We start from the raw sequence: 138,201 nt of genomic DNA, 5'->3' as shown, positions 1-138,201 counted from the left end.
GCCACGTCAGGGCACTGTGGTCTCCCTAAGAACATCCTGTGAATCTTCACTCCCACAGCCCCTTCCTGCTGGGGACTCTCCTCGTTTTCACTTGCTGTCCCGGTACCTGTTGGGAGAGAGAATCCAGATGGGATTCACTGCATGTGCTGGGGACGGAGGAGGCAGTAAAGGGATTTATCATTGATAACAGAACCTGATAGGTAGGAAGTAAATTCCCCCAAATCTTTCCACAGAAGGGAAAAGAGGGGCAGTTCTGCCTCAAAATCCCATCTGAGCCTTAAGGAAAAGGCTTCTGCCAGGGATCAGGCAGAACGAGTGGAAGCCAGGAGTGAGACCTGCCATGAGGACAGAGCACAACAATGAGTCGGATGAGATGGGACAGAACAGGGGGAGGACTCAGTGGGTTTGCTGGGATCCCAGCTTTTCCCCTCAGGCCCAGATGATTTCTCAGTTGGTGTCACTCATTCCTCACCTATCGTAGTGCCTCTTGGGATTTCCCTTTCCTCGGAGCCCTGGAGATCTGGGAACCACGGCTCTTCCCCTCGCTCTATCTGGGACAGCACATCTGGTTTAGTGATCGGAAATCCTGCTCGTTGGAAAGAGGTACATGCATCACAACATGTCAAGTATTTCTCGATCACTTAACTACAAAGAACAGCAAAGAAAATCTTGGAATGAAGGGGAAAGACACAATCCATATAGGCTTCAGTATCCCCTTTTGGCAAGCAGACTGTCTGGTGGGAAATGGGCTGTGTTTCTTATAGGAGATTTAGGCCATGTCTACACTACGGGGACTATAGCAACTGCTCACCCAACGAGAGGAGAGTCTCATAATTCTCCTGCAGGACATCTCTGTAGAGTTCCTTCTGCTTTTCATCCAAAAGAGTCCATTCATCTTCAGAGAAGAACACGGCCACCTCCTCAAATGTCACTGGCATCTGAAATGACATGGGTCCCCCACTCAGCACCTGTCTGGTCTGGCCACAATCCCACCACTCAGACACAAGCTGAGCAGCAAAGGGCAAAGACATCACAGTCAATGCAGCATTAGGGGGCGAGGGGGGGGAAGGAATCCCATTTCCCACTCTCCCAACCTCCTCCACACAGAAAGAGATGCCAGACTCAGCCTGCCCACAAAGCTCCCCATTCCTCCAGAACTCAGCCCCAACTCAGGCCACTGAAACAAGCACCGTTTCACAACTCACCATAAAGCCAAACCTACAGAGTGAGGCCACCATCTCCTGGTCTCCTTCATTCCCCTTATCATAAGGAACAAACAAATAGGGCGCAGGAAGATCTAAAGGATTACAAAGATACCGTTAGAGGGACCCACACAGACACACGCTCCTGGACCTCACAACTCTACTAGGAACATGGATTCACCCAGCCTCCACATGCCATTAGATACACTGTCCCAATGATTTCATGCAGGCTGCCTTGGGGACTCCCCTCCCTGCTGTGCTATCTATGCTCCCCAACATCACATGCATCTCCACACACAACTTATTACCTAGTTGCCATGAATACTGCAGCTTCTCTCTGAGGTCACAGCTCAGTTGTGGTCCTGGGCGGTGGAACCTCCGAGACCTTGAGCTGGACGGGGGCTCCATCATCTCAGAAATCCCTTCTCTTCCGATCACACAAACTGGGACCTGGGAAACATAGACATTGTTAGCTCTGTGTGAGGGACAAAGGTAGCATCTGAGGGGCAGTGACAAGTGGCTCTCAAATTCTTTACTCAATACAGTTATTGAAAGCCGATGGGCCTGCCACACACACGAAAGGGGCTCTGTGTCCCCCCACATTTCCATCTTCCAGTTTTCACCAATATCAGTTGGGTTCTGCCCTTTGATGACTAGAAGAGATCCCTCAATTTTGTATTTCTTCCTTGTAGCCTTCTGCCCAAACCAAACCTTCCTTCCTGGGCTGATTTTTTCTTCCTAGTGAACCCTTTCTGAACTCAGGTGATGTTACCTCAATTCTACCTTTTATTTGACTGATCCTGGCACCTAGGAATATCAGATCACAATTGCACTCCTGCAGGTAGTTGGCTCTTTTTATGCTTTTTAATGAACATTATTATTATTTATTTGTTTTCCCTTAGAGCTCAGGACTCTTAATCGTGGGGCAAGACCCCATTGTATCAGGCACTGAAAAAGGACAGAACAAAAAGACAGTCTTTAACCCAAAGAGCTTCCCTTGTAACATAATCCTTCTACATTTCAGGGGCATTACTCAAAGGTTTTAAAATTTTCTCAGGAGTATGAATTTACAGAATTTTATTTAATGGCAACCTTTTTGTTGGAACTTGTACCAGATCCAGATTTAACTGTTCCTTTTTCAAGACCCTTAAGGAATTTGAAATGTACAGTACTACATAAGGCTTTCAATTCAACTATACGCCTTATTCCATTTTCCTTTAGCTGTAGAGAGTATTCAAGAGAGGGGAGGAGGAAACCCTGAGAAGCAGTCTTTTTGATGTTCTTATGGATGGTAACAATATTCCTTTTCTGGGTGTGAGGGGGGGACTGGGGGGGAGAGAAGAGAAGAAGTTAGATGAAATGGGCTGGAGCTGTTGCTTCTGTTAAAGTCTGATCTCGTTTCTGTGAAGACAAAACAAGACAAATGCGCAGAAAAAGGGAGAGGAAAACAGCAAAGACAGAAAATGCAGTTCTGTCTCGCATGCTGACTCGCAAACCCGCTGTTGTAGAAACGGGGGAGGGGGGGGGGAGAAGTACTTGCTTGTATTGTAAGGTTTGCAAATTCCTCATCTCAAAATTCGGATTTTCAAATCTTCTTTGATTAGATGCTAAAAAAATCACATTTGAACCTTTCCAATGCTAATAAAGATAAGAACTTACAACTCATTGGAGCTGTACCTAAGACAAACTTAAAATTGATGTTGGTCTCGGTCTTCAGATTTTTAGAAACACACTAGCTCTTGTCACATTTTTTTTCTCAAAGTCCAGATTGGGAAATATCAAAAAAATCTCCCCCACCCCCCATTTCCCTACTCCTCTTGCCTTTTTAAAGCTGCACATGAACATAAATGGTGAAAATGTCATGCACAAGTGGTTAAACTTGCTGACTAGCAGAAATTTTAGTCCTCATGTCATTTTTACCCCCGTATATTTCCTCCTTTTAAAAAGAAGCAGCCAGTGAATGTTCTTTGGAACCAATTTTGCATCCATGAGCCATTTGCTACACCCAAAGGTAGTAAAGTACACCCTACGGCAGGCCTTGCCCACCAACATTTCACGGCCACTGAGGCAATTTAGCCGCTCCCAGAGGTCTAATTCGAACCACTAGAACTGCGCTGTTTCACATAACAAAATCCACCACCAACACCTTGTTTTGTTTTTCCAATCACAAAAAATCTTGAGGGCTGCAACAGCCCTTGCGGATGGTTTGAAACTCAATTTACAGTCAATGTACAGCCCTGAATTAAGCTGCCATTCCGCTGAAAAATGTTATCCGAGCAGAAGTTTGCATTAGCAACTTAACAATTTAAAACACTTTATTTTATCACTTTTGCATTTTGCTTAAAAATGCCTTTACGTTGAAGGTTCAAACTTATTACCAGTTAGGGTAACTACAAACCTTAAAATACACAAAAGAGAAACAAAGCATTTGTAAAAAGAGATTTAAAAACCAGTAATAACTATCAAACAAAATGATAAAACCCTCTGATTTTTTAAACAAGAACATTAGCAGACGGCTTTGCATGCTCAGCCCAAACAAGCTCAAACACACTTGGATAACAATTGGTAGTTTGCCAGAGTATGTATGTTAACCTTAACCAATTTTGGTCCATTGATGTCTGATGACAGACTCCTGTTGTTTACCAGACACGATCGTAACACAATCCTAGAGTTATAGGATTTACAAATCTCATTTGATTAGATGCTAGCAAAATCATAGTTAAACCTTTCAAAGGTTAACAAAGCTAAGAATTTACAACTCACTTCATTTGTAGCTAAAACAAACTTAAAACTGGCTGGGTGGAAAAGCTTCCCCCACTGATTTCTGATCCCACATTCCTCTTGTTTACCAGACATGATCTTGACACACTCTTTGACTTAGACCAGCAGGCCTGTTTGTTGGGAGTAACCCAATCTGTTTGTCTCCCTTTTGAACCGTTTCCCATTAGCATTTGTTATAGGTGCCTGGAACATTTTATAACATTTTAGCCATTTTTCCCCACAGTCGGGGTAGGCCCGTCCGGCCCCAGTTATTACAACAGGTGTACATATCATGTAGTATTTATTACCACAGTGCCTCGGAGGTTTACTCATGGACCACAACCCCATTCTGCTAGGCACAGCTGTGTGAAATGCAAGTTTGGATGTAAATATCATGAGGCAGAATGGCAACTAAAAGGAAATAAGCATGTACAGCTTTCTCTCTTTCAGGGTCCAGCCATGGACTCTCGCGGTTCTCTTACCGCTTCCGAGTCTCTGAGTTGATGGACTTTCTTCTTGGTGGTTTCTAGAGACTGGAGAACAGAGATTCTAGTAGGGTAAAAATCTTCTGTAACTCAGAAAACACCTGTTAAACAATGGACCCACTGCTTGTCAACTACAGCTGGTTTTCAACCAATTGCACCAAAGAAATTATTTCTTCACAGGCTTTCATAGGAAGCTTTGAGCTTAAAGCTGTTGCATGTCTGAATTAATGACTCAAGATTGTCAAAATAACAGGCTCAATTGGAATTATTTAATCTCAGATTGTTAATCAGAGATTAGTACAGCACTATACAGAAAGAAATAGCTACATTACCCCCCTTTCTTGTCAGTCTAATTGCTGAATGTGTGTCTGTCCTGCATCTGGAAGGGAAGTGCAGTCTTCATTCTCCCAATTAAGTTTCCATATCAATTTGATTAGATAGGGTTTCAGAAAAAAGGAACCTCGTTGCCAGGAATATTCTGCCAGAGACATATGTTGTGATGTCATTTCTATATATTCTCAGTTTACCTGATTTATGTGTGAAAACACGGTTATTTACAGCTGGGAGGACTAACGATTCTTTAAGATAATCTCTCCCAGTGTATCCTTCTTACCCCACTATCATTCTTCCCTGTTGATTCCCCAACAGGAAATATCTGCTCTAATGATCATCCCTTACTGGCAGCCACTCTGACAATTTTTCCTAAAATACTTAATTGACTTTAGGAAAATCAAAGAATTGTGCACATACACATGTCCAAATCATTGTCATTTATTTATGATGATTTTTTTTTAAATTTGCAAACTCAATTATAAAAATATTGTACAGCTGTCGCTATTCTTTACTGGACCGAAACAGAATAGCAACAAAACGAAGGTGCTTTGCATGTTCTTCTGGTCTTTTGTTGTTGTTGTTTCTTTTGCTTTTTTAGTGGTCTGTTTTTAAGACTTGCTAGCTAGTAAGTCTGCTCCTGTGACAAGTGTTATTTGTATGGTTGTTAATATCACTTTTCACAGACGCAGACTTGCTAGCTAGCTGGGAGGCAGTGAAAAGCGCTAGTAACAAACATTTCAAAGCAGATTTACTCAACCCCAGCAAGCTGTGGGACAAATTAAGACCTGGATGGGGAGGTGTGCAGGGAGGTGGCGGCAGCCAGGGAGGATGGGGAGTGGGTGAGGGGCCAGGGGAAGCAGCAGGGACTAGTGGCAATGGGTGGGGTTGAGCCCGGTGCCAATGTCCAAAGCCCTGTGGCTGGGGACCGGAGCCTGCTGCCAAGCGGCTAGGGACCAGGGCCGGAGGATGCAGCAGGATCCAGGGGTGATGGTGGGGGATGAGCGCAGGGTCAGAGCCCAAAGCCCCATGGCTGGATTCTGGGGTTCCACAGCCAGAGGATGGAGCCCGCTGTCGTGCAGCCAGAGCTTGGGGATAGAGGAGGCTGTAGGGGCCGGGGTGATGGGCAGGGGGTGGTGAGCCTGGGGATGGAGCCCAAAGTCCCATGGCTAGACTCCAAGGCCCCACAGCTGGAGCCCAGGGAACAGAGCCTGCCGCTGCATGGCCAGAGGCCGGGGCTGGAGGACACAGTGACAATCGTTGGGGTGAGCCTGGGGCCAGAGCCCAAAACCCCACAGCCAGATCTTGGAGCTCCGCGGCCAGAGCCTGAGGCCGGCACCAGGAACGGAGCCCGCCGCCACGCAGCCAGAGCCCAGGGTTGGAAGAGGCAGCAGGGGACTAGGGGCGACAGGTGGGGGAAGGGGGGGTGATCTCAGGGCTGGCACCGGCTGCTGCGTGGCTGGGGCTAGATCCTGAAGCCCCACAGCCAGAGCCTGGGGGATGGAGCCCGCTGCCACGTGACCCAAGCCCAGGGCCAGAGGAGACAGTGGGGACCAGAGACGATGGGGGGAGCGGTGAGCCCAGGACCAGTTGACGGAGCCTGCCACCATGCGGCTGGAGCCCAAAGCCCCACGTTTGGAGCCGGCCGCCTGTCACCGCAGGGTTGAAGTTGGCAGCTCGAGCCCCACCACCCCTAGGAAGGTGGGGAACTCACACCAGTTGCCTGCTCCTCTGCCATTTCTGGCTCCAGAAGGGGGCAGGGTCCAACCCCTGCTGGGGGGGCCTTGGGGTGGGGTCACTGCTCCGTTCCCCAACCCCAATCACTGCCCAGGAGGCTGTCACCCCAAGAAAAGACCCTGGTGGCCCCATTTGAGGAACATTGGTGAAGCTAAGGTCATTTGAGGAGGTGGGGCAGCCATGCTGGCAGAAAACCACCTCCTGTTGGCGTACGCGGTGTCTCCACTCACAGGCTCTGGGGGCAAAGCTACACTGGCCAATGTTCTGTGGTGGAGACAATCGCAGTGTTTCAGTTATTAGGGCAGCCTGGTCAGCAGCAGAAATACAAATTAGTGGTGTGAGGTTAATGTTCCTTATGGCCTCAATGGATCAACTTCTTCCTTCCCTTTCTCATGTTACGGCTGGATATCGTTATCCGGGCTTTTTAAGAAAGCGTAACTTGAATTTAGGAGAACTGAATCGGAGCTTTTCATTTTTCGTGCTGTGATGGATTTACAGTTTATAATGATTGTGCGGAACATCAGATATTGTACCTGTCGAAGTATTGGGGTTGGGGGTGAGATTTCTTACCAATCTAGTGATCTCGTCATAGGGGTACAGTCAGAGCGGGACAGAGAGGCCGTATATCAGTGCAGCTTCTCTCCCTTTCCTATATAAACACCTTTGGAACAAAATAATTATAGCCACCTGCAGGGCTGGCATGGGGTGGCCCTGTATGCTTTAAATACCAGGGCCGGCTCCAGGCACCAGCCCACCAAGCATGTGCTTGGGGCGGCACCTGGAGGGGGGCGGCGCGGTGGGGCGCTCTGGCCAGAGAGCGGGGCTGCGACTGGGCTCGCCGCCCTCCCCGCGGCGCTCTGGCCGGGCTCTCCGCCCTGCTCCCAGCGCTTCGGCCCAGTCGGGGATTGCGGGCCCGCGGCCGGGCTCAGCACCCTCCCCTGCCGCGCGGGAGGTGGCTTTTTTGCCTAGGGCGGCAAAAAAGCCAGAGCCGGCCCTGTTAAATACACCGGTATTGTTAAAGCAAGACACCTTGTGTGTGTGCACAAGGCCTTTGGGGATTACCAAGGCTTTTTTAAAAGTGTTGTATCTCAGGACAGTTGCTGGCTGGGTTGCAGGGGCCCCTCCTGGGCACTGGCTGCACAGAGCTCCCCTCTTTGCATCCCAGACACTGGCTGGGTGGAGAGGACCCTGCAAGGCTCAGTTACTTTTACACACACACAGACAAACACACACAGGGCTCCCCGGGAGCTGGCTGTGTAGAGAGGACCCTGTAAGGCTCAGTTACACACACACACACCTCCCCGGGAGCTGGCTAGGTGGGTGGGTGGAGAGGCCCCTGAAAGGCTCGGCTGCATAGACCCCCCACACACACACCCCCCTCTCCCCGGGAGCGGGGCTGGGCTCAGGCTCCGATCCCTTGCCGCGGGCACCACTCGCTCCCGCCGCGGCAGGGGCCGCTTTCCCCTCCCTGCCCGCTCCGCCTCCGGGCCCCGGACTCACCGCCGCTGCCGCCCACGCGGGGGACAAGGCCGCGAGCTCCCGGGGCTATTCCCGGCAGGGATCGGGGGGTCTCGCCCGCAGCGCGGCCCGGGCGCCGGGAGTTTCCCCCACGAGGAAACAGGCGCCGCGGAGACCAGGAAGTTCCGCCCCCGTTGACTTCCCCCCAGCCCATGGCCCGGGCCCCCCGCCCGCGGGGATCGCCCGGGGGTGATTAGGGGTGGGGCTTATTCAGGGGCCGCAGGTTTGGATCGTTTCCGGTGGTGCCCAGAACGGGTCCAAGTCCCGCCCCCTGCATGTTGGTGCATATAACAAAATGCATGGGGTGGGGCTGAGGGGTGTGGGAGGGGCTCAGGGCTGGGAATTAGGGTGTGCGGGGGGGTGAGGGCTCTGGCTGGGGATGAGGGATTTGGGGTGTCGGAGAGGATAGGGCAGAGGGTTGGGGTGTGGGGGGATAAGGGCTGGGGATTAGGGGTTTGGGGTGTGGGAGGGGCTCAGGGCTAAGGCAGAGGATTGGGGTGCAGGGGTGAGGGCTGTAGGGTGGGGCTGGGGATGAGGGTTTCAGGGTGCTGGAGGGGAGCTCAGGGCTGGGGCAGAGGCAGGGCCGGGGGCGGGAAGCCGCAATCAGCACTTCTACCACCGCTGCTTCATTTTTCGGCGGTAATTCGGCGGCAGTTCCTGCCCTCCACGGGGGACTGAGGGACGTGCCGCCCCTTTCCCTTGGCCTCCTTGCTGCGCTGGTGCCTGGAGCCGGCCCTGGGCAGAGGGTTGGGGCGGGGGGTGAGGGCTCTGGGGTAGGGCTGGAGATGAGGAGTTTGGGGTGTACACTCACTCGGCACTGTCACTGCACATGCTCCTAGGGGCTGGGCACCTCGGGTCCAGGAAGCCCCCTCGCCTCACCTCCCCCGTGGTGGGTGCCAGGGGAGGGGGCTGCCATCACGTGTGTGCCGCCGCCTCATCCTGCTGCCAGTGCCGCTCCCTTTTGTAGCCGGCAGCGGCCGGCCGGCAAGGGAGCAGAGCAGCAGGAGCAGAGCAGCCGCCCGCTGCCCAGGACACAGGCAGGGACGCTCCGTGGCAGTGCATGGGGGCAGCAGGCGGGGAGAGACCCAACCCCAAACATTGGTGGAGCCGGTCCCCCAGGCCCTGAATTTGCTGGAGCACGGACACCACAGGCCCATAGAACTCGCCGCTCATGGGTTTATTTGACCACCTCTGTGGTTGTTTCTTCTAATTCACCAGAGATACTGTAATAGGTAAGCCAGAGAAATCACAGCATTTATTAGTTCACTGCAACTACCAACTCCGATACACACACAGGCAAGACAGGTTTCCTCTGACCTTGAACTAAGCTCACGTGTTCCAGAGGACGAGCGTTGCCACCTGTCTGGGTTTTACCTGGGCTGTCCGGTTTTTGGTTTCTGTGTCCAGGTACTGTTTAGGGTTGCCAGGTGGCAGCTTTTTGACTGGAAAGTCTGGTCAAAATGGGGACGTGGCAGTGTCTGGTCAGTACAAAGTCCGATGACCCCGAGGCGGGGTCAAGTGCCGGGTCATTAACCCGGGCCAGCCCGGGTCACCTCCTACCTGCAGGCAGGCTCCTTGTCAGGCTGCAGCAGCTGCCATCCCAGCCCAGAGCAGAGGGAGCCCAGCTGGTGGGGGGAGGGGAGGTGGAGACAATTCAGCTAGCAAGGGCGGGGGGGAAGAAGAGCAACAGGGGTGGGGCCTTGGGGGGCAAGAGGCAGACAAGGGAGCAGGGCCTGAGTGAAGAGGGAGAGAAGAGGTGGAGCCTAGTGGAAGAGGTGAAGAAGGGGTGGGGCTTTGGGGGAAGACGTGAGGCAGGGGCAGGGCTTCAGGGGTCGAGCTAGCAGCAATTAGAAAGGTGGCAACCCTACAGAAAACACTCTGATACTTCCAGAAACTGGGGGGACAACATGAGTGTGAGATCCCACCACATGGGGGACATCATCTTTAAGAGCATGCCCACCCTGCCCCTACTGGTGTGACCTCTACTCATGGTGAGTGCAAAGTCGTGCCGCATGGGGGACACTATTTTTAAGAATGCCCTGTCCCCACTGACGTGCCATTTTTTAAGAGTCAGAGGGGGCAGAACATTGTCCCTCATCCAATACCAGACAAAACCATGTCTGGTTTTGTCCCAGTACTGAAAAGAGGACAAACTTCTCAAAAAGTGGACCATCCAGTTTTTACAGGACGAGTGGCCTGCCCACCCTTAACCCTGCCCTTCCCAACCAGGACAACACACATTATGAAAACAAGACAACTTCACACTAAGATAAAGATGAACCAGCTGTTGGTGGAGGTGCTATCTGCACAGATCATTACAACATTCCCCACTTCCGTTTAATAAGAGTTTGAAAACAGCAACCAAAATATTACTGCTGAAACTCCTAGGAATCCAGGTAGTCTGCCATCCACGCGGGTTTCTGGGTTGGTCTTCCCTCTGAAGCCTTGTATTTAGTCATGGACACATCAATTTTGGTTTTGTTTTAACAACAGTGGTAGGGGCTTGGCATGTTTGGCATTCACTTTGTATTCCCTGGTTTTCAGAGGTTTAGGTTTATCCACTTTTCAGTCTGGAAGGGCATGAGGCAACTTGGCATACATTAATGATTTTGGCAGGCATCTAAATAAGGGATAGACACTATACGTCTCTACTTAAGTGCCCCAGTTCCAGGAGTCATGTGATTACAGCAGAATCTCAGCTTTGATTAAAAGAAAACTCTCATCTCCTATTTTTACAGAGGCCACAGAGTGTGCTTATTCACCTAGAAAGGAGAGAAATTCCTGGTCTCCATAGGACACTCCTCAAATAAGGAGACAAGGTCCTTGCCCCCAAAGAGTTTACAGTCTACATCACGGGTAGGCAATCTATGACACGCGCGCCAAAGGTGGCACGCGAGCTGATTTTCAGTGGCACTCACACTGCCCAGGTCCTGGCCACAGGTGCGGGGGGCTCTGCATTTTAATCTAATTTTACATGAAGCTTCTTAAACATTTTAAAAACCTTATTTACTTTACATACAGCAATAGTTTAGTTATATATTATAGACTTATGGAAAGAGACCTTCTAAAAACATCAAAATGTATTACTGGCACGCGAAACCTGCTGACCCCTGGTCTACATATTGGATTTGGTTTGCACTTTGCAGTGCAGAGCTGGAAGATATCGTGTGTAGGAAGCTAGAATCCCTGAGGAAGTTGCTGTGTCTTGAGGCGAGTGCATTGTTTCCATATCCAGCCATTTTATCGCTTCTTGCAATATTTGGTGCTTTTCTTAAAGCCTTGCACATGGAATCAGGTGATCATGTGAGAATCTCTGCTTTAATTTTTACGAAAGTGTTTACAAACCTTCTGTAAAGGTTGTTCTTTGAGATGTGTTGCACATGTCCATTCCACCTAGGTGTGTGTGCACCCCAGGCACAGTTGCTGAAAATTTTCCCTTCAGCAGTACCTGTCATTAAGGCACCCAGCCATCCCCTCACCTCCTCCGTTCCTTCTTTCCAGAAAACTACAATGTAGAGGGCAGGAGGGTGGATCACGGAATAGACACATGCAACACACCTCGAAGAACAACAGTGTTACCAGATTTACCCATTACTTTGGGGTACGCTCATTTATTAGGGTTACTCTTTGGGGGGGAGGGGTTCTGTAATTCTATCAATGTACTGCTTGTGTCACTTGTGTTCTTATATGGAGCTCTACTTCTCCCTTCTAAAAGTCCCCTCACAATGGAGCTATCCTACAGGACCGAAGTTCCCCAGGGCTGGGTTCCTCCAGCCCCAGAATCAGATGAACACACACATTAACAGAGCGTATCTGAGTGGACCAGATCAATCAGCACTCTCAAGCGTACCCCTTATATGTCCCTGGACTCAGCAGGCTGGGTCGAGCAGCACTTCCAAGCTGCCACCCTCATATGCCACGAGCACGGCACCGGAATAGAGCACGCCTGAGTAGGCAGGGTCGAGCAGCACTTCCAAGTTGCCGCACTCCTATGCCACAGGTTCAGCATGTCCCTATCCCCACTTTCCCGTTACAATTGTTCTGGTAGTAACCCACTTGATGAGAAAACCCCACAGGATTTTTGGGCGCTGCAGGGATCTTTAGCTTAGGTAAGAGGAGCGTTGCTGCAGAGCAAATGGGGAAGCCAAAAACACAAAAGAGAGAGAGAGAGGGAGGGAAGCAACCAGCTTAACCATAAAAGTTATTTATTGCCAGGTAATAACCATTCAAGGAAAACCAAACAAACAATACAGCCAAATACAAGTGTTGGGATATATATATGTACACACACACACACACATTGTGATTCATATACCATGTACTATGTTATAGGTCATTGAGGCCTGGTATGAATGACGCGTGCTTGACATGAATACGTGCGTTGAAAGTTGGCAACTGAAGCAAGAACTTAAGGTCAAGGACTATTAGAACTATTTGTGAAAAAAACAATCTTATGTTCTGAGAAAAATACAGAAAATCATCAGAAAAGGAAACACCACCAGCTGGACTGATATAAAATTGTATAAGAATTGGAGGAAATGACACGCCTTGGATCATGGTGGCCTGCCCAGGATTGTCTCTTTGGAATTGTGTGGGTAGAAGGCCTAGTAAACAAAGGCAAAGAACCGATGCAACAGAATGCACTATAAATGGTTGCCTATGCTTTCTGTAAATCAGAATCGTTTATTGATCCAGAGCCCCGGGTGGATATAGATGTGGTTTTTGCCGGCTCCCAGCATCTTAGGATCTTCTCCTGATGGAAAGAACCTCAACTGACCATTGGGACTATTCTGACCTTTGGACTCTGGTATAGTATGTTTGGGGTATGAATGTAGAGTGAGAAAAGTTTGTTTTGTAATCAATAAAGAGCATTTAGAGTATTATATACCAACACTGCATCCAGTGTCTACTTGCTCCCCATCCCGTAGGGAGACCTCTATTGCAGGTCTAAAACAAGGTCATCCACCTAAGAACTAAGAATGCTGGCCTTGGCTGCAGAATGGGCCACTGTATCCTAGAAAGCAGTGACTCGGAAAAGGATTTAGGGGTCACAGTTGACAGACATCTGAACATGAGCTCCCCCTGTGATCCTGTGGCGAAAAGGGCTAATGTGATGTTTGGATGTGTAATCAGAGGAGTAATAAGTAGGGCGAAAGTGATTTTACTCTTGTGTATCACATTGGTGAGACTAAGTATCAGAGGGGTAGCCGTGTTAAGAAGTGAGGTTCTTACCCACGAAAGCTTATGCTCCTAATACTTCTGTTAGTCTCAAAGGTGCCACAGGACCCTCTGTTGCTTTTTATTGGTGAGACTGATACTATAATACTGTGTACAGTTCTTGTAGTCACATTTTACAAATCATATTGAAACACTGGAGAGAGGGTACAGAGAGGAGCCACAAAATGATCACAGGGCTTGACAAAATACCTCACAGTGAGACACTTAGAGAGCTCAATGGGTTCAGCTTCTCAAAAAGATTCAGAGGTCAGGTGATTTGATTACAATTTAAATGTCTTTAAGGGGAGAAAATGCTGGGTCCTAAAGGGCTGTTTAATGGAATGGAGGAAGAGCCACTGCCAATGACTGCAAAATGAAGCAAAACAAATTTGAATTAGGAATAAATTCCCAAGTTTTAAAGGTGAGGGTGATTAACCACTGGAACAAACTTCCGAGGTAAGTGGTGGATTCTCTTTCTCTTGAGGTCTTCAGATCAAGGCTGGATGCCGTTCTAGGTGTTCTTTAGGCAAACAGAGGTTATTGGGTAGCTGGGTGAAATGTAATAGCCTGTGATATACAGGAGATCAGATTATCTCAAATATAGATATATAAACATATGGAAATCATTTCCACTAGATCGCACTGAGACTTGGAACTCATGGAATTTTGAAAAAGGATCAGATAGAAACAGATATAATGAGAACCTCCAGAGTTACACTAGCTGAACTAATATATAATGTATAGATGAGGAATCTGTTTCAGGGCACAAACCAACAACTGGTTGACAGGATTAGGCAGAAACTTTTGCTAGGGACAGATTTCCCCCTAATTGTCCACTACGGGGTTTCCTGCACATTCCAACCAAGTGTGTAGTGCTGGCCGCTGTCAGACACAGGACTAGCTGAACGACTGGTCTGCTCTGATGTGGCTATTGAGACTGAACAACGCCATGGCAGTTGATGAAAGAAGAAAGAATTGATTTTGCAGACGGGTAAAAGAAGCGGGGGCTCAGATCCCAGCTCTTCCCAGTGAGAGGGAGGGAGCAGGCAGCTGAGCAAAAATGGATCCCCTTAGAAATTCTTCAGGAACAAGGGATTTACCCCCACAACCTTCCAGAGAAAAAGCAATGTGTTCCTTAGTACTAGGAGCCATGGGGGTGTTTTGGTTGTGACCTACCGTGTCACAAACAGTCCCCAGCACAACCAAAGAAATACACAAACTCACTGTTTCATAATAGGCACACCCACCCTCACTGGGGCATTCATGTTTAATTAATAGCACACAGAGTTAACAGTGTAAAGTAGTGCTACTTTTGTTAAATCAGTCTATTGAGAAATGAAAAGATCTTCTTTGATCTGTAGTCACTTCCCCTTAATGCCTCACACTTCTGGGACACTGTCCTCCATCCTTATGAAATCCAGTCACTATTAGGCCCCATTCCCATTACAGCTAGAAATGTGATCTTGTAAGTGGTTTGAGATGGTTGCTGGTTAAGTTTGTCATCAGTTAATGAGACCTCAGATACCTCGGCTCAATCACTTTATTGATTAGCAATAAAACAGCATAATACAGAAAGGTCAGACATTACCAGTGTAGAGAACAGTCTTTCGGTGACTGTAGTTTACATATTTCTTGTGTTGATAATCAACCAATAATTAATAAATGACTAATAATGGATAGGAATTTTAATTGTGATTATATATTTAATGAATAGCCTTCTCTTAAATTTAGATTTGGTTAACAAGTCAGCTTTGAATGAATTTATTAAACAGTCAAGACAGCACATACAATTACTCACAACTGTAGATGGCCTTCTCTGTAGTTTCAGACAGTCTGGATCCTGTCTGCCAATGGTCTTACTTTCTTATGATTTCTTGTTGTAGTTATACCCTGGTAACTCCTCTTAGTTCAACATTCCAACCCTTATTTATTGCCTCCTCCTAGTGCATACTTTCCCATATCTTAGAGCTTGTCTCCACTTACCGGGGGATCAACATGCACGATCGATCCTCCGGGGGTCAATTTAGCGGGTCTAGTGAAGACCCGCTAAATTAACCCCCGATTGCTCTCTCGTCGACTCTGGTACTTCAGTGGAACAAGAAGTATAAGATAAGTCGATGGGAGAGTTTCTTCCGTTAACAGAGTGCGGTGTAGACACAATAAGTTCACCGAAGGTACGTCACCTGCATAACTTAGGTCGACTTAGCCCCGTTGTGTAAACCTGCCCTTAAGGCTCTTTCCTCAGTTCCCTCTTCCTTGTAATTTTCCAAGTGTTTCAACACCAAGTAGTTAATCATGGTTTATGGCCTTTTTTGGACATTTTTATTCATTACATATCTTGCAAATATGTTGTGGTTAGTACATTGCAAAAATATATCTTATATAAAATATGTCATCAGTTACTGCATTGTAAAATTCCATTCCTTGCTAGATAGCTTTGTTAACTGCAAAGCATCATGGGACTCTTGTCCCAAGGCAAGCCGTAAAATCTTTTCTGACCTATCTAAGTGTCAATACCTGTGTCTGTTCCAATTTGTTTATACCGTCACATATACTCCAGTTGTTTTCAACCTAGTTACTTCCTTGTTCATACCACTCATCTCCCTTACACAGCAAAACATTTAGGACTTGCAATTAATGGTTAAAACATCTGCAAACAGACCAGTCTCAGTACCTCTCCATTCCTTATTTCACCAGCAAGCATAGCAATCGGTCACACATATCCTTTATACATTTTGCATACCTGCAAAGCCTTAGGGGACTTTGTCTCATAAGCTAACCAATCACACTCAGGCTTAATTGGTTGTAAGTTTAACAGGGCATTTTCTGTTTTCCAGGTCATACCCAGCACTCTGCCCAACTGTGTGTTTTAGGAGTAAATTGTGAAACCTTTCAGGCAACTATTCCATACAGGATAAGTAGCAGGTCCCTGCACCAAGGATTATGAGTACTTTTTCCAGACACCTTCAATGGACTATGGGATGCACAGCTCAGGGAGGGAGTAGCACTTGCATTACCAGTTACACTGGCCCAGTTGGGGTACTTGCCTTACAGGAGAAAAATCACGGTGTGCCTACCCACTTGGAATAGACTGAACTGCTAGGGATGGAAGATCCAGGTGAAGATGCACTTGTTGGCATCCCATTATTAACCATATGCCTTTGAAAGTGAGCTGTATCTTTAGCCAATAATGCTATAGCCAGTTAGTGCATGGTAGAAAGCTGTTGTGAGGGTGGGGTAAGGCTGACTTACTCCTGTTCACCTGTTACCTTGAAAACTGCTCTCGCTAAGAGCTTGCCTACACGTGGAATTTAACTGGCATAAAATATACCAGTGTAATTATGCCTCTGTAACTCTCCAGGTTGACAAACTTATTCACAGGAAGTTATGCCATTATAACCGTACTTGCAAAATTATACCAGTACAACTTCCAGAGTAGATAAACCCTGAGAAATGTTTAACAAAAATACAGTTGCCTCAGTACCAAATACAGAGATAAAATAACCTTTCTACTCCTACTCGAGATTCCTGTTTATGCATCTCAGGATTGCATGAGCTTTTTTGGAGACAGCATTGCACTGGGAGCTCATATTCAGCTGATTATCCACCACACCCCACGTTTTTTTTTCAGAGTCCCACGTTCCCAGGATAGAAACCCCCATCCTTTAAGTATAGCCTATATTCATACATGTATATATTTACGTTTAGCCACATTAAAATGCGTATTGTTTTCTTTTGCCCAGCTTGCAAAGTGATCCAGTTCACTGTGAATCCGTGACCTGTCCTCCTCATTATTTACCACTCCCCCAATTTATGTGTCATCTGCAAATTTTATCAGTGATCATTTTCTGTTTTTTTTCCGGGTCACTGATAAAAATGTTACATAGCAGCAGATCAAGAATGGATCTCTGCAGGACCCCACTAGAAACACACCTGCTCAATGAGGATTCCCTGTTTACAGTTACAGATTGAGACATCTCAATTCACCAGGTTTTAATCCATTTGTAGAGTGCCATGTTAAATACCCGTGTCTTCGCAATGTGTGGAGGATGCCATTTTGTTCTGTAGTGTGTTCAGGGGCTGGATGGAATCGTCACACTGGCACAGCCAGTCAGGAAGTCATATTCAGGGCTCACATGAGAATGCAATCCATGTATTGCATCCATAGATGGCACACCGCTGCTCAGCTTCCAAAATTCAACTCCACTCCCTTGAAATTCCCACTAACCATCCCCAAAACCCATTGACAGATCAGTTCCTCTCTTCATCAGCTTTGTCCCCCTCCGACATCTCACTCCCATGATCATAAATAAGGCGATACTACCAACCCATCCTCCTTAAACCTTGTATTTTAGAATAAGTATGAGTGGAGACGTGTCTCACCAGAATCAAAAAAGTACCAGCCCATTATTTTCTATCATTACAATTGTAGATCTATTTAATCTGAAGTTACATTTGCTGGATGGGGTTTCTTTTTTAAGTGGACATTTGCCAAGTGTTTAAGAAGATTTGATCGGTCATTGAAGCTTTTCCCACATTCAGTACATTTGTGAGGTCTATCTCCCCGATGCACAGACTGATGCGCGGTAAGGTGGGACTTCTGAAGAAAGATTTTCCCACATTCAGTACATTTGTGAGGCCTCTCTCCCTGGTGTATTAACTGATGCTGGGAAAGGGCGAACTTCTGACGAAAGCTTTTCTCACACTGCGCACATTTATAGGGCCGCTCTCCGGTGTGGATCCTCATGTGTTTAGTCAGGGTTGATTTCCGCCCAAAGCCTTGCCCGCATTCAGTGCATTTGTAAGGTTTAGCCCCTGTGTGGGTTCTACAGTGACTGGTAAAGTGTCCTCGCAGCCTGAAGCTTTTGTCGCAGTCGGGACACTGATAGGGTCTCTCTTCCCTGTGGATTCTCTGATGCATAGTAAGGTATGAGTACTCGCTGAAGTTTTTCCCACAGTCAGTACAGCTATAGTTTTTCTCCTCTTTGTGGGTCCTTTCATGTCTGCTGAGTATTGACCTGTACACAAAGCTCTTTCCACAGTCTGCACATACATAGGGTCTCTCTCCGGTATGGTTTTTCTGATGCCTTCGAAGGTGAGCATGCTGGTGGTAGCTTTTCCCACATTCAGCACAGCTGTAACGTTTCTCTTCCAGGTGGGTTTTCTGATGCACAGAAAGAGCTGAGTTGCTACTGAAGCTTTTCTCATTGTCACCATTTGTGCTTGTTTGTGCTCCGGTGTTGGTGCCCTGGTGGGCGATGGTGCTTTTCAATTTCTTGGAATCTCTCTCGCGTTGATTAGATATACTGCCTCTTTTGCCTGCAGGGCGTCTCTGCTGCCTTCGTGCCATGCCCTGACTTCCACAGCCTCCTACCTGCTCAGGACCCCGGGGTCTCCCCGATGATGTCCTCTGTGGTTCTGCTCCTGCAAGCCCTTCCCGCTGGAGATTCTTAGCTTCATCTTCACTCATGATCCCATCATTAAATCCTCTAGGTTCCTCTTCTTTGTGGATTCTCTGATGTTGAACAAGTCTCTCTCTTAGGACAAATTGCTGGCCACAGTATGGACACTTATAGGGTCTCTCCACCCTGTGGACTATGTAACGATGATATACAAGGATTGTCTTCGCTCTGAATCTTTTCCCACACTCAGTACATTTATAAGGTTGTTCCATTCTGTGACTCATGGTGTGATCTTTGAGCACTGAACTCCGACTGAAGCTTTTCCCGCATTCTTTACATTTATAAGGTCTCTCTCCTTTGTGAGTTCTCAGATGTATCTGAAGGTATTTTTCTTGGGTGAAGCTTTTCCTACACTCACTACACTTGTAAGCACTCTTTTCTGCACCAGTTTGATGATGCTTAATCAGGAGAGAGCAGTCATTGAAAATTTCCCCAAGTTCAGTGTCTGTATTTGGTCTCTTCCCCATGCAGTCTGTATGCTGTGTGCTGGTGTCTTTGGATTTCCTTAAGCCTGTTTTGCTGCAAGTGGATTTACTTTGTCTCGAGTCTGGAGGGTCTCTGTGCTGCTGTCTCACCTTGCCCCTACTCTCACTGGCATCTCCCCACTCAGAGCACTGGGGTTTCCCCGACAACATCATGTCTGGCTTTGCTCTCGCAGACCCTTTCTTCTGGGGATTCTTGTCCCTGTTCTCACTCACAATCCCATCGTTGAATCCTCTAGATGCCTCTTTGTTGTGGATTCTCTGATGCTGAATAAATCTCTCTCTCAGAATAAAGAGCTGGCCGCAGTCTGGACATTTATGGGGTCTCTCTGACTTGTGGACTGTGTAACGGTGAAGAACAAGGCTTGTCTTGTGTCTGAATCTTTTCTTGCATTTGTTACATTTATAGGGTCTCTCCCTTCTGTGAATTTTCAGATGTATCTGAAGGTATTCTTGTTGAGTGAAGCTTTTGTCACACTCACTACACCTGACGGCACTCTTTTCTGCACTAGTTTGCTGATAATGTTGAATAAGAAGAGAGGTGATACTGACTCTTTCCCCCAGTTCATTGATGGTATTTGGTGTCAACCCAATATGGGTTACCGGGTGGACGCTGGTGTCTGTGGATTTCCTCAAGCCTCTTTTGCTGTGAGTAGATTTACTCCTGCCTGGAGAGTCTCCTCTCTGCCGCCCCATTCTGTCCTGACACTTGCTGACATCAGCCCCATCAGGGCCCTGCGGTCTTCCTGAGAACATCCTGTGCATCTTCACTCCCACAGCCCCTTCCTGCTGGGGACTCTCCTCCTTGTTTTCACTTGCTGCCCTGGTACCTGTTGGGAGAGAGAATCCAGATGGGATTCACTGCATGTGCTGGGAACAGAGGGGGCGGTAAAGGGATTAATCATTGATAACAGAACCTGATAGGCAGGAAGTATATTCCACCAAGTGGCAGAGGAGCAAGGCCGGCTTTAGGCCAATTCCACCAATTCCCCCGAATCGGGCCCCGCGCTTAAGAGGGCCCCGCGCCCAGTGGCAGGGTCGCCCAGAGTGGGGGGCAAGTGGCAGAGAATCCCTTCCCTGGCTAGAGGCACCTTTTTAATTTTTACTCACCCAGCGGCGCTCCAGGTCTTTGGCAGCGGGTCCTTCACTAGCTCCGGGTCTTTGGCGGCACTTTGGTGGCGGGTCCTTCAGTGCCGCCAAAGACCCGGAGCGAGTGAAGGACCCGCCGCCAAAGACTAGGAGTGCGGCCCAGTGAGTACAAGCCCCACGTGTTTTTTTTAACGTGGTTTTTTTTTTTTAGTCATCCCTGTCGGGGCCCCGTCGAAACTGTTCAAATTGGGCCCCGCACTTCCTAAAGCCGGCCCTGCAGAGGAGGGGTGAGTTCTGCCTCAAAGTCTCATCTGAGCCCTAAGAAAAAGGCTGAGGGAGGAAAAGGCTTCTGCCAGGGATCAGGCAGGACGATTGGGAGCCAGGAGTGACACCTGCCATGAGGACAGGACATAATAGTGAGTCAGATGAGATGGGACAGAACAGGGAGAGGACTCAGTGGGTTTGCTGGGATCCCAGCTTTTCCAAGCCCCAGATAGTTTCTCAATTGGTGTCACTCATTCCTCACTTGTCTTAGTGCCTCTTGAGATTTCCCTTTCCGCAGAGCCCTGGAGATCTGGGAGCCACATCTCTTCCCCTCGCTCCATCTGGGATAGCACATCTGGTTTAGCAATCAGAAATTCTGCTCATTGGAAAGAGGTACATGCATCACAACATGTTAAGTATTCGTCGATCACTTAACTACAAAGAACATTCCAAGATGTTCTTTGCTGAAGGGGAAAGACATAATTCATATAGTTTATAAAAGATTTAGGCCATGTCTACACTACGGGGACAATAGCAACTGCTCACCCAACAAGAGGAGAGTCTCATAATTCTCCTGCATGACATCTCTGTAGAGTTCCTTCTGCTTTTCATCTAAAAGAGCCCATTCATCTTCAGAGAAGTACACGGCCACCTCCTCAAACATCACTGGCATCTGAAATGACATGGGTCCCCCACTCAGCACCTGTCTGGTCTGGCCACAATCCCACCACTCAGACACAAGCTGAGCAGCAAAGGGCAGAGCCATCACCATCAACGCAGCATTGGAGGAGGGGAAGGAATCCCATTTCCCACTCTCCCAACCTCCTCCACTCAGCAAGAGATGCCAGACTCAGCCTGCCCATCCCTACAGGGCTCTTAGCCCCAACCCAGGCCACTCAAGCAAGCACCTGGAGCCACAAGGGAGCCCCATTCAGCACATGCTTTTCCTGCAATAGTCTCACCACTCATTCGTGGGATGAACTGCCAGGGGCGAATCCTGACCAACGGGAGGGGCATGAAGTGAGCTACCCAGGATGTTGGAGAAGCTCCACATGCACAAGGCACCTCCCAAAGAAAAGGGTGTGATTATTTTATTGATGGGGAAGAAAAAGTTGGAAAGACCATTGAGCAATGGAGGAGCCGGGAGGAGGTGAGAGGAATGAGCGAGGACAGACAAGGAAGCAGCATGGCCCAGGAGGAGGAACAGTGCGGACCGTTTCACAACTCACCATACAGCCGAACCTATGGAGCGAGGCCACCATATCCTGGTCTCCTTCATTCCCCTTATCATAAGGAACAAACAAATAGGACGCAGGAAGATCTAAAGGATTACAAAGATACCGTTAGAGGGATCCACACAGACACATATGCTCCTGGACCTCACGACTCTATTACGAACAGGGATTCACCCAGCCTCCATGTGCCACTAGACAACCAAATGCTGTTCCGATGATTTCATGCAGGCTGCCTTGGGGACTCCCCTCCCTGCTGTGCTATCCATGCTCCCCAACATCACATGCATCTCCACACACAACTTATTACCTAGTTGCTGTGAATACTGCAGCTTCTCTCTGAGGTCACAGCTCAGTTGTGGTCCTGGGCGGTGGAACCTCTGAGACCTTGAGCTGGACAGGGGCTCCATCGTCCCAGAAATCCCTTCTCTTCTGATCACACAAACTGAGACCTGGGAAACATAGATGTTGTTAGCTCTGTGTGAGGGACAAAGGTAGCATCTGAGGGGCAGTGACAAGTGGCTCTCAGATTCTCTATTAAACAGAGTTATTGAAAGCCAATGGGCCTGCCACACACAAGAAAGGGGCTCTGTGTCCCCCCACATTTCCATCTTCCAGTTTTCACCAATATCAGTTGGGTTCTGCCCTTTGATGACTAGAAGAGATCCCTCAATTTTGTATTTCTTCCTTGTAGCCTTCTGCCTAAACCAAACCTTCTTCCTTCCCGTGCTGCTTTTTTCTTCCTAGTGAACCCTTTCTGAACTCAGGTGACGTTACCTCAATTCTACCTTTTATTTGACTGGTCCTGGCACCTAGGAATATCAGATCACAATTGCACTCCTGCAGGTAGGTGGCTCTTTTTATGCTTTTTAATTAACATTATTATTATTTATTGGTATTACCCTAGAGCCCAGGAGTCCTAGTCATGGGCCAGGATTCCATTGTATTGGGTGCTGTACAAAGAGAGAGAAAAGTGACATTCGATTCCACAAAGAGCTTCCCTTGTAACATAATCCCTCCACATTTGAGGGGCATCACTCAAAGGGGTATCCAATTTTCTCATGAGTCTGAGTTAACAGAATTTTATTTAATGAAAATCTTTTTGTTTGAACCTCGACCAGATCCAGATTTAACTGTTCCTCTTTCAAGACCCCTTTTAGACCCAAACAAAGCTTTATACCCGTGCTCTACATTTTCCAGTGCACTTGTCTTTTTGGTAGTGAGAGATTAGCTCTAGTTTGATTTAATTGAGTGCTTTTCCCATAAGGAGCTCCACTCATCATCATATCAGAACTGTTAGGTTACCTTCGGCCTCTGTGTCAGACAAAGCCTTGTCATAGGAAGATGCTGAACTCTGAAGTAACATGAAAATACCCAGAAAACCATCTGTTCTCTGTTTCTTGTTAAATGAGAGAGACAGTATATATGATTTACCTGTGTCCAGCTTCATGGTTCAAGATGTATTTGTCACATTTAGATCAAAAAAAGTTTTGACCCTCAACACTGAGGACACACTTTATTTTACATTTCACATTGATCATTTGGACAAGGGTGCCTGTTTCCTAAGCCATCTCTTACTTAACGGGTAGTAATTTCCAAACCATGCTAGTATAACCAAGGTATGGACTAAATCTTTACAAATTCCCGTGGTGCATTTGTTTAAAGACATTGGCCAGTGGGCAGCAATCTTTAATTTCCCATTTCAGCTAGGGAGAAATTTAGATTACACTGACTAGTTTAAAAGCAATGCGGTCTGTCACTCTCACTTCCACAGCCTCCTAGGGACGGTCAGGAAAGTTACAATATGTCTACACTAGAAAGGTTGTGCTGGAGCCCAGCATAGCCCCCTAGTGCGGAGGCAATGTACACTGACAGAAGTGTTTCTGATGGCAACTGAACACCTCCCCGAACAGCATTAGCTATGCTGCTAGCAGCATTTTTCTTTCAGCATAGCTGTGTTCACACTGGGGGTTTTGTCAGCACAGCCATGTTACTGAGGGTGTGTGGTTTTTCAGCCCTGACTGACAGACCGACGCCGGCATAAGTTTTAAGTAGAGACCAGGCCTTAGTGCCTCTTTTAGAGTACAACCAACTTTTGGCCGCACCCCCAGAAGTGTAGCTGGTGCTCTTGCTTTTTCACTGTTTCTTTTGCCTGGAAGATGTTTACCTTAAACTAAACTTTACAGAAGCAAAACATAAAGGGACAGTTCCAATAAATAACCCCAAAATTCCTTGTTGAATGTAATTAATACTCCAATTGTATGGAGGTTAGTCTGACTTTGCATTCACAATTGGAATTGCAAGGTTATACATGCCAAAAATAAAACTACCTAAGCATAACATAAGATCTTTTAATTTCTCACTTGCATTTCATAGAATTATAGAAATGTAGGGCAGGGAGGGGCCTCAAAGCGTCATCTAGTCCAGTCTCCTGGGCTAAGGCAGGACCAAGTAAACCGTCTAGACCATCCATGACAGGTGTTTGTCCAACCTGTTTTTACATCCTCCACTGATAGGGATTCCACCACTTTCCATGGAAGATTATTCCAGAGCTTAACTACCCATCTTGTTAGAAAGATTTTCCTAATACTCCCGGACCTAGGACTGATCCCTGCGGAACCCCACTGGATACACACACCCACTTTGATAGCGGACCATTGATGATTACTCTTTGAGTAGGGGCTGTCAATAATTTTTGCATCCACCTTATAGTAATTTAATCTAGATCACATTTCCCTAGTTTCCTTATGATAATGTTATGTGGGACTGTGTCAAAAATTTAAGTAAAATTGAGATCATAGAATATCAGGGTTGGAAGGGACCTCAGGAAGTCATCTAGTCCAACCCCCTGCTCAAAGCAAGACCAATCCTCAGACAGATTTTTACCCCAGTTCCCTAAATGACCCCCTCAAGGATTGAACTCACAATCCTGGGTTTAGCAGGCCAATGCTCAAACCACTGAGCTAACCCTCCCCCATGTCTGCAGCTTCCCCGTATACATTAGGCCAGTAACCCTCAGCTTGCTTAGTGCTAAGTCAACAACCAGCATTAAAAACTTTTTTTAACCTTTTACTAAAGGTACCGAGGAAAAAAAGAAAAAACAATTAAGCAATTTGAAATGTAAAGTATGAAGCAAGGCTTTCATTTCAACTATATCCCTTATTCCATTTTCCTTTAGCTGTAGAGAGTTTTTAGAAGAGGGGGAAGGAATCTTTTAGATGGTGCTAAGGATGGTAACAACCTTCCTTTTTGTGGGGGAAGAGAAGAAGTTAGTTGAAATGGGCTGAAGTTGCTGTTTCTTTTTTAAAGTCTGCTCTCGTGTCCGTGAAGACAGAACAAGACAAATGCACAGAAAAGGGAGAGGTAAGAACAAGACAGACAGAAAATGCAGTTCTGTCTCGTGTGCTGACTCTTACTTGCAATCTCGCTGCTGGAGAAACAGAAAAAAGAAAAAGGTAGTTGGTTGTGTTTTAAGGTTTGCAAATTCCTCATCCCAAAATTGGGATTTTCAAATCTTATTTGATTGGATGCTACAAAAAAAAAATCACATTTGAACCTGATGTTAATAAAGATAAGAACTTACAACTCACTTTATTTGTAGCTTTATTTGGCTTTGTCCATATCGTTAGTAATTTGTATGAGGTGAGTTTTTTTTACAGGCCAATAATGACTTTAACTGTAACTCTAGTGGGGGAATGTAGACAAGAAAGGTGGGTGTACTTTGGATAGTTAAATCCTGATAGGCTGGGTTGGACTGGAATTAATGGTGATGTTTTTAAAAGTGGGAATAGGGGAAATAGCTTGATTTCCTATTAAAGTGGGTTGCTTTGGAGTAAAACAAAAATTTGGTTTTGTGACAAGACACTTTAAGGAACCATATTGGTACCTCTTTGGATTGGTAACCATGCAAAAATGGCTATTTTTAGCATAGGTTACCCTTTTTATTGGAGTTTTTTAATTGGTCAGCCTTACCAGGCATGATGATGAATTTTGTAAAAAAAAATTCTGCAGTTTACACAGAACAGTGATTGTCTTAAACACGTTACACCTACAGATATACGGAGGCCCTTTTTTAGAGCAACAGGCCATCTGTGGTAATTTTCAGGTTTGAGTTAGAGTGTGATAGACCACCAAGGGAGGTACATTAACGTGTTTCCTACAGATGTCGCCTTTGAGGTGACCTATAGAATGGACAGCTACCAATTGCCAGTACACATCCTTGTCTGGGTTAAATACTGGTAATGAGACTGTGAATGAGACATACAAGGATCGTGCCATTATACAATTTTTTGAAAAAGAACAACAGTTTTGGTTAGGGTGAGGTGTTACAGATCCCATCTTGTTAATAGCACCCACTGATAAATGCCGGCATGAATTTAAACATGCGGATTGGGGTTTGTTTGGGGTTTTTTTTTCAGCGTTTGAAAACATTTGGGACAGTACCAACTTAACAGTTGCTCATTTTTAATTAAGTTAGGAACCTTTCTTAATTTTAAGGATTGTAATATATTAGTGATTACATTTACAACGTATTTTCCATATGCGGAGCATATAATCTTTTTTAAGTGTTGATTCCTGTGCTGATTATTGTTTTAAGCGATTAGCTGATTAATTTTATGTTGGGTTTTATTAAATAGTTGGGTTATGTTATGCATATTATGAACAGTAAATTGCTTTTTCTGTGACAATTTTTTTCATTTTTTGTAACATTGGATTTAAATATTCGCTTGGTTTTAAATTGACACTTTTGAATTAAATAGTTCTGTTAGGGATTTTAAACTTTTAAGGAGATTTAAGCTACGCTTTCTTCTAGAGGTATGTGGTTTATGGAATTTATTATTAATTCCCAACAGAACAATATTTTGCACTTGTTGATGTGAATAAAATTGCAGCCCAAGTTGTACTGAGAAAAAGGAAGCCACTTTGGTATGCTGACAATAGCTAATTTTTTCTAGATACAAATTTAACACTACAGGAATATGCATAAACTGAACCTGATTACTTTTTCTATTATGGGTGTTGTGGTGAGACCAGAATCAGGGTCTGGGTTTATTATTGGACAAGTTACATTATTTGGTATTGGGTTATTATAATTATAGTTAATACTTGGATTTTGAACCTAAAGTTGAAATGTAACATTTAGTACACTTTTTTGCTTTCTGATTTGGTTTGAAAATTAGCTATAATGAGCATTTTATATTGTTCTTTATTTTTATATTTAAGTTTAGATAAGGTTAAACTCCCCCCCCACACACACACTATTATTAGATTATTAAAAAAAAAGCCATTTGTAAGTTTTATAAGGTATTCTGTGTTTTAGGGAAGTTGAATTTGTTGGTGAGGAGGTATACGTTTTACATTCTTCCCCCTTTGAGTTATTATTTAAAAGGCCAAATGTTTTTCCAGCCATTGGATGGCAACAAGATTACTTTAACCAATTGATATTTAAAGGTGACATTTTTCCCTTTAATTTCCTTAACCTGGTGTAGAGGACTGTGGATAAGTTTTGGGTTGAGTATAATAGTTCGTTCCTTTTGTGTTGGTATGTTTTGTTTTACATGCTTAGGCAATTGAGCACAACAGTGTAGTCTGGTTTTATGGGGTTGTAACAGTTTCGTTCCAAATTTGTGATTTTGGCTTAGTTTTACCCTTAGAGCAATGATAAGGGAGTAGTAAATTAGAAATATTAGTGTTTCTTTTATGGTTGCAATTTGCTGGACTTCAGCTGTGGTGATTATGTTGGATGCTGTTTATTTAAGTTCTGAGGAGGAAGTTGCTTCTGTGACCTGAATGATTGATAGAGCTTTAACTGATTAGCATGGTAGATTTTGTTTTTATTACACTTGCCTTCTCTTCTTTTAATGTTATGCACTGCTGAACTGAGTTTATTGATGACGGAAGGGTCCAATCCATTGGTTACACAGCCCAGGCTCCAGTGCTTTATATGATAACAGCATTACTTGGTTTTCAACCTTTTATGTTTTTTTGTTTTGTTTTTGTTTTTATTAAAGTAAGCCTTTGCCTTTTGTTTGGATTGTCCCAATTTAGCTGCTACCTGCAAATGGACCTGATTTAAATGTTTTTGCAGATTTTGCAGGCAGGTATCCATTTTTATTTTATTTAATTGAGTGCCACTGGTGTGCCAAATTAAATGGGGAGGCAGTGACTTGGATCTCTGCAGGCATGAATTGTTCTGGGCGGCATCTGCAAAGAGAGGAACACGGTCCCGGGCCCCTACAAGGGGTCCAAACACATAACCCTGTCGAGGGGCACGCCCACTTGAAGCTCCAGGATTATTACGTGGGTTAGGGTCATTTTGCCAACACTGGTACCTAGGGAATCTAGGAACACCTCAGCCTAACCATGGGGGTCCCCCAATACTCACGGTGGGATTAGCTTGTGGTTCCTGAAGTATTGCAACTCCACGCTGACCTATTTCAGGGCCTCCCTGAGAATATGCCTTGGCCAGTAAGGCTAATGCCTTCTTTAAAGAAGTGCTATCATTTATATGCATGTTCCCCATTTTCAGGAAAAGGTTAAGAGAGTTATTGACCAACAAACTACCATATGATGGCTTATCTGTTTTCTCTTTTATGTGACTGTGCCATGCTGCACTTAACCGCAGGTGAAATTGATTGGGGGACTCATTAGGTATCTGCTTTAGGTTAGACAGGATGGCCACTTCAGCTTGTCCCGGATGTGGATTATGTTCCAATAAGGCTACTGTCTCTTTAAAAGATCTCTCTCCTACCCTAAACTCAGGTGGCAAAGTACTCCAGAATGCTCAATTCACTGTGAGGAGTTGTAAGATTTTAACCCAATCTTTTCTTGGTAAGCCAAACACTTTTGCTGGTTTTTGTACATGTTGTGCATGCATTGCAACCGAAAAATCCTCCATCATTCCCAATACCAGATCTAGTATCTGTAACAACTGCTACATGGCAATCAGAATTAGAATTTGAGGATCTTTTCTCCGGATCGGGATTTAGGCTTTTATTTGAGCTTGAATCTATAATTTTTATGTTTTGACTTTTTCTCCCCAATTCACATTTTTCCCCTCGGAGCTATTAGAACTTTCCTCTGGAAATAATCCTGGATGAGCAGGGTAACTTTCCATAAAACCTCTACATCCTACACTCAAGGCATCTCCACACGGACACAGGACATCTTTCAGTTCATTAAGATCTGATGCAGTAGGGTGTTCTACCGGTACACCAGGTAATACCAGCATATACCAAGGGTTTGTAGAGGGTTCACAAAATTCTAGGGACCTAGGCAATGTTGATGATTTCCCAAATGCCAATAAGTGTCCACCCAAAGGGGCTGGGTCTCTTGATCTATATGGTGCCAATGTAACATTGGGTGGAGGAGCAGGAATTGCATCCCTTGGTTGTTGTATCTTTCTCTGTTGTAACCTAGAGATTACTACATCACAGGCATTAGCTACTTGTGTCATTTGTGACACCGCATCTTCTAGTCCCTGAACAATTACAGTCTCTAAAGGCACTCCCTCTTCACTATCAGGGGAGGACACTAAGGCCTGGTCCCCACTAAGCCCCCACTTCGGACTAAGGTACGCAAATTCAGCTACGTTAATAACGTAGCTGAATTCGAAGTACCTTAGTCCGAACTTACCGTGGTCCAGATGCGGCAGGAAGGCTCCCCCGTTGATGCCGCGTACTCCTCTCGGCGAGCTGGAGTACCGGCGTCAACGGGGAGCACTTCCGGGATCGATCCGGGATCGATTGCCTGCCGCCGGACCCTCCGGTAAGTGAAGACGTACCCTAACAGAGGAGAGGATATTTCCTCCCCCTTTGCTCTGCTCACCTTATCCTTTACATCACTAGTCGCCTTCTCTGTGATGACATTCAACTCCACCTCTTGTGTTGCCACCCTAGGAATTCCTTTTTTTTAAATCTGCAGACTGCTGGTAGCTGCTGCACTGCTAACTTCCTCTTTTGACTCTCCCGGTGGCTTCTGAGACTCAATCTCCAACTCCGCTCCTAAAGGTACTGTATCAGCCTGAACTAACTCTCTCGCCCTACTTTTAGTAACTGGCCCTGCAGGTTTCTCTATCTTCGTCGGTTTCACCATGCCAATAGAATCATAGAATATCAGGGTTGGAAGAGACCTCAGCAGGTCATCTAGTCCAACCCCCTACTCAAAGCAGGACCAATCCCCAGACAGATTTTTGCCCCAGATCCCTAAATGGCCCCCTCAAGAATTGAACTCACAACCCTGGAGTTAACAGGCCAATGCTCAAAGATGGGAACTGATTCTTTGTCCTCCTCTAACACATTTTCTATCTTTTCCAACTCTTCGATTCTTTTCAACAGCCGACCTCAGTCTGATTTATAGCTGTCCAGTAATTTTAAGCTGACATTCACTCTCTCCTGCCAACAATGTGCTTCCTCTCCTGCTTCCTATATTTGGTACCTACACCGTTTTAACTTTTTCTTTAACTCCTGCTTCTTTTGGAAAAGTACTGACTGCTTCTTTGACACTACATGTAGCTGATTTGTTAAATCCTGAATAACCTTTCCTCCCTCCTCCAAAGTTTGCTGGGCTTTTCTGAGTAACTAATTTTTTATTCAATTTCTTTCCCAGTGAACTACAAGCCACAAGCAGACATTCAACAGCTATTCCCTTCACCAGTTTAGCCTTTTCTTTTTTTGCTTTGTTTCTACATTAAACACCTCACTTACAAAACCCCATGGGTTAAAATGCTTAGAGATCATTTCGCTATTTCTCAGCTGTACTAAACCTCCATCATGTTTCTGAATGTATTTTCTGGCAAAGTTTTGTAAAGCCATACTGCGGGTAACTCCAACAGACTCTACCCTTGCCCTTGCTCCACTCATCTTAACACACAACATAGAACTCATTTCAATTCTAAAACTTCACTATTGACTAGCCTATGTAATAAACTATATAATGAACACTCTGCCGTTCTTTACTCTGAAACTGAAGATGTCCCTTCACAGAAACAACAGGAAACAACACCCCAAATCGTTTTTTACACTTAGTTCAATAAGTCCCAAATAAACGATAGAGAGGTGGGGGCGCGTTCCCCTCTCTTCCCTCGAAGCTGATTGAGAGGTCTCTTTTCCTCTGTCGGGACCTGCCAAACAGCTGGGGAAACTGAGGCAGATGGATCAGAGGTGCAGTCCGGGAGAGTTGAAGGGACTGAAATAAGGTAGCTTGAATAGTACAAGTTCTGAGTTACTGTGGCCTCTTGGCAGCAATTAATACATAGATTTATTAACCCCCACACCACCACCAGTGTGGGTCATCGGGCCCGATGCTACTGCTAATATCTTATCGGTACCATTTGTTATAACTTCAACCTTCAACAAAGCCCCTTAAACGCGCATATCACTTGACATAATAACACTATAACTCTTTATCTCGCAAGATTAAATTCAAAACTTCTAAGCTAAAACTCTAAGTCAAACCACAGTACATAACAGCAAATTCTGGAATCGCTGCCAAGAAGCAGTCACAGGAAATCAGGTTCCTGTGTTCTTAAGAGTGAGTGAGTAAGACACACAATCGTGCTCTCTAACTCTAAGGGTACGTCTACACTACTAGCGATCGATCTATCGGAGATCGATTTATCGCGTGTAGTGTAGATGCAATAAATCGATTTCCGATTGCTCTCCTGTCGACTGCTGAACTCCAGCTCGGCGAGAGGCGGAAGCAAAATCGACGGGGGAGCCGCGGCAATCGATCCCGTGCCATGAGGACGCGAGGTAAGTCGAACAAAGATACGTCGCTATTCTTGTAGCTGAAGTTGCGTATCATAGGTCAATCCCCCCCCCCCCCCCCCACACACACACACACAAGTGTAGACCAGGCCTAACTCTTCACTTCTCAGGGGTCTAAAGATGCCCGGAATCCCTGTCACACACTCCTCGAGTGTCCTGCCTGTTGTATGTTGTACCCCTATAAAAAGATCTTGTGTGCTTTTTATATAAGCATAACATGCCTGGCTCACCAGTCTGTTGCCTGATTTAGGAGGTTAATAATATTAATTTGAATAGTATCGGTTTTAGGCTCGCCAATTTGTTTGATTAGAAGATAATAAGGTTCTTGTCCCGAATTAGGCTCCACAGAATTTACAAAGTACCCTCAGGGGTATGACAGGAAGCTTACACTGAGACCGATATAGCCTTAAAGACTTTTTATTAAGATAAATAAAGTAATAATTAAATAGTAAAATAATCAGTGTTACAAAGTTACAATTGTATTACTGCTATTCAAAAGACACATATGGTATTATATGTTACAAAACTTGGGTTAATATACTCACACCCTTCCTTGATAACTTGGTGGTGAGAGACACAGGACCAGCCTCACCTTTGGCAGTTCAGGTTCGAGTGAGAGGTGCAAAGCTTAGAAGAATCTAGAGCTATTGAAGCTAACTTAAAGTTTACTTAACTAACTTAAAATTAAAACCTAATACACAAAATTAAAAACAAAAGCTTAGGGAAACCAAGCTTAGCCTAGTCCCCTTGGAACTTAGAAAGTTCTAAGAAAAACAAGTACAGCCTCTCTAGCAAGGCCCTTTTTTATAGGGCACAGGTGTCTGAACCCTCCTCCTATGCCCAAACTTTATTTCTCACCCACAGAAATGTTAGGGTACACTTAATCCCCAAGCTAGTATGTTTGTACGTATTGAGGACATGTATATACATATTAATGACATTAGATCATACACACACACACACGTTATTTTTATTCTCCCAGTTATTTTGGGTCTTTCCTTGTGGTGTACCTGTTAAGTTTGAGGGTACAGACCTGGAAACCCCCTATGCCATTCTACCATTATCTATCTATCTAGGTGAAATGTCCCAGACATATGTGTGTGTGTGTGTGTTGACTTCGCTATCTGGGTGAAAGGTCCCAGACATAGATATAAAAAACAACAACGAGGAGTCCTTGTGGCACCTTAGAGACTAACAAATTTATTTGGACATAAGCTTTCGTGGGCTAGAACCCACTTCATCAGATGTATGAAGTAAAAAATACAGGAGCAGGTATAAATACATTAAACGATGGGGGTGCTTTACCAAGTGTTAGATCAGTCTAACAAGATAAATCAATTAACAGCAGGATACCAAGTGAGGAAAAATAACTTTTGAAGTGGTAAGAAAGTGGCCCATTACAGACAGTTGACAAGAAGGTGTGAGTAACAGTAGGGAAAAATTAGTATTGGGGAAATTAAATTATATGTGCAAGCAAGCAGGTTAATCTTATAGGCTACATGCCCCCCTCTGACGGGGTGGTTTGCACCAATGAACCCCATTACATAGGTACGGATGCAGGTGGTTAAGTATTTGTGGGGACAGTTTTAATGCCATTTTGGACCCTGGCACATTTTTGGAGAGGTGAGATCAAAGGGGAATCTTTACAGTTAGAGCACCAAAAATATGGATCAACTGGTTAGTTCTAATCGGACAAGAGAGCCACCACTTCATATGTATTGCTCATAGAGTGGATCACTGTACAGCTAGGCCAAAACCCTCTGTGTGCACAGCAGGATCTACCAGTGTAAGTGGGGGTGATCCTGCTGTTGTAGGGAACTTTCCTGGCTTCTACACTACCCTGGTGGAATCAGAGAGCAAAAGGATCTGAGTCCCCACTCCCATTCCCTTTACATGGTGGCCTGCCTGACCTCAAGGACTCCGCTTCCACTCTTATGTGCAGAGCAGAGTCCTTGTAACCTTGACAAGGCTGGACCCAGGATTCCTGGGGGAGCTTAATCCACAGTCTTGTTGTGCTCACTTAGGACAGGCACTGGGGTGTCCCCAGTCTGGGGCTCTCTCTCCACACCAGCTACTTCCCTGACCCACTGATCACTACATTAAGTTCAAACCAAATACAATTTATTAAACCGCAATTGTGAGAAAAATAAGGGGAAAAAATAGAAAAGGTTGAAGGAACAAAGGATCCCACCATACGGGCATGGGGAACACCATGAACAGCCATAAACATTCACAGTCTGTTTCTCACACATCCCAGGCCTCCTTCTCAGGCCTTGGCTGCACTGTGCTGATACCACAGGTCAGATACTTGCTCTGGTGGTGGCCACACGCCCTCAGGCTATAGGTGGCAAGACCCTTCTCCCCCATATTGGCCCTCCCATAGGGTTCACATTAGGGTTGCCAACTTTCTAGTGCACAAAACTGAACACCCTTGCCCCACCCCCCATCCCTTCTCTGAAGCCTTGGCCCCACTCACTCCAGCCCCACCTCCCTCTGTCGCTTGCTCTCCCCCACCCTCACTTACTTTCACTGGGCTGGGGCAGGGGTTTGGGGTGCTGGAGTGGGTGCGGGCTCCAGCTGGGGGTGCGGGCTCCAGAGTGGGGCCAGAAATGAGGGGTTCAGGGTGCGGGAGGGGTTCCAACACAGGAGGAGGTGCGGGCTCTGGGAGGGAGTCAGGGTGCAGAAGAGGGTTCCGACCTGGGGCAGGAGATTCAGTCTCTGGCCAGACAGCGCTTAGCTCAGGCGGCTCCCAGTCGGTGGAGTAGCGGGGCTAAAGCAGGCTCCCAGGAAGCAGCCGCCATATCTGGACCCTAGACAGACTGGCGGAGGCGCGGCCAAGCAGCTCTGCGTGGTGCGCACTGCCCACGCTTGCAGGCATTGCCCTGCAGCTCCTGACCAATGGGAGCTGCAGAGGCAGCGCTCGGGACAGGGGCAGCACACCCCTGATCATACCTGTGCCTAAGGGCCACAGGGACATACCAGCCTCTACCGGGAGTTGTGCATAGCTAGGGCAGGCAGGGAGCTGCCTTAGCCCTACTGCACTGCCGACTGGACTTTTAACGGCCTGGTCAGCAGTGCCGACCGGAGCCACCAGGGCCCCTTTTCGACCGGGCAGTCCAGTTGAAAACCGGATGCCTGGCAACCCTAGTTCCCGTGCCCTCTCCAGTCTGGCAACATCTCCCTGCACTGGGCCCTCTGCCCAGGATTCCCCCCTCACTCTCCCCAGCTGCTCACCACATTTGGCTGCAGTGTTACTTGTGGTACAGCCAGCACCCGCTATCCTGACTCTGGCCCCACAGCTCCCTGCTGTAGCTCAGCCCTGGCTCACCATGGGCCCAGCTGGTCTGTGCTGTTTCAGATCCCTAGCTCTGGCTCCAGTTCAGCTTGGCTCTTCTGGCTTAGTGCTGCTGCTCTGCCTCCAGCCCAGCTCAGGCTGCTGCTCTCTCCTTCTCTCTGCCCTGATCTGGCTCAGGCAGCTCCAGCTCACACAGAGGACGGGCCCTGAGCTCCTGACTCCCTCACTGGCTTGCCTACCCAGTCAATCGGACTGACCTGGAGCACTGCCCTCTCCCCATTGGTCCTGGGGACTGTCATTCTCAGGTTCCTGAGTTCTAGTCAGCCCTCCCCCCCCCTTTTTTTTTTATATTGGGAGAGGGCCAACCAAAAAATCCCACTAATTTTCAGTAAGACACCAACAGCCCCATTACACATGACACAATGAGGCCTTCATTCTCCGGCTCATGAAAGATGTCCTGACCAGTGCAGGGCAAAGAGAAGGAAAGAGATCGCCTAAAATTTTAACCTTTAACCTTGCATTTCAATGTATTGAAATTTTCTTGGGTCAAAATTGATACCTGTGAAATATTGCAAATGCTTTTCTACACAGGACAACAACCAGAAAAGCTAAGAGGAGTGCTCCACTGCTTCTCCCCTTCTCTTCGTACTTAAAAACATCAAATGTGGATGACACCTGAACTTTAAAAATGTTGAAAACAAGTAAAAGGCCTGATGATCAATAGTTTTTAGGGGAAACACTCCTACAATCTTCTATGGTGGCCCTGACTGTCAGTGCAAAACTAAGGCCACTTCTGAAAGAGAGCATTCACACAGAGGTTTAAGGCATTGTAACTTATGTGCATTAATGTCACACCTTTAGTGTCACACCATGTAGACTAGCCTTTAATAACTAAAGGGAAGGAAATAAGTGAAATTAAGGGAGGAAAAGTCTCTATTCATGCTTTAGTTTAAAATATTGTAACTGTTTTTTCCTGATACCCACATAACTGGGGGCTGTAGGCATTCAGATGCAAATACCTCTGATGGCAAAGGAGCAGTGTTAGCCACATAATCAGTATCAGAGTTGTCAAGTTCTGAATAATAATGGTTCATTTAACATCTGTGTCCTCGGTGCTAAGAAAAGGGGTGTTTTTAATCACAGGGTAACAAACATGCATTACCTATCCCACTGTAAAAACACAGTGGACCCAAAGCACTTTTAGTTTCACCAAAAGACAAGCTAGGTGATATCACCACTATGTCCCCACCCAACCAATGCAAAGAAGTAACAGTATAGTCATTGTTAAAAAAAATAAAATAAATAAATAAATAAATAAATAAATAAAATCATTGACTTTGGCAGTAACGAACAATAAACTTGTCAGAATGAAGAACATCACTGAAATGTGCCTTAACAAAATATACATAAAAGACAATGAAATTAAAATATATAATTAGAAGAATAAACAGTTTTGTACAAAAATCAACATCTATGTATGCAACAAATTAAGTAATAGAAGAGGAAAGTGTAAACTTCAGTATTTGCAGGATGGGGAATTACTTACAGAAATAAGGATTTTTAATAAGTTTGCAGTTATAAATGGGGGGAGGGGAAACCATGTTACCAGAAGTCCAAAATGGTGTTGAATGTTATAGGAATGTACAACTCTTTTAGGTATATGGAATCTTTGAGGTAGATACATGCTTTTGCTGTATGCCCTAAAGGCTCAGAAACAAAAAGGCAAATTAAAAGAACCCAAAATGTATGTATATATTTATTTACTTAACTTCATGACTTTTGGGTGTATAACTCATGATTTTTTAATGCTTGTGGTTGTCTATCTTGGGGTTGTATACCTATATTTAGTACAAAAAAAATTACAGTAGAAATTTGCCTTTGAGAAGGATTTCACATAAGATTTTTAGATATATAGGGCCAGGTATTTAGATTACTAGTGGGATTTTCAAAAGCATCTAGGTGCTTTCAACCTTTAAAAAAATTGGCCTTTAATGAATCTTTGGGACCCAAATTGTACACTCCAGTGGTGACATGTGAAATAGCAATAGGGTTCTGGATAAAGAGACAAAGTAACAGTTGACAAAGGCAAGCCCCATTGGCAGATCAAAGGAAAGTGAAGAAGTTTGGCCACCAACCCAGAAAATCAGTCCACCTTGAAGTCACATGTTCCCCCAGAATAAACTTGTATATAAATAAAAAGATTAAAAACAAAAATGTAGAATGAAACTCTAGTTGAGCAAGACAACCAGGAAGCGCTGTCCTAGAAACATTGGGAGCTAGGACTGCTGAAGCCACTAGCCACTTGAAGGGCTAGAGGCTTTGTGCAGACGCATGAACTGAACAGGGACTGTTTCAAACACTAAAACCAGGCCTGGACAGTCGCACCTTGGAGGGGGTTGGACGTTTCCTGGGAGCAGGTCTCTTTTAGCAGCTGGGGACAACCGGCCTTGGCCATAGGGTGACCTGACAGCCAGTGTGAACGATCGGGACGGGGTGGGGGGTACACCTCTACCCCGATAGAACGCTGTCCTCGGGAGCCAAAAAATCTTACCGTGTTCTAGGTGAAACCGCGTTATATTGAACGTGCTTTGCTCCGCCGGCGCGCGCAGCCCCCCCAGCGCTGCTTTACCGCGTTATATCCGAATTCGTGTTAGATCGGGCCGCGTTGCATCGGGTAGAGGGGTAATAGGAGCCTACATAAGAAAAAGACCCAGAAATCAGGACTGTGGCTATAAAATGGGACATCGGTGACCCTGCTCGGCTCGGGGCGCAGGGAGCTCCTTGGGAAGCGGGCGCTGAGCTGCCCCCATGACCGCAGCCAGGGCAGGGTCCCCCCGCCTGGGTACCTGCTAGTCCCCCCGCGCCGCCGAGCCCGGGGTCCCCTCGGCCACTGGCAGGGAGCGCCCCGGCTCCCCCCCCCCCCCCGACCAGCCGGACGCGGGACGCTCGGGTCTGACTCTGAGCGTCCCCGCGCTCAGCCCCCCCGTAACGGCCACTGCCCCCCCCGTAACGGTCACCGCGCCCCCCCGTAACGGTCACCGCGCCCCTCAATAACCGCCATGGCCCCCGCTCCGGAACGGCTGCGGCATCCGCCTTCCCCCTTGTAACGGCCGCCCCGCCCCGCGCTCTTACCTGCAGCGCCGCGCGGCCAGGTCCCCGGGAGCCGGGGAATGAGCCTCCCGCCTGCCAGTGGGCTCCCTGCCCGCTCCCCCATCCCGCCCCCTCCTCGGCTTCCCCCAATCAGCAGCTGAGAGGAGCCTGGAGTGACAAGCCTCCTAACCAATAGCAGCGTTCTACGACCCGGGGCCCCCGCCCCCGCCGGGGTGATGACAAGTGCCTCTGACAGCCGGGGGCCCCGAGCGGCCCGCGCGGGACGCGCTCAGCGTGTCCGTGTCCGTGTCCCCCCCCGGCTGGCGGGGGGAGGGGGTGTTGGAGCAGTGGGAGGGGGAGGGCTGTGTCCTGCGGGGGGGAGCAGTGAGTGGGGGGGGAGCAGTCCCTGGGGCAAGGCTCCTGAGTGAGTGGGGGGGAGCTGCAGAAGGGTGGGGGGCTGGGATCAGTTAAGTGGGTCTTGGGGGCGCTCAGAGCAGCAGGGAGCCCCATCACCTCTCCCGGGGAAGAGACCGGGGACAGGCCCTCCTGGTCCAGAGCCGACACGGCCACTAGCACCAGGACAGGGGTGGGTCTCTGCTGTGCTGCAAATTCTGCCGGCAGGTGCTGAGCTGGCGGGGGATGAAGGCTGCGCTGCTGGCCACGGACTCCAGCATCCGCCTCCCCCCTCCCCCCTCTGTAATGGCCACAGCGACCACCTTCCTCTTCCCCGTCTAACCGTCATGGCAAGAACTTCCCCTGTCCCCCTCTGTAGCGGCCACAGCACCCGCTTCCCCTCTGTAATGGCCACAGCACCCCCTTCCCCTCTGTAAACGGCAGTGCCGCCATACCGAGAGGGCGGGGGGATCACCTGCTGCCCCCCGTGCGGCACCGAGGTCTGCTGGCTGCACACGGCCTGTACTCCAGCACAGCACAGGCCTCAGACGTTCGCCCCCAAAGTCCATGCCAGACTTTACCCCTGACAGAATTCTGCGCCCCTGTGAGGGAGCAGAATTCATATGGCCCACATTTTTCTGTCCCCCCTCCCGCAAACACCCCCTTGCAGAAAAACGAAAAAAAAATCTGCCAGGGGACACGCACCTCTGCCCCGGCAGCCCAGGCAGAGTATCTATTCCAGTGTTCCTGGAGCAGCCTCAGAGACAGGGGAGGGGGGCTGGGCATGCATTCCTGCATGGTTGATCACCGTTGGGGGGGCAGGACAGGGTTGGGCATACGTGCGTGCCGACAAATGAGAGAGAGAGAGACTCTATCCTTCTTGCTTGCTACTGCAGCTCGCTGGCATGGAAAGGATGTGCTTTTTATTATGCACAAGGCAGGCTAGAGGCAGAAATGTAACAGCCTGCCTGTTAGTTAATTGATCTCATATTCTGAGACACAAATGTAGCAGCCTGACTGTGTAGTAATAGTTAAAGTTGCTGTTGATGGATAATTGATCTCATCTTCTGAGGCAGAAATGTAGCAGCCTGTCTATGTAGTAACATTGTCAATGTTCCTATCCTTAGTTAACTGTTCCCATTCTCAGTCAATTCCCCCAGGAGCATTAAAACTGTGAAAGTTTTAAGGCCCCTACATTGCCACAGTGATGTAAAGGAGCCCATAGGCAGCGAGTTATATGGGCCCGTGGTGCCCGTGCTCCACCACTATTCAGGAACATGGGCCCGGCTCCACCAATGTTTGGGCTTATATTTTACATACATTTTGATGTAAGCAATATCTCTATTCACAATTGTCCACTGAGCATCAACTTGAAAGGCATGCTTAACCTTATTTTCATAGATGCGGGAACTAGGGATGTGGGGGGTGCTGCAACACCCCCACATTTGATGCAGGTTACCGGCTGCCACCTGGGGGCTCTACTGCCAGCTCTGCACCCGGGGACTCTGCTGCCAGCCGAGGCTCCACTCCCAGCCACGCACCCGGGGTCCCAGCTGTGGCCACAGCCTCGGCCCCCTTACCCCTGTCCAGGTCCCCCCTCCTAGAGACATGGCCCTGCTCCCTGCCCCAGCTGGGTGGTGGGGTGGACAGGGGTAAGGCTATATATCGGCTTACAAGGCAGGTGTGGGGCCATCACCAAAAATTATACAAACCTGGAGCCCATGAAGGAGCCTTATTATAAATGACTGCTTGCCTATATATCTTTTCTTATAAGTTTCTTATTTTCTTACGGGTTTGATTATTTGTTATATTATTATAGATTTATATTAGAAAATATTTTGGCTGTAACACAAGGGATCTGCAGGCCACATCCTGTATGTTGAGCTAAGGCGAAGTTAGCATACATATGTTTGGGACCTTTTACATAGATAGATGGTGATGAGCTAAAGCATAAGGTCCATGTATGGCTGCGACCTTTAACATAGAGGATGCTTTCAAGTAGGTTGGCATAGGGGCTTTCCTAAATGCATTCCTTTTTAAACCTAACAGGTTAAAATTAATTGGTACACCACACCTTGGAATTTGGAAAGAACTGAAATAACCAATTAGAACAGAAATAACAAATGTGATACCTAGCCACAAAAGGGCCCTGGTAACAAATTGACGTATATGATAATAAGTTGAGATCACTGATATACTAACGTATAGGAAAAAAACACTCTAACATTAGTAAGATGAGGAAATACAAATAAGGAAAAGGGGGGAAATCCCCTTCTGAATATGCATCGAACATAGTGGTGTCAGGGTAACGTATTATAAAAGTGGCATCCCAGCCTAGGGGCGGTAGGAGAGAGAGATGTAGTCCTTGGGAGGTGCCAGAGTGATGGCCGCTGGTGATGATGGGGAAGGTGATTGTGATGAAGATGATGGCTAATGTGACACTGCATCCCATATTCTTCATAGTGATATTAGTATGATATAATTATATCATAATTATGATGTACCTTATGCAAGATAAAGCATGTGAGATGTCATTATGATTTGCTGAATATGATTATCCTGTTTGTATGCATGTATCGTCTTTGTATCTGAAGTTATGAATATTGACTATGTATCTGTATCTCACATGCAGTTACACCTGGGTAACGCCCACTAGGCAAAAGGCTCTCAGTCTAGATCAGTGGTTCTCAAACGTTTGTACTGGTGACCCCTGTCACATACCAATCCTCTGAGTGTGACCTCCCTTATAAATGAAAAACACTTTTTAATAGAGGATGTTACAGACAGCCTCTGAGTAGTGGCTGCTGTGTCACTACAGGGACATATGACCAGGTCACCTGGTACTGTCTCCATCTTGGGATGTTAATATTTTTCCACTGACTGGCATGGGAAACAAGCTTTGAAACAAAGGGTTCCTGCCGTATGCAAAAGCTAAGGCGGGGCAGTGCCATAATTGAGGTCCTTCACTGACTCCCCACCCAAGAAGACTCCTGAAAACACCTGTGAAACAGAGACTGAACTGGGGGAAGTGCTGGACCCAGGCTAAAAGGGATTTTTTTTTTCTTTCTCAGCTCTTCCCCGGAGGGGGTGTGAAAGGGCTTGAGGGTATCTCAAAGGAAGGAATTCCCAAGTCCCCCTTCCTGGGCTCTAAAAGGGGTTCTGCACTTGGGTGGTGGCAGCATCTATCAATCCAAGGTCAGAGAGAAGCTGTAACCTTGGGAATTTAATACAAGCCTGGAGTGGCCAGTATTAATTTTTAGAATCCTTGTGGAAGTGCCAGAGTGGGAAATTAGCCTTGACAGGGATAGCAAACTCTAAGCAAAAATCTAAGTTGAAATCCAACTGATGTCTCAGCCGGAGTTTGATGCTGGTCAGAAACACTGTACATGTCACCAGGAGCGTCCTCTTTTTCCTCAACTGTTTCCTTTCTGTTTCTTTGCCTTTAATACATTACTTCTACTTTTCTTAACTGATTAATTTTACAATAAAGGGAGGAATATGTCCTCCATGGGGAAATAGTAGACATAGACACAAAGGAGCGCTCGAGGTCTTGACCATCAGACTAACTTGGCATGCCTTGTGGGTGACCACCTGTCTCCCACCATTAGATCTCCATGGATATTGTAAGTGTGTAAGGACTCCTCATTGCACTTGGAGGACATCCTCACTGGGTATTATTGACCAGTCACTGGAGTTTAGAATCTTGCAAGAAGGAGATTCCTTTATTCACGTGTTAAGGGGGCTTTATAAGTTGAATTGTAATAATATTAGGGTACCTGAAGTTACCTTAGCCCTGGTCTACATTACGAGGTTAGGTCAAATTTTGCCACGTTAAGTCGATTTTATAAGCAATGCGGCTACACAACCAACCCCTTTCCATCGACCTAAAGGGCTCTTACAATCAACTGCTGTACTCCTCCCTGGTGAGGGGAGTAGCGCTAAAATCGACCTTGCTGGGTCGAATTTGGGGCAGTGCAGACGCAGCGCTGTGCAATTGGATGGAATTGATCTCTGGGAGCTATCCCAGAGTGCTCCAATGTGACCGCTCTGGACAGCACTTTCCACTCCAATGCACTAGCCAGATACACAGGAAAAGCCCTGGGAACTTTTGAATTTCATTTCCTGTTTGGTCAGCGTGGCGAGCTCAGCAGCACAGGTGATGATGCAGTCCCCCAAAGGAGCTCCAGCATGGAGCGAACAGGAGACACTGGATCTGATTGCTGTATGGGGAGAAGAATCTGTGCAGGCAGAACTCCGATCAAAAAGAAGAAATGCTAATATATATGCCAAAATCGCACAGGGCATAGTGGAGAGAGGCTACACCAGGGACACACAGCAGTGCTGCGTGAAAGTTAAGGAGCTCAGGCAAGCCTACCAAAAGATAAAGGAGGCAAACGGTCGCTCTGGGTCAGAGCCCCATACATGCCACTTCTATGACCTTACCACTACCCCACCACTGTCCGTGGACACCTGCAAGGAGGGAGTCTCACACAACACAGAGGAGGATTTTGTGGATGAGGAAGAGGAGGAGGAGGAGAATGCGCAGCGGGCAAGCAGAGAATCCGTTCTCCCCAGCAGCCAGGACCTTTTCATCATGCTGGAGGCAATACTCTCCCAGGGCATATTGTTCCTGGACCCTGAAGGTGGAGAAGGCACCTCTGGTGAGTGCACATTTGTAACTACACTACAGGGGTTAAAACCAATTGTGTTTAATGTTTGATTTGCCCTGAAGAATTGGGATGCATTCGCGGCCAGTACAGCTACTGGAAAAGTCTGTTAACGTGTCGGGGGATGGAGCAAGAATCCTCCAGGGACATCTCCATGAAGCTCTCCTGGAGGTACTCTGAAAGCCTTTGCAGAAGGTTTCTGGGGAGGGCTGCCTTATTTCATCCACCACGGTAGGACACTTTACTACGCCAAGCCAATAGCAAGTGGTCTGGAATCATTGCAGCACAAACAGGGCCGGCTCCAGGCACCAGCCTGGCAAGCAGATGCTTGGGGCGGCCACTCCGGAGAGGGGCGGCACGTCCAGCTATTCGGCAGACGGTCCCTCACTCCCGCTTGGAGCGAAGGACCTCCCGCCGAATTGCAGCCGCAGATCATGATCACGGCTTTTTTTTTTTTTTTTGGCTGCTTGGGGCGGCCAAAACCCTGGAGCCAGCCCTGAGCACAAAGCATGGCAGCAAATGGTCCTGGTCACATTCATGCAACATTCGGTCTTTATCTTTCTGTGTTAGCCTCAGGAGAGTGATATCATTCATGGTCACCTGGTTGAAATAGGGGAATTTTTGTAAGGGGACAGTAAAAGGACCCCGTTCGTGCTAGGCTGTTTGCGCTTGCCTAAAAGGGATCATCCCAGAGAATAGCCATGCGGTGGGGTGCGGGGAGGGGTGTGCTGCACATCCACCCCAAAACCGCAGCCTCTCCTTTTAAATGGCAAACCCAACCTGCATTGATTGTTATGGGAAAGGAGGGCGCTGCAGTTTGAAACCATTCCCACATGTTATGAAGGCATTAGAAGCCAAACCCGCATACCCTTTGCCTTACCATGGCTGCCTGGAAACCGAATTCCGTTGCCCAGCCGTGTGTGATGTGTCACCATACCGGCAGGCACTAAATATAAAAGGTAAAATGCGACCTTGTACCTAAAGCACATGTGCTGTCTGCTGTGAATTGCTTGATTCACTGTGAAAGAGTCTCTTTTTTGTTCTCAGAAATGTATCTTCTTAAATTTTACTCTCCTTTTTTATCCCCCCTGCAGGTACAAATGTTTCTATGCTCCCCCTATCATCTCCGTCCCTGAGGTTATCGCAGATTAGAAGGCAAAAAAACGCACTCGTGATGACACGTTTTCCGAGCTCATGCAGTCCTCCCGCACTGATAGGGAGGCATTCGATGGCAGAGGCCAGGAAAGCATTCAGTGAGCATGATCAGAACACATAGGAGGCAATGCTGAGGCTAATGGGGGAGCAAATGGACATGATTAGGCGTCTGGTGGAGCTGCAGGAAAGGCAACAAGAGCACACACTGCTGCTGCATCCACTGTATAACTGCCTGCCTTCCTCCCCAAGTTCCATATCCTCCCCACCCAGACACCCAAGAATCTGGGGGGTGGCTCCAGGCACCCAGCCACTCCATTTCAGAGGATGGCCCAAGCAACAGAAGGCTGTCCTTCCCTCCTCCCCCACCCCACCCAGGCTACCTTGTCAGTGATCTCGCTTTTTAAAAATAAAGAAAGAATGCATGGATTCAAAACAATAGGGACTTCATTTCCTTTGCCAGCTGTGGTCAAAGGGGGGAGGGGGATTGGCTTACAAGGAAGTACATTCAACAAAGGGGGCGGTTTTGCGTCAAGGAGAAACACACACAACTGTCGCACTGTAGCCTGGCCAGTCATGACACTGTTTTTCAAAGCCATACCGCCAATGGATTAAACGTTGTTCAGAGCAGGTCCAGGAAACCTAAGAGTTGAAATCATTAATCGTTTCAGGTTTACACCTTGGTTTGCCTATAAAAGAGGTTTAATGATTTAGTTAGGAGCCAAATATGTTTTCTTGCGTCTTTAAACCCTAGATTAAAACACAAGTGGGTAAGAGAAAAATATTAACATATATTAACTTTATTTGTTTAGGCGATCTAAGGGGGAAATTGCAAGAGAGAAATTGATTTTTTTTTTTTTTTTTTGGTGAATTAAGACTTGTAACAATAACTATGATTTAGGTTGTAGGTAACAAAGGTGACTGCATTTTGCTTTGATACTTCCTGTGTAAAGCAGAAAGATGATATGATGCTGGCTTCCTTTACCGTGCTGGGTATGTCTGAAATCAAAACTAACGTGATACCTATTTTTGCAATCATAATGCACAGCAACTGATTTAACCCCAAAGTTTTGTGACTGTAATTTGGCTAATACAAAGATGCAAGTAACAAAACAATAATTAATTTCACCCTTCTTAATTTCTCGCTTCTTTCTCACTTCTTTTCCTACTGCCTCCCACTTACAGGTTGGGGGAGGGGCGTAAGAGAGAGTTTGCTTTACCTTGTATGTGTACATTAGACATAGCCCAATGAATCAAAAGGATGGTGAATTAGATGTTCTACGGGTTTTTAATTTTAATATTATTCGGTCAGAAGCAATTCACTTTGCCCACTTCCTCTTTTCTTCAAAACGCTCAAAAGCTTTGTCCCTTATGGTTTTTACAGCAACACGTTAGCTGCTAATCAAAGATTCAGTGACTTTTTGTTTCCTGTTGGCTTAGAAATCCTAAATTAAAAGCACAGTGGCTGTCAGCCTGACAGAGTACAGGAGTTACAGTCTCTACGACTGGGGGAGGAAGGGGGCAAGGAGGGGGGAGATGAGCTTTTGGAACTTTCTGGTAAAAAGTTTTAAGTAAAAGTTGTTCTTTCTTTTGATACATCTAAATTGACTGCAAACCAGTAAAAGAATTCCAAAACTCCTGGTGGTAACATGCCTATTATAAATACCTTAACCTAACATACTCACACCCTTCCTTGAGGACCCAGTAATAGGAGGTGAAGGACCAGCCTTACTCCTGGCATGCCCGATAACACGATGGTTCTGGGTTCCCCAATAGTTAGGAATGTTGAGTAGTTATACTATAATACACAAGCTGAGCTGACAGCGTGATAGAAGATAGAATGATAGGTAGATAAAAAGATATTCTATAGAATATAGGAGAACAAAAAAAAAGAAAAAGCTCCCTAAGATATCCTTACATGGTATTTTATAGGAACCTGACGCTATGTAATTCAGGCCCAACCTACTATACCAAATCTTATTTCCGTACCCTAAGAAATTTATGGGTACCCTTATCCTATAGGTTAGTAGATTATGACACTTACTCTCTACATATTAATAAGGATTGTCTCACTCGAAAAACCGGCAACCTAGGCTCTCTTGACGATTTCCAGGTTTGCGGTGTACCCTGTGGTTACCAACCGGTTGCAGACGCTGGATAAACCTGTTCAGTGTTGTGTGTAGTTCCTCCTTTTGGTGCCCCAAAGTTCAGGGAGCATGTCTATCTGTGCCAAAGGTTGCCAGCTTTTATGCTGATTTACTCTTAACTAATCATACTTTTAGCTATTTAGCGGATCTTATCAGATACAGGCCAGTAGGCTTCTTGCATTTCAGCAAAACTTATTCTATGTATAATTATTAGGAAACACATATCATATGCCTCAACACATCCTAATTTCATAGGAATTAATACTGATAAAATATAAGAATCATATATGAAATGGATTAATTCAGAAAGAGAAACATATTATTTGATACGACTGGCTGGATTAGTAGGATACAATAGCTAGCAAAGTAATCCAATGGGCTACAGCAACAATACAAAATCCTCAGAGGGGACCCAAGTCAAAACCAGCTCACAGCACCAGGAAGCTGACAGCATTGTTCCTCCCCTGCAGCAGTCGTAATGTCCTAACAGTCGGTTCGGAAAAACACCCGGCCAATTAAATGCAGACACCCAAGCTCCAGCGTTTGTACCACGTGAAGAAGCTGAGAAAACAGACTTTGGCATAAACCTCCAAATGGTGACCTCTAACTCTGTAGTAGTTGTGGTCTGGAGCCAATGGCAGCAGCCCAGTGCAAAAACAAACTTTGATGTACTGGTGCAAGGACACTCTTTTGTGCACTAGTATAATCTTCAGGGCAATATAGTTTCATTCCCAGTGGACAGTATTCAAAATTTGGGGAAGACTGAACATGGACAGTATTAAGTTTATTGCCTAAACTGTTGGTGTCATATATATATTATGTACTAAAAAAAAAAGTATCTAAAAGGGACATATTGTAAAGGGGCATACCAGGTGACAGTACAACCCTCAGCTATAAGCTAGTGAATGTAACCATAGAATCATAGAAGATTAGGGTTGGAAGGGACCTCAGGAGGTCATCTAGTCCAACCCCCTGCTCAAGGCAGGACCAATCCCCAAATAAATCATCCCAGCCAGGGCTTTGTCAAGCCGGGCTTTAAAAACCTCTAAGGATGGAGATTCCACCACCTCCCTAGGTAATCCATTCCAGGGCTTCACCACCCTCCCAGTGAAATAGTGTTTCCTAATATCCAGCCTAGACCTCCCCCACTGCAACTTGAGACCATTGCTCCTTGTTCTGTCACCTTTAGTAACCTGGAAAGGGGTTTATCTTCAAATCAATAACTCCATCTATACCGGGGTAGCAATGGGTACAGTATGGCATAAATCAGTTCTGCATACAGTATACACATATAACACCACCCTATAATTTTAGAATTGGAAAAGATCCCACATTTAATCAAGAATTAGCAATAGCTAAATTGTATTGTTAATAACTGTTCAGGAAAAGCCACTTGTTTAATTCTCATCAAAAGTGCCACTGAAAGCAATTCAGGTCTGGGGTCTGTAACACTGCACCCCAGTTAAGACTCTTATTTAACTAAGATTATCATGGCAAATCCTTATGTATCCTGTTCCCAGCCTTTTTGCCTGTGTACAATCCAGGTGAGAATGTGTTCGGCGGTCACTTGGCAGTTACCCACTCAGTAGGTCACCTTGTAGACAATGTCTACAATAAACGCAGCAATGTACCTCCTCTCAGGGCCGGCTCCAGAGTTTTTGCCACCCCAAGCAATGGGGGGGAAAAAAAGCTGTGATCAGCAGCACTTTGGGGGCAGCTCTACCGCTGCCGGTTTATTCTTCAGCGGCAATTCAGCGGCGGGTCCTTCCCTCCGAGAGGGACTGAGGGACCCGCCGCCGAATTGCTGCCGAAGAGCCGGACGTGCCGCCCCAAACACCTGCTTGGTGCGCTGGTGCCTGGAGCCGGCCCTGCCTCCTCTGGTAGTTTATCACCCAAATGGGAAAATTCCACTGAAGGCCTGTTGCTCTGAAAAGGGGTATCAGTACGTTGGCAGGTACAATATGTTTGAGGTGGACACACCACAGTGTGGCCAGAAGGAAGGTACCAACATAATCTGTCGTCATAGTTGGCGGTAGTCTGCCAGGCTAACCAAGCAAGAGGCTTGTATGCAGAGGGTGACATATAGTGGAGATGGCCAGTATTCTAGTATTGTAATATACATACAGTATATCTCAAAATGACTGTTATGGTCAATTGGAGTGCAGGGTCACAGGTTCAAATTTCGTCCAAATCCCAAAGGCACGTAAACACATTGAGCAGGTGGTAATTCTTATTTACCTGTTATCTATTGTGTTACGGGTGAAGTCCTCATCTTCTGTGATTATGTTCAACAACAATCACCCTATCAAAGGGGGGCCTTTAGCCCAGTGGGCTGGCTTGCCTTTATTATATATTCGGCTTTGCATTATATTCAGCGGTAATGCAAAAAACCTACAGGCCTGTATCCTGTCAGACATTAGCTTCAGTAAGTTAGCAGAAGGCTTGAGGCCTATAAACTTTGAACAAATAACCTTTGCACAGATAAACGGCCCAACGAAAAACCCCAAGTATTTGGGGAGCTGAAAATAGAGTTTAATGGCAAGTTCTGGCCACAGATACATGAGTCAACCACAGAAGCGTCCTGGCAACGAACTGACGTACATAACAGGTACATAAGATACATCTAAGGCTAGCCTGCTTGCTTGCCTATAAATCTTTTCTTATAAGTTTCTTATTTTCTTATGGGTTTAATTATTTGTTTTATTATAATAGGTTTATATTAGAGAATATTTTGGCTGTAACACAAGGGACCTGCAGGCCACATCCTATATGTTGAGCTAAGGCGAATTTAGCATACCTATGTTTGGGACTTTTCACCTAGCTAGATGGTGATGAGCTAAAACATAAGGTCCATATATGGCTGTGACCCGAAACAGAGGATGTGCTAAAGCAGGTTGGCATAGGGGCTTTCCTAAATTCATATCCTTTTAAACTTCACAGGTACACCACAACTTTGAAAGAACTGAAATAACCAGTTAGGACAGAAATAACAAATGTGATACCTAACCACAAAAGGGCCATGGTAACGAGTTGACGTATATGATAATAAGTTGAGATCACTGATATACTAACCTATAGGGAAAAGACACTCCAACATTAGTAAGGCGAGCAAATACAAATAAGGAAAAGGGGGAAAATCACCTACTGAATATGCATCAAACATAGCGGTGTCAGTGTAACGTATTATAAAAGTGGCATCCCAGCCTAGGGGCAGTAGGAGGGGGAGATGCAGTCCTTGGGAGGTGCCAGAGTGATGGCTGCTGGTGATGGTGGGGAAGGTGATGGTGATGAGGAAGATGATGGCTAACACTTCAGGTTGTGCTACAAGGGATGGTGTGAGTATCTGGATGTGCAGCTGTATATTCTGTAGTATCTCTATCTTACTGAGCTGGGGTGTTTGTGACTGTGCTAAATGTATTAATAAACTATATTTGTAAATATAAAAGAGTTCTGTAGTGTGTGTTGCAACTGTGCCCATTGGGGTTCCCAACTGTATAATAATTTGATTAATACTGGGCCTGATCTTGGGGCAAGAACCTGTCAACCCCCAGGGATTCTTAAGTAATCAATATAATTAATACATAACCTAAAGATCAGGCAACAAGCAGTAGTTACAAGCACTGTTAAGGCACAGCAGGAGCTGGCCCAGAAGGTGTCGTAGAGAGAGCCTGGAGCACTGGGCCTGGGGCAAGATCTGAGGCCTGAACCAGAGGTTCTGAACCAAAGTCAGGCCAGGTGGTAAAGCAAACGCTTACGAGTTCACTGTCCAGTACGTGAACTTGGCAAAGTTGTTGCTGGTGTACTAGGCACTAGATATTTATGTAATTATAGTCCAGCTAGTACAGATCCATCCCAATCTGGTACAAGATAAGATGGTTTGACAAAGCAGGGGGTTGGATGCCAAATCCTAATGAAAAAAAGAAGGTGGGGGAGCAGGAAGGTAAGAGTTATTCCCTTCTGGGGTGAGGTCTGCAGGGCCGCCCTTACCCATAGGCAAACTACACAGCTGCGTAGGAAATTTGGGGCACCTTAGCCGGCCAGAAAAGCTGCCCCCACCCCACCTCTTCCCACCCCTGCTCCGCCCCAGCCCCGCCCTCCACCCCTTCCCCTGAGCTACATCCCAGGGGACTGCAGCAGGCGTCAGGCACGCTCTGCACTCACCGGGTGGCGGGAAGTGGAGCAACTCGGCCCCACGCCCCAAGCCTGCTCCTGCCCCCCACAGACCTTGGGCGACCTCCTCCCACGGATGCCTGTGGACGCCCCCCGCCCCGCCCCCGCGGAGGCCTGGGGCCAGCTCCCCCCCTGCAGGGGGCTGCATAGAGCACCACAATGTCTAGGGACAGCCCTGGAGGTCTGGCTAGAGTCCTAAGCACCATTTGACCTTTTTCTCTCCAGTGTTTAAAGACAGGGCTAATTAGGCTGCATTGAAAGTCGTTGCTTCCTTTTAGTGATGGTCAGAGACGGATTCCTGAGAAGCAGGTCTAGGCTAAGGGCTATGCCTTAGATGCGGTGAAAGGACAGCGGGGAAAGGAAAGGCAACGGATACCCAGTGATATCACTCAGAGCTGCATATATGCATCCGAAGAAGTGGGCTGTAGCCCACGAAAGCTTATGCTCTAATAAATGTGTTAGTCTCTAAGGTGCCACAAGTCCTCCTGTTCTTTTCACTCAGAGCTGAAATCACTGAAGACGTAGGTTAAGCAGCGGCAGCAAAAAGCGGTGGCAGCACGTGACCCCGGCAGCAGTTGCAGAGGCACACACTAACTGCAGACATTGCTCACTGCCCCCCTCCTTTCTGGGGTGGGAGGTGAACCCTTTAGGGTTGCCAGGTGTTCGGTTTTCGGCCGTTAAAAGTCCAGTTAGCGTAGGGCTGGCAGGCTTCCTACCTGGCTCCGCGTGGCTCCCCGGAAGCAGCAACATGTCCCTCAGCTCCTAGGCAAAGGGACAGCCATGGGACCTCTGTGCATCGTCCCTGCCCCGCCCCGAGTGCCGGCTCTGCAGCTCCCATTGGCCGGGACCTGCGGCCAATGGGAGCTGCGGCGATAGCACCTGCTGCACCTCCGCCTAGGAGCCAAGGGACATGTTGCCACTTGCGGGGAGCCGCCCAAGGTGAGCCCCCTCAGTCCAATTTTTCCACATCCTTCTTGTAGTGTGGAGCCCAAAACTGGACACAGTACTCCAGATGAGGCCTCATCAATGCCAAATAGAGGGGAATGATCACGTCCCTCGATCTGCTGGCAATGCTTCTACTTATACAGCCCAAAATGCCATTAGCCTTCTTGGCAACAAGAGCACACTGTTGACTCATATCCAGCTTCTTGTCCACTGTAACCCCTAGGTCCTTTTCTGCAGAACTGCTTCCTAGCCATTCAGTCCCTAGTCTATGGCAGTGCATGGGATTCTTCCGTCCTAAGTGCAGTACTCTGCACTTGTTCTTGTTGAACCTCATCAGATTTCTTTTGGAACAACCTCTAATTTGTTTAGATCCCTCTGTATCCTATCCCTACCCTCCAACGTATCTACCACTCCTCCCAGTTTATTGTATTCTGCAAACTTGCTGAGAGTGCAATCCACACCATCCTCCAGATCATTAATGAAGATATTGAACAAAACCGGCCCCAGAACCGATCCTTGGGGCACTCCGCTTGATACCGGCTGCCAACTAGACGTGGAGCCATTGATCACTACCCGTTGAGACCGATGATCTAGCCAGCTTTCTATCCCCCTTATAGTCCATTCATCCAGCCCATACTTCTTTAATTTGCTGGCAAGAATACCATGGGAGACCGTATCAAAAGCTTTGCTAAAGTCAAGGAATAACACATCCACTGCTTTTCCCTCATCCACAGAGCCAGTTATCTCCTCATAGAAGGCAATTAGGTTAGTCAGGCATGACTTGCCCTTGGTGAATCCATGTTGACTGTTCCTGATCAGCCTATGAGTAATGGCTGCTATGATCCAGCAAGGGCAGGTGACCCCACCACATGACACTGAACTCCATTTTGGTACCTGTATTTTTCCACAAACTGGGCTGGGAACTGTTTTTTGAACAAAGGGTCCCCACAATATGTTAAAGCCATATAAGGTGGGGAGTGACTCCCCACACAAGAGAACTCCTGAAACACCTGAGGAACAAAGACTGAACTGGGGGAAGGGCTGGTCCCAGGCTAAAGGGATTTCTAGCCTGTGTATGGAAACCTGGTGAACTGCTTGTATTATCAGCCAGGGTGAGAGATTGCTAATTCATATCCAATCTAGCTAGTATGTTAGGCTTAGTTTGTGTTTTGTTTATTTGCTAGGTAATCTGCTTTGAATACCTGCACCCCCTTCCTCCGCACCCCCTCCCATCTCCAAACTCCCTCCCAGAGCCTGCACCCCCTCCCTCCACACTCCCTCCCAGAGCCTGCACCCCCACCCCCAGCCCAGAGCCTGCACCTCCTCCCTCCGCACCCCCTCCTGTCCCCAAACTCCCTCCCAGAGCCTATACCCCCACCCCCAGCCCAGAGCCTGCACCCCCCTCCCTCTGCCCCCCAAACTCCCTCCCAGAGCCTGCACCCCTCACTCCCTCCTCCTACACCCCCACCCCTTGCCCCAGCCTGGAGCCTGCACCCAGCACCCAAACGCCATCCCAAACCCTGCACCCCAGACTCCCTCCCCCACCCAAACTCCCTCCCAGATCCTTAGGCAGGTGGGGGGCGGAGTTTGGAGGGGCAGATTCTGGGCACCACCAAAATTTCTACAAACCTGCCGCCGCTGTCCACAGACCTAAGTTCCCTCTAAGCTGCACAGCCAAGCAGCAGACTATTAAGTGCCCCGACCACAACCCAGCCCAACCCCAGATTTGCCGTGGCCGGGAGAGAGGCGCCCCTCCCACAGCCCCAACTCAGCCCCCCTTCTCCCACAGCCCAGCCCCGGAGCTGCTGCGGCAGGGAGAGGCGCCTCTCCCAGCCCAGGTGCTGCTGTGGAGAGAGAGAGGGAGTTGGGGGGAAGTCCTCTCTCCCCGGTGCAGTCCTGGGGCAACCTGCATCCCAAACCCCTTATCCCCAGCTCCACCCCAGAGCCCGCACCCCCAGCCAGAGCCCTCATCCCCTCACACCCCAACCCTCTGCCCCAGCCCTGAGCCCCCTCCTGCATCCTGAACCCCTCATGCCTGGCCCCAGCCCAGAGCCCTCAGCCCCCTACACCCCAACCCTCTGCCCCAGCCCTGAGCCCCTCATCTCCAGGCCCACCCCAGAGCCCGCACCCCCAGCCAGAGCTCTCACCCCCCACACCCCAACCCTCTGCCCCAGCCCTGAGCCCCTCCTCTCTAGCCCCACCCCAGAGCCCACATCCCCAGCCAGAGCCCTCAGCCCCGCAAACCCCAACCCTCTGCCACAGCCCTGAGCCCCACCCCCAATATGGAGTGATGTGTCACACTTCACCTCCATATTGGTGCATATAACAAAATTCGTTCTGCACATGCTTGGGAAACACTAGAGGGAACACTGCCACAGACAGTGTATAAAGGGCCCACGAAAGGTGACTATGAAAATAAAAAGTTTCAGATCCCAGAAAAGGCATTCCGTTGTTATGATCAAGCCAAAGTCTGTGAATACCCCCACCTACAGGTGAAAACCCAGAAGTGTTGTTGTGACCATAGAAGCCAACAGTTTAGGGCTCTTTCTTATGCTGCGTCAAACACCCTGCCGAGCACGAGCAACATTTATAAAATTAAATAAATAAATATATGGAGATATCCCATCTCCTAGAACTGGAAGGGACGCTGAAAGGTCATTGAGTCCAGCCCCCTGCCTTCACTAGCAGGACCAAGTACTGATTTTGCCCCAGATACCTAAGTGGGCCCCTCAAGGACTGAACTCACAGCCCTGGGTTTAGCAGACCAATGCTCAAACCACTGAGCTATCCTTCCCCCCCCCTGAATTCTGTTCAGTCAGTTTTCAGTCTAAGACTTGGACTGAAAACTGACTGAACAGAATTCAATGATATACACAGACAACAGATTTCCAAAGGGGGCTGCACCTCCATTTGAAAATTTTTAGGGGTCTGCAAATGAAAAAAGGTTGAAAACCACTGGTGCAGGAAAATCCACCTCCCCGAGAGACGGTTGCTAGGTTGACGGAAGAATTCTTCTATCAATCTAGCACTGTCTACATGGGGACTGAGGTCAGCTTCATTATGTCACTCAAGGTTGTGGATTTTCACACCCTGAGCAACATAGGTGGGTCGATCTACTTTTCTAGTGTAGAACAGCCCTTAGAAATAAAGGCCCACAGAGCCCTGCGCTTCTTTTAGTACTGCCCTTCATGTTTACTAGATTCAGTACAGAGGGGATTAGAATCATGATGTAACACCAATGGGGGGAGTAAGGAGGGGGGAGACAATATTCTTTCAACACTTCTGTAAGAGGAAAATAGTCCCAAAAATCCCAGCAGGAAATCACAGGAGCACAAGCGTGCGGCTACAGTAGCTACTGCAGAAGCTACAAACAATCCACATATTAAAAGCAGGAAGTACAGATAAATGACTTGAATGTATGTCTCGTTCCTTCCAACAGTACACAGCAAACGAGTACTATAAATTTAATCTGGATGTGGTAGTGACCTTTGCATCACATTTTCATGTAGTTAGACAAGCTGTCAGATACTTTACACAGGCATTTTAGCCATCGAGATTACAATACACAAAGGGAAAACGATGGTCTTTTTTCCCCCTGATCTTGTGCAACGACCAACTGACTGATCTTCCACCACCTACCAAAATCATCCTGTTGATAGGGGAACAGCACAGGGGAGAACAGAAGAGGTAGGGTGGGCAGCACAAATGCCACCGTCCTGGGACAAGCTGTGCGATAACACGAACATCAAACTCTGTATCCAATGCACTTCAGCCCCTAAAAATCAGTGTAGACCCACTGGCTTTTTCAGACTCCTCAGAAGCAACAAAGGGAAACAGAAAACCATCCCGGTTTTCAAGTGGGCAGCTTTATTCTACATAGACTGTACAGACAACCATCAATGGACCCCACCTCTCACAGACGACTCTCTGTAAAAGTTTGGGGTCCCAAAGGGTACATCTTCATTGCAATCAAAGACTCGCGGCTGGCCCGGGTCAGCTGATTTGGGGTCACGGGGTTCGGGCTGCAGGGCTAAAAGCTGCACTGGAAACGTTCAGGCTCGGGCTGGAGCCCGGGCTCTGAAAACCAGCGAGGGGGGAAGGTCTCGGAGCCAGGCTCCAGCCTGAGCCCAGACATCGACACTACAAGTTTTAGCCCCGCAGCCCAAGCCTGGGTCAATCGAGCCGGGCTCTGAGGCTCGGTGCTGTGGGGTATTTATTGCAGTGTGCACGTACCCCAAGACACCAGAAGCCTAACTGGGAGTGGAGGTGGCTTCTGCTGGGTTGTTCTGCTGACTGAAGTAGCCGGAGAGCTCTTTTAGTGCTCTGTAGCGATGGGAGATGGAGTTCTTCACTGCCTTGGGCAGCTCGGCATACCTGGGGAGGGGGAGAAAAACAGGAATAGCCACAATCCCAACCAGAGCCTAAACCCTGGTTTGCTCGGTAACTGGGTGCACCTGAGTTCCCGCGGCCTGCTGAGAAGCTGAACCTGCTCCCTTCCCTGGTTATCGTCATGCCAGGGCTTAGAGATGCCGCTGGTGACAGACCAGATACGCGCATTCTGTAGCTGTCACATTCGTTTGCAGAAGCGGTTCCCTTGGCCTGCTTTGTACGTGCAGATTAGGGCGCCCTCTGTTGACTCTGGGCTTCACTTCGGCACCAACCTTTTGTCACATAATTTCTACTTGTGACTCAAGCAGGCTCTCTTGCCAGGCTTACCTCACTGAGCCCTTTGTCGGCTTATTCAGAGGGCAAGGAATTGAGTGCAGTTCCCTGAGAGTCAGACCCTGGGCCTGGGTCTCCATTATCCTGGCCCTGGGCAGTCATTTGCCCTTGTGCAATGCCACCTCTGTCCGTTTATTGAACGACACTACTCTAGGCAGGCTGATGCAGCTCACTGAAAGTCAGTCAATAAAAACCATATCTGACTCCTACAACAGTCCACCGACTAGCAGCAGCTACTAGAAACAACAGCAGAACCACCCCTGCATCTCTCCAAAGTCTGTGAGGAGTCCTAGGATGGGAAACAGTTCATTAGATACACACTCAGGTCGTCTGCCCTACAGGCTTGAGACAGTCTGAGCTGTGAGGTTCCAACCCACGTCCCCCATGGTCAAAGCTGTTGAGATGTAGGATTCTGCTTTAAGCCCATCTCAACTTCTCTCTGGCAGAGTTCACTGTAAGCGGGTTCCACTTTATGCATTAACAGGACCTTTGGTTTCATGATTTTCTGAACTAAGGAATTAAAGGCAAAGAGTCACTTACGTCTGGTTGTAACCGTCAGGCTGGAAGCAAGGATCCCAGCCAAAGTCTCTGGGGCCTCTGGGCTCAACAATGCGACCCTGCCAATTCGGGGAGGAAGAAGAAATAAGAGGTTTCTTTCTCGGCACTGCTCTGCCACATTCACGTCATTACACGCGGGAAAATGAACCGGTTACATTTTAGACCGAGCTCTGCTTTGGGAAACCACCAAAAGTTACAAGACTGTTTAGCATTCCCCCAAAACAAGGCCAAGGTAAACAACTAGGACTTCTTGGTTTAGTGCTCCATCTTCTTAAGTCCACGCCGTAGGCAGACAGGCCTGCACCGCTCTCCACCTTCCCCTGGCGCGCCTGCTCAACACACACATCCCAGGGCACTGAGGCGTCAGGACTCAGCCCCCAGTAAGAACTCCTGACTGTCTGAAGGATAAACTAACAAACACGCGGAGGAGAAACACGGGGCATGGATGGTGGGAGAAGACTGATCACTTCAGTGCTTCTCAGTACCAGCAAGATGTAGCCATATTAGAGGGAGTTCAGAGGAGCAACCACCCATCCAAACGAAAACGATAGGGTCTGGAAAGATGGACATCTGAGGAAAGGGTTAACTACGTGCAGCCGGGCGATGGGGCTTGGAGCTCATTGAAATGGTGCAGCCGCACATTCTGCTCCTAGCATTCAAGGGCTTGGAGGGCTGAACAGCTGCCAGGCTCAGGAGTGGAGACAAGAGAACTTGGAGGATCATTCAGAACCTTCAACCAACGTTTTCAAACTCCGGTGCCTCTGGGCACCACGATGAGTAGCCTGATCTTCAGACGTGCCGTGTAGCCACATCTTCCACTCAGGTCTATGGGAGCTGCAACTGCTCAGCAACCCTGAAAAAATCAGGCCATTGATGTAGGTGACTAAATATGGATGTAGGTGGCCAAGATGAGCCCCTTGCGAATTAGTGCTGTGAATGGATTCATGTTATAAGCCCCCTCACGCCCCAGCCTACTGCTATCTGCAGAGGCTTCTTTCGCCCAGCGATCTGAATACCTACGCAAGTCTGGCCTTTGAACAGCTTCACCGGGTCCTCCGGGTTTCCAGTGCTGAATGCAAAGGTGCAAAGAGCATAAGCGGACTTGTCTTCAAACCCCGCTAACAGCTTGTACAGACCTAAGCAACAGAAGGAGGATTCCATCATCTCCGCGTTTCATTCGGCACATGGCACAACTGACAAGAGGCAATCTGCAACGAGCGAGGGGAAACCCCAAACAAATAACGTTTTGTGCCCCCGTGGCAGGCCTCCCACAGACTGCATCCAACTCACAAGGGGGAGGGAGTATTACCGGGATTAGGCAGGGAATGGTCTGTCTCATGGGTATTTCAGGAGACTGGTGATCAGGATTCTTGGGCTCTACTCATGACTTTTCCACAGAATCCTTACAAGGGGGCTTAATGAATGTTTTTAAAGGGTTTTGCGATGCCTAGATGAGATGCTACATAACTGCCTAGGATAATGGTTTTATTCATCTGATACTAAAGGTTACATCTCCTGTCACTTGGGGTCAGTCTGTTTCCCATTGCCCATAGTTGTGACAGCAGAGAGGGAGCTCCTGGAGTGTAGTCAGAAGAGCAGGCAAGGAAGGGGGGTTTGGTGGTACTGGAAGGACAGGAGGTGGGTGACAGGAAGATCAGTAAAAAGCAGGAGATCAGGAAGGCACATACAGGGGATGGATGGATGGATTTTGGATAGGTTGGAAAAGAAGTGACAGGATTCAGTAATAGTCTGGGCGGGGGGGAGAAGGAAAGAGGGGTGACACCAAGGTTGTACTCCTGTGTTGCCATGTTGAACTGCTAACTGCAGGGCAATTAGGAAGAGCGGTTGTCAGTACCAAGGCAGATATGACTCTGAAGAGAGGTAGATTTGGGAGTCATCAGCACAGATATGGCTGCTGAAGCCATCAGCACAGATGATCTTACTGATAAGGTGTAGATGAAGCAAAGGGAGGGGCTAAGGGCAGAACATGATGGGACACATGGAGACCGTGAGGAATGGGGAGAAGTGAGCAGTCCCAGAGATGGCAAAGGAACCAGTCAAGTGCAGAGCTATGAAAGCCCAATGAGGAAAGGGATTCACTTCACATTGTTGCTAGATTGCACAGGAGCATGTGATTCTGAACAGCAAATCCCATTGAGAGCAGTAATTCAAAGGGAAATACCTTCTGGTTTTAACTTCTCTAGAAACCATTTTCTGAAACGTAAGAATAAAACAAGCGTCAGTGGCAGGGTTATTTTCTGCCATGGTCATCAACAACGGAAATATGTCTAGTGCAACATTCTATGGCGGATTTCTCTCTGCACAGGTTTCCTAGCACTATGAATCCCTGGTGAACTTGCACTGTTTAATAAACCTTACTCCGGGCTATATATTAACAAACATTAGGAAATGCAGATTTAGACTCCAAACCAGCAAGTTACAGACCCCCGAGGGTCGTACTGAAATCAATGGGTCTCCTCCCTGGGCCAGGAGTCAACTTGCATGGAGTTCATTTTGCAGGGTTGGGGCCTATTTCTTAAATAACAGAGCCTGTGGGTCTTTAGCCCAAGATTCTACTCCAGTAATTTTGCTATTCAGATTATAGGCCAGTCTGTTGTGCAGTACCACCTAGCCTGTATGTTCATTACTTTAGCGAGGAAGCATAGTCTAATGGTTAAAGCAGAGGACCCAGGAGACCTGGGTTCCTTTCTTGAGTTGCTGTACAATTTGGGGGAAATCACTTAAGCTCTCCATGCGGTAGCAATCCCCCCTGTAAAATGGGAAGAATACCTACCTCGCATAGGTGAGTTTGTAAAATACGTGGGAGCTCTTTAAATAAAGAGAACTATAAAAGCGCTAAGTATTCCTGAGGCCAAAAGTTCAGAAGAGTAATTCCCACGAATGAGCAGTGAGATGGTAAAAAAAAAAATCCTTCATTTGAAGATTTTTTTTCCTCCTTCCAGAATCACTAAGCCAATTGACTCACATATGGGGAGTGATCATTTGCCCAGTTTTGTTGTAAGAAATAAAGAATGTGAGTTATAGAAGTATGTAATCCCATTCCACCTTCCATGTTTTCTGCCCTGGTAACCAGAATCAGCAGAGCAAATCGTAGAGACACTGCAAACCTAAAAAGCAGTGCCAAGAGCTATGGCAGGACTTTGCTAGAGGAGTTCTGAGTAAGGCTGCGAGTCTGTCATGGAGGTCATGGATTCCGTAACTTTCCGGGAACTTCAGGTCTTCCGCAGCTGCAGCAGCTCGTGCAGCTGGCCCCGGGGTCACCCGAGCAGCTGGCCCTGGGGTGAGTCTCACCAGCTACTGCTGGGATGGCCCAGGGCCAGCTTGTTGGGTGGCCCCGGGGCCAGCCGCACTGACTGCTGCTTGGGCAGCCCCGAGCAGCTGTCGCCGGAACAGCAGCCGATGTGGCTGGCCCCGGGTGCCACTGGAGCAGCAGTGGTTCTAGGGGCTGCCCCGGAGCAGCGGTCCAGGGGGGCCTCGGAGCAGCGGGTGGGGTCAGCAGTCAGCCCCCACTGCTGGAGCAGGGGTCAGCCATTGGCCCCCGGGGCTCCCCTGGAGCAGCTAAGATTTAGTCAGGGGTATTTATAATAAAAGTCATGGACAGGTCACGGCCCGTGAATTTTTGTTTATTGCCTGTGACCTGTCTATGACTTTTACTAAAAACACCCCTGACTAAATCTTAGCCTTAGTTATGAGCGATTAAATTTAGAAATCTTGTTTCCAGTTGAACTACAGCAGCCTCCAGGGTCCCATTATACAATACAATAAATCCAGTGATTCGAATTAACAAAACTCGGTAGCTCTTTCTCTACTGAAGTGGCAGAATGGACAAAATTCCTCCCCTGATGACTTCAGTGTAATTACACAAGGGATGAATTTGGTCCAAACACTTTAAACCACAATTTCAGTTTAAGAGACCGACCCTGCAAATGATGCCTGTGCTGAGTTTGAAGTGAAGGGTGCCTGGATCAGCCCCCATGGATTCCTTCACAGGGCCAGGTCCTAGTTGGGATGCAGGAGCAGTAACCATAGCAGGGAGTAAATCAGGGTCACTGAACTGTCCCATGCACTATGCATTAAGTGCAAAGCAGGGACCGGGTGAGTACAAATCCCTTCCCCATTTCCTCTTTCTTCAGGATGACGCTCCAGGAGCTAGACCAGCAAACAACAGAAAAGAGAGTTCTGCTCCTGGGGTTTGGAGAGCCCCCAGGAATCACATCTCAGAAACCTATAGCCCTAGTCAAACCGTAGTACAGGAAAGAACTACAAGCATAGCCACTCCTACTTACATATATGGTCCTGGGAGGCCCCCCAAGGCATTGAAACACAAACAAGTGTCTTCTACGATAACAGGTCCCTGGATCTGCAGAGGGAAGTAAAAGAAACAGAAATATTAGATCTAAGGGGAAGGTACCTTCTCCTCAACTGCCTTTTTGGTTACAATCCATTATGGTTCCACATGATGTTAGAGCAGGGGTCGGCAACGTTTGGCACACGGCTCGCCAGGGTAAGCACCCTGGCGGGCCAGACCAGTTTATTTACCTGCTGACGTGGCAGGTTCGGCCGATCGCGGCCCCCACTGGCCGCGGTTCGCCGTCCCGGGCCAATGGGGGTGGCGGGAAACCGCGGCCAGCACATCGCTTGCCCGCGCCGCTTCTTGCCACCCCCATTGGCCCAGGACGGTGAACCGCGGCCAGTGGGGGGCCATGATCGGCCAAATCTGCCGCGTCAGCAGGTAAATAAACTGGCCCGGCCCGCCAGGGTGCTTACCCTGGTGAGCCACGTGCCAAACGTTGCCGACCCCTGCGTTAGAGGCTTCATAAAAACGCAGCATCCATTAAAGCTCCTTAAATCTGAGGAGATTATACACAGAGAGAGAACAAGCAACGAACCCTGTGCTCTGCACCTGCAGCTAGAAGTGGCACTACCAAGGCAGAGATAATAAGCTTTCCTTTGGAAGTTTGAGGAGAGCTAATCTAAAGCATTCACATGGGTATCGCTCTCATTGGGGGGCAGTACTGGAGGAACCTAAAATGCGGAGGGGGGGGGGTGCGGTTTGTTGCATTTGCACAGTCCTGACTTTCATTGGAGCCCGAGGCCTAACTGGCTTCTTCATTCTGAAAAAAAATCTGTGCCTGGGCTCTTTGGATGACAACCTGTCACTGGCTGGTGGAGAACTGCTTCCTTACTCCCCAAATGATAAGATGGGAACAAAGGCGCTGACCCCGTACCCGCAATCGGGGGCACCAGAACAGAGGGTCCATGCAGCCATAGCCCCATCACTTTTAAAAGTGGGAGGGCGATGTCCTCCCACTTTTTACCGGCTGTAGGGCGTGTGAAAAGGAGTGAGCAGGGGCCGGGTTCTTAGTGGGAAAGGCAGTGAGAGGGCGGGGCCCCGGGGGAAGAGGCAGGGCGGGGCCTTGGAGAAGGGGTAGGGCCTCGGGGAAGGGGCAGGGCCCCAGGCAGGAAGAGGTGGGCCTCAGGGGCAAGGGACAGTGCAAGGGTGGGCCCTAGGGGAAATGGACAGTGCCGGTGGCCCCCCCCACACACACACATTTTTGCCACTCCTGCCGCAATAGGTACAGTAACTCCTGACTTAACGTCGTCTTGGTTAACATTGTTTCATTGTTACGTTGTTGATCAATTAGGGAACATGCTCGCTTAACGTTGCGCAATGCTCCTTTATAACAGGTAAACAGGATGAAGTTTAACAGAGACAAATGCAAAGTGCTCCACTTAGGAAGGAAAAATCAGTTTCACACATACAGAATGGGAAGAGACTGTCTAGGAAGGAGTATGGCAGAAAGGGATCTAGGGGTTATAGTGGACCACAAGCTAAATATGAGTCAACAGTGTGATGCTGTTGCAAAAAAAGCAAACATGATTCTGGGATGTATTAACAGGTGTGTTGTGAGCAAGACACGAGAAGTCATTCTTCCGCTCTACTCTGCTCTGGTTAGGCCTCAGCTGGAGTATTGTGTCCAGTTCTGGGCGCCGCATTTTAAAAAAGATGTGGAGAAATTGGAGCGGGTCCAGAGAAGAGCAACAAGAATGATTAAAGGTCTTGAGAACATGACCTATGAAGGAAGGCTGAAAGAATTGGGTTTGTTTAGTTTGGAAAAGAGAAGACTGAGAGGGGACATGATAGCAGTTTTCAGGTATTTAAAAGGGTGTCATAAGGAGGAGGGAGAAAATTTGTTCACCTTAGCCTCTAAGGATAGAACCAGAAGCAATGGGTTTAAACTGCAGCAAGGGAGGTCTAGGTTGGACATTAGGAAAAAGTTCCTAACTGTCAGGGTGGTTAAACACTGGAATAAATTGCCTAGGGAGGTTGTGGAATCTCCATCTCTGGAGATATTTAAGAGTAGGTTAGATAAATGTCTATCAGGGATGGTCTAGACGGTATTTGGTCCTGCCATGCGGGCAGGGGACTGGACTTGATGACCTCTCGAGGTCCCTTCCAGTCCTAGAATCTATGAATCTATGAATAACGTTGTTTGGCAGCCACCTGCTTTGTCCACTGCTTGCAGAAAGAGCAGCCCGTTGGAGCTAGTTGCTGGGGGCTTGGAACCGGGGTGGACTGGCAGCCCCCCATCCGCTCCCCCTTCCCCTAAATTCCCTGTGCAGCAGCCACCCTATTCCGGGCAGTTCAGCTGTCCCTCCCCCCACTGCCTTGTGGTGCTCCTACCTTCTGCCTTGGAGCTGCTCCTGGGAGCCTCCTGCTTGCTATGCGGGGAGAGAGGGGTGCTAATGTCAGGGTGTCCCCCTCCCCCCCCACTCCTGCCCCCCATCTCCACAGAGCAGGAGGGGACACGATAGGGATCAGGAAGAAGGGAGCTTACTGGCAGCAGCTGCTGTCTCAATTTGAGGATCTACTTAAACAGGCAATGTACTTAGAGTGGGTAAATGTACTTAAAGGGGCAATGTGCGTCTCTCTCTCTCTCACACGTGTGTGTCTCTGTCTCTCTCTTCCATGCTGTCTCCCCACCCTCCATTCGTGCTGCCTTGTAGAGTGTGAAGCTACATTAACAACAACGTGTTAACCCTTGAGGGCTCAGCTGTTCTAGTTCATCGTTTAGCAGCAAGGCATTCCCTGGGAAATATCCCACCCTCTGACTTCACCACCTCAACCAAGCTTCACAATCATAATTGCTGTGTACAGTATTAAACTATTTGTTTAAAACTTATACTGTGTATGTGTGTGTGTGTGTAGATATATATTTCCCTGGAACCTAACCCCCCACTATTTACATTAATTCTTATGGGGAAAGTGGATTCGCTTAACATTGTTTTGCTTCAAGTCGCATTTTTCAGGAACATAATTACAACATTAAACGAGGAGTTACTGTACCTAATAACAGCAGCAGCCTCTGTTCTAGGGAAGCGAGAGGCCAGAGCTCTGCGGATGGGCACTCTATACTCCACCATGTCCCTGCTCTACCAGATTAGAAGACAAGAATACTAATCATCTAGGACAGAACCAGTTGTAGGAATGTTCTGCCAAAGCAACTGAGCTGATCTCACTCTCAGCCCTAGAGATCAATGGGATCAGGCCAGGGAAGGGCCTTTGCCATAGAAGACCCTATTTATGAACCTCTCTCATAAGGGCTTCCATTGGAATTTCTCTGTAGCTATATTCAAATTTTCTACATCCTTTTTCTTGGCACCAGTCAGTCCATGGCCATTTAATTCCCCACCAACTATGTGCCAAACGAGTGGGTAGTCATGCAGTGGGTAACAGCTGGGCCATTTAGCCTAAACTCTTGGTTAATCTCCATTCATTTTTGACTGACACCTGTGGAAGTGGGGAAAGTGGAAAAGGAAACGACCTGATTTGCTGCTTCCCGGCATTTCTGAATGGAGATCTCGTCTGGTTCCCCTTGGTATTCTGGCACTGCAACAAGGACAGGAGGGATTATTGCGAGGTGAGGGGTGGCCAATGGCTGCTGAAACGTTACCGTTTAATGAGCGAGAAACAAAGTCACGGACTTACAGTCAATTTTTTTTGCAACCAGTCTGTACGGAAACGCATCCCCCAGGATCTGAAGGACCTGTTGGGAACAAGACAGAGGCTGTTCAGCCAGCTCTGCGGGCGGGGGACAGTGCCTAGCCCAGTGTGTGAGATACTGGGAGGAAGTTTGGTCCCGTCCTCCCCTAGACACAGGGGCTCTCAACACCCGCCTCAGACCCAGGCGCTATGGGGCGGGGGAGGAGTGACAGTAAGTTTGGAGCAGGGCGGGCACTGGGCAGTGCTGGATGGGAGCAGTGTTTGGCCGGGATCAGGGATGGCGGGGGGACTTGCTCTAAGGCTCCTACCAGGCTCCGGCAGGGACGCTGAGAGCAGGTTCGGGCCCCGGTGAAAAAAATTTTTCGGGCACCCAGCAAGGGCACACCGCTAAACAGGCCGACGAGAGGGGAGGAAGCCAGGCCCCGGTAAGATGACGAGAGGAGGTGGGAAGCCAGGCCCCGGGCCCCCTTCCAGACCACCGGACCCGGTAATTTGTACCAGCTTCCCCCCCTCTCGTCAGCCCTGGGCTCCGGTTCAGGGGAGCGGAACCCCCCGACGGGGTTCGTCCAGTGACAGGTTCAGCGTCGGGAGCGTCCCCAGGGCAGCGACAGTCCTGGCGGAGCCCGAACCCCAGTCTGCCCGGGCGTTAACTCTGGAGCCTAATGACGGCAGCGCGCGGAACGGGGGGGCAGTGACAACAGGGGGCGGGGCTAGCTGCGGGGGCGGGAGCAAGCACCGCACGCTGGAGGAGGCCCCGCCCCTTCCCCGGAAGACCCCCGTCCGGGGGTTGGCGGACGCCATGCTTCATTCCGGTACGGTGGCCCCCTCCGTCCAATCCGCGCAGCTCCCTACCCCCCACCTCTTCGAGCTTCTTGGCGTTGCCGGTCACGAACACCACGTTCCTCCCGGCGGCGGCGGCCATAGCAGAGCCACAGCGCCTGCGCGCTGACCTGCCAATCACAGCCTCGCCGCCCGGCAGCCAGGGCAACGCGCCTAGCCCCGCCCCGCGGGACCGGCCAATGAGAGGAGAGACCGATCTTCCAGCGCCGTGGGGACTGAAAGGAGCCACGGTACGCATTTCCGGTGACGAAGGGCGAGGGAGGCTCGGGGACAAGACACTTCCGGTCTCCCAAGCCGCCACTAGCTGGAGCAGACCGGAAGTGCTTTTCTGCCCCCAGCCCCGAGCTCTATGGCCCTGGAGGCCGGAAGTGCGTTGTCGGGTTGCTCCGGTAACCGATGCTCTGTCGGAGGGGGCGGGGGGCTGCGGAGACCCAGCAGGGCGATGCTGTGGCCTGGGTGTAACGTGGCCTCCCTCGCACCTGGCCCGTGCACGGCCGCGGCTCTGCTGCCCCGGAAGGGGTCACCAGGGGTTTTACCGACCCCCTGCCCTGCTTAGCGTTGCCAACTGTCTATGGGCACCAAACCGACTACCCTAGCCCCGCCCCTTCCCCGGGGCCCCGCCCCCGCTCACTACATGCCCCCTCCCTCACTTTCCCTGGGCTGGGGCAGGGTTTTGCGGTGCGGGAGGGGATCAGGGCTCTGGGATGGGGATGGGGGATTTTATGGTGCAAGAGGGGGTTCCTGCTGGGGCTGAGCTATTCGGAGTGCGGGAGGGGGCTGTGAGTTGCGGCAGGGGGTTGAGGGGTACAGGAGGGGGTCAGGGCTCTGGGGTTGGGCAGGGGATGAGGGGTTCAGGGTGTGGGGGGCTCTCGGCTGGGGCAGGGGGTTGAAGTGCAGGGGGTGGGGGCTCGGGTGCAGGAGGGGGCTCTGGTTTGCGGGGTCTATGGGCTGGAGTGCAGGAAGGGGTACGTGCTCTGGGGTGGGGCCAGGGATGAGGGGGTTGGGGTACGGGGGGGCTCAGGGCTGGGGCAGGGGATTGGGGCACAGGCTTACGTTGGGCAGCTCCCTGTCAGTGGCGCAGCAGGGCTAAGGCAGGCTCCCTGGCACCGTGCTGCACCCCGGAAACGGCCAGCAGCTCCGGCTCCTAGGCGGGGGCAGGAGCTCCACAGTGCACACTGCTCTTACCACAGGCACTGCCTCCCCAGCTCCCATTGGCCAGGAAATGGCCAATGGGAGTGCAGAGCTGGTGCGTGGGGTGGGGGCAGCGCGTGGAGCCCCATGGCCCCCCAGCCTAGGAATCGGACCTGCTGGCCGCTTCCACGGTGCAGCACGGTGCCCCAGGACAGGTAGGGACTAGCCTGCCTTAGCCCTGCCGACCGGGCTTTTAATGGCCCGGTCAGCGGTGCTAACCGAAGCCGCCAGGGTCCCTTTTCAACCGGGTGTTTCGGTCGAAAACTGGACACCTGGTCACCCTAGCCCTACTCCAGTTTGCGGGCTCCCATCGGGGGGGGGGCCCTGATAGGCCCAGCTGCATATCCCCCACACACTTCGGGGCTGCTGGGGGGGATCCTTGCTGGGTCTAGGGGGGATTCAAGCTCTGATCCCCTCCCGCTTCCACTCCTCTTTAGCCCGGACTCCCCTGGGCTTTAGCAGCGCACAGACATGGGTGTGCCATTCCGGTAGGGTCTTACCAGGAGAGAAATGCCTTAGTGCACCAAGGGGCTGAGAGACTCTGACCCACCCGAGTCACTTAACACCTCCAGATGAGGAAACAGCTGAGAGCAGGAAGTTCCTGTCTTTATTAAGTTCCCCCCCTTACAGCATAGCCTGGCCCTCTCTGGAACTGGGGAAGGCCTTGGGGCTCTATAGTTAATTCTTTCTGTTCCCCAGATACACTGAAAGGAGCACTTCCATACCACATGCCAAATATTAAATACACCTCTACCCCGATATAACGCCACCCGATATAACACGAATTCGGATATAACGCAGTAAAGCAATGCTCCAGGGGGGTGGGGCTGCGCGCGCCGGTGGATCAAATCAAGTTTGATGTAACGCGGTTTCACCTATAACACAGTAAGATTTTTTGGCCCCCGAGGACAGCGTTCTATCGAGGTAGAGGTGTACATGCAGCCCTGCTGTACTAAAACAAAGAAATTAACCAGTCGAAGGGTATAAGATCCACAGAGCATATGTACACCGCTGTCATTCCTTCCATATTTAATGTAGGCCACGGGTTAGGCTGTTAAATGTGGAAGCAAATGTGAGAGTCATCAGAGGTTTTGGGAGAGGATTCAGAATCTGCTTCTGAGCCGGCACCCTGCAAATCCACTTGTAGGGCAAACTCCTCGGCTGCTGAAATACGCAGAGCGTGGGAATTTCAAAAGCACTCAGCGCCGGCCTTGTTCTTCCCCCATTGCAATCAAAGGTAAACCTCCCCTTCACTTCAAAGAGAGCAGAGCGAGGGCAATACTGGGCTTGTTGAAAATAACCCCGGGAAGGGTCAATAGCAGAAGTTCTTTCCTATGGACACATTTTAGGTGGTTTGGCAAATTGCAGAGTGGTTTTTTTAAGTATAAATATTCGTATTTTACAGGGAAAGGTGAACTACACAGATGAGGGAATCCAGTTCACCATTCCTTGTCAGGCCGACAGTTCTTCGCAGCTGGGATTTTGAAAGCAGCCCAGCTCCCACTGAAGCCAGATTCCTATTGAATCTGAGAGCATCCTTCCCTTAGGGTCCTTGGAAATCCTGAGCATGCACCATCCCCTCTAAGGAACAGAGAGGGTGGGAAAATTTCAAGTAATCGTTCAGGGGGAATTAGCCCCTTTCAGACAGATCCTCTGCAAAGCAGCGTCTGGTTTTAGTGTAACAGGCTTATGGCAGCACAAGACATGAAACAAACACACAACCGCATACAGTACACGACATGTTCCCTTTTGGAGTTTGCAACCAGCACAGCGCCCCCTCCCCCCCATTAACAAAGCAGCTGAGAAATGTTTTCCACCGGCGCTACTTGCACAGCGACTCGAATATCTCCAGGGTCCTTTTGATCTCCCGGATCTGTTTGGCCAGGGCGTGGACCGGCTGCATGGAGCGGTCCAGCTCCTCGCAGCGGGCCATCAGCGTGTACATCCCTTTGATGCTCATGTCTACGGACTCGCCCAGGCTGTCCACGGCGTCCCGGTAGGTCTGGATGTAGCCCACGCTCAGGGCCGTCATGTTCTGGATGCTGCCGCTCAAGCTCCTCATCATCTGGTCCACTTTGTGGGCCACCTCTTGGGTCAGGCGCTCCAGCTCCGCCAGCACCGCGGGGTCAATGGGGGGGATGTCGGCCGCTTTGCTCCGCCCCAGCCCTGGGAAGGGCTGGCCCGGGGGCTCCGGCTCCTCCAGGCTGCCCCGGGAGCTCAGCTTGATTTTCAGCTGCAGGTTGTTGGCCACGAAGTGGGTGAGGTCCCCGTCGTGGCTGACCGTCCCTTCCAGCTCCAGGGCGCTGGAGATGGTGGCGCGGCGCCCTTCCTGCGCCCGGCTGGCCCCGTACGCCTGGCTGATCCCATCCAAGCTGCGGCTGTCCAGCAGCCGCCCTCCGGCCAGCCTGTCCCCAGCGGCAGCCGCCTGCTGCCTCCGCGAGCCTTCCCGGCACGGATCCTCCAGGCTGGCCGCGGCCCCCGGGGCTTGGACGCGCACCTGGGCCATGATGTGCTGCGGCAGGCCTGCGCCCCTCTCCATGCTCCGGCCTGGGGCTCCCAGCGCGCACTGGCCGGGAGGGGGACAGCGACACCAGGGGAGGAGCCTAGGGAGAGGCAGCTAGGGAGGGACGCAGGGAGAAAGCCAGCGATCCAGTTTGCACCTTTCCGAGGAGGAGGAGCGAGCTGGGGAGAGGGGGATCCCTGATTGGGCTCTCCCAGAGGCAAAGAGCAAATCACAAGCAGCAACACCAGGACGGGGGGAAGAGGCGAGACAGGAGAGGGTGTGAATGTGATTGAGACAGGGAGGATGAGGGGGAGGGAGGGAGGGAATAGGATGAGGAAAGAAAAGGTAGGAAAAAGAGACAGAAGAGGGGTAGGAGGGATGGAATGAGAAGAGGGGGAGAGAAAGGGTCACGGAAGTGAAGGCAAGATTCATGGATCTTAAGGCAGAAGGAATCTGATCATCTACTCCAGGGGTGGCCAATCTGTGGCTCCGGAGCCACATGCAGCTCTTCAGAAGTTAATATGCAGCTCCTTAGATACATGGGGGCGCCGGCGGAGCAAAAAAAAAAGAAAAGGAAGCCGCGAAATATCAGGATGCGGGACAGACGCCTAAATATTGGGACAGTCCCGATTTTATCGGGACCAACTCTGGGGCTGGAGCTACAGGCAACAACTTTCCAGTGTGCCGGGGGTGCTCACTGCTCAACCCCTGTCTCTGCCACAGGCCCTGTCCCCCTCCCCTGAGCCTGCCATGCGCTCGCTCCTCCCCTTTCCCCTCAGAGCCTCCTGCACGCCACAAAACAGCTGATTGAGAGGTGTGGGGAAGGAGGGGGAGGCGCTGATTGGCTGGTGTGATGGTGGGTGGGAGGCACTGGGAGCGGGGTGGGGGGAAGCTGATGGGGGGCTGCTGATGTATTACTGTGGCTCTTTGACAATGTCCATTGGTAAATTCTGGCTCCTTCTCAGGCTGGCCACCCCTGATCTACTTTGACATCCTGCATAGCATGGGCCAGAGAATCTCACCCAGTTACCTCTGTATTGATCCCAATCACTTGTGTTTGCCTACAGCCAGGGCTGGCTCCAGGGTTTTTGCCGCCCCAAGCAGCCAAACAAAAACAACAACCAAAAAAGCCGCGATTGCGATCTGCGACGGCAATTCGGCAGGAGGTCCTTCGCTCCGAGCAGGAGTGAGGGACCGTCCGCCGAATTGCCCCCGAACAGCTGGACGTGCCGCCCCTCTCCGAAGTGGCCGCCCCAAGCACCTGCTTGGTAAGCTGGTGCCTGGAGCCGGCCCTGCCTACAGCAGTGGTTCTCAGCCCGGGCTATGCAGAGGTCTTCCAGGGGGTGCATCAACTCATCTAGATATTTGCCCAGTTTTACAACAGGCTACAAAAAAAAGCACTAGTGAAGTCAGTACAAACTAAAACGTCATACAGACAATGACGTGTTTATTCTGCTCTATATACTATACAATGAAATGTAAGTACAATAGTTATATTCCATTTGATTTATTTTAGAATTATATGGTAAAAATGAGGAAGTCAGCAATTGTTCAGTAATAGTGTATTTTTATGTCTGATTTTGTTAGGGTTACCATATTTCAGCAAGCAAAAAAGAGGACGGGAGGAGCCCCGCCCTAGCCCCGCCCCTGCCCCTCCCACTTCCCGCCCCCCCAGAACCTCCAACCCTCCCCCCGTTCCTTGTCCCCTGACTGCCCCCTCCTGGGACCCCTGCCCCTAACTGCCCCCCAGGACTCCACTCCCTATCTAAGCCTCCCTGCCTCTTGTCCCCTGACTGCCCCAACCCTTATCCACACCCCCACCCCCAGACAGACCCCTGGGACTCCCACGCCCCATCCAACCACTCCCCACCCCCTGACAGCCCCCCCAGAACTCCCAACCCATCTAAACCCCTCTGCTCCCTGTCCCCTGACTGCTCCGATCCCTCTCCGCACTCCTGCCCCCTGACAGCCCCCCCCAGAACTCCCAACCCATCTAAACCCCTCTGCTCCCTGTCCCCTGACTGCTCTGATCCCTCTCCCCACTCCTGCCCCCTGACAGCTCCCCCCCAGAACTCCCAGCCCACCACCCCGCTCCTTGTCCCCTGACTGCCCCCTCCTGGGACCCCTGTTCCTGACTGCCCCCTCCTGGGACCCCTGTTCCTAACTGCCCTCCAGAACCCCACCCCCTACCTAAGACTCCCTGTTCCTTGTCCCCTAACTGCCCCCTCCTAAGACCCCCCCAACTGCCCCCCAGGACCCTACCCCCTACCTGTACCCTGACTGCCCAAAACTTTCTCCACTCCCCCCAAAAAGCCCCCCCCCGTTTCTTGACTGCCCCCTCCAGAACCTCCCTGCCCCTTCTCCTGCCCCCCTTACCCTGCTGCTCAGAACAGGGTGTTGGGCTCTGTGCCAGCCGGACACGTGGCTGCGCTCCCCAGCACAACAAAACCCGGTCCCTGGCCCTGCACAACAAAACCCGGTCCCTGGCCCTGCACAGTGCTGCCGGACCGGGCTGCAGGGGAGAGCTGCCCTTGTATCAGCACAAAGTGCTCTCGCTCCCGTTTTGCTACGCTGCATGGCAGAAACCGCTCCCAGTTGCAAAAGGGGAGGGTTGCACTTTGTGCTGATACACTTGCTCAGAATGCAGGGCGGATCCGGCTCCTCTACAGATGCTCCGGAGTCCAGCCCGGGACTTTCCTGCAGCCCTCCCAGCCGCTCGCTCTGCTCTGCCGGGGGAGGGGGGGAAATCCCGGACATTTTGAGTGCTTTACAGATTCCCCCCGGACGCTATTTTTAGTACAAAAAGGAGGACATGTCCAGGTAAATCCGGACGAATGGTAACCCTAGATTTTGTAAGCAAGTTAGTGCGGTGTAACTTGGGGGAACACAAGCCAAATCAGACTCCTGAAAGGTGTCCAGGCATCTGGAAAGGTTGAGAGCCACTGGCCTAAAGCATCTCTTCCAGAAAGGCCTCCGTTCTGGATTGGAAGCCGTCCAGTAGACCAGGCCCAGTGAAGTGTGCAGGAACAGGCTCCTATCCCTGTACATAGTGTGGGAGCGCTCGCTCACTGTGCTTCAGAAGTAGTCAGAGCAGCAGGATGTATTTCCCTGGTAGGAGCCGGACAGAGCCTCTAGCGTGGTGGGGAGAATGGAATCCTGCTATGGGGGAAGAGGAAATGTGGGGGACAGAGCCCTGGCACGGTGGGGAGAATAGAGGATCCTGGTATGGGGAAATGGAGGGCAGACAGAACCCCTCACAGCGAGCACCCTAGTATATGCAGAATGGGGGACACACAACCCCTTGTGAGGGGAGGGAAATTGGGGGGATATAGGGGAAGGGGTCATACAGAGGCCCTGGCATTGGGGGGTTTGGGGGGTTGCAGGAAGACCTTGAAATAGAGAGGATGGGAGGAGGGCATTCAGGGAGCTTATGGGGGGATGGAGGGATACCAGGAGTCCCAGAGCTCAGCCTACATGAGCTGTTAAATGCATGCCCCTCTAGCATATATTTAGAAAACACAATTATTTGGAACCCAGCTGTGATTCCTTCAGATTCTTGTTGTGTAAAGAGCAAAAGACACAACACAGAAGAGAGAAGACATATTTGAGATCAGGAAGGATTTTTCCCCTGGGTCAGATAGGCAGAGACCCTGGGGCCATTTTTTGCCTTCCTCTGCAGCTTGGGGCCCTGGTCGCTTGCAGGCTTAAACTTGTATAAATGGTGAATTCTCTGTAACTTGTAAGTCTTTAACTCATGATTCGAGGACTTCAGTAGCTCAGCCAGAGGTTAGGGGTCTATTATGGGAGGGGGTGGGGGAGGTTCTGTGGCCTGTGACGTGCGGGTCAGGCTAGATGATCCCTTCTGGCCTTAAAGTCTATGAGGTGTATTATGGTAGTTCCTAGGGGCCCCAGTCATGGCCCAGGGTCCCACTGTTCTAGGCACTGTACAAACACCAAACAAAAAGACATCCCCTGCCCCAAAGGGCGTACAATATGAGTTTAAAGCAAAAGACAGCAGAGGCAGACAGGGCAGTACAAGGAACCAATGAGATAATACCGGTCAGCAGGATCTGTAGTGGTTTCAGCACACCAGCAGCCTAACTGTTGTCAAGTTTTTTATAGGCATCGCAGCAACGGAGTGTTTTGAGGAGGCATTGGAAGGAGAAGGAGGAAGACGACTCCAGCCTGCTACTGGTCAGTCGCAAATGAGTTTGGAGTCAGGAAGTTGACCGTTCCGGCAGCAGCTAATCCTGCTATGAAGGACTGTGACTCTTGGCAATGTGCATGAAATAGTGGAGGGCTTTGTGGCAATGGGATTCCCTAACTGCGGTAGGGCAATAGATGGCACGCATATTCCAATTTTGGCCCCGGACCATCTTGTGACAGAGTACATCAACAGAAAGGGGTACTTGTCTATGGTATTGCAGGCACTTGTGGATCACCGTGGGTGTTTCACTACCATCAACGTGGGTGGTTCAGGAAGGTGCATGACAGGTGCATCTTCAGGAACACTGGCCTGCACAGAAAGCTGGGAGCAGGGACTTTCTTTCCAGACCAGAAAAGTCCAGTGGGGGATGTTGAAATGCCCATAGTGATCCTGGGAGACCCAGTATACTCCTTGCTCCCATGGCTCAGGGATCTGCAGCAAGGGAGATTTAGGTTGGATATTAGGAAAAACTTTCTAATTTACAGGGACAACTGGGTGGCATTAATGGCCTGTGCTATACAGGTCAGACTAGAATCTATACATTTTAAGCTGTTAGGCAACTAGTAGAAAAAGTGTCCTCCCTCCTTCACGCCCCAGCGCAAAATATCTACTTCATTATATGGTATTGACATATAGCTCTAGTGACAGCTCCAGATAGCATATAAGTAATTATTAAAGAGCATGCTCAGATTTATCACAGAGAGCTATACTTTTATTTTTTCCCGCTCAGTGAGGCTCAGAGGAACCTAGGAGAGGAAAGAACCTCCTGGGTCATTAAGTCCAGTCCTCTGCTAGCATAGACAACCCTGTCAAGTAATTCCATTCATAAATTTATCAAGCTGCATCTTCAAGATAGGTTGTTTGCCCCCACTACTCCTACTGGGAGGCTCTCCCAGAACCTGGACAAATTTCAAGGTAGTTGGATACAAAATCAAGAGAATCTGGAACAATTTGAGGACAAAAATACAAGCTAAACAACCCAGGACGCTGATTTTTCTTTTTAAATTGACATCTTGTTTATTGAATGTCCTAGAATAAAAGTTATGCACAAATCAAAAAAACTTGCTGATGTGCTCTGTACACACAGGATTCCTCTTAAATTAGTGGTGAGACTAAAATTAGAATGCACAAAACCGTACCAACTGGAGTGTCAAGAAATTACACCTAACCGGTTAGGAGGGTCTTAGACAGTATGTATGGGGATGGGTCTAATATAAATTGGTTGGATAGGTGGGTGGGAATGGATGGATGGATGGATCAGATGGATAACTTTATGAGGAGAAGGGGGCATCCATGGGAAATATGAAACCACCGGAACCAAAGCAAACTAAGAAAAGACAGAATGGATCTTGGTCTGATTTCTAGTGGAGATCTCCAAATTTATTACTGAGTGTATTGCAGTAAAGCTTACTGGTCCTAACTGAAATTAGGGCCCCATTGTGCCAGATGCTTCACAGACCCCAATTGAGATCTGAGCCCCCATTGTTCCAGGCACTGCACAGACTCCCAATCGAGCTTGGGGTCCCCACTGTGCTGTGGGATATTTTGCAGATATCTCATGGGATATCTTGCAGAGAGTAGATGACATCATGGAACTCGGAAGTGTGCTGAAGAACGAGAATGCCTAAGTCAGTGGTTTTCAACCTTTTTTTCATTTGCAGACCCCTAAAAAAATCTCAAATGGAGATGGGGGCCCCTTTGAAAATTCAACCTGTGGTCCACGGACCCCTTTCATAGAAGTCTTAGACTGAAAATGGACTGAACGGAATTCAATTATAAATGTTGCACGGGCTCAACACGGCAATTGACATGGCATAAGAAAGGGGGCTAAACTGTGCGCTTCTATGGTAACAACAACAATTCCGGGTTTCGATCTGTAGTATTCACATACTTTTGATTGATCATAAAAATGGAATGCCTTTTCTGGGATCTGAAACTTTATTTTCATAGTCACCTTTCGCAGACCCCTTAGCCATAGTCTACCAACCCCAATGGGTCCACGGACCATAGATTGAAAATCACTGGCCTAAGTGATCTTCTCTGAGATCCTTCCTGTCCCTAGAGCAAAGGAAGACAAAAGATTCTGGAAGTGACCCCCTGGCTAGGTAGGTGGTGTAGGGTGTAGGGTTTTGGATTCGTAGAACATTGGCCCATCTTCTGTGGGGCAAGGTAAGCTGTATAGTTTGGATGGCCTCCACCTCAGGATACTTACTGGATGGGGGACTCTCTCCTAGGAAGCAATGACTGAAAAAGATTTGGGGGCTGTTGTGCATAATCAGCTGAGCATGAGCTCCCAGTGTGATGTTGTGACCAAAAGGGCTAATGCGATCCTGGGAGGCATAAACGGGAATCTCAAGAAGGAGTAGAGAGATTATTTTACCTCTGTATTTGGCACTGGTGCAGCCGTTGCTGAAATCCTATGTCCAGTTCTGCTGCCCACAATTCAAGAAGGGTATGGATAAATTGGAAAGGAGTCAGAGAAGAGCCACAAGAATGATTAAAGGATTAGAAAACCTTCCTTACAGTGACAAATGCAAGGAGCTCAATCTATTTAGTTTAACAAAGAGGAGGTTAAGGGAAGGCATGATTACATTCCATAAGAACCTACCTGGGAAACAGAAATTTGGGGCTCTTCAGTCTAGCAGACAAAGGTATAACAAGATCCAATGGCTGGAAGTTGAAGCTAGACAAATTCAGACTGGAAATAAGGCCTACATTTTTAAGAGTGAGAGGAATTAACCACTGGAACAATTTATCAAGGGTTGCAGTGGATTCTCCATTACTGGCCACTTTAAAATCAAGATTGGATGTTTTTTCTAAAAGCTCTGCTCCAAGAATGATTTCAAAGAAGTTCTCTGGCCTGTGTTATATGGGAGGTCAGACTAGATGATCACAGTGGTCCTGTCTGGCACTGGAATCAATGAATCTATAAATAAATGAATTGCGCCAGGCGCTGCACAGACACACAGGGAGAGACAGTCTGCGAACCCCCGACCTTGGCCCCAGGAGACGGGAAGGAGCAGAGAAGAATGACTAGATCTGGGGAGATCCAGGAGAGTGAAGGGACGGGGCCCCCATGGGATGGGCCCAGACCTTAGGGGACAGGCTGAGCCTGTGGGGGTTAATAATCCTTGCTGGGAAAGGGGTATGGGAGGGGGATATGCCCCAGCAAGGACAGGATTCCTGGTAGAAATGACTTAAAATGCCGCCTCCTTTTCCCCATGATGCCCAAATCCAGCCTCCAGCCCTTCACCCTGCCCACCTGCGTCAATAAAATTCAATAAAGATGAGTGCTAACCAATAAAGATAACCAAAAATGGTTAGTATCATTCTGGGGTGGATTAGCGGGAGTGACTTACATAAGACACAGGAGATAACTGTCCTGTTCCATTCGGCACTAGGGAGGCCTTAGCTGGAGAACTGTGTCAAATCTGGGCACCACAGAAAGATGTGAATAAATGATAGAGAGTCCAGAGAACAGCAACAAAAATGATATAAGGTTTAGGAAACCTGACCTAGAAGAACAGGCTTAAGAAACTGGGCATGTTTAGTCTAGAGAAAAGAAGACTGAGAGGGGACTGATAACAACCTTTAAATATATTAAGGGTTGTTATAAAGAGGATGAAGATCAATTGTTCTCCCTGTCCACTGAAGGAAGGACAAAAAGTCACGGGCTCGATCTGCAGCAAGGGAGATTTAGGTTGGATATTAGGAAAAACTTTCTAATTTTCAGGGTAGTTAAGTTCTGCTATAGGCTCCCGAGAGAGGTTGTGGAATCCCCGTCATTGGAGGTTTTTAAGAACAGGGGGGACAAACACCTGCCAGGGAGAGGGTTACTTGGCCCTGTCTCAGCGCAGGAGCCTGGAATTGATGACCTCTTGAGGTCTCTTCGAGTCCTACATTTCTATGATTCTATCACTGCAGCTTCTCTTTCAGCCTGGCTGAGTGCACCGTGTCCCCAGGGGCAGGCCTGCTGCCCCTCCTCCACATCCCGTGGCCGGATGAAGGGATCCCTGTACAGGCGGCTGGCAGTGGGCACATCCGACAGGCTCTTCTCCTTGGCATGAGTCCTCTGGTGCTGGGCCAGAGCCGAGCCCTGAGAGAATCCCCTCCCGCAGTGGGGGCAGACGTAGGGCCGCTCCCCGGTATGGATGCGAACATGCTGCGTCAGCGCCGAGCTCTGCTTGAAGCTCTTGCTGCACTGGGTGCAGCGGTAGGGCCGCTCGCCCGTGTGGGTGCGCCGGTGCCGCTTGAGGGCCGAGCGGTCCCCGAAGCCCTTCCCACAGTCCCCACAGCGGTGCGGGGTCTCGCCGGTGTGGGTCCGCTGATGCTGGATAAGCGCCGAGCTCTGGCTGAAGCTCTTCCCGCACTGGGCGCAGTGGAAGGGCCGCTCCCCGGTGTGCAGCCGCCGGTGGGTGGTCAGCGCCGAGCGCTGGCTGAAGCTCTTCCCACATTGGGGACATGGGTAGGGTCTTTCACCCCGGTGGGTGCGCTGGTGTTGCAACAGGGACGACCGCTGGGTGAACCCTTTGCCGCACTCCCCGCAGGCGTTGGGCCGCTCGCCGGTGTGGGTGCGCCGGTGCCCATTGAGGATGGAGCGTCGCATGAACCCCTTCCCACACTGGGGGCAGACGTGGGGCTTCTCCCCGGTGTGCACCCGCCGGTGCTCCGTCAGCGACGAGCCGCGCCGGAAGCTCTTCCCACACTCGGGGCACTTGTGGGCCCGCTCCCCGGAGTGCGCCACCAGATGTGCCACCAGGGCGGTGATCTCCCCGAAGCGCCGGCCGCACTCCGTGCACTTGTAGGGCAGCTCCCCCGTGTGGCTACTCTGGTGCCGCAGCAGGTTGGTGCGGGTGCTGTAGGCCGCCCCGCAGTGAGCGCAGACGTAGGGTTTTAACCCAGCGTGGACGCGGCTGTGGCGAGTCAGGTGCTCCTTGTGGCGGAAGCTCTTCCCGCACTCGGCACATGGGTAAGGCCTGGCGCCAGTGTGGATGCGCTGGTGGCGGAGGAGATTGGAGCGGATGGCAAAGCTCCTCCCACAGTCAGGGCACTGGTAGGGCCTCTCGCCCGTGTGGGTGCGCTGGTGTTTGACGAACTCCGAGCTCTTCCCGAAGCTTTTCCCACAATCCCCGCAGATGATGGGCCCCTCTCTTGCCCGCGGGTGACCACCGGTCTTGGGTCTTTCCTGCTGAGATGGCTTCCCCTGCTGCCATCCCACGCCCCCGGATGCCGCTCCCAGCTCTGGGCTCTGGGACGTCCTGTGCAGCTCCACTCCTGCAGGCCCTTCCTGCTGGGGCTTTTCCCTCCTGGCACCTGCTGGGAGAGAGAAAGAATCCAGCTAGGGTCTGACCATGTGCTTCGATATCTCCGCTGGGATCAGAAACAGGCTTATCTCACAGGAACCCCTCATTCAAGAAGCTGGACATTACCACAGCTCGGCAGAACCATGACAGTGACTTGGATCTAATGGCTCACATGGCACGTAGAGAGAGAGAGCACCCAGTAGTTTGCCTCAGCATTGATCAGTAGGGGGCGCTGAGCTGCAGGGAGTAGGGGAGGGAAAGGGGCTCAGTAAGGGGCCATCTCTTCATGCAGTGGGTGCTGACCCCAATGCAGGGAAGAGAATGGGTCAAATCCCCAGCCAGTATATATTGGCCGTAATTCCACTGGAGTCAACGGGTCCAGACTCTCAGCTGGTATGAATTAGCATCACTCCAAACACGCCAATGGAGTAAAACCCATTTACACCAGCTGGGGATCTGGCCCTGCACTGTTAGGGCCTAACATGTCTAGAGATATCAACCAGAGCCCGTTCACCCATCCCCTTGGCCCGTCCTTTGTCGCTCAAGAGGGTAATCTCCTTGGGGCAGGCACCTGTCTGTCTTTGTGTTTGTCTGTCTTTGTGCTCAGTGGGGCCCAGATCCTGAACAGGGCCTGTGGGCGTTGCCATAGTAACTGAGACAGAACTGGGTGGGCGTTCCCAGCTTTTCCCTTCTCTCCCGGACGGTCTCCGAGCCGGTGTCGCTCAATCTTCACCTGCGCCGGCGCCTCTCGTGATCTCCCTTTCCTCGGAGCCCTGGAGATCCGGGACCCTCAGCTCTTCCCCTCGCTCCATCCAGGAGATCGCGGCCGGGTCAGGGACGGGGACTCCTGCTGGCGGGGAAGGAAACAGGCGAGACGGTGCTTGGTGAAATCTCAACCAAGGGCTCACAAAGAACGTGCCTGGTTTTAACCTCAGCCCCGCTCTCTGTTGGGTGGAGTGCAGGATCCAAGCATGGGAGATATGTTCACAGGGACCCTTTGGGACAATGAGACGTCTGAGGGCAGATGGGCTGCACCCCGTAGGGGAGTCAGGGATTCCCATGCACAAGTGAGCTGGATGCAGGCAGACGACAAAAATAAAACCTAGGTCTAACCCCGCATAGATAACTTATCTGATGGGCCAAAACCACCTTGGGCACTTCTGAACCGCCCACCCACCCACCAGCTCCTGATCCCCGAGGGGCAGCGGTGCCTCACCCAGTGAGATCAGAGTCTGGTAATTCTCCTGCATGACGTCCCTGTAGAGCTGCCTCTGCCCTTCGTCCAGGAGCCCCCACTCCTCCCGGGAGAAATACACGGCCACCTCCTCGAACACCACTGGCACCTGGAACCACAAGAGACCCCACAGTCCCATCTGACAGCAGGGGGAAGCAGGGATGAGGAAGGCGTGTCAGGGAGGGAGAGAGGAAGAGGGGGAGTGGGGCAGAGAAAGGGGATAGAGGGATGGGAGCAAGGACTGGAGGGAAGGAGTTTAAAGAGTGAGGGTGATGGGATGATATTCACAAGGGAACAAATTCTCCCTGCTCCCAAATTAGGACTGAATCCCTCCCTCGCTGTAGCCAATGGGCTTGTGCAACAGATTTCAGTGCCTCAGGATCCAGCACCCTACTGCTGTTCAAACTAAAGTTACGGACAGAGCAGGATCAGTGCCCAGGGGGCTTTTGAATGATCCCTCCAAGCCTCAGAGAGAAACCAGTTAACATCCCCGCCCCCTCCCCTCGGAGAGACGCTGGGCTCCATCCTTCTACAGCGAGGATGGAGTGACCACGCAGCTCACCTGGAAGCCGACCATGGGTGTCGATGACACGGACTCCTGCTCGTCATCGCTCTCCTCCTCGGATATCTGGGGCGGAAGCTGATCTGGGAAGGGGGGGGGGGGGGAATGTGAAGAATGTATTATGTGGGGGGTCCCAATGCGGGTATCTGCCTCCTTCTAGACAAACCCTTCTGCTTCCACGTGCTGGGGTCATGCTTAGCCCCTGGCACCCACTCGCCCCTTGTAGGGCTGCCCCCTTGGCACCGGTCTTAGCCCTACGGTGCCCCCTCAACTGCTCTCCCACCCCATCCCGACCACCCTGCTCAGTACCCCTTTCCCGTCGCTCTCGGGGCTCCTGGGACGGCGCACTCCAGGATCCTGGAAGTTCCTCCTGAGACACACACTTCAGTCGCACCAGCTGGAGGCTAAGGGAATCCATCTTGTCTGAGACCACTTCCTGCCCAGCTTGACCGAACTGCAAGCAGGACTCGAGCAGAGCCTGGGAGAATGAGAGAACAGGGGAGCATTATGTGGAGGGGCGCATGCATCCTAGCCACAAAGGGCAAGCACAGCTGAGCGCTCAGGCCCCACCGTGGTGCAACCCTCGAGGCTTCTGGGGTTTCCAGGCTAAGAGCTCTGGCTTGGAGCTGCCGTGGGCCCCGCAAACTCCCCCACCTCTGCTCCTTAATCCTGGCTGCTTCTTTCCAGCCTCCAGGCAGCGATTTCCTGCCTCTGCTGCTGTTTCTCTCCCTCCCCTGGAGCCGCCTCTGGTTGCCGCTCTCTGTGTCTCCCCAGCACCTGGTGCCCCCCCCTCCCCGCCCAGCCAGCTGGGGTGATGCCCCTGGGCCCTGGCCTGGGGATGCTGCAGGGATGCAGAAGAGTGACTCTGAGTCCTGGATGCAGGGGGCTGGACAGGAAGGTCCCAGCGCTATTACAGTCCCCGCTTCTGGCACAGGCAGGTTTGGGAGATTTGGTGGTTTTAACCCATTAACTTCCCAGATCGGGAAACACTGTGAAACGTTTCTGAGGAGTGAGCCCATCCCTGCTGGCTCTGTGCACCACAGCCCAGGCCCTCCAAGGTATTTAGGCTCCTAACTTCCAGTGATTTGGGGCCCTGGGGTCAGCACTGGTTGTAAGGGGGAGATTTCAACAGCCGTTAGGAGGCTAAATATCTTTGAGGATCTGGACCTGAGTCAGAATAACTGGGACTCTGGGATATAGACTCCACCAGGGGAGCCAGCAACTCCACTGGGAATTGCCCCTCACCAGCCTTGGGTGACCAGACAGCAAGTGTGAAAAATCAGGATGGGGGTGGGGGGTAATAGGAGCCTATTTAAGAAAAAGACCCAATTGGGACTGTCCCTATAAAATCGGGGCATCTGGTCACCCTACACCAGCCCTCCCTGCACAGTGGTGCTGGAACAGTTTTTGGAGTGGGGGTGCTGAGCTGCACCCCTCTAACCCCTGTCCAGGCCCCTCACCGCCCCCTATATCTGGGGCCGGGAGCAGGGCCTTGGCTCTGGGAGGGGGGACGTGGACAGGAGTAAGACAGCGGAGGCTGGGGCCACAGCTAGGGGCAAGTGGGGAGCCCCAGCCATGGGGCTGGCTGCCGGGACCCGGCATGTGGGGCCAGCAGTGGAGCCGTCGTGCACAGGGCCGCCACCCCACATGCAGGGCTGGCAGCGAAGGGCCAGCAGCCGACTGGGACCCGGGGCTGGCAGTGGAGCTGGCAGCTGGAACCCTGGGCAGCAGAGGGGCGCAGGGCCAGCGGCCAGGACCCTGGGTGACAGGGATGCAAAACCTAGGGGTGCTGCAGCACCCCTCACTCCTATGTCCCTCCATGGTTCACACCGATGGATGCATGGGCTTCTTTGGGGGAATGCGGTTCTGATTCCCATTGTTGGCCCATTAATGACCCGTCAGGTTACACCCACAGTAGGGCGCGCTCTCCCCTCTCAGCCAGTGCTGACCCCAATGTTGTACTGTGAGTTCTGGGCTGAGATGGTGCCCAGTTGCACATATGCCTTAAAAGAAAGGTCCTGGGCAGTCATGTTCGGTACCGATCACACATCTCTTCCCACGGGCTGGGGCTTGAACCCTGGTGTCTGGCTCAATACACTCCTGGATGTTCCTAGTCACTTCCTCACCCCCTCCCCATCCCACACAGCGTCAAGGGGTACAGGAGTCTCTTCCCTTTCCCGCCTCACAGTTTGTGCAATGTTTTGAGGTGAATGATCAGCTATGGAGCCCACCCATTGTGAAGCCCACCCCCACTCCCCTCAGCAGATTCTGGGGAGGGCCACAGGCCTGATGGGTCTGTGGCAGCTGCAAATGGCGGGAGGTTCAAACGCTGGGGCCCGTGTTGTGGGAAATGGCGGGAAATTGGCCTGGTGAGTGGGGAGGTGTCTGTGGCTGTTGGAAATGGCGGGAAATGGGCCTGGTGGGGCCAGGAAGGCTCCATGGTGGTTGAAGGAAGCTCTATGCCAAGATCAGTAACCAGAAAGCTGCAGTGACATATTCACAAGCGTGTCCTGTGGAGAAAGAGTCTCAGGCATCACAGTGAGGAGCGTCTATTTCCTTTATAGGCTGGCGTACTGTGCCAGCTACAGATTTATTACGAAGACAATCCTTGTAGTCTCCCCAAGGCCTTTTATGACTCGCGGTACCGTGGAGGACGGCATTTTTATTTTCTTCCCCCTCAACACCCTGTCTCCCCTGCCAGCACGTTGGCTAGGGTTACCATATTTCAACACTGAAAAAGGAGAACACTCCATGGGGGCCCCTTCCCCACCCCCATTCCAAGCCCTTCCCTAAAGTCCCCGCCCCAACTCCGCCCCCTCCCCTGAGCACCCCGCATTCCCCCTCCTCCCTCCTGCCCCCCAGCTGCTGCTGCACTGGGGAAGTTGCTTCGGCCCCCGCCGCGGTGGAGAGCGGCGGGAGCCGGGAAAGTTGGAGCCCGGGGAGGAGGCGGCTGCGTGCTCGGATGCCACCCGCCACCTCTGTGCCCCAGCAGATCACGGGAGTTGTAAGTTTTGCTGCAGGCACTCACACTCGGGGTCCCCTTACCATGCCTCCCTATTTTCCCGGATATGTTCGGCTTTTTGGAAATTCCTCCCGGACGGAGATTTGAGGACCGAAAAGCCGGACATGTCCGGGAAAATCCAGATGTATGGTAACCCTAACGCTGGCGATCGCCCCCCTCCATCTCCACAGTAAAATCTGTGCTCCGGGAACTGCTTTTTTGGTGTGTGTTTGTACAGCGCCAGGCACAGTGAGATCCTGGTCCATGAGTGGAGTTCCTAGGGGCTACCACACTACAGAGAAGAGTTCATCCTCACCAAGATCCTGTTTATTGACCGGGAAGAAATAAGAAAGAGAAAACCAACAGCGAAAACCCCTGATGAAAAGCATTTTCACTCTCATCTCATGGGCAGCACAGAGCCAGGGGTCTCCGTTACCAAGGCTAAAAATGCTACAGCTCTACATTAGAAGCCAAGCTGGGCCTAGGAGGGGTTAACGATCCCTGCCAAGTGGGGAAGGGAGAAAACTACCCCAACCTGGGGCACTTTGTTGGCCAACTCCAGTGAGGAGGGGATGCCCGGGACCCCTGAGAAGCAGAATGTAACTGCCCTTTACGTTTTCCCGTCATAAAGTTTGTGTTTCATTTTTTATTCCGACATCCCGGGCTCTGACCCCTCCATCTTGTCCCCGGCTGTCTGGGTAGGCAGGTGGCTCAGTGTCCCTGGAAAAAAACCCTCCATGTTTAATTCCTATTCCACCACCCGCTGCCCAAACCCTAGATCTAGCCCCTCCCAAAAATCTTCCCTTCACTCAGGCTCCTCTTTAATCTGCAGTGGGGGCGCTGGTTCCTCTTTAATTTCCTGTGGCCGCTCCGGCTGCTCCTGTTTAACCCGAGAGGGCCCATCTTGAATCTGCTGAGGCAGCTCCGGTTCCTCCTTCACCTGCAGGGGTGTCCCCGGCTCCTCCTTCACGTGGGGGGGCATCTCACAATCCCACGTCCCCGGCGGGAGCACCACCACCACCTCCTCGGGCTCAGTGCCGCCCTCTCCCGGCTGAACGAAGGGGTCCTTGTAGAACCGCGTCCCCACGGCCTCGTGAGAGCCGCCGCTCTCCTTGGCATGAGTCCGCTGGTGCTTGGCGAGAGCCGACCGCTGGCTGAAGCTCTTGCCGCAATGGGTGCAGGAGAAGGGCCTCTCCTGCGTGTGGATCCTGGTGTGCTGGACCAGTGTGGAGCTCTGCTTGAAGCCCTTCCCACACTGGCCGCAGCGGAAGGGCCGTTCGCCGGTGTGGGTCCGGTGGTGCCGCTTGAGGGCCGACATGCCGCTGAAGTTCCGCCCGCATTGGGCGCAGCCATAGGGCGACTCCCCAGTGTGGGTGCGGCGGTGTTGGGTCAGCGCCGAGCTCTGGCTGAAGCCCTTCCCGCACTGGCCGCACTTGTAGGGCCGCTCACCGGTGTGCAGCCGCCGGTGGGTGGTCAGCACCGAGCGCTGGCTGAAGCTGCGCCCGCACTCCTCACAGCGGTAGGGTGTCTCGCCGGTGTGGATCCGGCGGTGCTGCACCAGAGCGGAGCTGGCGATGAAGCTCTTGGGACAGTCGGGGCACTGGTGAGGCTTCTCTCCGGTGTGGGACCGCTGGTGCTGCAGCAGCGAGTGCCGCTTGGTGAAGCTCTTCCCGCAGACGTCGCAGACATTGGGCCGCTCCCCGGAGTGGCCGCGCACGTGGTCGTTGAAGGTGGCGCGGCGCATGAAGCTCTCCCCGCACTGGGGGCAGACGTGGGGCTTCTCCCCGGTGTGCACCCGCCGGTGCTCCGTCAGCGACGAGCCGCGCCGGAAGCTCTTCCCGCACTCGGGGCACTTGTGGGCCCGCTCCCCGGAATGCGCCACCAGATGTGCCACCAGGGCTGCGATCTCCCCGAAGCGCCGGCCGCACTCCGTGCACTTGTAGGGCAGCTCCCCGGTGTGGCCGCTCTGGTGCCGCAGCAGGTTGGTGCGGGTGCTGTAGGCCGCCCCGCAGTGAGCACAGACGTAGGGCTTTAACCCGGCGTGGACGCGGCTGTGGCGGGTCAGGTGGCCTTTCTGCCGGAAGCTCTTCCCGCACTCGGCGCACTGGAAGGGCCTGGCGCCGGTGTGGATGTGCTGGTGTTTGCTGAGGGTGGAGTGGAAGGCAAAGCTCCTCCCGCAGTCAGGGCAGCTGTAAGGTTTCTCTCCTGTGTGGACCCGCTGGTGCTTGAAGAGGTCATAGTTCTTCACAAAGCTCTTCCCGCAGTCGCCACAGATGACACGGCCCACTCGCCTGTGCCGTGCCTGGGGTGCGGATTTAGCCTGGGCCTTCCCCTGTCCCAGCCCTGCCCCACCCTGGCTCTCGACGGTCTCTCCCTGCTCGAGGCTCTGGGACGTCCCATGTGGCTTCGCTCCCACAGGCCCTTCCCGCTGGTGATTTTCCTCTTCATTCTCACTCACCGTCCCGGCACCTGCTGGGAGAGGGAGAGAGAGAGAGAGAGAGAGAATCCAGCTGGGGCTTGTTCCCTGCGCCAGGTAGAGAGGGGGCAGCAAAGGGGTTTGTCACTGAGCAGAAAACCTGATGGGCAGGAAGTGAATCCCTCAAACCCTTCCCTGAGGGCAGAGGAGAGGAGGTTCTGTCTCAACAGCCCAGCTCAGTCCTCACAGAAAGGCTGGGGGAGGTGAGGGCTCCTGCCAGAGTCAGGCAGAGCAGATGGGATCCAGACGTGACACCTGCTATGAGGACAGGGCACCTGCTGGGACGATACTGAGTGAGAGGAGACAGAACTGGAGGGCTTCCTGGGGCTTTGCTGGGATCCCAGCTTTTTCCTTCACTCCTGGATGATCTCTGAGCCAGTGTCGCTCATTCCTCACCTGTGCGGGCACCTCTTAGGATCTCCTTTTCCTCGGCGCCCTGGAGATCCGGGACCCTTGGCTCTTCCCCTCGCTCCATCCGGGAGGTCATGGCCGGGTCAGGGACGGGGAATCCTGCTGACAGGGAAGGAAACAGGCAAGATGGCGCTTGGTGAAATCTCCCATGGAGACTTGATACAGGGAACGCTCCCAGATTTTAACCTTGACCATGTCCTCTGCTGGGAGAAACAGTATCCAAGAGGGGGAAAGTTCATGGGGACCCATTGGAGCAAGTGAGATGCCAGTGGGGAAGAGATGGGCCGCTCCCCTATAGGGGAGTCAAGGATGCACACACAAAGAGGTTGGGAGGACTCAAGCATATGGAAACTATTAAGCCATCTTAAAACTTGCTAACTGACTCGAGTGATGACCCCAGAGGAGTTGCCCTGGGCAGTTCAGTGCGCACATGCACCCCCAGCTCCTAATCCTCGAGGAGAAGTAACTCCTCACCCAGCAAAGTCAGAGTCTCATAATGCTCGTGGAAGTTGCCCCATAGAGCTGCCTCTGCCCTTCGTCCAGGTCACCCCACTCTTTCTTGCGGAAGCACACGGCCACCTCCTTGAACGTCACCGGCACCTGGAACCACAAGGGACCCCCATCAGAACCTATTGCACCAATTCCCTTCCCTCCAGAAAATCAGTGCATGAGCCACAAAGGGCAGCACAGAAAGTTTGTGGCAAAACCCCCAGGGGGCAAGGAAGCAGCAAGAGGTTTCCTTGGTGTGGGTTTTGGAAGAGAGAGATTACAAAGGCGTGGGCTGGGGCAGGAAAGGAAGAGAAGGGATATGCTTCTACAACAGAGTCAAAAAGAGCCATATATTGAAGCCAGAAGGGACTGTTCTGATCATATCATCCAACCTCCTGTATAACTCAGGTGAGAGGATTTCACTCAGCAATTCCCGTATCCTGCCCAATAACTTGTGGTTGAACTAGACTAGAGCATACATTTTAGGAGGCGGCCCATCTGGATTTCAAGACTCCGTCTTTTGAGAAGCAGGTTAATCACGCTCCCTGTTTAAAATGGGCGCCTTACTTCCAGGCTGAAGTAATCTAACTTCCACTTCAAGCCTTTGAATCTTGCTCCTACTTTGTCTACTAGGTTAACAGAGTCCTCTGCCCTCAAGAATCTCCTCCCCACAAAGGTGGTTATAGACTGTGATCGAGTTACCTTTTCCCCTTCTCTTCAGTGAGCTAAATCAGTCTTGTTAGAGAGCCAGGGCTGCTCTGTGGGAACATGGTGGACTACCGAGACCTTTCCGAGATGTGGACGTGGGAGTGAAACCTGAGAGGAAGTGGTGAGAGACTCCGGTGCACTCTGTATCTCTCTAAATCCTGTGGCCCTTGCTAACCAGCTCCTGGTACCAAACCTGCCCTCTAAGCGAGGTGGATAAAGAAATAGACAACTCCAGCTACACCTTCTGGACCCTTCCCAGTCATGGAGATCCTGCTGGCCTGGCAAATGGAGAGATTTTGAAGAGCTGACCCCAACCAAAGTACCTCCCCTCTACAGCCTTCTGGGCTTCGCACTCAGATTGGCTACAGCTTCCAAACAGTCTCCTGTCTGAGAGTGGCCAAGAGAGGGGCTGCACCCCTGTAGACCCGGCCGGGATGATCCATGCTGTAGCGATCTCCAGAGGCTGAGATTGCTGCAACTCGACATTTGTAGCCTCGAGCTGTGATCTCACAAGCGCTTTGGCTGGCCCAGAACAGAGAAGCTGATAGCCACCTGACTACAGCTCTGCTCCTCCACAATGCCTCGCTGCTTCTCAGCCTCCATTTTGGTCCACATGCCGTAAAATGGCTAAACTCTCCCCCCGCCCTGCGATCCTCTGAGGGCACAAAGGATTGTGGGATTGGACAAAACAGGTGTGTGTACTTCGGTCTGTCTGCCCATCCCTGAACTCTGTCTCCTCCAGGGTACCCCTCTCTCCAAGAGATGGTCTCTCTCACCCTTTCACTGTGCTACCTTTGCTCCCCTGAACCAACTGCACCACCCCACATCCTCCCCACAACTTCATACCCAGGCCGGTGGAGAAGCCAGCACATTCCCCGGCAGGTGGAGGGAGCTGGGATTCCTGCCTTCGGCTCGTGCTGTGCTGCTGAGCAGAGAGGCCTCATCTCCAAGCAACATGCTGTGATGGCCGCCATCTCAGCCAACACACCAGGGACCTGCGGCACTAAGAGCACACGCTGCTACAGCCTGAGCTGAAGAACCAAGGCTCCGCAAAACGGGCTGGAACCGACTCCTGGGCAACAACTGCTTCTCAGTGGGGTGGGAGGTGGAAATCAGTGGCCCCACAGGGGAGAGTGCCCTTGCGTGACCTCCTGCTACCCCTGCGCTCATGAGAAGGGTCTGCCAAGTCGCCACCATCCCCTGGGGGTTGGAAACCCTGCGGGAAGGGCATAAAGGGGATAGATGGGGTAGAAATGGAGGAGAAGGGAGAGGAGGGCTTGGTAGGCCAGCAAACCCAGGAGGATGGCTCGGCAGCAGCTCACCTGGAAGCCGGGCATAAGGAGTCAGGGCAGGAGATCCTGCCCTCCATCACTCCCCTCTTCATGCGGACCGGACAGCCGGTGCAAATCTGGAAGGGAAACAGGGTCAGTGACCAGACCCAGTCAGGCCAGCGTACCTTAGGGATCAAACCCCTCAGCTAGAGCCCACGGCCGCTCCCAGGAGGAGTGGGCCCTGCTGGAGCACAATCAGCCCCATTAGCAGCCCCCAGGCTCCAGCCACGTGGGGAGCAGTTCCCTCTCCTCCTTCTGGAGCTCCTCTGTCGAGGAGGCGCACCCCTACCCTGGGACCACCTGAACTGGGTCTGGGAAATAGTCTAGTCACTGTGCAGCTGGCAGCTACCGGCAGCTCCCCTCGATCCTGCCCCACAGCCCCCTGCCATCCCAGTCCTGGGCTCCGTGCTGGCCCACAACCCTGCCAGTGCCCCTCAATCCCGACCCACAGCCCCCTGCCATCCCAGTCCTGGGCTCCGTGTTGCCCCACAACCCTGCCAGTGCCCCTCAATCCCGACCCACAGTCCCCTGCCATCCCAGTCCTGGGCTCCGTGCTGCCCCACAACCCTGCCAGTGCCCCTCAATCCCGACCCACAGCCCTTTTCTCATTTGTTCTTCTTCCCTGCTTGCATCAATTGCCTGTCCCTCTGGCTGGGACTCCCCGCCCCACTCACCCCTCTGGCCAGGGCGATTCCCTCCCGGGCCCTGGGGCTGCAGACGGGGATTCAGCCCCTTGCCACACAGGCTGCAGGGACTGACTCCGAGGCGAGCCCGGGGGGGGGCTGGCACAGGAAGGTCCCTAGGTTATTGCGTCCCCATTTCAGATCACTTCCTGCTTCTCTCTCCCCGGCTTGGGAACTCAGTGGAATTAACCCTGAATTTCCCCCCCGCGTTGTCACCCGCAACATTCACACTCACGAGAGGAGCTTAAAAAACATGGGACCCGGGTGAAAAATCAGGAGTGGTTTAGAAATCATGTGATGAGCATTTCCCCACCCCTCACCCCCCGTCTGGGAAGAAACCTTCAGGATCACAAATCCGACGTTCAATGCACACGCTACAATGTGGGGCTTCCTGCTGGCTGCTTGCAGAGGAATCCACTCAGCCAGTGCTAACCCCAGGGGGGCTCAGTAGGGGGCACTCTCCCCTCCCACTCAGTGCTGGCCCCAATGCCGCACTTTCTGCTCCCACAAAACACAACACCCTTGCCCCGCCCCTTCTCTGAGGCCCCGCCCCCACTCAGTCCATCCCCTCTGTGGGTGCTCTCCCCACCCTCACTAGCTCATTTTCACCCGGCTGGCTCAGGGGGCTGGGGTGGGGGGTTGGGGTGCAGGAAGGGGCTCCGGGCTGGGGCAGGGGTGCAGGAGGGGGTGCGGGCTCTGGCTGGGGCTGCAGACTTGGGGGGGCTGGGGATGAGGGATTTGGGGTGTAGGAGGGTGGTCCAGGCTCGGACCGAGGGGTTCAGAGGGCAGGAGGGGGATCAGGGCTGGGGCAGGGGGTGCAGGCTCCGGGCGGCGCTTACCTCAAGCAGCTTCCAGAAGCAGCAGCATGTCCCCCCTCTGGCTCCTATGCGGAGGCATGGACAGGCGGTTCTGGGCGCTGACCCATCTGCAGGCACCGCCCCTGCAGCTCCCTATGGCTGCAGTTCCGGCCAATGGGAGCTGCAGAACTGGCATTTGGGGCGGGGGCAGTGCATGGAGCCCCCTGGCTGCCAGAGTAGGAACCAGAGGGCGGACATGCCGCTGCTTCCAGGAGCCGCATGGAGCCACTGCAGGCAAGGAGCCTGCCTTAGCCCCACTGCGCTGCCAACTGGACATTTAATGGCCCGGTCAGCGATGCTGACCAGAGCCGCCAGGGTCCGTTTTTGACTGGGCAATCCGGTCAAAAACTGGACACATGGCATCCCTACTTAGGGGTGCTGTGCTACAGGGATTTGGGGAGTTCAGTAGGGGGCACTCTCCCCTCACAGTTAGTGCGGGCCCCAATGCAGTGGTAGGGGGCGCTGAGGTGCAGGGACCTGAGGCCAGTGCTACTTTGTCATGTTGATGAAGGTTCCAGCTTTCATGCTGGGCTTAAACCATATAGGGTGACCAGATGTCCCGATTTTATCGGGACTGTCCCGATATTGGCTTGTTTGTCCCGCGTCCCGACCGATGTGCGGTCGGGACACTGGACAAACAAGCAATTTTGACGTCCTGGAGGGACTCTCGCCCCCTAGGCTCACTTAGGGTCACCAGGGCAAGCCGCTTGGCTTCACCGCCGCCTTCAGGGCCCGGGGCCGGGAGTGCAGTGCGGAGGCTGCTCCAGCCCTGCAGCCCGCGGGGCAGTGCGGTGGGTCGGAGGCGGACACGCTCCTGCCGGGAGGGGCCGGGCCCGGCCGGGCCCGGCTACCTGGTTCGCCCCCTGCCCAGGTCCCCGAGCTCCCCACGGCTGGAGAGGGGCTGTCCGGGGCTGCGGGGGCGAGTGTCCCAGCCCTGGCGGGGTGGAGCGGAGCAGCCCCTGCTGCGGGGCCGGGGCGACGGAGCCCGGGAACGGCTGGGCAGGGAGCTGCAGGAAGGGCCCGGAGCGCGGCTCGGCTGGGGGGTGCTCCGGCCGTTTTTGTTTTTTTTTTCCCTCTCCGCCGCCGGCTTTTTTCTTCTCTGCCCCCCTCCCCCGCGGCCTTCCCCTCCCCCCCCCCCCCGCGTCCCGATATTTAATCTGTGGCATCTGGTCACCCTAAAACCATAGGTCTGAAAACTGGTTGTTATTGATGTCACATCATTGCCCCCCAAGGCCAGCACAATGATAACAGTGTCCTGGCCCATTCATCTCATGGACCACTCCATTCTGCATCCCTAAACCCTCTGCAGTGCCTGTAGGATACAGGAATTTCTTCCCATCTCCAAAACACTGGGATCTTGGGGTTAAGACCATAAGAATGGTCATACTGGGTCAGATCAAAGGTCCATCTAGCCCAGTATCCTGTCTTCCGACAGTGGCCAATGCCAGGTGCTTCAGAGGGAATGAGCAGAACAGTTAATCATCAAGTGATCCATCCCGTCACCCATTCCCTGGCAAACAGAGTCTAGGGACACTTCAGAGCATGGTTTTACATCCATGCCCATCCTGGCTAATAGCCATTGATGGACCTATCCTCCATGAACTTATCTAGTTCTTTTTTGAACCCAGTTATACTTTTGGACTTCACAGCATCCCCTGGCAATAAGTTCCATAGGTTGACTGTGCATTGTGTGAAGAAATACTTCCTTTTATTTTAAACCTGCTGCCTATTAATTTCATTGGGTGACCCCTAGTTCTTTTGTTATGTGAAGGCGTGAATAATATTTTTTTTTTCCACTTTCTCCACACCACTCCTGGTTTTATAGACCTGTATCATATCCCCTTTAGTCATCTTTTTTCCCAGCTGAAAAGTCCCAATTTTTTAAATCTCTCCTCATATAGAAGTTGTTCAATACCCTTCATCATTTTTATTGCCCTTTTCTGTACCTTTCCTAATTCCAATATATGTTTTTGAGTTGGGGCAACCAGATCTGCACGCAGTATTCAAGATGTGCGTGTACCATGGATTAATCTAGAGGCAGTATGTCTTGTTCTCTAACCCTTTGCTAACGGTTCCTAACATTCTGTTCACTTTTTTGACTGCGGCTGCACATTGAGTGCATGTTTTCACAGAACTATCCACAATGACTCCAAGATCTCTTTCTTGAGTAGTAACAGCTAATTTAAACCCCATCCTTTTATATGTATAATTAGGATTATGTTTTCCAATATCCACTACTTTGCATTTGTCAACATTGCATTTCATCTGCTGCTTTGTTGCCCAATCAATCACCCAGTTTTATGAGATCCCTTTGTAACTCTTCGCAGTCTGCTTTGACTTAAATATCTAAACTTTGGTCTTAACAAAAAGACCAAAGTTAAAGCTAAAAAGCATTCCTACAGCAGCTGACAGACCTTGTCCAAGAGGAGGGGACAATACAGGATACCCATATGGAGTGACCTTCCGTGGCAGTTGGAAATGGCGGGAGGACAGAATGTTGGGGCCTGAAGGTTCCATGGCAGTTGAAGGAGACATTCGCTGTGCCAGTGTAACCCCCTTTCCTTGATGGGCTGTTGTGGAAGAGATCCTTAGTTACTGCTAAATTAGAACCAGTTAGACTTGTTATAGGAACCCAGTGTTACTAGACAGGTACCAGATCAACCCACAGTAGGGCAAGCAGGCTCCAGATTAGGCCAGATGCCACAACTGTCTTGGGAAGGTCAGATGAGCTTCTCCTGGGCATGCTCAGAGTCAGCAGGGAAAGAGCCATACCAGGCATCCATGTTGACAGTACTTCACATGCCTCCTTTACGGTGGTAGCAGCTGCCCCTAGAAATACAAGTGGGGGGTGACAGAAAGGCCAGACAAACTAGAGAGAGCAGCTCTAGCTATGGGGCCACCTGGCCTTGCACTTTGTAGACCCTGAGCAAGGACTTGAACTGAGATGCTCAGGAATGGGCAGGGGGAATATGTTCACTGGCAAAGCATGTGCCATCTGTCCCTCCAGTGCCTGAGCTGCATGGAGAATAACCTACTACTGCTACCTGCTAAATGAATCCATCTTTTAGCTCATAGGGATATAGGCCTGTGCCGTATTTAGTGGCCAAAGATCCCAGCTTCGGCCTGCCTACCCATGCTATGGGGTGGGCACACAAGAGTAGTGATCAGAAAGGAGGAGGAGAAATCCAAAAGACCCCCATACATAGAGCTGGACAGAAAATTGTTTTCCATCCCATGAAAAATTTCAAATTTTTTGAAATTTTTCCCATCCTGAATTGGGATGCAAAGTCAAAATTTTGAAATCTTTAGTGAACTGAAAATCTGGAGGGGGGGGGGAGGGAACAAAACAAAACAGGTTCAGGTTTCATTTTGATAATTTCATGATGTTTCATTTTAATTTTGACCATTTTTTGTAATATTCCCCACTATAATTAGCTTAAATTTCCAAATGAAAAGTTGCTTTGAAATGGAAAAATTAAAAATTTAATTAAAAAAAATCAGGAAAAAAAAAAGTAGTTTGAACAATTTGAAAACGGTTGGGTTGGTTTTGTTTTTTCGGTCAAGAAATTTGTCAAAAATTTCCCACAAATAGTTTTGGTTTCAGCAAATAGGCATTTTTGATGGAAACATTTTCTCAACATATTTCCAACCATCTCTAGTCCTCTGCAGATAACAGAAAGCTAGATCTGACAAACAGGGGGAGCAGATTTAATTTACATAATGTTAATAGTTCTATTGCATTCATCACCAACACGTGTGTTAGACACACACACACACACACACACACACACACACACAGAAGAGCCATGGTGTTTTAAACCTAGGACCACGTAACACATACAGAGCATTTATTTTACACAGACTTAGAACATTTCAGCCACAGCTCTCAAACTGCTGCATGGAAGAAGGTTGGTTTTATCACTCTCAGTTTATAGATGAGGAAAGTGAGGTACTGATAGAAGTGACTTTTAAAGTTTAACACAGCACATCACAACCAGAATGCCTACAAGTCCTCACTCCCTGTCCTCTTGCTCTAACCAACTAGACCACGCTCCCTTGCAAGAGCTGGAGATAGAACCCAGGAGTCCTGATCTCTCCAGTGCCTTCAAGACGTAACATATTCCACCCTTTTTGTCTCTGTAACAAGGTAGGAAACTCACATCTCTCAAGCCAGAGTCAGTAACCACTCCTCTCCAGATGCATCAAATCCTGAGCCAAGCTCCAATTTACCCAGATACTCTTAAATGAAAGAGAAGAATAGACAAACAGGAATACTAACATAAAGCTTCCCCTCTAGGTATAGACAATGCAAAGCCAGGCTGGGGATGTGAATCATGAAGGCTCTAATCTTAGGGATCAGGATGGATTTGTAAGTTATTATTTATATTACTAGTGCAAAGGGTCATCACTGAGATCAGGGCCCCCCCCATGTGCCAGGCGCTGGACATACCCTCACTGAGATCAGGCCCCCATCATGCCAGGCACTGCATAGGCCTGACCGAGATCAGGACCCCCATCATGCCAGGTGTTGCACAGACACAGTGAGAGACAGTCCCTGCCCCAAGAAGCTCACTGTTTAAATAAGACAAGGAATAGGAGGGGAGACAGTGGCAAAATGATTTGCTGAAGGTCACATAGCAAGTTGGTGGCAGAGCCAGGAATCCGTGTGTGAGATGATTAATGATTCCTGCTGAGCAAGGGGCAGAACAGGGGGAAATGAACCCCATTCTGGGGCAGTTTGCACCTTGAGGGCTGCAGTAATTCCTGGAGGTGTTTGTTGTGAAGCAAAACAATCAGCCTCACTTTTTCCTCCATCAACTGCTTTGTGGCTTATTCACATCACACAGCTGCTAATGTCAGTCAGCCTATCCAGGATTGCACCAGTGACCTCAAAATAGAAAAATTTGCTGTTATAGCAAAGACCAAACCCCCTTTAACCAGGGCTGTAACAGACTCGTATCCTTTGTGGATCAGGGACAGGGGGGGAGCTATGACACACATCACCAGTGGGTTACTCTACTGCCTCCCAGCTAACAGGCCTGGTCCATTAGCGCAGGCCAAAGGTGACTGTGGGAAGAGCTCAATGGAAAATGTTTTGGGTTTTTTTCTCACCCCCTGAAGTTTTTGATGAGAAAAGGAGGAAAAATCACTTGCCTATATTTTTCAAGGAAAATTTTGTTTTTTTCAGCAAAAATTGGAAAATTTCAGCCAAAACAAAAAAATTAAATTTGGAAATGCTTCACGGGAGTTGTAGTTTTGGTGCCTCGTGCTCCCATTCTCTTCCATAGGCTGGCAGTGGCCTACCTGGTTGGACTACATCTCCCATGATGCACTATGGTCACCCCTAGGAGCTGGGAAGTAGTGCATCATGGGATATGTAGTCTGTAGAGTACAACCAAACCACAACTCTCAGGAAGCACTAGGGCACATACACAAATTGAAACATTTCAGTTTCCAGCTTAAATTTTTCTGTTTTCGGGGATCTATTTCTTTAACAAACAAAATTCAACATTTTCCATGGAATGCGAACACTTTTCATGGAAAAACTTCATTTAATCAAAAATCCAACATTTCATCCAAATAAAGTTTAAATGAAAATTTTTCAGCCATTATAATTATGCCCAGCTCTTATCTAGTGATTTCCATTAGAAGATCTCAAAGAACTTTACAGTATCATTGTCTCCATTTTGCAGATGGGGAAACTGAGGCACAGGGGTGGCCGTTACTTGCCTGAGATCACCCAGCAAGCCAGAGACTGAGCCAGAAGTATTAATGTAGTGCTCTGTCCACTAGACCAGTGCTTCTCAACCTTCCCAGACGACTGGACCCCTTTTAGGAGTCTGGTTTGTCTTGTGTGAAACCCCCAAGTTTCACCTCCACTACAAAATCAGACATAAAAATACAAATATGTCACAGCACATGAGCACTGAAAAACTGCTGACTTTCTCATTCTGTCTGTATGAAATTTTAGTTTGTACTGACTTTGCGAGTGCTTTTCATGTAGCCTGCTGTAAAACTAGGCAAATATCTAGATGAGCTGATGTACCCCCGGAAGACCTCTGCCTACCCCCAGGGATACATTTACCCCTGGTTGAGAACCACTGCACTAGACCACACTGCCTCACAGCCCAGCTCCAGATGTTAGATCCACAGATCACAGGTTCAGTCCCTGCATTCCTTATAGCTGCTCTCTTCTCACTCCAGTGTCTCCTGCCCAGACCCACAACCCAAGTGCAGATCCCATCACCCACTCTCCTCTTTCACAGGCTCAGCATACCACATCCCACCAGCCTCCCCCTCGAGGTCCCGTGCCTGGACAAAGGGGTCCTTGTAGACCCGTGTCCCCACAGGTCCGTTGGTGGGGTCTCCATGGTTCAGGTGCTCAGCCTGGTGTTGGGTTAGTGCAGCACTGTGCCTGAAACCCCTGCCGCATTCAGCGCAGAAACAGGGCCCCTCCTGAGCATGGACGCGCCGGTGCCGGCTCAGGGCCGAGCTAAGCTTGAAGCTCTTCCCGCAGCGGGTGCAGGGGAAGGGCCGCTCGCCGGTGTGGACCCGCTGGTGGCGATCCAAGCTGGAGCGGATGGCGAAGCACCTCCCGCAGTCAGGGCACTGGTAGGGCCTCTCACCCGTGTGCGTGCGCTGGTGTTTGATTAACTCTGAGTTCTTCATGAAGCTTTTCCCACAATCCCCGCAGTTGACGGGCCGTGCCCTCCTGCGCCTGCACCCTGGCTCCTTGTCTGCCCGCTGCCGTCCTGTTCTGCCGCCATCTCCCCGTTCAGGGCTCCGGGACGTCCCATTCAGCTCCGCTCCTGCAGGCCCTTCCTGCTGGGAATTCTCCTTCTCTCTCCCGGCACCTGCTGGGAGAGAGAGAGAGAGAGAGAGAGAGAGAATCCAGGCGGGAATCATAATTTTACCAAGGTCCAAAATTCATAGCTTCATACATTCTAAAGCTAGAAGAGATCATCTAGTCTAACCTTCTAGAGAGCGCAGGCCAGAGAACGTCTCCGAATTACTTCCTGTTTGAAATAGCACAGATCTTTTAGAAAAACGTCCAAACTTGATTTAAAAATTGCCCAGGATGGGGGGGGACTGGCTGGCTCAGGGGCTCTTGGCCTCTTCCCATGCAAGCCTCTCAAGCACTGCTAGCTAGCTTTGGGGTCCTGTCCCCCAACTCTAGGAACGAATCTCTCCTGTAACATCAGCCACCTGCTCTACTGAGGGAAGGACCAGCTGAATCAGCGCTGACCCCAGTGCGACACTAGGGGGCGCTGTGCTGCTGGGAGCAGGATTGGGGGCTCACTAGGGCATGCCCTCACCTTACAGTCAGTGCTGGCCCAATGCAGCGACAGGGGGCACTGTGTTGCCAGGAGCGAAGGTGGGGCTCAGTCAGGGGCTCTTTCCCCTCACAATCTGTGCTGACCCCAATGTGTCCCACCTGGCTGCTTAGAGATTCCAGTTATCTCTATGATGTATAGGAATTGCACAGTATTCCTTTAAATAGCATGTGAGCCCTCTAGAGGCGTACACTGTGTGTTTTAGAAGCCACCAGAGGTGTAATATGCCCCTAGCCGGGCTTCACCATCTGTGTGTAATTAGTCCGGGTGGTTACACTGGGCCAAGCTGGGCCTGAGTTGATTCTTCAGATTATTGCTGTTGTGCAAAGAGCAAAAGACATGGACAGACTCTCCTAAATCCTGGGGGCTGGGAACTGCTGTTCAGAACTCAGGGGCAGCTCCCGGTGGCTTTGCTGGGGTCCAGGAGTGACACCTGCCATGAGGACAGGTGCCTGCTGGGGATAATACTAAGGGAGATCAAACAGAACTGGGGGGCTCCCGGCAGCTTTGCTGGGATCCCAGCTTTTCCCTTTACTCCCGGATGGTCTCCGAGCCAGTGTCGCTCATTCCTCACCTATGTGGGCACCTCTCAGGATCTCCCTTTCCTTGGAGTCCTGGAGATCCGGGACCCTCGGCTCTTCCCCTCGCTCCATGCAGGAGATCACGGCCCGGTCGGGGACAGGGAATCCTGCTCGGGGGAAGGAAACAGGAGAGGTGGCGCTTGGTGAAGTCTCCCTGGAGGACTTGGGGCAGAGAACTCGCCCTCGTTTTAAGCCCGACCCTGTTCTCTGCTGGTGGGATATGTTCACAGGGACCCTTGGGGCAGGGTGATACCTGGGGGGATGGGCTGTGCCCCCTGTAAGGGAGTCAGGGATCTCAACACACAGTCAGGGACTGAATGGCTCAGGGAGTCGCTGGGCCATTCCTAGCCCTGCAGAGAGAGCAGAAGCCCTGCTGGGCACGGAGCTGCCTTGGGAGGGGGATAGAGGGATTCGGTGCGTGTGTGAACCGGAGCAAGGAAATGCAGCCACCTGTGCCCTGGAGATCCCTGGGGGAGGGGATCAAACTATCCCCTGTGAATCTCCTTCCAGTGAGGGGCTGTGGGGGTGACAGTCTCTCCTGTGGGGTTTGGGGAAGGGGCCAATCCCTCAGAAATCTACGGGGCCAGGGAAGAGCCCTGAGCCGAAGCTGTCCAGGGCTCCCCGCTACATCAGCTCCTGATCCCCGAGGGGCAGCGGCGCCTCACCCAGCGAGATCAGAGTCTGGTAATTCTCCTGCATGACGTCCCTGTAGAGCTGCCTCTGCCCTTCGTCCAGGAGCCCCCACTCCTCCCGGGAGAAATACACAGCCACCTCCTCGAACCCCACCGGCGCCTGGAACCAGAAGGGACCCCGCTTAGCACCTGCTGCTCCAGCCACGGCCCCCAGCGCTGGCTCAGAGGGCGGGCAGCGAGGGGCACCGCTGGGAGAGCCCAAAGGGGGAGTGCGTGTAGGAGGAGCCAGGGGGAAGGTGCAGTGATCACTGCCCGATCGCACATCCCGCTGCGCATCTCACCTGGGAGCCAGCCACTGCGACCACCAGCTCCAGTGCCGGGCCGCTCCCCTCCTCGCCCAGGACAGGCCGATCTGTGGGGAGCACATGGAGGTCAGAGGCCAGGGCACAGCCCCACGGGGGGGGGGGTGTATGGCCCCCTATGGAGCTAACCGCTCTGCTGGAGACCCGTGGCTGGCACAAAGTCCAGAGGGCCCTGCTGGGGTCATGCTTATCCTAGGGCACCTGGGCAGCTGCTGGGATCGCCAGCCCCCTTGGCACGGCTCCCAGCCCCACGGAGCCACCTCTCTGCTGCTCCCCCGGGATCTGGGGCGTGTGAACCCCGCTGGCAGCCTCTGGGGCTCGCGTGGGGCACGAGACACAAACACTCGCTGAGTCTGTTGCAGCCACACACCCGGAGCCCAGTTCTGGAGCTCCAGCAACTCCGGATTTCAGTCCTGCTGCCCCCGCCCCCAGCTCCGCCGTACCCACGTCCTGCCGCTCGCGGGGCTCCGGCAGCGGCTTGTCCGGGGAGCCCCGGGGGAGCCGCCTGCCCCCGCCCTCCGGCTGGGAACCGGGCTCCAGCAGGGAGCTCGGGGGCTCCATCTTGCCTGAGATCATTTCCCCTCTGCAGGCGTCACGTGTAATCCGGAGCCAATCCTGTTAGAGCAGGGAATGAATGAGCCCTGCCCGTGCCCCTCACTCCCAACCCGCAGCCCCTGGGCTTGCCCCATTTCTCCCCCATAGCCCAGCACTGTGCTAAGGGTTGCTGTGCTGCAGGGAGCAGGGCTGGGGAGACAGTAGGGGGCGCTCTCCCCTGTAAATCAGTGCTGACCCCAACGTGCTGGTAGGGAATGTAGTGCTGAAGGGACTGTGGGGGGGGCTCAATAGGGGGCACTCTCTCCCCACAGTCAGTGCTGACCCCCCGCCCCATGTAGTGCTGGGGGGTGCTGTGCTGCAGGGGGTGGGATGGGGGCTCAGTAAGGGGCCCTCTCCCCTCTGGGTCAGTATTTTAAGTGGATGCCCCAGCATGCCAGTGGCACGCGCTACGATAATGGGGTTGCAATCTAAATAATCAATAGTGGGCTACTGGAATTCAGCTGGCATCTAAACCACAGGCCAGGCCACTTGCATCCATTACAGATGTCGTGTGAATTATCCCAAGAGTCTGGACGTGAACCTGGGCACTCGGGCCGAACCCCAACTCTGGTGAACACACAGTGCCGGCCTCTCGCCGCTTCCTGAGGAGTTCCTTGCTTATGGATGCCCCTCCCCTTCCTGTTCCAAATTCCCTCCCCAGTTCGAGGAGAAAAGGCCCAATAGATAGTGAAATGGCTGCTGCCAGGGTCTCCGCCCCATTGTTGGTCTTGGGTGGCAACAGGCAGAGCACAGGCATAGGAGACAGGGCTTTGCAGTGAGCTCGGTAGCACCAACCTGGCTGCAGCAGCAGGATGGGGGTGGCAGGGATGAAAGGTTCCATGGTGGTTGAAAATGGCACTCAGAGTGGAATGTTGGGGGTCCGAGGGTTCCGCGGCAGCTAGGGGCAGAATGCTGGGGGCCTGAGGGTTCTGTGGTGGCTGGGGGTGGAATGTTGAGACCCAAAGGTTCCAGGGTAGTCCGTAGGGGAAAACTGCACAACCGGGATGGACTCAAGTCTCAGCCCTGGCACTGAATCTGTGTGAGATGTGTAGGCAGCAACCAGCACCATGGGGTCCTGCTCCCTGACTGAGGCCTGGAGGTGCTACTAAGAGTAACAGCTCCTGGCTCTTACAGAGCATCATTCAGCCCTAGATCCCTGTGCTATACAACAGAGCTAATTAGCGTCATCCAGGCCATATAGATGGGGAAACCAAGGCATGGGAGTGGGGGGGGGGGTGACTTGCCTCTGATCCCACAGCAAGTGAGCACCAGAGCTTAGAACCCAGGAGTCCTAACTCCCTGCTTTGGCCCCTCCCCCAACTCAAACTCCCTCCCCTCCCAGAGCCAGGGATAGAGCCCAGGAGTCCTGACTCCTGATCCAGTACCCAGCTCACTAAACACACACCAAGCCCCACCACCTCACTGATCTAACCACTCTCATCTGCAGCCCTTTGCATGTCAACAGCATGACCCAGCTGCTGTCCCTGCAGAGCCGCCACGGACCGTCTGTGAGGGAGGTATTGTGGGTTTATTATTTTCAGACAGAAGTAGAAACAGACAATGGATAAAAAACGTCCTTGTGCCCATCACGACAGACAGGCCTGGGAGTCTTGGGAACATACACATCAGCCCTTGGGGACTAGCTCAGGGGGGGCTAATGGCACCGGGAAGGAGAGGGGCTGCCCTTCACCTGGGAGCATCCATCTCTCTGGCCTTGTGGGGAGCAGCCCCTAAAGCTCCCAGCCCCCCGACTCCTCGCCAGCCCCGGGAGAGGGGAAGGAGCAGAGACCAAGGCACAGAGAGGGCAAGATCCACGTAGTGACGGGACAGGTCCTCCTGGAACGGGTTGGGCCTACGGGGATTAATAATCCCTGCTGAGTGGAGGATGGTGAAGGGGGAGACGCCCCCACCCCGGGCACTTTGCCCCCAGCTCCAATGCAGAGACAACTACTTCCCGTGACACCCAAATCCAGCCACGTTGAATCAGTTGATGGCGGGCGGCAACACCCTGCTCCCACCCGCCTCCATCACTCCGGCTCCTCTTTGATCTGCACGTCCAGCTCCGCGTCCCATGTCCCTGGAGGCAGCACCAGAACCTCCCCCACCCCATCCTCCTCGTCATCCTCATCCCGCAGCTGGACGAAAGGGTCCCGGTAGATCCGGGCCCCACCGGGTCCCATCAGCGGGTCGCTCTCCTTGGTGTGGGTGCGCTGGTGCTGGGTGAGGGCAGAGCCCTGGGAGAAGCTTCGCCCACACTGGGGGCAAGGGTAGGGGCGCTCGCCGGTGTGCACCCGCTGGTGCTGGATGAGGGTGGAGCCCTGAGAGAAGGCTTTGCCGCACTGGGAGCAGACGTAGGGTTTCTCTCCGGTGTGGGTACGGCCGTGCTGGGCCAGGGCCGAGCTGTGCTTGAATGCTTTCCCGCACTGGCCGCAGCGGTAGGGCCGCTCCCCGGTGTGGATGCGCTCATGCCGCTTGAGGGCCGAGAGGTCTCCGAAGCGCTTGCCACAGGCCCCGCAGCCGTACGGGGTCTCCCCGGTGTGGATGCGCTGGTGAGTGGCCAGCGCCGAGCTCTGGCTGAAGCCTTTGCCGCAGTCGGTGCAGCGGTAGGGCCGCTCCCCAGTGTGGACCCGCTGGTGCCGCTTGAGGGCCTTGCGGTCGCTGAAGCGCTTCTGGCACTCCGGGCACGGGAAAGGGCGCTCCCCGGTGTGCAGCCGCTGGTGGGTGATGAGGGCAGAGCTCACGCTGAAGCTGCGCCCGCAGTCGCCGCAGACGTAGGGGCGCTCGCCGGTGTGGGTGCGCCGGTGCAGCACCAGGGAGGAGCGCTGGCTGAAGCCCTTCCCGCACTGCGGGCAGCCGTAGGGCCGCTCCCCGGTGTGGACCCGCTGGTGCTCCCGCAACGACGAGCCGCGCCGGAAGCCCTTCCCGCACTCGGGGCAGATGTGGGGCTTCCCGCTGTGGATCACCGTGTGGCCCGCCAGCGCTGCCGCCTCCCCGAAGCGCCGGCCGCACTCGGGGCACTTGTAGGGCAGCTCTCCCGTGTGGCTGCTCTGGTGCCGCAGCAGGTTGGTGCGGGTGCTGTAGGCCTCCCCGCAGTGGGTGCAGACGTGGGGCTTCTCCGTGGCGTGGACGCGGCCGTGGCGGGTCAGGTGCTCCTTGTGGCGGAAGCTCTTCCCACACTCGGCGCAGGGGTACGGCTTGGCGCCGCTGTGGATGCGCTGGTGGCGCAGGAGGTTGGAGCTGTTGGTGAAGCCCTTCCCGCAGTCGGGGCACTGGTAGGGTCGCTCCCCCGTGTGGGTGCGTTCGTGCTTGACGAACTCCGAGTCCTTGGCGAAGCTCTTCCCGCAGTCCCCGCAGATGATGGGCCCCTCGCGGGAGGCACGGCCTGGCGGGGCTACTTCACCATCCCGCTTCGCCCGCCTCTGCCGTCCCAATTCACCAGCTTCCCCCCCCTTGGGGCTCCGGGATGGCCCGTGCGGCTCTGCTCCTGCAGGCCCTTCCCACAGAGGAATTTCCTCCTCCGTCCCGGTACCTGCTGGGAGAGAGAGAGAATCCAGCTGGGGCTCATTCTCTGTGCCGGAGAGAGAACAGGCAGCAAAGGGAGTGGAAAACCAGCCGGGCAGGCAGCGAAATCCCTCCAAACCCTTCCCCAGAGGGGAGAGGAGGAGGCAGGTCTGCCCCAATGGCCCAACGTAACCCCGAGCAGCTCACTGCGCCCCTCCACCCCAGAAAGGAACCGGCTGCCACCCGCCAGCCAGCGAAGCTTAGCTCAGGCTCTACGGGTGAGAGCGTCAGCCCAGAGACCTGCCGTCCGAGCTCTGGCGTCCCGGTCCTGCCATCTGGTGCATGCACTGCCCAGCCCCCACTGGTTACCCGTTTCCTGCTGTGCTTCGGCATCCTCTGGGTGCTCAGCAGGCGACTGGTTCTCTGCTGCCCGGGGGGGATTTTGCTCCATCTCACCCTGGGATGGGCTGCCCGGCTGTGCCATCAAATCTCGGGCCCTGGAAACACCCAAAGACACCAGTCACCATGGAGCCAGGACCGAGAAGAACTGGGGAGAAGGGTCTTCGTCGAGAGGCACAAATAGCCAAGCACCATGAAGAAATATTCAGCCCCCTGCCCATCCCAGAGGCCCGGCTGGCTGGAGAGACCGGGCTCTCAGAAGCCGGCAGACTGGGGTTAGCCGTGAATACAGCAGGCTGGTTGCACACTGCCCCCATTACAGCCCTGCCAATGACCCTCAATCCCAACGCACAGCTCCTGCTATGCAACCCTGGGCTCCTCCACCCCCCAGCCCTGCCAGTGCCCCATAATCCCGACCTACAGCCCCTGCCAGCCCAGCCCTGGGCTCCTCCACCCCCCAGCCCTGCCGGTGCCCCATAATCCCAACCCGCAGCCCCTGCCAGCCCAGCCCTGGGCTCCTCTACCCCCCAGCCCTGCCGGTGCCCCATAATCCCAACCCGCAGCCCCTGCCAGCCCAGCCCTGGGCTCCTCTACCCCCCAGCCCTGCCAGTGCCCCATAAGCCCAACCCACAGCCCCCGATATCCCAGCCCTGGGCTCCTCTACCCCCCAGCCCTGCCAGTGCCCCATAATCCCAACCCACAGCCCCCGATATCCCAGCCCTGGCTCCTCTACCCCCCAGCCCTGCCGGTGCCCCATAATCCCAACCCGCAGCCCCTGCCAGCCCAGCCCTGGGCTCCCCCACACACAGCCCCTGCTAGCCCAGCCTCCTTGCCGTGGTTGCTTGCTCCAGGCAGCGATTTGCTGCCTCTGTTGCTGTTTCTCTCAATCCCCGGGGCCGCCTCTGGCTGGGACTCTGGGTCTCCCCTGCGCCTGGAGGGGGGCCAGGCCGGGAGGGGCTCTTCACAAACCCGGATCCGGTGCCTGGGGACCCACGTGGCTGCCCGGGGCGCTCAGCCCCGCAGCTGCCGAGCAGCTTCGCAGCCAATGGCTTTTGCAGCAGGAAGTCGCTCCCTTCGCTGCCTCCTCCCCTTCCCCCCGGCTCGCAGCTCTATGGTTTTAACCCGCTAGATCCGAGCGCCCCTGCACCGCGCCCCAGAGGTGGCTGCATTTTTCAGCGCCGGCTGGTCAATGTCGCTCCCTTCCACAGCCAGAGGGGCCGCCCGTCCCCCGTTGTCTACCGCCAGCCTCCATAACGCAGCGGGGAGAGAAAGGTCCCTTTCAGTTGACGGGTCTTTGGGGGCGCTCCAGGGGTTACCCGGATTTGTGCCCCATATTACTCCAGCGTGGCTCTGTGGCGCCCCCCAGTGGCTGATGAGGTCACTGTTGCAGCTCATCACTTAGCTTGGGCCCGGGACTGGCCCAGGTTGCCAGTTTTGGTTGCATGTATTCCTGGATATTTCCTCACATGACATAATCTTCCATTAAAGATTAATCTTTACATCCTGGAGACTCCAGGTCAATCCTGAAGGGTTGGCAACCCTACTCTGGATACTCAGGCTGTTGGATTCCGAGGTCACAGGTTCGACTCCTGCACTGACCCAGTTTGGGACTTAGTTCCGGTGAGCGCTTTGGGCTAGGTGGGCCGGTGGAGGAGTTTCAGCTGCCCATTCCCATTGTGGGCTGTTCATTACCTCCTGCATGCTATATTAGTAATCTGGTGCTTGGGGGTTGGACTAGATGACCTCCTGAGGTCCCTTCCAACCCTGATATTCTATGATACAGGAGCAGCTCTCAACCTTTCCAGATGACTGGACCCCTTTCAGGAGTCTGATTTGTCTTGCGTACCCTCAAGTTTCACCTCCACTTAAAAACGACTTGCTTACAACATCAGACATAAAAATACAAAAGTGTCCCAGCCACACTAGGTTTTTTGTTTTTGTTTTTAATGGAGATATACCTATCTCATAGAACTGGCAGGGACCTTGAAAAGTCATTGAGTCTGCTCCCCTGCCTTCCCAGCAGGACCAAGTACTGTCCCTGACAGATTATTTTTGCCCCAGATCCTTAAATGGCCCCCTCAAAGACTGAACTCACCCTGGGTTTAGCAGGCCAATGCTCAAACCTATCCCTCCCCCCCCCCCAAAAAAAAACCTCCTGGAGAATGCAGGCATCGATCCTGCTACCTCTCGCATGCTAAGCGAGCGCTCTACCATTTGAGCTAATTCCCCTTACTGAACAACTGAGGACTTCCTCATTTTTACCATATAATTCTAAAATAAATCAATTGGGATATAAATATTGTACTTACATTTCAGTGTATAGAGCGGTATAAGCAAGTCATTGCCTGTATGAAATTTTAGTTTGTACTGACTTCCCTAGTGCTTTTTTATGTTGTAAAACGAGGAAAATATCTAGATGAGTTGCTGTACCCCCTGGAAGCCCTCTGCGTATCCCTGGTTGAGAATCACTGTCCTACAGCCCCCAGGGCAGCGGAGTGGCTAGCCTGAGGGGTGGAGTACTGGGTCTTTCCCCTTCATATCGGAGGGGGATGCTGGAGACCTCTCCCTTGGCCTGTCCAGTCCTTGTCCTCCCTGTCAGAGCGCAGGCTGGTCAGGGCACATGAGCAAATTTGTACAGGGAAACCATTGCCTACCCATCCCATCCAGCACCTTCCCAGGCCAGGATGGGGCAGGGTGTGTTAAAAACTCAAGGGAGACAAAGGTTTGCCTGGAAAGAGACAGAAAGAGCAAAAGTCTCTGGATGAATCTCATGTGAGGATCGGACTGGGGGTGGGTCTGACAACACTGGCCTCTAGCACAGTGGTTCTCAACTGAGTTATCATATGCAGCTCTCTAGGTGTCATGTGGGCCACATCCACACAATCTATATAAGACCCGTATGGCCCTGAGAATGTCACATGGGCCGCAGCTGCGTGCTGATTGGGCTGCCGGTTGGGAATCATAGAATATCAGAGTTGGAAGGGACCTCAAGAGGTCATCTAGTCCAACCCCCTGCTCAAAGCAGGACCAATTCCCAGCTAAATCATCCCAGCCAGGGTTTTGTCAAGCCGGGCCTTAAAAACCTCCAAGGAAGGAGACTCCACCACCTCCCTAGGTAACGCATTCCAGTGTTTCACCACCCTCCTAGTGAAATAGTTTTTCCTGATATCCAACCTGGACTTCCCCCACCGCAACTTGAGACCATTGCTCCTTGTTCTGTCATCTGCCACCACTGAGAACAGCCGAGCTCCATCCTCTTTGGAACCCCCCTTCAGGTAGTTGAAGGCTGCTATCAAATCCCCCCTCATTCTTCTCTTCTGGAGACTAAACAATCCCAGTTCTCTCAGCCTCTCCTCATAAGTCATGTGCTCCAGACCCCTAATCATTTTTGTTGCCCTCCGCTGGACTCTTTCCAATTTTTCCACATCCTTCTTGTAGTGTGGGGCCCAAAACTGGACACAGTATTCCAGATGAGGCCTCACCAATGTCGAATAAAGGGGAACGATCACGTTCCTCGATCTGCTGGCAATGCCCCTACTTATACAGCCCAAAATGCTGTTAGCCTTCTTGGCAACAAGAGCACACTGTTGACTCATATCCAGCTTCTCGTCCACTGTGACCCCTAGGTCCTTTTCAGCAGAACTGCTACCTAGCCATTCGGTCCCTAGTCTGTAGCAGTGCATGGGATTCTTCCGTCCTAAGTGCAGAACTCTGCACTTGTCCTTGTTGAACCTCATCAGGTTTTTTTCTGCCCAATCCTCTAATTTGTCTAGGTCCCTCTGTATCCGATCCCTACCCTCTAGTGTATCTACCACGCCTCCTAGTTTAGTGTCATCTGCAAACTTGCTGAGAGTGCAGTCCACACCATCCTCCAGATCATTAATAAAGATATTAAACAAAACCGGCCCCAGGACCGACCCTTGGGGCACTCCACTTGAAACCGGCTGCCAACTAGACATGGAGCCATTGATCACTACCCGTTGAGCCCGACGATCTAGCCAGCTTTCTATCCACCTTACAGTCCATTCATCCAGCCCATACTTCTTTAACTTGGTGGCAAGAATACTGTGGGAGATAGTATCAAAAGCTTTGCTAAAGTCAAGAAATAACACATCCACTGCTTTCCCCTCATCCACAGAGCCAGTTATCTCATCATAGAAGGCAATTAGGTTAGTCAGGCACGACTTCCCCTTGGTGAATCCATGCTGACTGTTCCTGATCACTTTCCTTTCCTCTAAATGTTTCATAATTGATTCCTTGAGGACCTGCTCCATAATTTTTCCAGGGACTGAGGTGAGGCTGACTGGCCTGTAGTTCCCCGGATCCTCCTTCTTCCCTTTTTTAAAGATGGGCACTACATTAGCCTTTTTCCAGTCATCTGGGACCTCCCCCGATCGCCATGAGTTTTCAAAAATAATGGCTAATGGCTCTGCAATCTCACCCGCCAACTCCTTTAGCACCCTCGGATGCAGCGCATCCGGCCCCATGGACTTGTGCACGTCCAGTTTTTCTAAATAGTCCCGAACCACTTCTTTCTCCACAGAGGGCTGGTCACCTTCTCCCCATGCTGTACTGCCCAGTGCAGCAATCTGGGAGCTGACCTTGTACGTGAAGACAGAGGCAAAAAAATCATTGAGTACATTAGCTTTTTCCACATCCTCGGTCACTAGGTTGCCTCCCTCATTCAGTAAGGGGCCCACACTTTCCTTGATTTTCTTCTTGTTGCTAACATACCTGAAGAAACCCTTCTTGTTACTCTTAACATCTCTTGCTAACTGCAACTCCAAGTGTGATTTGGCCTTCCTGATTTCACTCCTGCACGCCTGAGCAATATTTTTATACTCCTCCCTGGTCATTTGTCCAATCTTCCACTTCTTATAAGCCTCTTTTTTGCGTTTAAGATCAGCAAGGATTTCACTGTTTAGCCAAGCTGGTCGCCTGCCATATTTACTATTCTTTCTACACATCGGGATGGTTTGTTCCTGCAACCTCAATAAGGATTCTTTAAAATACAGCCAGCTCTCCTGGACCCCTTTGCCCTTCATGTTATTCTCCCAGGGGATCCTGCCCATCTGTTCCCTGAGGGAGTCAAAGTCTGCTTTTCTGAAGTCCAGGGTCCATATTCTGCTGCTCTCCTTTCTTCCTTGTGTCAGGATCCTGAACTCGACCATCTCATGGTCACTGCCTCCCAGGTTCCCATCCACTTTTGCTTCCCCTACTAGCTCTTCCCTGTTTGTGAGCAGCAGGTCAAGAAAAGCTTTGCCCCTAGTTGGTTCCTCCAGCACTTGCACCAGGAAATTGTCCCCTACGCTTTCCAAAAATTTCCTGAACCATTGTTCTAGTGCAGTGATTTTCAAACTTTTTTTCTGGCAACCCCGTTGAAGAAAATTGTTGATTCCCACGCCCCAACGGAGCTGGGGATCAGGGGTGTGAGGTGCGGTGTAGGAGGGGCTCAGGGCTAGGACAGGGGGTTGGGGTGAAGGAGGGGGTCAAGGCTCTGGGCTGGGGGTGCAGGCTCTGGGGTGGAGCCAGAGATGAGGGGGTTGGGTGCAGGAGGGGGCTCCAGGTTTGGGGCAGGGGGTTGGGGCATGGGCTTACCTCTGGCAGCTCCCGGGCAGCGGCGGTGCTAAGGCAGGCTTCCTGCCTGTCCTGGCACCGCAGGCCGCACTGCGCCCTGGAAGCGGCCAGCAGCAGGTCCAGCTCTCAGGTGGAGATGTACAAGCAGCTCCATGCAGCTCTTGCCTGCAGACACCGCCACCCCCCCCCCAGCTCCCGTTGGCTCAGAACCAGCCACTGGGAGTAGAGCCAATACTTGGGGGCGGGGGCAGCATGCAGAGCCCTGTGGGGCCCCCCCACTTAGGAGCCGGATTTGCTGCTGGCCCCTTCTGGGGCACAGCACGGTGTCAGAACAGATAGGGACTAGCCTGCCTTAGCCGGGACTTTTAACGGCCCAGTCGGCGGTGCTGACCAGAGCCGCCGCGACCCAGTGCCTGACATTCTGTGACCCACCGTGTGAAAACCATTGCTCTAATGCCTGAGCTAAAGGGGGGCAATTAGGTCAGGGACAGCAGCAGACTCCTGTATGGCCCAGCCCTTACAGGGGTCTAGTCTTGGGTACAGGGAGATCCAGTGTTTACATGGGGAAATGGGGAGCAGCACTTGGGCCAGTGGAGGATCTAGTGCACCCAGCTGGGGAAACCCAGACTCACCCCCAGCTGCAGGCAGACAGGTGGATTCTGCACCCCCAGTTCCCCATGAGGGAACCTCCCTCCCTCTCCCAGTGACCCCCTTGGAAATCCTGCACCCCCACGCTAGGCTGTTCTCAAGGAATGAGGTCGGGCGAGCACAGAACAGCGGGGAGGTGAGGGGGGCAAACCCCAGAGGCAATACAAAGGACACAGAGTTGGGGCAGTTTCTTTATTGCATCCAGACAACAGACCCTGATCACCCACTGAGAAAGCAGAGAGCCAAGATGGAGGTGAGACCCTAGGGAGCTTCTCCGGCTGCTTGGGAGCCAGGATGGACATCCCCGGCTACCAGCGAGCTCCATGCGTTGCGAAGAGAGGAGCCGGGTGCTAGAGGCGCCACTGGGGAGAAGGAAATAGACTCTCCCCTCCTGCATGGAAGTGTCCGTCTGTCCAGCCATAAAGGCAATTAAGGAACTGGTCTCTGGGGGGCTAGGTGGGCATGGAAGGTCTCTTTAACATTTGTGAAGAAAACCAAGGACATTTGAAGTGACCGGGGGGACAGGCCCCATGTCCCATTCTCCAACCTCTGAACCAGCCAGTCCCTCCAGCCTGTGGCTAGCTCAAAGCTGGTGCCCCCTAGAGGGGAAAGGCCCCATGTCCCATTCCCTGCCCCCTGAGGCAGCCCGTCCTCCAGCCTTGAGTCTCTAAGTGCCACCATAGTACAAATAATACCAATAAAAGAGAAACGGAGCCTGCAGCCTCTCCCCGGTATCTCTCAGGCGAGCGTCTCCCTGGCAAAGATCATTGTCGCTCTCCCACACACAGCCTCCCCCAGAGGCCTTGACATTTCTCTCAGGGACGGTGGCCCCCCTGAAGTCCTGTAATGCTCTCTCCTGGCAGGCTAAGGGGTCTCTCCATAGGAGCCTATGTTCCCGCCCCATGCCAACATCCCCCTCCTTTCTCAGCCCATAGGCACGTCCCCAGTCCTCCACTGTGGCCCCGGGGCAGGCGAGCGGGCGCCCAGCTGCAGCCGCAGCATTGCCCACATCTGGCCAGGTGAAGGGCCCTGCTCCGGGAGGAACCGCCGGTGCTGCACCAGCCTGGGCCCTGCAGCGTCACCAGCCCCCTCGCCACGCCGGTGGGTGCGCTGATGCTTGACCAGGGTGGCTTTCTGGGTGAAGCGCTTCCCACACTGGGCGCAGGGGAAGGGGCGTTCGCCGGTGTGGGTGCGCCGGTGCTGCGCCAGGTTGGCGTTGACGCTGAAGCTCTTGCCGCAGTCGGGGCAGGTGAAGGGCTTCTCTCCGGTGTGGACGCGCTGGTGCAGCAGCAGGGTGGAGCTCTGGCGGAAGCTCTTGCCACACTCCCCGCAGGCGTAGGCCCGCGCCGTGTGCCGGGCCTGGTGCCGCAGACACCGGGCCACGTCGCCGAAGGCCTTGCCACACTCGGCGCAGCGGAAGGGGCGCTCGCGGCCGTGGGTGTTCTGGTGGCGGAGCAGCTTGGAGCTCTCGCGGAAGCTCTTGCCGCACTCGGGGCAGCGGAAGGGGCGCTCGCCGGTGTGGGTGCGCTCGTGCTTTCGCAGGTTGGAGCTGTGGCTGAAGCGCTTGCCACACTGGGGGCATCCGTGCGGCTTCTCCCCGGTGTGGGTGGTCTGGTGCTTCTTCAGGTTGGAGCTGTTGCTGAAGGTCTTGCCGCACACGGCGCAGGCGTTGGGGCGCCTGGCCTTGGGAGTCTTAGCTGGGGGGTCCCCCTGTGGCCGGCACGCCCCGCCCTGGTTCTCGCCCCTGCAGTCGGACCGATCGAGTCTCCTCTCGAGGCCAGAGAGACTCATTTCATGCTCAGCGGATGAGTTCAGTCCATTACCCAGGGGGTCTTCCTGCTGCTGTCCTGCCCCACCAGCATCTCCCTGCTTGGCACTCCGGGACATCCCATGTGTCTTTGTTTCCACAGACCCCTCCTGCTGGGGATTACCCTCCTCTGTGCTGGCACCTGCTGGGAGAGAGAGAGAGAGAATCCAGTTGGGGCTTGTTCCCTGTGTGGGGAAGAGAGGGGGCAGCAAAGGGGTTTGTTGCTGAGCAGAAAACCTGATGGGTAGGAAATGAATCCCCTCACACCCTTTCCCAGAGGGGAGAGGAGGGGACGGGGCTGCCCCAATGGCCCAGCTGAGCCCTCAGAGAAAGGCTGGGGGAGGGGAGGGCTCCTGCCGGGGTGGGAGCCAGGAGTGATACCTGCCATGAGGACAGGGCACCTGCTGGGGATGACACTGAGTGAGACGAGACAGACCTGGGGGACTCCCGGCAGCTTTGCTGGGATCCCAGCTGTTCCCTTCACTCCTGGACGGTCTCTGAGCCAGTGTGACACACTGACCCCTTGGCAAAGGGTCCCCTGTTCTTTGCAAACAAATCTCACCTCAGACCCTTCAAATTCACTATACCAAAGGCATTGCCTGGCATGGTAATCGTCCATAAAGGGTAACGTGTAAGGTATCTACAGAAAGCTTGTAACGTATCATAATCATTGTGAGATGTACGTGCAGGTAATATTTACGGAATAATATATTTCTATTGACATGACACTATAGGACTTTGAATAGAAATTAGTCACCAGGGGACAAGTCTCCGGGATGACCCATTCAGGCGAGAGGGTGTTGCCACCCTGCTCTGTCTAGCCAATTCAAGGCTCAATTGTTTAGCCTTGTGCAACACGGAGGTCTTGTCTACATTTCAAATGCTGCAGCGGCATAGCTGGGCTTCAGTGTAGACACTCCCTGCACCGTGGGAGAGGTTCTCCAGATGGTAGCTGGATCAATGGAAGAATTCTTTTGTCAACCTATCGCTGGCTACACAGGGATTTAGGTCAGCTGAACTGTTGTTCAGGGGTGTGGATTTTTCACATCCCTCTCTGACATTGTTAAGCTGACCTAATTTTCTAGTGTAGACCAGGCCTAAGACCATCCATGGAAAACCCATCAGAAGCAACTGCAAAAATCAAAAGCACCTGAAGGTAAACAAAGGAACATTACAACATGACAGGGGTTCACCCTGTCTATGAACAGAAACAGAAGACTGTTTCAGCATAACACAGAGGAGGGAGAGGTGCCCTGAATCCATTCACTGAGGAAACCCCTTGTCGAGCAGGCGTGTTTTCATGAACATTTGGATCCTGGTTCTTGTGAAATAAGTCAGCTCTGCAACAGACTTAACAGGGGGAGAGGGGCACCCACAAGTGCGCACCCAGGGTCACGTTTTCTGATTTTGTTTTGTGTTGTATCCAGCCGTTTCTATCCCACTCTCTCATTTCTAGTTCAATCTTTACCCTTTCTTAAATAATCCTAGTTTTGTTTTATTAGAAGCACTCACAAGTACTGGGTGACTTTAGAGGAGCAGCAATATAAGGTAAAACTAATAACGTAGGGTACCCTGTTCCTTTGGGGCAGAGGGTCTGGGATTTCTGTGAGTAGCCAGTGTCAGGGATTGGATATCACAGGAGAACAATCCAAAGGGACGGGGGTGCACCTCTTGTTAACCTGCAAGGCAGTGACAGGGCTGGCATAGCCTGGAGGGGAGTACTTGAGTGGCTGACAGAAGTTAACCCCCAGTCACCATGGGCAAGAATCCCTCAAACTGGAGGCAGGGGGCAGCAAAGCGATTCCCAGTCCTCAGTGCCCCAAGAACCGGGCACCGTCACAGCCAATGTCACGGTTTCCCATCAGGGGTGTCATGTCCAGCTGGGAAATGGAAATTCTGCTCTGGAGAAAGCAAAGGGGTAGGAATCGTGTGGCTGGCGCAAGATCGGCAGCACTCATGTTTCCCAGCGGGAGCTGTATTGTAGGGGTGACAATCTCTGTGCTGCAGGGTCTGTGGGCTCCAGGGGCTGATCCCCCAGAAAGAGCCCTGAGCCAAAGCCCCAGGTGCATTAGAGTCCCCCAACTCCTAATCCCAGAGGGGCAGCAGCTCCTCACCTGGCGAGATCAGAGTCTCTTCCTCCTCCTCCTTAATCTCCCTGCAGATCTTGCCATGTTCTGGGGCCAGCGCTGCCCGCTCTGCCACGGAGGAACACGCAGCCTCCTTCTCCCACGTCCCCGGCTCCTGGAACAACAAAGGTGCCCCCATTAGTGCTGGCAGCCACATACCCCTCACTCCCCATCAGCGAACAGAGCTAGCCAGACAAGGGAAATCCTTGCCTGCCAAAAATGTTGCATTTTTTTGAAGTTTTTACCCCCAATTGGGGTTAATTTTTTTTTTTTTTAAAAGCAGCTTTTTTCTGGGGAGGGGTTTTTAACTGAAAAGTCTACTCAGGGAGAACTGAGAGGAAGTTTTTCAGCTTCCCAGCCGCCAGACAGACCACTTCACAGCCTCTGCCCACAGTTCCAGGGCTGGAGAAGACGACAGCCATGACTCTCTGCCTCCCCCTTCGCTCCAGGATTCTCTTCCTCTCTGGTCCCAGAGCGAGGTGTGTGGGGAGAGGGCGCTTTCACCCAGGCAGCCCTCCCAGAAAGTTGTCAATTTCATTGGCAGAAAGTGACTGTGAGAGACTTGTGGGCAGGGGGGTGAGGAGCCTACACTGAGATTTTTCCCAACAGAAAAGAATTTTCCCACAAAACTGAAATTTTTCCCCAGGGACAACTTTGGTTGGGCAAAATGGGCATTTTTCCATCAGAAAAATCATCTCCACAAAATATTTTTCCCAGTGGCTCTACTAACAGAGGAAAGGTGCCATATCCCATTCCCAGACCCCCTTCAGCCAACCAGTCCCCCCCTGCCTCATGGGTGGATTGGAGCTGGCGCCCCCTAGAGGGGAAAGGCCCCATGTCCCACTCCCTAATGATTTCACATCCGTAAATTACCTCCTGCTGTGGCCATATTCCAGGCTCTTCCTTGGCTAACTGGAAACCCCCCGCCAGAGCCACGGCCTGCTCCCCGGTCTGGGGGTGACACCCCCCTACCCAGCTCTGGATCTCCTGGGGCAGGATGCTCAGGAACTGCTCCAGCACCAGCAGCTCCAGCATCTGCTCCTTGGAGCGCTGCTCCGGCCTCAGCCACGCCCGGGAGAGGAGGCAGAGGTGGTCGTACGCCTGCCGGGGCCCCTCAGCCTCCTGGTAGCGGAACCCCCTGAAGCGCAGACGATGCATCTCCATGTCGACGGGTCCGTGGGCATCCGGCTCCTCCACTTCCTCTTTGGGAACCAGGCCACATCCCGGTGGGGGCTGGAACTGGAGCCTGAGAGTGGCTGGGGGAGCCACCTGGGCAGCCATGGCCCGTCTCTGAGCCGGAGCACAGCCGTATCTCCCTGGGGATCACCTGGCATCAGCAATGGACCCCCTGCAGCACCATCTGTGGGGGCGGGGCACGTCCAAGGGGGGGATGAGATCAGCCCAGGGGATGATCACCTCTGTGGAGAGGGGAGAGAAATTAGAGCCACAGAAGGAATGTGACACACAGGAACAGCCCCCGCCCAGCTCCAGTGTTGTGGGGAGAGACACAGACCGAGCACAAGTGACCCCAAGGTTGGTGGCTATTTCTTGATCTCCTAGGAATTTCTACCCACTTAATGAATCCAGGACTCCTGACTCCCAGATCCAACCCCCACCGCCTCCCTCCCCACTTTAGCCCCCCAGCCCCCACTCCCCTCCCAGAGCCGGGGAGAGAACCCAGGAGTCCTGGCTCCCAGTCCCCCCAGCTCTAACCCCCCAGCCCCCACTCCCCTCCCAGAGCCAGGGATAGAACCCAGGAGTCCTGGCTCCCAGTCCCCCCAGCCCTAACCCCCCAGCCCCTACTCCCCTCCCAGAACTGGGAATAGAACCCAGGAGTCCTGGCTCCCAGTCCCCCCTCCTCTCAGAGCCGGGGAGAGAACCCAGTAGTCCTGGCTCCCAGCCCCCCTGCTCTAACCCCCCAACCCCCGCTCGCCTCCCAGAGCCGGGGAGAGAACCCAGGAGTCGGGCTCTTTGGACAATGGGTGCCCCACCCTGAGGGTGGCATCGCTCAGCCGGGGTCCGGGCGGCCCCTGTCCGGGAGCGGGGCTCACTCACCTCCCCGGGAGGGGGCCGAGCACAGGAAGTGCCTGGCTCCAGGCGCAGCAGGGCCATGGGGTCTGGGAGTGGCCTTGCCGCCTGCCACTCAAGGCGGGACGGGGCTGCTGCCACTGGAGCAGCTGCATGTCCATCATATGCACAGCCCCTCCCCCCCGCCCGCGCTCATTGGCTCTGGCCCCGGAGCCAGCTCACCTTTCCTGAGCTCCAAATTGGGGTGGGCGGGGCAATGCCAGCCTCACCCTAGCCCACTGGAGCCCCTCCCACCCCTGAGAGCCCAGGAGCCCCCACCAAACCCATAGCCCCACTCCCTCCAGAGCCAGGGAGAGAACCCAGGAGTCCTGCAGCCGAGCCCCCCTTCCCCCACCCACTAGATTCCCCTCCCCAAGCTGGGGATAGAGTCCTAACTCAAGTGGGTTAAAGGAGGGGTGGGGGGCTGGGAGTACCTTCTATTGAGTCCAGTTTTGGGCCCCCCACTACAGAAGGGATGTGGACAAATTGGAAAGAGTCCAGCAGAGGACAACAAAAATGATTAGGGGGTTGGAGCACATGACTTATGAAGAGAGGCTGAGGGAACTGGGATTGTTTAGTCTGCAGAAGAGAAGAGTGAGGGGGGATTTGATAACTGCTTTCAACTACCTGAAGGGGGGTCCAAAGAGGATGGAGCTCGGCTGTTCTCAGTGGTGGCAGATGACAGAACAAGAAGCAATGGTCTCAAGTTGCAGTGGGGGAGGTTTAGGCTGGATATTAGGAAACACTATTTCACTAGGAGGGTGGTGAATCACTGGAATGGGTTACCTAGGGAGATGGTGGAATCTCCTTCCTTAGAGGTTTTTAAGGTCAGGCTTGACAAAGCCCTGGCTGGGATGATTGAATTGGAGTTGGTCCTGCTTTGAGCAGGGGGTTGGACTAGATGACTTCCTGAGGTCCCTTCCAATCCTAATCTTCTATGATTCTATCCCTGACTCTGGGAGAGGAGTGGGGTCTAGCAGGCTATAGCCAAGGCAGTATAATTTGCAGCACCGCTGTAAGCCTGTGACCAGAAAGGAAGCGAAACGCAATCCCTCAACAGCCCAATGCTGATGTGAGTTTGCCAGGTTTCAGTGACTGCTCAGACCCTGGGCTGGGTCCGTGTTTCTCCAGCAGGGAGGTTGCACGTGAGAATCAACACTAGAGACAGATGCTGCGCTGCATTTTCTCGTCTTCCCTCCTGGGTTTGTTCTGTTTTCTTAGGACACGGGCTTGGACTTCAGTGCCGGCTCCAGACCATCGCCACTAACTTCTCTTCCCCCCCGCGGACAGTTATTGCCAGGTTTGACACCAGCTCAGACTGTCAGCCAAGGGCTTTTTTCTTTGGACTGACCTTTGCCAGTCATGTTGTTAAAATGAAAGCCTGACTTCACACCTTCCATTTCAAACGCTTTCACTGCTCTTCCTTCTTTTGCTGTATCTTTGGAGATGCATCTGGACGAAGGATTGATTCTACCCGGTAACTCAAATCCTTTAGCTGGAATCAGGGCCCCTGTTGCGCCAGGTGCTGGACAGACCTGGAGTGAGATTGGTGCGCTCATTCATGCCACAAACTGCACCGAGCCCATGTGCATGAAAGGAGAATAGCAGGCCATTTTCCTTTCAAACCCCAGCACCCAGAGTAGAGTACGAATAAGACTGCGACACAGCCTGTCCCAGACCCCAGGCACCGGACCCCCATGGAAGGTCATCGCAGCAGGAAATAAGACTTTAATTCCCTCACAAGTTCCTATCCCCCACCAACCAGTGCAGGGCAATTCTGACGGTAGCCAACAGGGGGCATAGATATCACAATATGGGTGTGTCTGAAAATCCAGGAACAGGCAAGGAACATCTGCAACCAGTGATTGCCCATGGATTCATCCATTCCTTCTAACTTTCTGAATGTGTCATATTGTGTGTGTATGTGTGCAGAACTGGGAGAAGTTTTTCCTCACACACAACTTTTCTTCCAAGAGAAATATGCCATTGCAGCAACTCGGAAACATTTCACGTCAGTTTCGCTCAATGGGTTGGGTAGAAAAAAAGTAAACTTTTGAGGAAATTTTTAAAATGTTTCAAGTTGTTGGTTCAAAATGACTTTTTGTTTCAAAGTTTCCTTTAATTCTACTTTTAAAATAAAATCAAGAATGCTTTAAAATACTTAAAATTAAAACAAACCATTTTATTTGACCCAAAATGTTTTTTCCACCCCCCCCCCCCTAACTTTTTGATTTGCTGAAAACATCAAAACATTTTGGGTTTGGTTCAACCCAAACCCAATTTTTCCCAAGAGTTTGGAACTGCCAGGAATAGGCAGCTTCCTTACTCCCCATGTGTGTGTGTGTGACACAGAGATTGTATGTGAGGCCAGTATGAATCAGCCATCTTGTTGATTACTATTGATTATCTATATTGAGGCAGTGCCTGCTCGCCCAGATCAAGTACCAGGATCCCAGTGTACCAGCTGTACAGCCAACACAGGAAGACCCTGCCCTAGGAAGCCCTCTACTGGCAGAAACCCAGGCGATCTGTTTCACAAGATTGTATCAAGCTTAGTTCTCACTTCTCTATTATCCCCTTCTACCACACAAGGGCTTTCTCGCCCCAACTATCCTCAGTCTTCTACCACCCCAGAAAGAGCTGAGTTTGACCCAATGGGTTGTGGAGGCAGGAGAGCTGGGAGTCAGGACGCCTGGGTTCTATCTTCAGCTCTACCACTCATCTGCTGTGTGACCTTGGGTAAGTCACTTCCCTCTTTGTGCCTCAGTTTCCCCACCCTTTGTCTAGGCTGGGAGCTCTCTGGGCCCGTGCAGCACCTGGCCTGCATACTGTACAGCTCCCAGCACAAAGAGGCAGACCTTCAGCTGCCACTGTAATATACCTAACAACAAGGCAAGTGGAAGCTCTACTAGATTCCTCCAGCCCCAGATTTTCCCTTCAGGTCTGTGGCTGGACTAAGGATTGATTCTCTCTGCTTACTACCTCAACTCCTTTAGACACAGGCCCGAGGGGGCTGCTACTGTTCCCTGCAGTGAACGCTCTGGGGATGGAGATGGGCATGTGCAGGGTGGAGGAAGAGGGTTTATCTTCTAGGGGGCAATACTGATCACGCAGCCCGGAACTAGAGCATGGCCAGGTACCTGCTGGGAACCGGACAGGACTAGCTGAGCTCCGGGAATCCTCTCGGGCTGCACCGGGCCCAGGAGGGGACATTCCCTGGCTGGCACCGGGCTCCTGAACCAGCAGCTGTGTGTGCGACAGAGAGAGGAGCCGGGCCGTGGAGCTGGGCTGCCCCTCCCTGTGTGAAAGCTTGTCTTTGCAGCCTGTTGGGAAGCAGCCCCTCCAGTTCGCAGCAGCCTCACCCCCCCAACCCGGATCCCAGGAGAGGGGAAGGAGCAGAGAGCAAGGTCCAGAACCAGCAACCTCCAACTGGCACCTGGGACGGGGCCTGCAGGGGTTAATGATGCCTGGTGGGTGGAGGGGGAGAGGGCCGATCCCGGGGCACTCTGCCCCCGCTCCAGCGCAGAGGGCATTCCCGGGCTCAGCGCTGCAGAGACGACTCAGACAAAGTGGGGTCTGGCTATGATTTTTTTGCCCACTCAAACAAAAGAGAAGTACAGCCTGTTCTCCGCACAGCACCATGATTCCATGACAGGCCAGCCAGGGGGCAGCATCATACCCACACTGCCCTATGGGCAACATCATCTCTCCATTCCCCCCTCTGCTCGCCAGCCATAGACCCGCCTTGGGGGAAATCATCCTGCAGAGAAATCCATCGGGCATCAATTTCTGGGCTCCCTTATGACCCCCAGTGCAGGGGAATCAGATCCCAGGTGGGTCACCCCCTGGATATCGATTCCCCTAAAATATCACCCCCTCTGCGCTCAGCCCACAGCACGAGGGCAGGGAAACAGGGTTGAAGTCCCCAGCACCTGCTCGCCAGCAGATCTGAGCTCCCTGCCTCCTAGTCAGCCCCTTCCACTGATTCTCAGCCACAGTGGCATAAGCCCCACCGGAGTGCAGGCTGGGCACAGAAGGGAGAGGGATCTGTTCTCCCCCCCCACCCCACCCCACTTTGAGGCACCCTTATTTCCCCCCTCCACTTGCCCCAACCCACTCCTCACCTCCATAATTCAGCTCCCCGCCCTCCAAGTCTGCTCCTTCCACTACAGATGGGAAGATGGACAACGGAGGACCCCACCTTACGACTCAGCCGCTCACCCCCCACAATTCCCTCCATGGCTCTGTTGCCTCACCCTAGCAGGAGCAATGCTACAAAACGAGGGAGCCTGGGAGGCAGGGGGCTCCCTGCCACGGGGGAGAGGGGCTGGGCTCCGCCCCCCGTAGGTTCCATCTTCCTTCTACAAGGCAGGACCCTGCCTCCTTTCTGCATCGGTCACCACTGCCACATAAGGCTCTGAAGGTCCTTCTACTGCTGCTGGCAGAGCTCCACCCCCTGTGGGAACCAGGCCCGCCCCCCCCCCCAGTCCCCCCGTGGGAGCTGATCCCGCAGGTGGACCCTGGAACTGGGGGCATGGCAGCTAGCTGCATACGGGGTTCCTGGAGCAAGGGCAGGACCACAAGCTGTGTTCCAAGCCCCGCCCCCGACATGATCCAAGCCCCGCCCCCCACAGGAACCGATCCCACAACCACAAAGTGCCTGGAGTGGGGGGGCGGGGGATGGGACGTGCCAAGCCCCGCCCCTGCAACAGGCTCCGTCCCCCTACGTCCAGCAGCTATTGCCACACTCAGTACAGCTATAGGGTCCCTCTTCCTGGTGGGATTGCTGCTGCAGGTGGCTGGGTCCGACCTGGAAGCCCTTGCCACACTGGCTGCAGATGTACAGGCGGTCAGCCCCATTGGCATTGGCAGCGCCGGCATTGGCATGGGTGCGCCGGTGCCGGATGATGTGGGAGCTGAGCCGGAAGCTCTTGCCGCACTCAGCGCAGACGTAGGGCTTCTCGCCGGTGTGGACACGCCAGTGGTCCACCAAGTTGGAATGGTGGGTGAAGGCCTTGCCACACTCCGCACAGCCATAGGGCTTTTCGCCGGTGTGGGTGCGCCGGTGGTTGACCAGGGTGGAGCTGCCAGAAAAGCGCTTGCCGCACTCGGAGCACTGGTAGGGCTTTTCGCCGGTGTGGGTGCGCCGGTGGCGAGCCAGGCAGGAGCTGCCCGTGAAGCGCTTGCCGCAGACACCGCACTGGTAGGGGGTGACGCCGGTGTGTGTGCGCCGGTGCAGATTGTAATTGGAGCTCTGGCTGAAAGCCTTGCCGCACTCGCCGCAGACATAGGGGCGCTCCCCTGTGTGGAAACGCTGGTGCTGCAGCAGGTTGGAGCTGGCGGTGAAGGCCTTGCCGCACTCCCCGCAGACATAGGGGCGCTCCCCGGTGTGGGTGCGCTGGTGCTTGGTAAGGGCAGAGCTCTGGGTGAAGCTGCGTCCACACTCCCCACACGAGAAGGGCTTCTCGCCGGTATGGATGATCTGGTGCTTCACCAGATTGGAGCGACGGCTGAAGCTCTTGCCGCACTCCACGCAGGTGTTGGAGCGCTCCGGCATCGGTGCCCTTGCTCTGCCCCCACCCCCCGGGGACGCCATCAGTTGCAGGACGGGCTGTGGGGGAGAGGCATCAAGGCATTAATTCAATTCCACGGAGCTAAGAATAGAGCCCCTGTCTCCTACCCCCATCCCAGAGCTGGGGATAGAACCCAGGCATCCTGACTCCCAGCCCCCACCCCCACCCCCACCGCCTTTCCAGAGCCAGGGATAGCACTCCTCAAGGAGAGTCAGAGACAATGAACCTTCTCCTGGCACTGCTCCCCACCCTGGCCCTCCCCCATTCTCCTAATTCTCCTTTTCTCTCTCACTAACTGCAATCCAACATTCCGCCCCCGGAACCCTCGGTCCTCCCCCAACATTCCGCCCCCGGAACCCTCGGTCCTCCCCCAACATTCCGCCCCCGGAACCCTCGGTCCTCCCCCAACATTCCGCCCCTCATTTACAGTGGCTGGTTGGGGGTAAGCTAGTGCCACTAAGAGGGATTATCTTGATAAGGGGATCCCCAGAATTCCCCCATCCCTGTAACCACAGGATTCCCCCTCCCCGTCCAGCCCTGCCCTAGGGAGCCCCAATTTAACCCCTCACTCCTCAACAGCTGAGCAAACAATCTCTAAGGCACCAGCCCCCACCCACATCCAATCCCTTCGCCATGGTCCCTCACAGGGGCTCAGGTGGTGAGGGAGGAGCTGTGGCCCGCCCCACCCTCCATGGTTACTCACCGAATTCCCCTCCACTGGGATCCTCAGCTTCTGCCCCTCGAGTTTGGTCTCCACCCGCACTTCCGAATCCACCACTGGCTCCTCCGTGGGCAGCGAGCCCTGGCGTGCCTCCGACTCCAGCTGGGGGGCAGAGTTAGAGCAAGGGAACTGCTGCCCCACATTGGCCCAGCCAGCCGCCCCCCCCCCCGGTCTCCCCTCAGATTGGCCCCTGAGCCAACCATCCCCCTCCTAGATGGGCCCAGCCAACCCAGCACCCCTCCCCTCTCACCCCCCGGCTTGGCCTCATGACTCCTTGGCCGATAGACATCCTGCCCCCAAATTCAGTCCAGTGAACCTCCCCTCTGCATCGACCCAGCCACCTCCCCAGCCCCCCAGTCAGCCCCACTCACTGAACTTCCATTCATGGAAACCCTCAGCTTCTGTACCTCAAACTCTTGGTCCTCTTCCTCCTCTGCCTTCACCCTTCTGATTACCAGCTCCTCTTCCTCCTCATCTCCCTCCTCCTCCGACAGCTCCTCTGGGAAAGCGGCAGAGTCCAGCTAAGGGAAAGGCAAGTGGGGAGATTGTTAAACAGCGTGGGAGGGGCACCTCAGCCTGGTCCCTCAGCACAGCCTGATCCAGCCACCAGGCACAGTTCAAACCCCCGCTTCCTGGTCCCAGACAGGGCGGGGCTGGGGGAGAGGCTGGGACTCCTCTCACTGACAGGCAGATAAGTGTTTAGCCCTGAGAGTGAAACTGAGGCACAAGATGAGGAGAATGAATTACTTAAGGTTCTAGTGCTGGGGACAGAACCCAGGAGTCCTGACTTCCAGTCCCCCCTGCTCTAACCCACTAGACCCCACTGCCCTCCCAGAACCAGGGATAGAACCCAGGAGTTTTGACTCCCAGACCCCTTACCCCATGGGGTAAGCCATCTGAGCTCTGCTAGTTCCCCTTTAACACACTGCAGTACTTTGCCTTGATCTTGGGGCGTTTTCCCCCCAGTACAGAAACCGCTCAGCTATTTCCAGGTTAACGTTCACCCCAATCTTTTCACAGGCCCAAGAGCTTTACTTGCTCTGGGGCAGCATGGAGGGGCTGTTTATATAGGGGTCCCTTGCCTGGCACTGCGATGCAGCCACCTCTGGGGTGGGGCACAGGGTCTGTTTATACAGGGGTCCCTCACCTGGTGCTGTGATGCAGCCACCTCTGGATTACGACACAGAGGCTGGTTATCAGTCACTAAGCAGTTTAACACAGGAAGTGTATCTAGCTCAGTGGGTCTCAAACTTTTTTTTATTAGCGACCCCTTTCACACAGCACACCTCTGAGTGTGACCCCCCCGGTAAATTAAACACACTTTTAAATATATTTAACACCATTATAAATGCTGGAGGCAAGCGGGGTTTGGGGTGGAGGTTGACAGCTCGCGACCCCCATGTAATAATCTCACAACCCCCTGAGGGGTCCCGACCCCCAGTTTGAGAACCCCTGATCTAGCTGAAACCACAGGAGGATGTACAAAGCACAATGGGTGTGGATTGTTCCACGCATCTATATAAAACCTTGTCTCTGGGGAGAAGGTAAGAGTACCACCCACTGAGCTTCTCCACCCTGCTCCATGCAGCACAGCATCCCCTAGCGGCATATGGGGACATTGGGGTCAGCACTGAATGTGAGGGGAGAGCACCCCCTACTGAACCCCCCTGCCTGCTGCACAGCACCCTTTAGCAGTGCCCTGGGGTCAGCTCACCCCCTGCCCCACAGCACAGCGCCCCCTAGCATCACATGGGGGGAGGGGGCACTTATCAGCCTGTTAGTTACTCACTGAATCCCCATCTGCTGGGATCCTCAACGTCTGCACCTGGAACTCCTGGTCTTCCTCCTCGTCCTCTGGTTCCTCTTCCTCCTGCTGCAGCTCGGGCTGCCCGGCCAGAGGAACGGGAGAGTCCCACTTTGGTGGAGAAGGGGACTGTGACTAAAGGGGGAGCATCAGAGGAGAAGGGGGACTCAGCAAGCCAAGCTCCCACTCTAGACCCACACCAAATCCCTTCTGGATGTGGCAGGGTCCAGTCCATTGCATGTATTCAACCAGCCCTGCTGGTATATGTACAAAAGGTGGGAACAAGGTTAGGATAGGTCTCGGCCCAACCAGCCAGGCCCCTTCCCTCTAGACCTGGCCACCCACCCCCCAACCCCATAACTCCGCCCTTGACCCACATCCTGGACCCAATCAGTCACCCCTGTTCTTCATCCTGGAGTAGTCCCTGGGGCCAGTCAGCCAGCTACCATTCCTGCCACAGCCCAGCCTTGCTGCCTCAGCTTCCCGCATGGGGCCCGCTGGAGGCAAGTCAGCACAGACACTTTCCCAGAGAGCAGAATGGGAATCCCAAGGACACAGTCCCTGCCCACCAGTCACTCACTGAATCCCCATCCATGGAGATCACCAGTCCGAGTCCCTCAGACTGAGAGCTCCCCTCCTGCTCCTCCATCTCGTCTTCCTCCTCCTCCATCGGGTCTGGAGACGGGGCCAAGGGCGGCTTTGGGAGAGGAAAATACACGGTCAAAAACAGCTGCATGCACCAAGTACCAGACCCCACTCCAAGAGCCAGGGGTAGAACCCAGGAGTCCTGATCCCCACCCCTCCAAGAGAGCCAAGGCGTCCTGACATCTAACCCCCCCCTCCCCACGCAGCAGCCCCTCTCCCCCCACGACAGGGACCCGCCTTCCCACTGAGCCCCGGACGGTTCCCACCTCTGTCCCCCAACAGCGCTGGAGCCGCCCCATCCGGGCCCATCCCCACCCTCCGGAGCCCTGCCCCCAGCAATCAGCTGTTCCCCGCCCATCCCCCACACGTGCTGCTGCCAGGCCCCCCCCCCGCCACGTTACCCCGCTCGCTCTGGGGGGCTCCCCCTCCCAGGGACTCCGGAGGAAGTTGGGGCTGGTGCTGACTGCTTCCTGTGCCCCCCTCCTCCCAGCACCGCCACCCACTCACCGCGGGGGCGGGGGCGGGCTCCCCAGCTGGGCTCCCCGCCCTAGGGTGCGCCCCCGGCTCCAGCTCGCCCCGCGCTGCGGTCCCCGCGGGGAGGGCACTAGGGGAGGGACTCAGGAACGGAGACAACGTTAAGGGGGGAGAGGATGCGGGGAGAGGGGGAGAAACCCAGGAGAATCTCCATAGTGATTGGCTGGCACAGGCCACCCCCCCTTCAGCCCAGCTGCCATTGGCCGGGGCAGCAGCCGCAGACCGAGTGGATTGGGAGTGGAGAGAGACCCCTCCAGCAGCCAGCGCCTCACCGCACTGCCCGCCCCCACCTGGGAGGGGAACCCAGGAGTCCTGGCTCCCCACCCCCACATGCTGCTCTAATCCGCTAGACCTCACTCCCCACCCCCACATGCTGCTCTAACCCGCTAGACCTCACTCCCCGCCGCAGCCAAGAATAGAACCCAGGAGTCCTGGTCACTAGCCACTACTGCCTTAGGGACCACTCCCTAGCCACATCTGAGAATGGAACCCAGGAGTCCTGACTCCCAGCGCCCCCTCGAACCCACTAAACTCCCCTCCTAGAGCAGGGGACAGAACCCAGGAGTCCTGGCTCCCAGCCACTGGTGCTCTAACCATTAGACCCTACTTCCCACTCAGACAGTGATTGAACCCAGGTGGCCTTGAGCCCTATGTGTGAGTTCAGCCCAAATAGTCCCTGCCTCCTAATTTACCCTCTGCTCACATAGTAACTGAGTTTGCTGAGCAAATTTATAACCCCGAGGTTGTTCTGGGACTTGAATGTCTGAGTGCCTGGGTTACAGCAGAGAGAAACTGAATAAAAGGGGCTGTGTGTTAACCTTCCACCCACAGGAGAGAAGTAGAGACACAATAGTGCCTTTGTGCCCCATGAGAGTCTGTTCACAATGCAGTGTGGATGCTCACACATGGGCTTGGAAACAGAGTCCACAGGCCTGTAGCCCCAGATTTAGTGGGCAGTATAGACAAACCCTCTCTCCTGGGATGGAAGAGACTCCCCAGCAGGAAGGGCCTGCAGGAGCAGAGCCGTGCAGGGCCTCCCAGAGCCCTGAGCAGGGAGGAGGAGAGCCCAGCCCAGCCCACTGATGTCCACCATAGTGGATCGACCCTACAAATGCACTGCATGTGGGAAGAGCTTCCTGCTCAGCTCCCAGCTCCTCAGGGAATTGATTAGATGAGATATGCCCAGATGATGCTGTCAGGTGACCCACGCCCTACACTGCAGAGGAAGGCAAAAAAACAACAACAACAAAGCCCCAGATAATCTGACCTGGGGGAAAATTCCTTCTTGACCCCAGATCTGGCAACCCTAAGCATGTGAACAAGACCCATTAGTCAGGCATCTAGAAAGTATTCTCTAGACCAGCTCAAAGCACTGGCTCACCCTGTCCAGTGTCCTGTCTCCAGCTGCGACGCTCTGTGCTTCAGAGGAAGGGAGGAAAGAAACCTCTCAGAATGCACCTGGCCAACTGTGCATCAGGGGGAAAAGTCCTTCCTGACAGCTGCAGGGATGAAGCTCTGAAGTATGAGATTAGATTAGATTGATTGTCATAATGCAGAGCTGCAAGCGTGGTGAGCACGTGTGTGCTTTACTCAAGGCCACCCAGAGAGTCTGTGGTGGAATGGGGAATGAATGCAAGTCTCCCACATCCTAGGTTAGGACTGTAACCTCCGGGCCATCCAATCTCCATTGTCCTAGCTGGGAGAAGGGCACACCACTTGGCAAAAATCAGTGAGTCAGGGAAATTATTATTTTAAAGAATGGGGTTTTTGCAGCTGCCTTTGTGGTGGGGATCAAACATCCAGACCCAGCGGGGAGCTGGGAAAAGCTCAGTCTTGAATTTTTTCCATTTTTGTCATTGGAAGGAGCTGAGAGGACACGACACGAGTAAGGAAGTGACAGTTGTTTGGAGGAAGCTTTCCCGGCAGGCTGGCTGTTCTGGAACTGTCCACTAGGGGTCTCCTTACTGGCTCCTCTGAAGCCGCTGCTGGAGACGGGATACCAGGCTAGATGGGCCCATGATTCTGATCTGGGCAGACGGATGCAGGGATCTGATCTGGAACCGCAGGAAGTGGGGATATCGGGCTAGAGGGGCCCATTGATAGCATCTTTTGTTTAACTTGACAAATGTCCCTTTCCTTTCCCCCCGTGTGTATTTTAGTAAAATGCTGAACATCCCTGCTCCTGCAGGGGGCGTGGTTGGAGGGTAGCATCACTTTGGCTTGGATGCTTAAGCGCCAGGACGGAGAGCCCTGAATTTGTGAATTGCAGAAAAACTAGTCTACAGCCAGCTAGTGATACAGTGGCTCCCCCTAGGGGCAAGGATGTTAATTTACTGTCTGTAAGCCACAGTGCTTCTCAAAGTCGGGCCGCCGCTTGTTCAGGGAAAGCCCCTGGCGGTCCGGGCCGGTTTGTTTACCTGCTGCGTCCGCAGGTTTGGCCGATCGCGGCTCCCACTGGCCGCGGTTCACCGCTCCAGGCCAATGGGGGCTGCGGGAAACGGCACGGGCTGAGGGATGTGCTGGGCATTTGGTAAGCTTCTTTAGAAAGGAATTCGCAAAGTTAAGTGCCCAGTCAAGAAGCACTTAAGGAATAATGCATCTTGGAATGCTCCAATCCACATAAGAAGTCTTCCTGGAGTCATACAAGATACCATGTGGACAATGGCTTTTGCCTATAAAGACTGTGAGTCATACATGGACATGTGACTTTCCCAGATGACTCCAGAACTCCATCTTGGAGCTGGACTTTGCATAGGAGAGAGGAGGGGGTCTCCACCCACAAGAGAGAGTCTATTTAAGCCCGTGGGAGACCCCCTCCATGGTGGTCTTGAGCTGGCTAAAGAGACAGCCTCTCCACCCCAAGGATATCTGAAAGAAACTGGAACAAAGGACAATAACCACAGGGGGTGAGTGATTGCTGGACCCAGAGTAGAAGGAGGCTTGTCTGTAAAAGGAAGCTTACTGGTGAGGTTTTTATCTCTACTCAGTTGTATTACTGTATTAGACTTAGATTTGTGTGTTTTATTTTATTTTACTTGGTAATTCACTTTGTTCTGTCTGTTACTACTTGGAACCACTTAAATCCCACTTTCTGTATGTAATAAAATCACTTTTTACTTATTAATTTACCCAGCGTATGTATTAATACCGGGGGGCAAACAGCTGTTTATGCTTTTTTCCAGGCAAACGTCAATTCAATTACAAAACAAAGTTTATAGATCATAGCAGGCAATTCCCCAGTAAAAAGCTTAGTTAAAGTTGTCAATGTTGCCATGAACTGACTTTTGCTTGTGGGTGTTGTAACTACAGGGTGGGGTGTCCCCCCGGTGGGTGCCCTCTCCCCCAAGTGTTACAGGGTTCCAGCTTTGTGTGTGCATGTACCTTGTGTCAGAATTGTGTGTGTGGCCCCCAAGTGTTACAGAGTTCTGTGTGTGTGTGTGTTTTAGAAAGACAGCAAGCAAACTGGAAGTTTCTTCGTTCAGCTGTTGTGAAGGTCACAAACACACCCACATGTAAACCACCAGGTTTTCCAAAGTGACTCATCTTTCTCCTGTTCTAAGCCTCACCTCTCAGAAATGACTTGCCCGATGCACCTCAAAAATGGGTGGGGGGAAAATTCATCTCCAGACGCACAGCAGGTTGGGTGAGATTTAAGTCAGATAGGACCTTTCTTGAGTAGACCAGTAAGCAGGTGACCAATAGAAAATAAACCACAAGAATTTTGTTATTACTTACTAGGTGTATTACAGTAGCACCTAGACGCCGCAGTCATGGACTCGGACCCAATCTGCTAGATGCTGTACATTATTAGGTGAATTATGGTAGCACTAGAAGCCCCAGACATGTACCGGGGGACCCCACTACATTAGGCACTGTACATACTTTATTAGGAGTATTATGGTAGGGCCCAAGAGCCACATTCCTGGACCAGGACCCCATGGGGCTCGAGGCAGGACAAACACAGAAGAATCCCTCATGTATTGTCACAAACCATTTAGGCTCCTACCTCCCATTTACAGATCTGGACCTCAATTTCTCTTTCAGTCAAATGGAGATAATAGAACTTCCCCGCAGAGTGCAGTGGAGATACATACGTTAAAGACTGGGAAGAGGAGCAGGGGAGGGGGGAGCAGGGCAGGAGGAGATGCCCACAACCCAGGTACTTTGCCCCCAGCACGGAGGGGCTTGCCAGTTGAGCTGCATTAAAAGTACACTTGGCAACTATCACCTCCCTGTTTAATGTTCCTGACCATCTGGAATTGTGGATGCCCACCACTACTCCACAAAGGGGCTCCCACAGACACCCCCTTCCAATAAAGCCCAGCTCTCGGGGCACATGTGCAGGAGGGCCATGGGGTGAGAGGCAGGGAAACCTAGTTGCATTCCTTTATTCAAACCAGGGGCTGCAGTGTCTCGGGGGGGGGGGGGGGGGGGGAGATCCTGCTCAGTATCACCTTGTTCCTGACTTCACTGGTGGAGAACATGGGTAGCATGGTACAGCTCCACTTGGGTAAGGCCACATGTGGGGATGGAAAGGGCAGCATGTTGGTATGGATAAATGGACATGTTTGGATCAAAGAATGGGTGGATGGGCACGCTAGAAGCTAGGGATGAAGGGATGGAAGACTGCTAGGGATCAAGGAATATGCTAGGAATGAGGGATGGACAAATGTGCTAGGAGCTAGGGATGGATATCTCATTGTGCTAGGAGCTAGGGATGGAGGGATGGAAGACTGCTAGGTATGGAGGAATATGCTAGGAGTTAGGGATGGACGAATGTGCTAGGAGTTAGGGATGGAGGGATGGATGAATATGCTAGGGATGGGGGTGGGTAGGTGAGAAAAAAAGATTCCTTTGTCTCCCTCCCCTTTCCAATGAGCCGTAAAGCTGAGCTCCTGACTATGCAAGGTCAGTACAGCACCCCTGACCCTTTCTCCCAGAGGCTGAGCATTCACCTTGCTGTGCCGTGCCAGACACAAGAGATTTTTCAGCTGCGCCGTTCTGTGTAAGACATACAGCACCAAAAGCACTGGGCTGCCACCACTAGCTGAAGCAGGGAGAGATCCAAATTAAACTTGTTTAAAATAATAAAACCAGAGTGGTGACAGTGAATTGTAGTGTTAGGGTGTGCTTCGATATGGATAGTTGTTTATAATGATAGAGGTTTGATAATTAATAAAGATAATTTTAGGTGGTTACAACTAGGGATAATAAGACAGTGGTCACAAGCCGTCACAATCAGAGAAATCCAAAATGGAGGATAGGGAGATATTTGGTCAATAGCCAGCCGGCAGGCTGAGTTGAAATAAGGTCACTCCAAAAACATGAAGGAAGGGGTCAGTTATCACAGGACTTCAATCAGGTCCAGCATCTAAGGCACAGGTCTTCAATCACGTCTAGCTTTGAATGACACATAGAGGGCTTAAACCTGATTGGTTATTTTTCACAATCCCACACATTCCTACCGATCAGAACGAACTAGAATGTGTATATAAGGCAGAGAGTTAATAGGCTTTAACCAGTGTGAGTGGAAGGCACTGGAATGAGTGAACATCAGGAGACTGGTCAGAAGGTGAAAAATAAGAGCTGAAATCACTGAAGAATGAAAAAGGAAGGCAAAGCAGTTTGAATGGTGGCAGACCAAGCAGAAGTACCTAAGCGAGCGGGACAGAAGACTGTGAAGAAGTAAGCATGATAACTCTCACATAAGGAATAATTAGAATGTGTAGGCCTGGGATAATAAAGTTGCATGTCTGTGTATTTGTGTTTTTACTATGTATACAGTTTTAATGTTTTAGCAAGAGCTTGCGGTTGGAGCGCTGGCTGAAGCCTTTCCCACAGACGGCGCATTTGTAGGAGCGCTCGCCTGTGTGAGATCTCCGGTGCCGGACAAGGTCTGTGCTCCAGCCATGGCTCTTCCCACACGCTGGGCAGCAGTGAGGTCTCTCCCCTTTCCTGGGTCTCTGTTGCCCAGAGGCATACCTCAAATCTACCTCGTCTCCAGTGGGTCTTTCCCCTGAGGGGTCTCCACACTGCCCTGCTTCAGGATGTTCCATGTGGCTCTGCTCCCACCAACTCTTCCCACTGGAGATTCTTTCTCCAGCCTGGCATCTGCTGGGAGAGGTTGAGAACTCAGCCAGGTCCCCTTCCCTGTGCCAGGGAGAGAGGCAGGGGCAAAGGGAGCAGAAAAACCTGCTGGTCAGGAAGCGCATCCCCCCCCAAATCCTTCCCCAGAGAGGAGGGGTTGGGTCTGCCCTATCGGAGCCCGCAGAGAGAGCCTGGGGGAGGGGATGGCTCCTGCTCTAACCCATTCCTCTCCCAGAGCTGGGGCGAGAACCCAGGAGTCCTCACTCCCAGGCCTATACTTTAACCAGCAGGGTAAGGTCACTGCAGCGGCTCCTCCCTAGCAGAGAAAACTAGGTTTGGGAGCAGTAGATTTTTATCAGTAAACGTGTCACTGTCGATTGCAGGGCACACTCGCAAACTGACAAACATGTTTCCACCAATAATAACGAGAATTGACAGGCAACATAAGAAAAATGCAGCGTGAGAACGTCTTAGAGTTTGATCGAAGGCTATTGACTTTGCATGTTTTGACATGCGATGTTGACAGTTTGTGTTTCAACAGGTACAAAGTTGTAACTGGGTGAATCTCGGTGTTTGCTGCCATTAAATAATTAGCCTGACCCTCCCCCCACTGTCTGCAACTGTGAACATTTAAATTGATGCAAATAAAAAAAAGGGTTTAAAAATAAGCGTTGATGTTATCTGTCAATATCATAAAAAACAAAACTCAAATTCTGTCAAGCCTACTCACAACCCACAACTCCCATGGGGGGAGGGATAGCTCAGTGGTTTGAGCATTGGCCTCCTAAACCCAGGGTTGTGAGTTCAATCCTTGAGGGGGCCATTTAGGGATTTGGGGCAAAAATCTGTCTGGGGATTGGTCCTGCTTTGAGCAGGGGGTTGGACTAGATGACCTCCTGAAGTCCCTTCCAACCTTGATATTCTATGACCTGGATCAAAGTCACTCAGGGTAGACGTACCCTGTGCTTTAAAACCCAAAGCTCAGAGTCCAAGAGCTGGCGTCTACAGACTGAGGCTTGTGTTCCGGCGCTACAAAGCTGCTGTGTAGACATTGGGTGGGTCTGTAGATGTGAAAATGCAATGTAGATGTACCCCCAGCGGCCCAAACTCCCTGAGCTGCTGGTCAGAGCATATCTCTGCCTGCAGAAGTCCATGCTCCCTGCCCTCAATGAGAGCTGAAGTCCAGCTCCCCCCTCCCCCACAGCCACCCCAGCTGGGAAAGGTTCTCCTTGGGGGATCCTCCAGCCTGCTCCCGACATGGATCTCAGCCAGGGGGTGATCCCTGCTGCCCCCTGACAGATCTGTTATTGGCTTCCCTGTGTCACAGCCAGCCCCCGTCTCAAACCACCCCCACCCCCGTAAAGAATAATTCATTCCAGGGCTTTGGCCACATGGGGATCCCCCCATCAGCCCCTGCCCATCCAGGGGGACACCATCTTCAAACCAGTACGGACCATTTAGCCCTCAGAGGCTTGCGACTAAAATCAACGAAGGGGAAAGCCCAGCAGAGGCACCTTTGGGTGAGTCTGGCTCTGGAGAAGATTTTAGTCTAGTCATGTCTAGACTCCTTTCCGACAATAAAATAGAGGCTGGATTCCTTCCCATGGGCTTTGACACTCCCCAGTATTATGTTTGTTTGAACACTTAGCTTTTGGAGATTTTAGCCCTTACAGTTACACTGGGAGGGTGCAGCATTGTCTAGTGAGTAGAGCCCTGACCTAGGATACAGGACTCCTGGGTTCTGTTCCCAGCTTTGCTGGACTAGTCACTTCACCTGTCTGTGCCTCCGTTTCCCCACCTGTAAAATGGGGATAATGATACTGACCTCCTTTGCAAAGCTCTTTGAGATCTACAGATGGTCAGAGCTAGGAATTATTATCATGCTGCAAAGTTGTGTTTAACATCATGTTAATTATTATAGAATCATGGACCTGTAGGGACCTTGAGTGGTCATAGTCCACCCCCTCTGCACTGAGGCAGGACCAAGGAAACCTAGACCCTCCCTCACAAGTGTTTGTCCAACCTGTTCTTAAAAACCTCTAGTACTGGGGGATTCCACAACCTCCCTAGGTAACCTGAGCTTAACCAACCTTCGAGTTAGAAAGTTTTCCCTACTATCGAACCTAAAGCTCCCTTGCTGCAGATTAGCCCATTGCTTCTTGTCCTACCTTCTGTGAACATGAAGAACAATTGATCTTCATCTTCGTTATAACAACCCCTAGCATTTTGGAAGATTGTTATCAGACCGCCCCTCAGTCGTCTTCTCTCAAGACTAAACATGCCCCGTTCCTTTAACATTCCCTCATAGGTCAGGTTTTCTAAACCTTATATCATTTTTGTTGCTCTTCTCTGGACTCTCTTCAGTTTATTCATATCTTTCTGTGGTGCCCAGAAGTGGACACCGTTCTTCAGCTTAGGCCTTGCCAGTGCTGAGTACAGCAGGACTAATTACTTCCCGTGTCTTGCATACGACACTCCTGTTAATGCTCCCCGGAATGATATTAGCCTTTTTCGCAGCTGCATCACACTGTTGGCTCATATTCAATTTCCAATCCATTATAACCCTCCGATTCTTGTCAGCAGTCCTACCGCCTAGCCAGTTATTCCCCCTCGTGTAGCTGTGTATTTGGGTTTTTTCCTTCCCAAGTATCATCCTTTGCACTTGTCTTTACTGAATTTCATCTTGATTTCAGACCAATTCTCCAATTTGTCAAGTCATTTTGAATATCTGCTCTCTAGACAAGAGACACGCCTCCTGGTTAGCACAGCCACTAGACTAGAGGCCACAGACAACACACCACAATGCTAACTTCCAGCAGCCCCTGCCTCAGACAGGAGCGAGAGGGTTTTTTGCTGTTGACTCCCTCATTGGCCTGCCTGCCCTGTCAATCCGGCTGATTTGGGGGCTGGCTGCTCCCCATTGGCCCTGGGGACCGTCAGTTTCAGGATCCTGACTCCTCTGCGGCCCTTCCCCTTTCTCCTGGTGTTGGAAGGGGGCCAGTCAAAGCCCCACTGAGTTTCACAAAGGGACCATCAGCCCCTTATATAAGAGTCTGGGCTCCTGGGTTCTATTCCCAGCTCTGCCCTCTCTCTGTGCGAGGTTTCAGAGTGGAAGCCATGTTAGTCTGTATCAGCAAAAACGAGGCGTCCTCGTGGCACCTTAGAGACTAACACATTTATTAGGGCATAAGCTTTCGTGGGCTAGAACCCACTTCAGCAGATGCATGGAGTGAAAAATACAGTAAACAATATAAATATTACAGCACATGAAAAGATGGTCTTTATTCAGGCCTAATTTGATGGTGTCCAGTTTGCAAATTAATTCCAGTTCTGCAGTTTCTCGTTGGAATCTGGTTTTGAAGTTTTTTTGTTGAAGAATTGCCACTTTTAAGTCTGTTATTGAGTGTCCAGGGAGATTGAAGTGTTCTCCAACTGGTTTTTGAATGTTACAGTTCTCGATGTCTGATTTGGGTCCGTTTATTCTTTTGCGTAGAGACTATCCAGTTTGGCCAATATACATGGCAGAGGGGTATTGCTGGCACATGATGGCATATATCACATTGGTACACGTGCAGGTGAACGAGCCCCTAAGGGTGTGGCTGATGTGGTTAGGTCTATGATGGTGGGAGTGGGTGGGTCACTACTAAAAGTAATTTTCCCCTCTGCTGATACTGACACCTTCTTGTCAACTGTTGGATATGGGCAACGTCCACCTTGATTGCGTTGGCCTCATTAGCACTACAAAAGTAATTTTCCTCCTTTGATATTCACCCCTTCTTGTCAACTGTTGAGAATAGGCCACTTCCACCTTAATTGTATTGGCCTCGTTAGCACTGACCCCCCACTTGGTAAGGCAACTCCCATCTTTTCATGTGCTGTGATATATATACTGCTTACTGTATTTTTCACTCCAGGCATCTGATGAAGTGGGTTTTAGTCCACAAAAGCTTATGCCCAAATAAATGTGTTAGTCTCTAAGGTGCCCAAGGACTCCTCGTTGTTTTTGCTGATACAGACTAACAAAAGGCTTCTAAATCTCTTTAAGGGTCTGGGACTGTCATGTTTTTGTACCTCACTTTCCCCGTGTGGAGAAAGAGGCTACAAGGACACTTGCCGTCCTTTGTAAAGTGCCTTCAGGCTCCATGGGGGAGAACAGTGAGGCGGGATCTGAGCCTTATTATTAGTGGAATGCAGTGTTCAACTCCCCCCCCCAAATCTCGTCTACCTGCCCATGGCGATCAATGGCACAGCCGCCGTGTAACGCCTCCGACAAACGTCTGTCCCACCAGAGATCGTTTCCTCTTTCATTGGCCTGGTTCTTTGCCAGATAGTCTCGACATCGCCTGAATCCCCTCCCCGAGTCCCATGATGGAAGCAGCAATTCTGCCCCCATGGAGCTAGCCCAGGCGGCCAGCGCTCTGGGAGGGAGCTGAGGAAGGGTTGCCTAGGGGGGTGGCAGACCTCTTTGGACTAGAGATGGTGACTTGCCATCACCTCCCTGAGGGAAGTTAAGCCTGTCCCTATTCTCGGGACTAAGAGGGAAACAGAGGCTGAACCACCACAAAGGGGCTGGGAGGGGGGTCTGCCACACCCCCACCTTTCGTGCACTTTAATCCCCAAACTGGCACTAGAAAACCAAGTCTTCCCACCTCATGAAAAACCAAGATGGAATGATGAGAAGACTCCCTGTATCTCTTTCTATTTCCCGCTCAGCAGCTTCCCCCAGCAAGAAGAGGAGAGCTGTGGGGAGAGCTCCCGGCTACTCCAGCCCTGGGCTTTCCCAGCAGGGGGCGCTGCAAGGAGCAGGATTGTGTGTTAGCTGCCCTGACTGCACTTTCCAATGGCTGGAGCAGGGGTGTACATTTCTAGGACAGCCACTACCCCGCCTGGAGAATGTTCAGTGATATTAATGGGCCTGGCCAGCGAAGTTTAATTCTGAGTTCAATCCTGTGGATTGTGCCAGCTTGCTAGGAAAAAAATGTGCGTGGGAACTCAGGGCAGTTTAACCCCCAAAACTCCGGTTAATCTGAAATAACTTTTACGTGTAGAAATGCCCTGAGCCCCATTTTCAGAAGGGATTTAGGCCCTTAGGGGCCTGGATCACTTTGTCACTTTGGGAGCTTTTCCCCCCAATATGTGTATTTCAGTTCATTCCCCCCCCCCCCCAAGAGATCTGAGGAGTGAGTGCATGGGGACATGGGAAAAGGAACCATTCACCATTGAGTTAATTGAACAACCGCTCATAATATTTTGCATTAATGTGGCAGCTTCATAGGCAGATTTGAGAGTATTACCCCTGTTTTACTGATGGGGAAACTGAGGCACAGAGCGAGGCAGTGACCTGTCCAATTCAGAACAAGTTCTTCTGTGATAAGCACGGTGTAGACACAGCCCCGTTTTGACTTAACTATTCCGCCTCTACCAGTCCTCCCATTGCTGTCCTATGGGGCAAGGCTGAAAGAACTGGGTATGTTTCGTCCGGGGAAGAGACGGCTGCGGGGGGACCTGACAGCAGTCTTCAGATATGTCAAGGCCCGGTACGAAGAGGAGGGTGATCAGTTGTTCTCTGTGCCCACTGAGAAGGAGGAATTGGCTTGGTTTTCAGCATGGGAGATTTAGGTTAGTTATTAGGAAAATCTTTCTAACTCTACGACTAGTTCAGTCCTGGAACAGGTCACCTGGGGAGCTTGTGGAGTCCCCGTTGCTGGAGGTTTTTTAGAACAGGTTGGACAAACCCCTGGCAGGGACAGTCTAGGTTTCCATCAGTGCAGGGGGCTGGACTAGATGATCTCTCAGGGTCCCTTCCAGTCCAGCATCTCTCTGATTCTATCCCAGATTGCCTTGCTTCAGCCTGGGGAAGCCTGCGTGTTCGCCTAGCTGCCCTCCACTGCTCCGGGCCCGGGGTGGTCTTGCTCGGATGTCACTTCCCAGGGATGCACAGCCACGCACACCACTTTGCGACTCGAGGCTGTGGCGAGTTCACACGCCCGTTACAGCAGCCATGCCCTGTGCTTCTGCGGGGCCCTGAGTCTGGGACTTGCTGGCCCTCTAGGGAGAAGAGCAGATTCAGGCCCCTGTGAACAGCAAGCGTTGAAATGCCAAGATCTGGAGCGGCTACCAAACCAGAGGAAAGAGGGGGCACCCCTGGGATCCAGTCTAGCAAAGGAGAAGAGCTGCTCGGGCAGGGTTCTACAATAACTAGGGATAACAAGAGCTGGGGGAGAACTCGCAGGACCTGCATCTAGGGTGAGGGGCTGGACTGGATTTTGGCAAGTCAGGATACCACTAAACCTTGGCACATCCTGGACAGCACCCAGCAGGAGGAGACTGGCCTGGAGAGCCAGGATCCCTTTGACTTGCTAAACTCTGAGGCAGAAGTGGCGCTGGAGACTCCTGAATCCAGCCAGACCATTTTCCAGTGTGTCAGGTGCTGTATTTCCATCCAGTGCTGGGGGACTGAAACAGCTTTGCCCTGGGTACCGTCAGGGCACTGCCATGCTGGGCAGATGGGAGATTGGAGCCTCTCTACACTGCTGCAGCTCCCCTCCCTACTCTGCACTGGAGAGTTTATCCTCCAAAGCATTTGTATCTGTAACATTTCTGCCAGGTCGAGGCACCAGCTACATGGGCCGGGTTTAATGTCTAGGGCTTCCTCTTAACAATACAAAACAGAACTGCCTCAAGCCCCCACGCAGCAATCTGG

The 138,201-nt window shown here is 51.8% G+C and overlaps 8 protein-coding genes and 1 non-coding gene across 27 annotated transcripts in view; all 9 read right to left on the bottom strand.

Annotated features, from left to right (window-relative positions):
- The window catches only part of LOC101933065 (zinc finger protein 436-like), a 12,392-nt gene extending 4,111 nt beyond the window's left edge, over positions 1-8,281 (bottom strand). Inside the window, exons 1-7 of one of the 7 annotated variants that reach the window (XM_065594309.1) lie at positions 8,015-8,277; positions 4,780-4,925; positions 1,511-1,652; positions 1,206-1,297; positions 812-938; positions 473-586; positions 1-106 (exon numbers count right to left, since the gene is read on the bottom strand). The exon at positions 1-106 is cut by the window's left edge and continues 4,111 nt beyond it. In XM_065594309.1, the coding sequence (XP_065450381.1) occupies positions 1-106; positions 473-586; positions 812-938; positions 1,206-1,297; positions 1,511-1,613 (542 nt within the window). In that variant the 5' untranslated portion in view covers positions 1,614-1,652; positions 4,780-4,925; positions 8,015-8,277. The other 6 variants (XM_065594307.1, XM_065594308.1, XM_065594311.1 and 3 more) reach the window with 6 other exon arrangements.
- Positions 8,282-17,659: 9,378 nt separating this feature from the next.
- On the bottom strand, positions 17,660-38,068 carry LOC112058649 (zinc finger protein 850-like). 10 transcript variants are annotated; one of them, XM_024111975.3, is made up of 7 exons: positions 37,973-38,068; positions 37,392-37,533; positions 22,089-22,230; positions 21,776-21,867; positions 21,093-21,219; positions 20,809-20,922; positions 17,660-20,023 (listed from the first exon to the last, which is right to left on the bottom strand). In XM_024111975.3, exons 3-7 carry the CDS (start codon positions 22,186-22,188, stop codon positions 17,688-17,690), a joined length of 2,769 nt encoding a protein of 922 aa, XP_023967743.2. In that variant the 5' UTR covers positions 22,189-22,230; positions 37,392-37,533; positions 37,973-38,068; the 3' UTR covers positions 17,660-17,687. The 10 variants fall into 10 exon arrangements, with proteins under 10 accessions (XP_023967743.2, XP_065450327.1, XP_065450323.1 ...); XM_065594255.1 differs by having other exon boundaries at positions 17,660-20,063; positions 37,973-38,066; XM_065594251.1 differs by having other exon boundaries at positions 20,809-20,901; positions 37,973-38,066.
- A 17,182-nt stretch (positions 38,069-55,250) lies between these two features.
- ITPA (inosine triphosphatase) lies at positions 55,251-65,791 on the bottom strand. Its single transcript, XM_005294219.4, has 8 exons — positions 65,570-65,791; positions 64,696-64,753; positions 64,532-64,596; positions 60,992-61,065; positions 58,867-58,898; positions 57,705-57,820; positions 56,667-56,743; positions 55,251-55,778 (listed from the first exon to the last, which is right to left on the bottom strand). Exons 1-8 carry the CDS (start codon positions 65,786-65,788, stop codon positions 55,655-55,657), a joined length of 765 nt encoding a protein of 254 aa, XP_005294276.3. The 5' UTR covers positions 65,789-65,791; the 3' UTR covers positions 55,251-55,654.
- A 1,964-nt stretch (positions 65,792-67,755) lies between these two features.
- BORCS6 (BLOC-1 related complex subunit 6) lies at positions 67,756-69,397 on the bottom strand. Its single transcript, XM_005294218.4, has one exon. The coding sequence runs from the start codon at positions 69,278-69,280 to the stop codon at positions 68,564-68,566; it is 717 nt and encodes a 238-aa protein (XP_005294275.2). The 5' UTR covers positions 69,281-69,397; the 3' UTR covers positions 67,756-68,563.
- A 5,040-nt stretch (positions 69,398-74,437) lies between these two features.
- LOC101932788 (zinc finger protein 420-like) lies at positions 74,438-89,865 on the bottom strand. The gene is made up of 10 exons (XM_065591002.1): positions 89,641-89,865; positions 88,958-89,043; positions 86,913-87,038; positions 86,424-86,537; positions 84,360-86,023; positions 80,860-81,028; positions 80,551-80,633; positions 79,971-80,127; positions 79,488-79,604; positions 74,438-78,767 (listed from the first exon to the last, which is right to left on the bottom strand). Exons 4-10 carry the CDS (start codon positions 86,512-86,514, stop codon positions 77,356-77,358), a joined length of 3,693 nt encoding a protein of 1,230 aa, XP_065447074.1. The 5' UTR covers positions 86,515-86,537; positions 86,913-87,038; positions 88,958-89,043; positions 89,641-89,865; the 3' UTR covers positions 74,438-77,355.
- Positions 89,866-94,337: 4,472 nt separating this feature from the next.
- LOC135983326 (transcriptional repressor RHIT-like) lies at positions 94,338-101,194 on the bottom strand. 2 transcript variants are annotated; one of them, XM_065594414.1, is made up of 5 exons: positions 99,859-101,194; positions 99,395-99,465; positions 99,087-99,213; positions 98,415-98,528; positions 94,338-97,363 (listed from the first exon to the last, which is right to left on the bottom strand). In XM_065594414.1, the coding sequence occupies exons 1-5, from the start codon at positions 99,989-99,991 to the stop codon at positions 96,750-96,752; spliced, it is 1,059 nt and encodes a 352-aa protein (XP_065450486.1). In that variant the 5' UTR covers positions 99,992-101,194; the 3' UTR covers positions 94,338-96,749. The 2 variants fall into 2 exon arrangements, with proteins under 2 accessions (XP_065450486.1, XP_065450487.1); XM_065594415.1 differs by having other exon boundaries at positions 94,338-97,360.
- A 324-nt stretch (positions 101,195-101,518) lies between these two features.
- Positions 101,519-125,670, bottom strand: LOC112060642 (zinc finger protein 16-like). The gene is made up of 10 exons (XM_065591001.1): positions 125,385-125,670; positions 124,813-124,929; positions 124,218-124,367; positions 122,836-122,949; positions 122,411-122,530; positions 120,862-121,745; positions 109,508-109,583; positions 104,743-104,783; positions 103,880-104,007; positions 101,519-103,541 (listed from the first exon to the last, which is right to left on the bottom strand). The coding sequence occupies exons 2-10, from the start codon at positions 124,900-124,902 to the stop codon at positions 102,037-102,039; spliced, it is 3,108 nt and encodes a 1,035-aa protein (XP_065447073.1). The 5' UTR covers positions 124,903-124,929; positions 125,385-125,670; the 3' UTR covers positions 101,519-102,036.
- TRNAA-AGC (transfer RNA alanine (anticodon AGC)) lies at positions 106,066-106,138 on the bottom strand. The gene has a single exon. It is a non-coding gene; the product is annotated as a tRNA-Ala (tRNA).
- Positions 110,313-116,236, bottom strand: LOC135983323 (zinc finger protein 397-like). Of its 3 annotated transcripts, none has more exons than XM_065594354.1 (4): positions 116,123-116,236; positions 114,941-115,485; positions 114,056-114,182; positions 110,313-112,086 (listed from the first exon to the last, which is right to left on the bottom strand). In XM_065594354.1, exons 2-4 carry the CDS (start codon positions 115,346-115,348, stop codon positions 111,059-111,061), a joined length of 1,563 nt encoding a protein of 520 aa, XP_065450426.1. In that variant the 5' UTR covers positions 115,349-115,485; positions 116,123-116,236; the 3' UTR covers positions 110,313-111,058. The 3 variants fall into 3 exon arrangements, with proteins under 3 accessions (XP_065450426.1, XP_065450428.1, XP_065450427.1); XM_065594356.1 differs by having other exon boundaries at positions 110,313-112,083; XM_065594355.1 differs by having other exon boundaries at positions 116,059-116,196.
- Positions 125,671-138,201: the final 12,531 nt, after the last annotated feature.

This window comes from Chrysemys picta, chromosome 4 (assembly GCF_011386835.1).
Source record: "Chrysemys picta bellii isolate R12L10 chromosome 4, ASM1138683v2, whole genome shotgun sequence".
Classification (NCBI taxonomy): Eukaryota; Metazoa; Chordata; order Testudines; family Emydidae; genus Chrysemys; species Chrysemys picta.
The sequence above is the reverse complement of the archived record's forward strand: the minus strand, read 5'-3'. Positions and strand labels throughout refer to the sequence as shown.

Coding starts and splice junctions, on each gene's coding strand:
- ITPA (XM_005294219.4), bottom strand. CDS start 65,788: ATGCGTACCGTGGCTCCTTTCAGTCCCCACGGCGCTGGAAGATCGGTC. Junction 58,899..60,991: donor GGCCTCCCAGGACCATATAT/GTAAGTAGGAGT, acceptor CTTACGTTTCAG/AAAATGGTTTCTAGAGAAGT. Junction 55,779..56,666: donor CCTGACGGTTACAACCAGAC/GTAAGTGACTCT, acceptor CCCCCTCCCCAG/GTATGCCGAGCTGCCCAAGG.
- LOC135983323 (XM_065594354.1), bottom strand. CDS start 115,348: ATGGCTGCCCAGGTGGCTCCCCCAGCCACTCTCAGGCTCCAGTTCCAG. Junction 114,183..114,940: donor GAATATGGCCACAGCAGGAG/GTAATTTACGGA, acceptor TTGTTGTTCCAG/GAGCCGGGGACGTGGGAGAA. Junction 112,087..114,055: donor AGAGACTCTGATCTCGCCAG/GTGAGGAGCTGC, acceptor TCTCTCTCCCAG/CAGGTGCCAGCACAGAGGAG.
- LOC101932788 (XM_065591002.1), bottom strand. CDS start 86,514: ATGACCTCCCGGATGGAGCGAGGGGAAGAGCCAAGGGTCCCGGATCTC. Junction 81,029..84,359: donor AGATTAAAGAGGAGCCTGAG/TGAAGGGAAGAT, acceptor TCATTCTCCCAG/GCTCTGCTCGAGTCCTGCTT. Junction 80,634..80,859: donor CCGAGAGCGACGGGAAAGGG/GTACTGAGCAGG, acceptor CCCCCTTCCCAG/ATCAGCTTCCGCCCCAGATA.
- LOC112058649 (XM_024111973.3), bottom strand. CDS start 22,389: ATGGAAATGTGGGGGGACACAGAGCCCCTTTCTTGTGTGTGGCAGGCC. Junction 21,868..22,088: donor GCAGTATTCACAGCAACTAG/GTAATAAGTTGT, acceptor GTAATCCTTTAG/ATCTTCCTGCGTCCTATTTG. Junction 20,923..21,092: donor TGAGACTCTCCTCTTGTTGG/GTGAGCAGTTGC, acceptor TCCAATGAGCAG/AATTTCTGATTGCTAAACCA.
- LOC135983326 (XM_065594414.1), bottom strand. CDS start 99,991: ATGATCTCAGGCAAGATGGAGCCCCCGAGCTCCCTGCTGGAGCCCGGT. Junction 99,214..99,394: donor TCGCAGTGGCTGGCTCCCAG/GTGAGATGCGCA, acceptor TTCTGGTTCCAG/GCGCCGGTGGGGTTCGAGGA. Junction 97,364..98,414: donor CCTGAGAGGTGCCCACATAG/GTGAGGAATGAG, acceptor TCTCTCTCCCAG/CAGGTGCCGGGAGAGAGAAG.
- BORCS6 (XM_005294218.4), bottom strand. CDS start 69,280: ATGGAGAGGGGCGCAGGCCTGCCGCAGCACATCATGGCCCAGGTGCGC.
- LOC112060642 (XM_065591001.1), bottom strand. CDS start 124,902: ATGGAGGAGGAGGAAGACGAGATGGAGGAGCAGGAGGGGAGCTCTCAG. Junction 121,746..122,410: donor TCCCAGTGGAGGGGAATTCG/GTGAGTAACCAT, acceptor TCTCCCCCACAG/CCCGTCCTGCAACTGATGGC. Junction 109,584..120,861: donor TGTGGCAATAGCTGCTGGAC/GTAGGGGGACGG, acceptor GGCCGCTTCCAG/GGCGCAGTGCGGCCTGCGGT.